This window comes from Ailuropoda melanoleuca, chromosome 6 (assembly GCF_002007445.2).
Source record: "Ailuropoda melanoleuca isolate Jingjing chromosome 6, ASM200744v2, whole genome shotgun sequence".
NCBI lineage: Eukaryota > Metazoa > Chordata > Mammalia > Carnivora > Ursidae > Ailuropoda > Ailuropoda melanoleuca.
In genome coordinates, this window is record NC_048223.1 from 104,209,209 (window position 1) to 104,352,821 (window position 143,613).

General features: G+C 41.3%; 6 protein-coding genes, 1 long non-coding RNA gene and 1 pseudogene across 12 annotated transcripts in view; 4 read left to right on the plus strand and 4 right to left on the minus strand.

Moving 5' to 3' along the window:
* NT5C2 (5'-nucleotidase, cytosolic II) overlaps positions 1-1,853 on the minus strand; it is an 81,144-nt gene extending 79,291 nt beyond the window's left edge. For both annotated transcript variants that reach the window (XM_034663206.1, XM_034663204.1), the window contains exon 1: positions 1,781-1,853. The gene's annotated coding sequence lies outside the window, so the exon portion shown is untranslated. The remainder of the gene's footprint in view (positions 1-1,780) is intronic.
* Positions 1,854-30,862: 29,009 nt separating this feature from the next.
* Positions 30,863-42,688, plus strand: LOC117802595. The gene is made up of 3 exons (XR_004625953.1): positions 30,863-31,169; positions 36,579-36,640; positions 42,351-42,688. It is a non-coding gene; the product is annotated as an uncharacterized LOC117802595 (long non-coding RNA).
* Positions 42,689-47,004: 4,316 nt separating this feature from the next.
* Positions 47,005-59,572, plus strand: INA (internexin neuronal intermediate filament protein alpha). The gene is made up of 3 exons (XM_002913895.4): positions 47,005-48,224; positions 56,083-56,207; positions 57,558-59,572. Exons 1-3 carry the CDS (start codon positions 47,160-47,162, stop codon positions 57,868-57,870), a joined length of 1,503 nt encoding a protein of 500 aa, XP_002913941.2. The 5' UTR covers positions 47,005-47,159; the 3' UTR covers positions 57,871-59,572.
* An 8,138-nt stretch (positions 59,573-67,710) lies between these two features.
* Positions 67,711-99,726, minus strand: PCGF6 (polycomb group ring finger 6). 2 transcript variants are annotated; one of them, XM_034663210.1, is made up of 10 exons: positions 99,278-99,726; positions 98,435-98,534; positions 98,248-98,344; positions 97,420-97,475; positions 97,260-97,319; positions 96,263-96,371; positions 91,307-91,334; positions 83,486-83,584; positions 77,169-77,251; positions 67,711-68,937 (listed from the first exon to the last, which is right to left on the minus strand). In XM_034663210.1, the coding sequence occupies exons 1-9, from the start codon at positions 99,632-99,634 to the stop codon at positions 77,207-77,209; spliced, it is 951 nt and encodes a 316-aa protein (XP_034519101.1). In that variant the 5' UTR covers positions 99,635-99,726; the 3' UTR covers positions 67,711-68,937; positions 77,169-77,206. The 2 variants fall into 2 exon arrangements, with proteins under 2 accessions (XP_034519101.1, XP_002913942.3); XM_002913896.3 differs by having other exon boundaries at positions 77,169-77,255; positions 99,278-99,725.
* LOC117802743 lies at positions 91,342-96,248 on the minus strand (annotated as a pseudogene).
* A 15,288-nt stretch (positions 99,727-115,014) lies between the features above and the next one.
* On the plus strand, positions 115,015-129,624 carry TAF5 (TATA-box binding protein associated factor 5). The gene is made up of 11 exons (XM_002913897.4): positions 115,015-115,593; positions 117,597-117,834; positions 121,160-121,475; positions 122,205-122,368; positions 122,474-122,609; positions 123,236-123,356; positions 124,109-124,238; positions 125,850-126,014; positions 126,615-126,792; positions 127,176-127,353; positions 127,646-129,624. Exons 1-11 carry the CDS (start codon positions 115,032-115,034, stop codon positions 127,861-127,863), a joined length of 2,406 nt encoding a protein of 801 aa, XP_002913943.2. The 5' UTR covers positions 115,015-115,031; the 3' UTR covers positions 127,864-129,624.
* ATP5MD (ATP synthase membrane subunit DAPIT) lies at positions 128,699-134,557 on the minus strand. The gene is made up of 4 exons (XM_002913898.4): positions 134,413-134,557; positions 130,333-130,428; positions 130,152-130,244; positions 128,699-128,802 (listed from the first exon to the last, which is right to left on the minus strand). Exons 2-3 carry the CDS (start codon positions 130,417-130,419, stop codon positions 130,155-130,157), a joined length of 177 nt encoding a protein of 58 aa, XP_002913944.1. The 5' UTR covers positions 130,420-130,428; positions 134,413-134,557; the 3' UTR covers positions 128,699-128,802; positions 130,152-130,154.
* A 64-nt stretch (positions 134,558-134,621) lies between these two features.
* PDCD11 (programmed cell death 11) overlaps positions 134,622-143,613 on the plus strand; it is a 41,056-nt gene continuing 32,064 nt past the window's right edge. Inside the window, exons 1-8 of one of the 4 annotated variants that reach the window (XM_019809461.2) lie at positions 134,647-134,751; positions 135,442-135,495; positions 136,571-136,683; positions 137,949-138,080; positions 139,034-139,201; positions 140,811-140,972; positions 142,302-142,425; positions 143,112-143,293. In XM_019809461.2, the coding sequence (XP_019665020.1) occupies positions 136,591-136,683; positions 137,949-138,080; positions 139,034-139,201; positions 140,811-140,972; positions 142,302-142,425; positions 143,112-143,293 (861 nt within the window). In that variant the 5' untranslated portion in view covers positions 134,647-134,751; positions 135,442-135,495; positions 136,571-136,590. Of the gene's footprint in view, positions 134,852-135,441; positions 135,496-136,570; positions 136,684-137,948; positions 138,081-139,033; positions 139,202-140,810; positions 140,973-142,301; positions 142,426-143,111; positions 143,294-143,613 lie in introns of all 4 variants that reach the window. The other 3 variants (XM_034663211.1, XM_011236348.3, XM_019809467.2) reach the window with 3 other exon arrangements.

The window sequence follows — 143,613 nt, forward strand, 5'->3', positions numbered from 1 at the left end:
TAACCTGTAAGAGCTGAAACTGTAGTGGCTTATTATTGCAAAAGAAATGCATTTCAGAAATAAAGTCTGTGTGTGCTAGCATCAGCCCATCATGTAGACCCCTGATTTTAGTTACTAACTAGCTGTGTCTTATTGAACTTAACTTCTACAGGCCTGGATGTCTTCATCTGGATAAATTCTAATCATTGTTGAAAACTGTCCCAGTAGGGACTCCTAGCTGGCTCAGCGTACAGCATGCGGCTCTTGATCTCCGAGTTGTGAGATGGAGCCCCACATTGGGCGTGAAGCCTATTTAAATAAAATTAAATGAAGGAAAAAAAAGTGTCGTGGTAAATACCTAAAAAGACCTCAATCACATTAAGTTTCCATGGTAAACGGTACTGTTTCAACATTCTTCCTTTCAGGTTACAGTTAGAATTTGCATCCGCTGTCTAAAGAGGCAAAATGAACAGTGTGCAGACATTACAAAACAAGTACAGTTCAATCAAGAACCTGTCTACATTGGACACGCACAGACGCACCCACAGAACCCTATAAAGGTGACTAGTCACTGCAGAGCCCTGTACTTTACAATACATCCCTCAAACGTAAGGGCCCTAAAGCCCACGGCATGGGAAAACAACAAATGACAACACGTTCTACCTACTGCTTTTAAAAGCTGAGGCTTACTGGTGTCAAAACATCCAAACGTTAAGCTTACAACTAATGGTTCGGGCCTCAGCTCTGCATCTCCCCCTCGGCTTTCACCAGCTTCAGGGGTCCCCAGAAAAAAAAAAAAGGGAGGGAGTGGGGGGGCGCCTTGGGTAGCAGAGTCGTTAAGCGTCTGCCTTCGGCTCAGGGCGTGATCCCCGCCTTCCGGGATCGAGTCCCACATCAGGCTCCTCCGCTGGAAGCCTGCTTCTTCCTTTCCCACTCCCCTGCTGTGTTCCCTCTCTCGCTGTCTGCCTCTCTGTCACATAAATAAATAAAATCTTAAAAAAAAAAAAAGGGGGGGGAGTGGGCCGCCACCAGACAGCTGACGCCTGACTTGGGAGCCCTTTGGAAATAACGAGCATGGTTTTTGTGGCGGCTTGCGATTCGATGTGAGCTTTCCAGGAAGTGTTGCAAACGACAAAACTGGCATGTGGGCTAACAAACTGGCAATTTCCTGCGGCTCTGGCGAAAACGCTGTCAACCTCGCCTCCTACCACGGCGGTCCGCTAGTTCCTCGGGGGCCACCCGGAATGCGCAGAGGGTGAGGCCCATGAAGAGGGGCGGAAAGGCTGGCCCTCTGGTGCCGACGGAAGCCGGCGTCGACCGGAAAAAATAAGCAGAACTGAGTGAAGAGGGGCCCGCCTAAGGCGGTATGGGGGCTGCCGCCCGCGTGAAAAAAGCGGGGGGGACAGGACACGGCGAGGCTGGCTCTGAGGAGACGAAGGGCCGCACTCCGAGGGTAAGGCGGGTCCCGGCGAGCCGACCGCAGGGAAACAATGGCGCGAGCGTGACGTGGGGCTGGGGGCGTCGCCGCGGCGCGGAGGTGGGGGCCGCTCTGAGGCGGGGGCCCGCTGGGAATGCGGAGGGCGCCGAGCCGGGAGGCGGCTGCCGAGACCGCGGGCGCGCAGGCGGGCGCTGGGATGGAGGAGAGGGGCCCGAGGGGCGCAGCGGCCCGGGTGGGGCAGGGGCAGGAGGCGGTCCCCGGTCCTAAGTCGCGCGCTCTGCCGCGCACCCTCCCTCCCTTGCCTTCTCGTTCTCCCGCTCGGCAGCTCCCTCCCCGCCCTTCCGCGGGTCCCGCCGCACTCACCAGCCCGCCGCACGGCAGCAATGCCAGCGCGCAACTGCCGCAGCCGCCTAGGCGCGCTCCTTCCCCGCCCCCGCCACCCCGGCACCGCCCCCAGCTCGCGCCCGACCAGGGACCGGCGTGCTGTTCTTTCCCCAGCTCCGCCGCAGAACCGCCGCGACGCTCCCTAGCAGCCCTGCCTTCGGGCGTGCGCCTCCCGCCACCAACAACAGAACAGCAGCTGTTGACGAGCTGTGGGATAAGGCACGTTGACAACCCTTACATGTCTTTTAGGTCTCCATCCCTTGGCCTTGTGCCCGATCCCTCACCAAGGCCCCGGACCACCTTGCCTTGGTGAACACACCGAAGCTTTTCCGGGGCATCCTTTTTCCCAGTCACCGAATCTTCTGGTCAAACGGACCCCTGAGCCCTTCTGGTCCAGACCCCCATACCACGCTTGAATCCCATTGATGGTTAAAAGCACCAGCTTTGGAGTTTGTGAGAACGGGTTGGAATTCCAGTTCCACCACTAAAAATCATGAGACCTTGGGCAAGTTACCTGACCTTACTGTACCAAGTTCCCTCATCTACAATACAGGAACAGATAACAATAGTAGCTAAACCTCATTAGGTATCACAGGATGAAATAATAGAGGGAAGGTCCTCAGCACAGTCCTGGCACACAGCACTCAATAAATGTTAGTTACATCGACCTCAACAAACCCAAAGATTCCCCAGTGACAGAAAGCCCACTATTTCCAGAGCAAGGCATTCCTTGCTCTCAGCAGCTCTGACACCGGTTAGAAAGTGTTTCTGAAACATCCACTCTCTGGCCCAAGTCCTATCCTTGGGAGCCTCAGAGAACAAACAGGTCTAATTTCTCTTTGTCCTTCTACTTATAGATATTTGAAGATTGCTGCCCCAGGTCTTCTGTTATTGAAGACCAATATCTTCCATTACTGGGGAAGGGAAGGTCTTTGTCCTCATTCTCCTCATACACCTAGTAGATTCGAATATGGCTCCTTTAGAGTATATCACCCAAAACAGAACTAAATGTTTGCAGTACCATCAGAGGAAAGCAGTACCCTAACTTCCTCCTTTGTAGGAGTTCCATTCAGGCAATAAAGTTCATGGCATCCACACTATTGACTCATTGAGCTTGCCATCAACAAAACCTCCAAGACTTTTAAATAAGTGCTCTGCTGGAGCATTTCTACCTCTCTTGCGATTTTTGAGCCAACTTCAATTCAGGTCATCTGAGGACAGGCCTTGGACCTCTCACCTACTAGCTTTTCCAGGATATGTGAGGAAAAGGAATAGGAGTTGGAAGTTCGTCTAACACCACGTTTCAACCAAGTGCTTTTGGAAAAAGTTCATGGTTTGTGTCTAAAGACCATGCCACTGAACAAATAACATATATATATGTTATATCTCAACTGAGCAAAATCTCAACTGAGCAAAAAAAATGCATGCATACATGAAAGACTAAAAGGAAATATGTAATTTAATATGTTAGTAGTGTTTTTTTTCTCAGCAATAAGATTCAGGGTAGTTTCTTTTCTTCTTTTTATTTTCCCATAAATTTCCCAGATTTTCTACAACATTTATGCTACTTGTATAATCAAGGACTTTGTTTCCAAAAAAATCAGTAAAAATAACTTTAAAAATCAGGGACATGTAATAACTTTTAAAATTGGGGAACAAGGGGCACCTGGGTGGCTCAGTGCCTTGGGCATCTGCCTTCGGCTCAGGTCATGATCACGGTCGTGGAATCGAGCTCCATGAATCAAGCCCCATATCGGCTCCCTGCCCAGCGGGGAGTCTGCTTCTCCTTCTCCCTCTGACCCTCCTCCTTACTTGTGCCCTCTCTCTCTGTCTCAAATGAATAAATAAAACCTTTTTTAAAAATTGGGATATAAACTTAAGATATAACAGACTAAGAGAAAACATTTGTAATACATAAAATAAAGATTTGTATCTGGAACATACAAAGGACTCTTAACAAATCAATAAGAAAAAAAAATCTACTAGAAAAATGGGCAAATAATATAAATTGGCAATTCACAGAAAGGAAATATAAATTGCTAATAAGCGCACACAAAATGCAATCTCAGTAGTAACCAGGGAAATGGAAATTAAAACTGAGATTGGGGGGCGCCTGGGTGGCACAGCGGTTAAGCGTCTGCCTTCGGCTCAGGGCGTGATCCTGGCGTTATGGGATCGAGCCCCACATCAGGCTCCTCTGCTATGAGCCTGCTTCTTCCTCTCCCACTCCCCCTGCTTGTGTTCCCTCTCTCGCTGGCTGTCTCTATCTCTGTCGAATAAATAAATAAAATCTTTAAAAAAAAAAAAAACTGAGATTGGAAACAATTTTCAATCTTCATAATATCAGAAGAATATAAATTGGCACAGCCACTTTAGAGGGCAGTAGGAGAACATCTATTAAATCTGTGTCTCAGCAATGCCACTTCTAGTTATCTACCATACTCCATGTACATATGGAGGTGTGTATAAGGAGAATTACTGATATTTTTTTTTTCCTTTTAAAGTTTTTTTTTTAAAGATTTTATTTATTCGTTTGACAGAGAGAGAGACAGCCAGCGAGAGAGGGAACACAGGCAGGGGGAATGGGAGAGGAAGAAGCAGGCTCCCAGCAGAGGAGCCTGACATGGGACTCGATCCCAGGACTCTGGGATCACGCCCTGGGCAGAAGGCAGACGCTTAATGACTGAGCCACCCAGGCGCCCCAATGATATTGTTAATAAAGAAACTTTGGAATCAGCCTAAGTGCCCACCGATAGGGGAATGGCTAAATAAAATGCACAATACTCATAATGCAATTTTGTAGAGAATTTAAAGGAAGTGACCTTGATCTATGTGTTAATATAGATCTATCTCAAAATCATATAGTTGAGGGGCACTTGGGTGGCTCAGTCGGTTAGGTGTCTGACTCTTGATTTCAGCTCAGGTCATGATCTCAGGGTCCTAAGCTTGAGCCCTGCCTTAGACTCCATGCCCAGCATGGAGCTTAAGATTCTCTCTCTCCCCCACTCCCTCTGCCCCTTCCCCCTCACTTGCTCCCTCTCTCTCTCTCTCAAAAAAATAAATAGATAATATAGTTGAATGTAAAAAGCAAGTTGCAGTATGATATATAATATGTAAATTATATATATAATTGATACTTTAAAAAAATCTTCCTCAAAATGCTTAACTTCGGTCTAAGCATGAAAAATCATCAGACAAACCCAAATTAAGGGCTATTCTAAAAAATACCTGAGTTGGACTCTTTAAAAGTGTTACGGTCGGGGTGCCTAGCTGGCTCAGTTGGAAGAACATGTGACTCTTGATCTTGGGGTCATGAGTTTGAGTTCCATGTTGGGTGTAGAGACTGCTTAAAAATAAATAAATAAACAGACTATTAAAAAAAAAAACTGGAATCCTTTAAAAAAAAAAAGTGTTAAGGTCATGAAAGCCAAGGAAAGACCGAGAACTGTTACAGAGTGCAGGAGGTAAAAGAGACAAGACAACTAAATGCAACGGAGGATCCTGGATGGGATCCTGGAACAGTAAAAGCACATTAGTGGAAAAACTGGTAAAGTTCTAACAAAGTTTATAGCTTAATTAACAGTACCTTGTACCCATGTTCATTTCTTAGTTTTGATCATTGAACCAGAGTTACAGAACCCATTAACATTAGGAGAGGCTGAGTGAGGGTATACTGAACTTTCTGTTACTATCTTTGCACTATCTTTTACTTCAAAATAAAACGTTAAAACACTTTGCAACTCTTCTGTAAATCTAAAATTATTTTCAAAATAAAATGTTAAAACGCAGACATAAATACTATTATTTCTTATCAACACTGCTATAGATAAATTCTAAATTCATATGCTGAAACCTAATGCCCAACATTATGGTATGTGGAGGTAGGGCCTTTGAATGGTAATTAGATCATGAGGGCAGAGCCCTCATAAATGGAATGAGTGCCCTTATAAAAGAGACCCCAGAAAGCTTCCTACCCCTTCCACCCTGTAAGGACACAGCAAGAAGATAGCTGTCTCTGAACCAAATCTGCTGGTGCCTTTCCCTTGGACTTCCCAGCCTCTGGAACTGTGAGAAATTTCTTATAGGCTACCAAGTCTCTGGTATATGGGTATAGCTACCCAAACTAAGACAATCATACATTAAGTTTGTAAAAGATTTTTAAAACAGATTATAAGGCTATCAGAAGTTATCCGAAAAAAACAACAACAAAAAAACCTGTCTCTGAAGATGGGGTAAAGGTCCAAAATTGGGGGTTAAAGGGAATTTAGCTTAGTTTTACTGGATTTTTTTGTTTTGTTTTTGTTTTTTTTTTTTTAAGAGAAAGAGAGAGCATGAGCATGGGGGTGAGGTGGGGAGGCAGAGGGAAGGAGAGAACCTTAAACAGGCTCCACACCCAGTACCGGGGCTCCTCGGCCTGAGCTCACAACCCTCCTGAGATCATGACCTGAGCCGAAATCAAAGAGTCGGATGCTTAACCAACTGAGCCACCCAGATGCCCCTAGTTTTATTGTTTCTGAAGATGAATGTATTCATGTATTGTTTTTGTAACCAGGAATTACTATTTTAATTGCAAAAGAAAGGAAAAGGGCAGGACATTTGGTTTTATGACTTTCTGGAGAAAGACAAGCCATACCAACTATGAAAGAACCTTCTAACAGAAGACCCAGGAGTCTGAGGAAACAATGAAGAGCCTTAAGTGGCTTGCTTCGGGTCTCTAACTTGGCATTGGCTGAAAGGCCTGGGCAGTGAGTGCTCAGCAAGAGAGGTTATCTTACCGTGGCTTTGGATGGCCTCTCACCAAACTTCCTGCCCAGTACCCACATGGCTGTCCTACCCCTTTGATTAATACGATTTCCCCCCAGAATACCATAAACTGTGAGTCACCCAGAATATAAGCAGCATTCACAGGTCACTCATCAGTTTTCTGCTCCTTGGCAGAAGCTCTCAGAGAAATGCAAACAGTGGTCAACACACTGGCCTGGGGCCGAGAAACAGCCTCCTGCTGCCCAAAATTTTTCTCCCAGGAAGTGTTCAGTCTTAGATCCAAACAGCCTTCTCAGATGTCTCCTGTTTTTCATCCTTCTTTCTCTAATAGAATAGGGTCAGCGCTTACCATGATTCGTGCCAGCACAGCCACTATGCAAGGAGACAATCAGAAAATGTTTAGTCTAGCTAGAGATGTCCAGTCCAACTTCAGGGACAGGATATCCATGTAAGACTCCAGAGCACCGACATTTCTTCAAAAATATGCAGTGAGTTCCTACCTTGTGCCTAACACTCATCAATAGAGACATGGGTTTTGCTCTCTTGGAGGTTTCCAACTGCTTGGGAAGATAAGCTTTAAATAAACAAACAATTATTTTCTTACAATTTTAGGGAAGTGCAATGCAGGAAAAGTAAAAGATGCTATGAGGGAAAACAAAATAGGGGCTAGGTTTTGGGGCAGGGAGAGGCTCAGGGAACATTTCCCTAAGGAAATAACATCTCAGCTGAGCCCTGAAGGATGAGTAGGACCTAAGCTAAAGAGAGGGGCTTGGCTTGGATGGTTGGAGGATTCCTGAAAGAGGGACCAGTAGGTACAAAGGCCAGAAATGAGTCACTACCTGATAGTGACTCAACACTGCATGAAGGATAAGACTAAGTTCAGCTGGATCCCCACTTCTGCTTCAACGCAACTCCACTTTTATCTGTTTTAAAAAGAGATTCCAAAAAATAAAAGTAAATAAATAAATAAATAAATAAATAAATAAATAAATAAATAAATAGGGGTGCCTGCGTGGCTCAGTTGGTTGGGCTCAGGTCATGATCCCAGGGACCTGGTCCGGCTTAGCAGGGAGCCTGCTTCTCCCTTTCCCTCTCCCTCTGCCTGCCACTCCCCCTGTTTGTGTTCTCTCTCTCTCTAATAAATAAATAAAATAAATAAATGAATAAATGAATAAAGAAAATTTTTTAAAAAGAGATCCCATATAGGGATGTGTGTGTGTGTATTAACTGCCCACATGCCTATGTTTGAAAAAAGGGCTTGGTTGCTTTTAAAAAATGTGTTTGAGGGGTGCTTGGGTGGCTCAGTTGGTTAAGCGTCTGACTCTTCATTTTGGCTCAGGTCATGGTCTTGGCATCATGAGATTGAGCCCTGCATCTGCTCAGCAAGGAATCTGTTTCTCTCCCTATTCCTCTACCCCTCCCTGAGCTGGTGTGTGTGTGCTCTCTCTCTCTTTCTCTCTCTCACAAATAAATAAATAAATCTTTTTTTTTTTAAGTGTGTTTGAAAACTATCAGTAGGCTCTGGAGGACCTCTCAGAAGGCCTTTGCATGGACTCAGGTTCCAAGCTACAAGGGATTGCTGATCTTAACCAAAGTTCATTGATTTTGCCGCTGTTGTCTTGCCAGGCTCTGCCAAAGGGCCATCTGCCCACTCTGATTCTCCCAGTGATGTTGTGGAAAGGTCTCAAAAGAGATCATTGACAGCAGCTCAGTACAGATCAGGCGGCTTAGTCCACAGGCAGCTTCTGTCTATGGAATCAGAGGCTGAAAATAGATCATTACATGCCATAAAAGTCTTAAATTGCTTCTAACCAGGCAGCATGCTGTAGGGATTAAGAAAATGGATTCCAGAGTCAGATTCTCTGGCTTCAACTTCTGGCTCTGCAGCTAACTAGCTGTGACCTGGGCAGGTTTCTCAATGCCCTCATGTCTTAGTTTCCCCATCTTTAAAATGGAGGTGAGGATAATAATAGTGTCTACCTCATAGGCTTGATGAGTATCAAATGAGACCACATTTGTACAGCATTTGAGGTAGGGCTGAGCATCCAGTGAGCACTATATGAATAAATTTGTTAAATAAAACCAAAGTGGCAATAGTACGTTTCTTTCTGTATGAATTTATGGGTGGCAATGCCCAAATCCAGGCATTTTAAGTCTTCTACACTGCTGTCAAGGTGAGGCTTTCTCTGTGGCCTCTCACACCTCTGAGGAATTGGGGTCACATGGCCCTCTGAAACGGTGAGTGGTTACCAGATTCAGGATCCTTCACTCAGTAATATTTCAAAAGCACTTCTGAGGATTCATGTAGGGTAGCCATCTTTGGACGGTGCCATTCAAGACATTAAAATAAACTGCCAATGGGACTCCTGCGTGGCTCAGCTGGTTGGGGTCTGCCTTTGGCTCAGGTCATGATCCTGGGGTCCGGGGATCGCCCCGCATTGGGCTCCCTGCTCGTGGGGGTCTGCTTGTCCACCTCCTCTGCCCCTCCCCCCACTTGTGCGCTCACTCATGCTCTCTCAAAAAAATAAAATCTTCAAAAAATTAAAAATAATAAAATAAACTGCCATCTACTGTCATTACTATTTCTTTTTCTTTTTTTTTTTTTTTAAGATTTTATTCATTGGACAGAGATAGAGACAGCCAGCGAGACAGGGAACACAAGCAGGGGGAGTGGGAGAGGAAGAAGCAGGCTCATAGCAGAAGAGCCTGACGTGGGGCTCGATCCCAGAACTTCAGGATCACGCCCTGAGCTGAAGGCAGATGCTTAACCGCTGTGCCACCCAGGCGCCCCTGTCATTACTGTTTCTTGAAAAGCAATTTTAACACCAAAAAAGTAGAAAAAAACATACTTTCAGAATAAAAGGCAGGGCCTTAAACTAAATTGAGCTTAGTAAAAAATTGATACCCTTTTCTGCTTTTTTCCATTTCATCTTGAGCCAGCAGCCAAAAGCCAACCCCTGTCTAAGACCCAGAATTTGGCTAACACTGCTCTACCTGGCCCTTCTGAGAGATCCTGGACACACTGGACATTATAATTAAACACCTCTCCATCTCTCTGAATGTCCACACCTCAAAGCCAGTACTGAACACCCCACACTTTACAAAACTGAAGGCATTTGCTAATAATCCCAGAGAGTACTGCCATGCTCCCAGGTCTTGGAAGGAGTTACTTTAGTTGTTCCCTGTAGCACTTAATGGGGCCATTTAGAACCTTGGCCCTAATTTCAAGGAGTCAAGAAGGACTCTGAGCTACCTGGGTGTTTTAGAAAAAAAACTCCATCCTCCTGTGTCTCCTTTACTCTCATAGCACTCCCACACTCACAACACTTCTGAAACCAGATGCGTGAGAGTTTTCCCACACCAAGAAATTCTCTGGGACAACGGAGTGTCTGCCTGGAGACAATGTCAGATCCCCCAGGGTAAGGGCTCAGTCCCACAAGACTGACCCCACTTCAGATCCAGTCACAAGTAACAAGTCCCCAGGTTATCCACAACTTCTGTCTGACTCGGCTACAAATCAGAGGTTCCCATGACCTCCTCCCCCTTGGATTTGATCATTTGTTAACGGCCACTCACAGAACTCAGGGAAACACCTACTTGCATTTACCAGCTCATTAAAGGCTATGATCAAAGTGAACAGCCAGACGAAGAGATACAGAGGCTGAGGTCTGGGAGGGTCCCAAGCACAGGAGTTTTTGTCCCCATGGAGTTAGAGGGGCACCCTCCCAGGATGTGGATGTGTTCACCAACCTGGAAGCTCTCTGAACCCCCCACATTTTTTTTTTAAGATTTTACTCATTTATTTGAGAGAGAGAGAGAGCATGAGCGGGTGAAGGGCAGGGGAGAGGTAGACACCCCACCAAGCAGAGAGCCCAATGTGGGGCTCGATCCCAAGACTCCACGATCATGACCTGAGCCGAAGAGAGACACTTAACCAACTGAGCCACCCAGGCGCCCCACCCCACACATTTTTATGGAGACTTCATTGCGCAGGCATGATTGATCATTAACTCCATTTCCAGCCCCTTGCCCTTCTTAAGAGAATGAAAATTCTGAGCTTCTAATCACAGCACGTTCTTTGCAGGGACCAGCCTTTATCTAGGAGCCATCTATGACTCTGAGGAGAGTCAACTCATTAGAACAAAAGACATGCCTATCACCCAGGGAGTGACAAGGGTTTCAGGAGTTCGTACCAGGAACCACAGAAAGAGACCAATGTCTATTTTCTACTATCTCATGCTGAGTGTGCAGTTTTTCTCCCCAGTCATAATGAGAGATTCCTGGAAGGAGAGTCAGGGTACAGAGGCTGTTATGCTGACTCTGCTGCAAATTTACTGTGTAATTTTGGTGAGGTCCTCAACCATTCAGAGACCTAATTTACTCTTCTACAAAATGGAGGCAGTAACACCTGCTCTGCATTCCTCAAGGTTGTTTTGTGAATCAAATAAGTAATGGCTATGAAGATGGTGTTAAAGCACTGTAAAGGAATGGGTGTTTGTCAACTCTCAGCCCCCACCCCCTTCTGGCCAGGTCCTCGAGATTCCCTACTAAGTGTATACCAAGGAATCTCCCCTCCACCCTCTCCTTTGGTCTGACTAGGATTCCACAGCACAACACTCCAGGGGAGACTCCTAGGCCTTGGGTTAGAGCAGTGTGATAGGGAAGAGCTGATTTGTTCTCTCTTTCTCAGAGCCCTGGTCTCCCAGCTCTCCCCAGGAGGGAGTGAGCTCCTAAGTATTAAACACTCAGGAGTCCACAAATACTCTTGGAGTTCCAGCTTAGGGAGCCTGTCCAAGAATGCTTCCTGCTAAACCAACAAAGGGTAATAGCAGGAGAATGCCGGGAGACATTCCATTCCCCCCCTCCAAAGAATCCTGGCAGCTAGACTTTCTAGTGTGTTATATCTGGAAGAAACTTTAGATGGGTGGTTCCCTATTCTGGCTGAACATTAGAATCACTGGGGGAGATTTTTAAAAATACCCATGCCAGGCCGTACCTCACACCAATTGAATCAGAAACTTTTGGGGAGGGACCTGGACATCAGTATTTCTAAATCTCCCCAGATTACTGAAATGTGCAGCCTAGTTTGCGAACCACTGCTATTGATGATCCAGGTCGAACAGCTCATTTTACAGGGAAAAAAAAAAGTGCCCTGGGCATTTAAGAATTTTGTCCAAAGTCATACAGCAGATTAGACTTTGAACTATCAACCCAATAAATTGATGGTAATAACAGCTAATTTTTGTGGGGCAGGTACTGGCAAGCAACCTCCAGTTGACAACCATAATCTCAGTTACTCATCACAATAATCTTCTGAGAAACTGAAGCCCAAGAGGTTCAGTTTGCTCAAGGTCAAAGCAACTAAAGTGGCAGAGACCCCTGTTCAGCTATTCAAGCAAATCTGAGAGCAGATGACAAGACAGGACCTCTGCCTTTAAGGAGCTTGTGGTCTATCTGGAGGTACAGGAAACAGGTGAGCCAACACTTAAAACAGTTTGCTAAGCATGACAGTAAAAGTAAACAACGGGAGGCCAAGGAAGTCACCTAACTCTGGGAAAAGTCAAAGAAGTCTCAGAAGAGGAGTTACTTGCAGAAGTCGCAAAAGCTGAATGAAAAGTAGTTTAGTGAAAAGAAAGAAAGAAGAGGAAGTGGGACTAACAAGTGCGAAGACATGACATGTGAGAGAGCACAGTGCTCAGGGGGTGCTCAGAGCTCTGCAGGAATTCAGAATGACCCGTAAGTCCATTTGGGTAGTGGTGTTAGTAAGCAGTGAGATTGAAGATGTACAGAGACCAGATCGTTAAGTCTGAAAAAGGGAACCATCAAACAATTATAAACTAGACAAGGAAAGGGTATAAATTTGTTTAAAAGATTACTGAGGATAAGACATCAAAAGCCCAGGCAACAAAAGAAAAAAAGCGGCCTATTATCAAAACTAAAAACTTCTGTGGGAAGATGGCAAGTAGGAGGTCCCCAAACGCACCCCATCCCATGGATACAACCAGATAACACTCACATAAGGGCAAATAACCCAGAAAACAACCCGAAGACTGGCAGAACAAATTCTACCACTAATGTAGAGACAATGGGTGCCTGGCTGGCTCAGTCAGTAGAGCATAGGACTCTTGATCTTGGGGTTGAGTTCGAGCCCCACATTGGGTGTAGAGACTACTAAAAAAAAAATAGATAAATAAACTTAAAAAAAAAATAAATGTAGAGATGAGACCACACTGAAGAGGGTAGGAAGGGCAGAGACACAGTGGGGAGCTAAACCCAGCAGGCCTAGCTGCCGGGACAGGGAGTCACTGGGCACTGAGAAGACTAAGAAACAGACTACAGTACCCAGAAGTCTGCATGGGGAAGATGAATGCCCATAGCATTTGGCTTTGAAAATCAGAAGTGCTGAATTTTGTGAGTTCTCACAACCAGTGGGACTTAAAGCCTGAAATTTCCATTATTATTTGGGGCGGGGGGTGGGTTGCCTGGGTGGCTCAGTTGGTTTTAAGTGTCCAACTCTTGGGGCTCCTGGGTGGCTCAGTCGTTAAGCTTCTGCCTTCGGCTCAGGGCGTGATTCCGGAGTTCTGGGATCGAGTCCCGGAGTTCTGGGATCGAGTCCCACGTCAGGCTCTTCCACTGGGAGCCTGCTTCTTACTCTCCCACTTCCCCTGCTTGTGTTCCCTCTCTCGCTGCCTGTCTCTCTCTGTGTCAAATAAATAAATAAAATCTTAAAAAAAAAAAATAAGTGTCCAACTCTTGATCTCAGCTCAGGTCTTGATCTCAACTCAGTCTTGAGTTCAAGCCCCGAACTGGGCTCCATGCTGGTTGTGGAGCTTACTTAAAAAAAAAAAAAAAAGGTAAAACTATTACTATTATTTTTATAGTCATTCAGTAATACCCCATTGTGTTCAGCCAGAAACATGAAAATAGAGGAAGAATAAAAGATTACTTAATCTCTCAAGAGGCAATATAGTTCAGGGGTGCCTGGGTGCCTGGGTGGTTCAGTCATTAAGCATCTGCCTTTAGCTCAGGTCATGATCTCAGCATCCTGGGATTGAGCCCCTCATCAGGCTCCTTGCTCAGCAGAGAGTTTGCTTCTCCCTCTGCCTCTCTCCCCCCAGCTTGTGCTCTCTCTCTCTCACTCGCTCTCTCAAATAAATAAATAAAAACTTGAAAAATAAAGAAGCAACATAGTTCGATTTTTTGCCATACAAAATTTAACACTTTATGATACTATAGGTAACTTTTATTTTCCTTATTACCCCTTCCAAATTTTACAAACTTTTATAACGAACATGTTTCATTTTTTTAAAAAGATTTTACTTACTTTTTTGACACAGAGATAGAGAGAGCAAGCACAAGCAGGGGGAGCGGCAGAGGGAGAGGGAGAAGCAGGATCCCCACTGAGCAGGGAGCCCGACGTTGGGCTCAATCCCAGGACCCTGAGATCATGACCTGAGCCAAAGGCAGATGCTTAACCAACTGAGCCATCTAGGAGCCCCAAACATGTCTCATTTCTAATATTAGAAGTTTTAGGGAAAAAATAAAATAATTTTTTTTAAAGATTTTATTTATTTATTCGATAGAGATAGAGACAGCCAGAGAGAGAGGGAACACAAGCAGGGGTAGTGGGAGAGGAAGAAGCAGGCTCACAGCAGAGGAGCCTGATGTGGGGCTCGATCCCAGAACGCCGGGATCATGCCCTGAGCATGAAGGCAGACGCTTAACCGCTGTGCCACCCAGGCGCCCCTAAAATAAAATTTTTTAATTAAACAAAATGAAATTCTAGGAAAAAAGTGAACGTGATTTTAAAAAATCATTTCTTCAGGGCGCTTGGGTGGCTCAGTTGGTTAGGCATCTGCCTTCAGCTTGGGTCATGGTCCCAGGATCCTGCTCAGCAGGGAGCCTGCTTCTCCCTCTCCCTCTGCCCCTACCCCCTGCTTGTGCTCTCTTTCTCTCAAATAAATAAGTAAAATCTTAAAAAAAAAAAAAAAGAGACTCTCTTTCCCTCTGCTTCTCTCCCACCCTATCCCCACTCAAGCTCTCTCTCTTTTTCAAATACATAAATAAATAAATAAATAAATAAATAAATAAATAAATAAATAAAATCCTTAAAAAAAAATCACTTCTTGAAATAGATTTGTATCTCCTCACCCTTCTGTGAAGCAGGATATCGTCCTCCTCACTACCGTACAAAGTGGGGGATCTTGGCACAGACTGCAGAGCAAGTGCGTGCAGACTCAGTGTTGAACTCCAGACCTGGTCTTCCTGGGCTGCACCTACACAGGTTTATGTGTAAGAACGTGTCTCCCCGAGCCCATAACCTCAGGACTAGAGATGTTAAAGCCTGAACTTTAGAAGCTGAATCCCTGTCCTTAAAAAGATAGCACAACAGTCTACAGATATAGTTTAGAAACAAGTTTGAAAAATGCCTGGAGCATATGGGAACGAGAGTTAGTTAGTAATCTCAGAGTTCCCTGAGGGACTTCTCCAGGAACAAAAAAGCTAGCAGGTGCCGTTTCCCTCCTCCTCCCCCTGGCCCCAGCATCATCACGTGGCCACCTGCCAGAACCAGTATAGCACCTGGCATTGACTTCCTAAATTGCTTACACTTACCCCTCTTCCTCCAGCTGGGCCTACCTCAGTCCCAGCACTGTGGGTGCCTCCCCCAGAAGAATGATGCAAACACCGCCAACACTGCATCTCCCAACCTCCTGTGGAGGAGACACGTACCTTGTAACTGTACACCCCTGCCAGTGTGTGCTTTGCAGAGCAGCCCCGGCTGGACCAGTGTCCACAGCAGCTGCTACATGTCCTCTGTAGAAGAAAACCAGTGCCACCTTGTTAAAAGTATGCACCCCACCCAATGCTTTCAAGAGCAAGAAAGCGACTGACTTTCCTAACACAGAGAAACGGACACAGAGAGTTAGGCAAAATGAGGAGACAAAGGAATATGTCCCAAATGAAAGCACAGAACAAAAGTCACAGCAAGATACCTAAGCAAAACAGAGATAAGTAATATGCCTGATAGAAAATTTAAAATAATGATCATAAAAACATTCATTGGACTGAAGAGGAGGACATCAGTGAAACCCTCAACACAGAGATAAAAAAGGACTAATCAGAGATGAAGAACACAATAATTGAAATTAAAAATACACTTGATGGAATAAATAGCAGGCTAGAGGAGGCAGCAGAATGAATTAATGACCTGGAAGACAGAGTTATAGAAAGTAATCAAGCTGGAAAGAAGAGAGGAAAAAAATTATGCAAAATGAGAAGAGACTTGTGGGATTCAGTGATTCCATCAAATATAATAACAGGGATCCCAGAAGAAGAAGAAGAAGAAGAGAGAAACGGGAACAGAAAATTTATGTGAAGAAATAATAGCTGAAAACTTCCTACTCTGGGGAAGAAAACAGATATCCAAATCTAGGAGGCACAGGGATCTCCCAACAAAATCAGCCCAAGGAAGTCCACACCAAGACACAAAGTAATTAAAATGGCAAAAAGTAATGATAAAGAAAAAATTTTAAAAGCAACAAGAGAGGGGCACCTGGCTGGCTCAGTTGATGCTGCATGTGACTTTTGAACTCGGGGTCATGAGTTCAAGCACCATGATGGGTATAGATATTACTTTAAAAAAAAAAAAAAGAGGTGTACCTGGATGTTTAGTTGGTGGAGAATCCAATTCTTGATCTCAGGGTCATGAGTTCAAGCCCCATGTTGGGTGTAGAGATTACTTTGTTTTTTAAGATTTCTTTATTCATTTTGGAGAGAGATGGGGGGGGAGAGAGGGGAAAAGAGTGCAGGTGGGGGAGGGACAAAGGGAAAGGGAGAGAGAGAATCCCTAAGCAGACTCCCCACTGAGCATGAAGCCTGATGCAGGACTCAATCCCAGGACCCTGAGATCATGACCTGAGCCAAAATCAAGAGTCAGATACTCAACCAACTGAGCCACCAAGGCGCTCTGGGTGTAGAGATTACTTTTAAAAAAGAATTTAGGGCACCTGAGTGGCTCAGTAGGTTAAGCATCTGCCTTTGGCTCAGGTCATGATTCCAAAGGGTCCTGGGAACGAGTCCCACATCAGGGAGCCTGCTTCTCCTTCTGCCTCTGCCTCTCTCTCTCTCTCTGTCTCTCATGAATAAATAGATAAAATCTTGAAAGAAAAAAAAGAAAAGAAAAGAAAACCAGAAGGACTCCACCAAAAAGCTATTAGAACTGATTAATGACCTTCGGTAATGTCTTTGGATACAAAATCAATGTATAGAAATCTGTTGCATTTCTTTTTTTTTTTTTTTAAGATTTTATTTTTTAAAGTAATCTCTACATCCAACATGGGGCTCGGACTCACAAGAACTGGGTGCTCCACCAACTGAGCCAGCAAGTCACGCTGAAATCTGTTGCATTTCTTTCTTTTTTTTTTTTAAGATTTTATTTATTTATTTGACAGAGAGAGAGACAGCCAGCAAGAGAGGGAACACAAGCAGGGGGAGTGGGAGAGGAAGAAGCAGGCTCCCAGCGGAGGAGCCTGATGTGGGGCTCTATCCCAGAACACCGGGATCACGCCCTGAGCAGAAGGCATACGCTTAACAACTGAGCCACCCAGGCGCCCCCTGCTGCATTTCTATACACTAATAATGAAGCAGCAGGAAGAGAAATTAAGAAAACAATCCAATTTACAATTGCACCCAAAATAATAAAAAACCTAGGAATAAACTTAACCAAAGAGATGAAAACCTGTACTCTGAAAACTATAAAACATTGATGAAAGAAATTGAAGATGACACAAAGAAATGGAAAGATATTCCCCGCTCATGGATTGGAAGAACAAATATTGTTAAAATGTCCATACTACAGATTTAACGCAATCTACAGATTTAGTGCAATCCCTATCAAATATCAACAGCATTTTTCACAGAACTAGAACAATCCTAAAATTTGTATGGAACCACAAAAGACCCCAAACAGTCAAAGCAATCTTGGAAAAAGCAAAAGAAAACTGGAGGTATCACAATTCCAGACTTCAAGCTATATTACAAAGCTGTACTAATCAAAACAGTATGGTACTGGCACAAAAACAGACACATAGATCAATCGAACAGAATAGAAAACCTAGAAATAAACCCACAATTATATGGTCAATTAATCTTTGACAAAGGAGGAAAGAATATGCAATGGGAAAAAGACAGTCTTCAACAAATGGTGTTGGGAAAACTGGACAACAACATTCAAAAGAATGGAACTGGACTACTTTCTTACACCATACATAAAAATAAATTCAAAGTGGATTAAAGACCTAAATGTGTAGGGTGCCTGGCTAACTCAGTCAGTAGGACATGCGACTTTTGATCTCAGGGCTGTGAGTTCGAGCCCTGAACTTACTTTAGAGCTTACTTTAAAAAAAAGAAAAAAAGAAAAAAAGACCTAAATATGGTACCTGCAACGATAAAAAATCCTAGAAGAGTAAACAGGCAGTAATGTTTCTGACATTGGGTGTAGCAACATTTTTCTAGATAGGTCTTCTTTTTTTTTTTTTTTTTTTTAAAGATTTTATTTATTTATTTGACAGAGATAGAACAGCCAGCGAGAGAGGGAACACAAGCAGGGGGAGTGGGAGAGGAAGAAGCAGGCTCATAGTGGAGGAGCCTGACGTGGGGCTCGATCCCATAACGCCGGGATCACGCCCTGAGCCGAAGGCAGATGCTTAACCGCTGTGCCACCCAGGCGCCCCCTAGATAGGTCTTCTGAAGCAAGGGAAATGAAAGCAAAAAGAAACTTTGGAACTATACCAAAATAAAAAGTTTCTGTACAGTAAAGGAAATAATCAACAAAACTAAAAGGCAACCCACTGAATAGGAGAAGATATTTGCAAATGACATCCAATAAAGGATTAGTATCCAAAATATATAAAGAACTGATACAACTCAAGACCCAAAAAACAAATAATCCAATTAAAAAATGGGCAAAAGACATAAGCAGACATTTCTCCAAAGAAGATAAACAGATGGCCAATTGACACATGAAAAGATTCTCAACATCACTCATTATCAGGGAAATGCTATTCAAAACTATGAGATATCACCTCACATGTGTCAGAATGGCTAAAATAAAAAACGCAAGAAGCAACAGGTGTTGGTGAGGATGTGGAGGAAAAGAGTCCCTTGTGCACTCTTGGTGCCAATACAGACTGGTGTAGTCAGTGTAGAAAACAGTATGGAGCTTCCTGAAAGAGTTAAAAATAGAACTACCCTACAATCCAGCAATTGCACTACTGGGTATTTACCCAAAGAATACAAAAACACTAATTCAAAGGGATACATGCACCCTCATGTTTATAGCATTATTTACAATAGCCAAATTAGGGAAGCAGCCCAAGTGTCACTGATTGATGACTGGATAAAGAAGATATGGTGTATATATACACATGGAATATTATTCAACCATAATAAAGAATGAAATCTTGCCATTTGCAATGACATGGACAGAGCTACAGAGTATTATGCTAAGCAAAATAAGTCAGTCAAAGAAAGACAAATACCATATGATTTCACTCATATATATGGAATTTAAAAACAAAACAAATGAGCAAAGGAAAAGAAAAAGACAGAGAGGGACACCTGGGTGACTCAGTTGGTTAAGCGGCTGACTTTTTTTTTTTTTTTAAAGATTTTATTTATTTATTTGACAGAGATAGAGACAGCCAGCGAGAGAGGGAACACAAGCAGGGGGAGTGGGAGAGGAAGAAGCAGGCTCATAGCAGAGGAGCCTGATGTGGGGCTCGAACCCATAATGCTGGGATCACGCCCTGAGCCGAAGGCAGACGCTTAACCGCTGTGCCACCCAGGCACCCCAAGCGGCTGACTCTTGATTTGGGTCCTAGGATTGAGCCATACGGTGGGCTCCCCACTCAGCAGGAAGTCTGCTTCAGGATTCTCTCTCTACCTTTGCTCCTCCTCCCACCTCTCTCTAAAATAAATAAATAAATATTTAAAACAAAACACAACAAAAAACAGAAAGACAAATCAAGAAACGGACCCTTAACTACAGATAACAAACAGATGGTTACCAGAGAGGAGTTGGGTGGGGGGATAGGTGAAATAGGTGATGGAGATTAAGAGTATATTTATCACGGGGGGCGCCTGGGTGGCGCAGTTGTTAAGCGTCTGCCTTCGGCTCAGGGCGTGACCCCGGCGTTCTGGGATCGAGCCCCACATCAGGCTTCTCTGCTAGGAGCCTGCTTCTTCCTCTCCCACTCCCCCTGCTTGTGTTCCCCTCTCTCGCTGGCTGTCTCTCTCTGTTAAATAAATAAAATCTTAAAAAAAAAAAAAAAGTATATTTATCACGATGAGCACTGAGTAATGTATAGAATTGTTGAATCAAGGCACCTGGTGGCTCAGTGGGTTAAGCATCTGACTCTTGGTTTCTGCTCAGGTCATGATCTCAGGGTTATGAGATCAAGCCCAATGTGGGGCTCCACACTCAGCAGGGAGTCTGCTTGAGATTCTCTCCCTCTCCCTCTGCTCCTCCCTCCGCTCACAAGCTCTCTCTCTCTCAAAATGAATAGAGTTGCTAAATCAGTACGTTGTACACCTGAAATTAACTGGAATTAAAGTAAAAACAATAAAAAAAGTTGTGTATCAAGGTACACTATTAACAGAGTAAAAGGCAACCCATGAAATGGAAGAAAATATTTGCAAATCCTCTATCTGATAAGGCATTACTATCCAGAATATAAAAGAATGCCTATAACTCGACAACAAAAAAACAACCTGATTCAAAAATGGGCAAAGGACTTGGATATCCCTCCAAAGAAGATAAAGAAATGGCTGGTAAGTACATGAGGAGATGTTTAATTACTCATTAGGGAAATGTAGGGAAATGCAAATCAAAAGCACAATGAAATATCACCTCACTGCCAGTAGGATGGCTGAAATTAAAATAAAACAGAACAAAACAAAACAAAAAACCCCCAGAAAACTAGTGTTGGAAAGGACTTAGAAAAATTGGAACCGACATGTATTGCTAGGAGGAACGTATAAAATGTTGCAGATGCTGTGGAAAATGGCAGTTCCTCAAAACACTAAAAATAGAATTATATGATTCAGCAATTCCACTTCTGGGTATGTCTCCAAAAGAATTGAAAGCAGAGTCTTGAAGACATATCTACACACTCATGTTCATAGCTACATTATTCATAATAGTCAAAAGGTAAAAGTAACCCATGATGACAGATGAATAAACAAAATGTGGTGTATATATATATACAGGGGAATATTATTCAGCCTTAAAAAGAAAGGAAATTCTGCCACATGCTACAATATGGATGAACCGTTCACCTTATTATGCTAAGCAGAATAAACCAGTCACAAAAAGACAAACACTGTATGACTCCACTTCTGTGATGTACCTAGAGCACTCCAGCTCACAGAGATGGAGAGTAGAGCGTGGCTGCCAGGAGCTGGGGGAGGAGGAATGGGAAGTTATTGCTTAATGGGTATGGAGTTTCGGTTTGGGAAGATGAAAACGTTCTAGAGATGGATGATTGTACAACAATGTGAATATACTTGATGCCACTGAACTCTACAGGTTAAAGTGGCAAATTTTATGTGCATTTGACCACTATAAAAAATATTATTGGAAAAAAATCATTGGCAACAGATGAGTGGGTGAAAGACTCAATGAGGATGATGAGGGAACAGAAGGCTGGCTGAGGACAAAGCAGAAACTGACATCCCACACACACACCCCCATGGGATGTAGGTGACATTCCTCAGGCACTCCTGGCTGCCCTAAAGGACAAAGAAATAGTTAACCTATAGATACTGATGAGGTCGGGGAATATCCGTGAGGTTCAGTGGGGTGGAGTCCGGAGCCGACGACCAAGAAAGAATTCTTGAGACGTCTTTGGTGCAAAATGGTGGTTTATTAAAGCACGGGGACAGGACCCGTGGGCAGAAAGAGGGGCTGCATCGGGGTTGTGAGAGGTGGCTGTTATATACCATGGGGTTGGGGGAGGTAAGGGAAAGGGGAGGTTGAGGAAATACTTTCATATGTTAAAGAAGACTCACAAGATACCAGAGGCCTTGCCATTGTCAAGTTAAGATTGTTTACCCCTCTAGTAAGGCATTAACATTAAGATGGTTGGGAACTTCCCGGAGCCTGCAGATTACAAGGACATTTAATCGTACCTACATTCCCTTCCAGAAGCTAGGTTATTGATAGAAATGCTTCATTCTTGTGAACTGTTAAGACATCTGTAAACTGAGGGAGACTTAAGTCTTGCAGGATTGTTGTATCTATAGGTTATTTCTTTGTCCTTGAGGGCAGCCAGGAATGCCTGAGGAATGTCACCTACATCCCATGGGGGGGGGGGTTGTGGGGGGTCAGTTTCTGCTTTGTCCTCAGCTTGCCGTCTGTTCCCTCATCAGATACCACAGCAAATAAAGGGAGGGAGCAAATAAAGGAAGCAAATAAAGGAAGAGGGAGCAGGATAAAATAAAGGAGGGAGCAAATAAAGGAAGATAATTACACCTGAAAATAATGTAACATTGTGTGTCCACTATACTTCAATTAAAAAGACCCCCAAAAGCCCGCAAGATAAATTAGGGGCTAAACAAGAAAAAGTATGGACTATTGACAGTTGAGAAGAGGACGAGGACACCATAAAGGAAATAGTAAGCAGAATGCTTTGCAAACCAAGGAAGAATAGAGATTGAAGAAGAGCATCGTGGCTCATAGGGTCAAATGCCACACAGAGCAAGCAAAACTGTGGCCTCGGGAAGAACCACTGGGGTGGTGGGGACAAAAATGGGCTGGGGAGTGAGTGGGTAGCAAATGGGGCCTACACTTTTGACAAGCTATGCTGTGAAGGCAACTTGAAGGACTGGTGTGATACTGCGATACGTAAGAAATATGTATTTGGTCTTTGTCTCCTTTCTGGCGCAGAGGTCTTAAAACCCTTGGAATTTCCTAAGTGTCATTTGTTATGTTAATGAGGTGACTTTCGGACCACACTTAACTGGAGGCTGGTTGCCAGGGGAACCAATCTTAGGATTATCGGGGTGGAACTTTCAGTCGCCCTGACCTGGGGTGGAGAAGGGGACTGCAGGTTGAATCAATCACCCACCTCCAGTGACTGAGTCAATTGTGCCTACATACCTAAACCTTCATAAAAACCCAAAAGGACGGGGTTCAGAGAGCTTCCAGGTTAGCAAACATGTGGAGACTTGGGGAGTCCTTCCCCAAGGGGAACATGGGGACACCCTCAAAGAGGGCACAGAAGCTCCTCGCTCCCTTTCTCCATGCCTTGCCCTACGCCTCTCTTCCATCTGGCTGTTCCTAAGTTATATCCTTTTATAATAAACTGGTAATCTAGCAAGTAAACCGTTTCTCTGAGTTCTGTGTGCTGCTTTAACAAATTAATTAAACCCGAGGAAGGAGGGGATTGTGGGAACCTCTGATCTATAGCCAGCTGGTCAGAAGCCCAGGTAGCCACCTGGACTGGGGAGTAGCATCTGAAGCCGGGGAGTGGGGGGGTCAGTCTTGTGAGGCTGAGCCCTTTACCTGCGGCATCTGATGCTGTCTCTGTGTAGAAACCATCAGAATTGAGTTGAAATGTAGGATATCCAGCTGGTGTCCAAGAATTGCTTGGTGGAGTGAGGAAACCCCCTCCCTTTGGATCGGTCCCGAACCTGAACAGGCTAGTAGCTAGAGGAAGGCAGCCATAAAGGTGAAAAAAAAGCCTGACTGTGTTTGTGTGTGTAAGAAAGAGACAGAGGAGAGACTGAGGGTGGAGGAAAGGCAGGGGATGCTGACCGTGCCAAGTGTGCTGAGGGTGTCCTCTCTCTGACGGGAGGAGGAGGGGCACCATTTTGTCAAAGGCAAAGAAATAGGGAGGCCACTCATGGGCTGGGGCTGAGAACAGAGATCCAGGGAACCATGATGTCAGTCAGAGAGCAGGTGAACTGGGAGTGGGGCAAGTGAGTAAACTGAAGGCAAGGGATTCTGGCCAGAGACTGCTATGTGAGCATTTCTGAGCTGCAGCGGTCATGACAATGTCCAGGGTGTGCCTGGGTGAGGTGGCAGTTGCGTCACTGGAGTTAAAAGGTCAAGAATTAAAGATGGATTATCCTCAGGAACAGATCTGAGATGGGAAACAAACAAACAAAAAAGCCTGGTGAGTTCCATTCTCAAAGAGATCAAGAGAGGGGCGCCTGGGTGGCACAGCGGTTGGGCGTCTGCCTTCGGCTCAGGGCGTGATCCCGGCATTGTGGGATCGAGCCCCACATTCAAGAGAAAGCAATTCCTGGTGCTTCTTCCTCTCCCATTCCCCCTACTTGTGTTCCCTCTCTCGCTGGCTGTCTCTATCTCTGTTGAATAAATAAATAAAATCTTTAAAAAAAAAACAAAAAACAAAGAGATCAAGAGAAAGCAATTCCTGGGGCGCCTGGGTGGCACAGTGGTTAAGCGTCTGCCTTCGGCTCAGGGCGTGATCCCGGTGTTATGGGATCGAGCCCCACATCAGGCTCCTCTGCTGTGAGCCTGCTTCTTCCTCTCCCACTCCCCCTGCTTGTGTTCCCTCTCGCTGGCTGTCTCTATCTCTGTTGAATAAATAAATAAAATCTTTAAAAAAAAAAAAAAGAGAAAGCAATTCCTCAGCCTGACATGGAATCACATGTGAGGATTTTAAAAAATAATTCCAAGACCTAAGTTGTGGCTCATCTAACTACCTCTTGCCAAAATGTAAATCAATAGCTTCATCAAGGGTAGACCAAATATTTAGGCCAAGTAACAGACTGCAACTGGAGGCAGGAATGTGCATGACCAATCCCAGCTCTGCAGCTACAAAATGGGTTAAACCTACCTTTCTGAGTTAGTCTAAGGCCTGGTCACCACCCATTGATTTGTTTATTCATTCATTCATTAATGCATTCAACAAATACACCTTCTTTCTGCCAGGTACTCTTGCTAAGCCCTAGGGATGCAAAAATGAGTCACCGGTGATCTTCACGGAGCTTACAAACAAGTACAGGCGCCAACCCCGACCCACGATGAAAATTCTAGAGCTGAGGTAGGGAAAAGTTCAGGGGGATTATGTAAACACAAAGAAAGGAACCTAGATTTGGGGGAAGCAGCACAGAGGAGCTGGTATATGAGATGAACCTTAAAGAAGGAGCAGAGTGTCCCAGGCTAGGAAGTATAGGAAGGGCATTTAGGAAGAGGAACAGCGTGAGAAAGGGCACTGAGACTACAGAGTCAGGAAGCTACTCTGGTTTGGCAGAGCAGTACTTCTTAAAGGGTAGGCTGCACAAGAATCAGCCTCAGTATAATTAAAATGCAGCTTCCCAGGCCCCAAGAGCAACTGATTTGGTGGTCCTAGGAATGTGAATTTTAAAACAAGTATTCTCAATGATTCTGAAGAAGGTGGTCCATAGATCGCACCAAGAAATCCTGGGCTAGAGTACAGAGTGCATGGTGGGACGAAGGAGAAGGGTTTGGGATGAGGCAGAAATTTTGGTCAGGACCACATTGCACTAAGGAGCTTGGAACTCAATTTTATAGGCAACGAGTCACCCTTTGGGAGTGCCCGGGGGCCATCTGTTTTAGAAAGCCCAACCTGGAGGCAGTGCTGACATGGACCTAGAGAGAAGGGTCGCTACATCCAGGCAAGACATGAGGGGTTTCTTCACATGGGAATGTGCATTATTCAGAGATCAAACCGCAACCAGGACCCTGATACTACTGCCCACTCATTAGCAGGGGGCTGCCAGGACATCCTCAGACTCCTAGAGGACAAAACTCCCCCCTGAGCAGAGAGTAGTTAACAGCCACTGCACATGGGCCTCTGCCGGATCCAGGCTGGGGGATGCTCCCTGGGGCTCTGAGGCTTGGGCTGAGTCATCTCTCACAGGAACGAGTTTCTCAGAGCCCCTGAGATCTTGCTTCACAAGCTGCTGCTTGGCTTCCCTGTGGTTTCCAGGCAGAGCAGGGAGGAAAAAGTAAATATTAACCAAAGGCACTTCTCAAGCTAGGTGCCCAGGACCCCTCCCCGTGCCTCCCTCCTCTTATTCTTCACTCTAGAAGGCCAGATAAGCTGCTGATTGCCTAGTTTCATAATCCTCTTGGCCACTCTGCAGCAAAAGGGCAAAGGTGAGCAGCTCTTGGGACAGATCTGAGGCTGGAAGGGACGTGATGGCAGACAACCTGTTTTCCTGGGAGGGGCCGCTGGCTAGCTGACTCAAATCGCCCTTCACCACTCAGACCTGGCTCCTGGGGAGGCTCTCACCATACCACACGGCTTCTCAGGGTAACTTCCTAGTTGACTGGCACCAAGGGGTGACCTGACACAAAGCTACTCCCTTTCTTGAGTTTCAACTTCTGCAAGATGATGGAGTTGGACTGAAAGAACTTTAGCGGGTCCTATCATTCCCCAAGCTGAGCAGACCAGGCTGAATACCCTCGGCTTCTTGACTCCGCCGGATCCAGGCTGGGGGATGCTCCAACACCCCAGGAGGTCCAGGAGCTGCTTCAGGTGCTCTCAAGAACCATCTGTTTAATTTATTACTCTCTGAGCACTTAATGCGCTCATCACAACAACCCTATGATGTAGGTACTATTACCTTTATTTCACAAATGAAAAAATTGAGGCTCAGGGAGATTAAGTAACTTGCCCAAGAACATTCAGCTGGGTAAAGCTGCAGACTCCCTGTCAGCTCCAGATCAGTCAGCTCCAAAGACTGAGGTCCTCCCAAGCCATCGCACGTCATAGTGCTGGTCAACCAGGGGCCAGTCAGGTACAGATCACAGCCTACACTGGAGTTGTTAGGGCTGGGGAGTGGGGAGTAAGGACAGACCAAAGGACGAAATGACATGTTGGGTTTTTCTTATTTTTTTTAAAGATTTTATTTATTTATTTGACAGAGAGAGAGAGAGAACACAAGCCAGGGGACTGGCAGGCAGAGGGAGAGGGAGAAACAGGCTCCCCATGGAGCAGGGAGCTGGATGTGGGGCTCCATCCCAGGACCTTGGGATCATGATCTGATCCGAAGGCAGACGCTTAACCGACTGAGCCACCCAGGTGCCCCGATATGACTTGTTAAATCGGAATAATCGTACCTACCTCAACTGGTGGTTGTGAGAATTCAATTAAATAATTAGAAAATTCATAAATGCTTTAAAAACAGCTACTAATATATAACACTATTGTTATGAATGAATGTTATATAGTAGTTGCCATTTTCATTTGTTTTTTGGTTTTGTTTTGTTTTTTTTTTCTTATCTATTCCTTTATTAACCCCTGGTTTCTCTTGGTTTAGATAATTTGACATTGTCTTGGTTCTTTTTGTTTGCTTTTTGTTTTTGTTGTTGTTGTTGTTAGTAGTGGCCATTTTTAAAGATTTTGTTTATTTGTTTTAGAGAGAGAGTGTAAGCGAGAGTCTGTGGGGGGGGCAGAAGAAGGGGAAGAAAGACAGAAAATATCAAGCAGACTCCACACTAAGTCTGGAGCCCCATGTGGGGCTTGATCTCACAACCCTGAAATGGTGACCTGAGCTGAAACCAAGGGTCAGATGCTTCACCGACAGAGCCACCCAGGCACACCAGTAGTTGCTATTTTTAAATTGTGTAACATATACATAAAATTTACCATTTTAATCACTTTTGTGTGTACAGCTCAGTGGCATTAAGCATATTCACATTGTTTTGCAACCATCACCACCAACCATCTCCAGAACTTTTTCATCTTCTCAAACTTAAATCCTGCCATCGGTTTTTAATAACTACTCACATAACTATTTTTTTTAAGATTTTATTTATTTATTCAACAGAGATAGAGACAGCCAGCGAGAGAGGGAACACAAGCAGGGGGAGTGGGAGAGGAAGAAGCAGGCTCATAGCGGAGGAGCCTGATGTGGGCTCGATCCTGTAACGCCGAGATCACGCCCTGAGCCGAAGGCAGACACTTAACCGCTGTGCCACCCAGGCGCCCCTCACATAACTCTTATGCTAAATATTTTCATGTTCCCATCTCCTTAATCACAGGAAGATTACAACCCTGGGTTCAAATTCAAGTTCCCTCACTGTCTATCTGAACTTGAATATCATGTAAATCTCTGAACACCAGTTCCTCCTTGCAGACGAGACTAAGGCATGGAGACCGCACAGTGCTGTGGTTAGAATCAGAAGAGATCACTGATGGAAAACTATGTTGCAACCTCCGTGCAAAGCGCTCCACAAACATATGGTCTTTAGATTGGTGGATAGACGGTACTTTTAAGCTCCTAGCTCAGCAACCGGCACAAAAAGGAACTCAGGAAAAAGTTCTAAAGAACCAAGAAGTTCCCAGTTGTTGGGTCATACTGCCCCCTGGTGGTATCCAAGAAAGGTGCAGCGTCTCTGGCCTCCCAGGTACTCTTGGAGCTACTTGTAAGATCCGGGGCTGACTGGGAACTCAAGGGAAATCCAAGGTTCCATGCCCAAGGGGCTTTTCCTTCTCTCCTAAACACACACATTATCCCCAGACATTCCCCAGTTTCCATTCTCCATTCTAGTAGGGCTGGTCTCCTTTCCATACTCCTAAGTTTCTCGTATGGCTTTTGCTCATGTTGTGACACTTCCCCACCAGTGGCTCATCAAAACCCAAATCTCCTTCAGACCCTCCTCCAGGAGGCCTCCCTGGAGCCCTCTCCCCCAATCTTTTTTTGATTTGTTTTGTTTTTTAAGAGGGGAGGCAGGAAGAGAGAGAAAGAGAGAGGAGGGCCAGAGAGAGAATCTTAAGCAGGCTCCACACCCAGCATTGAGCCCCACACAGGGCTGGGATCTCACAACCCCAAGATCATGACCCCGAGCCAAAATCAAGAGTCTGAGCTTAAGGAACTGAGCCACCCAGGCGCCCCTCCTCCCTTTCTATTTTTAAACCTCTACAGAGCTCACAGTCTGTACTTGATTATATGCAGGTGTGTAGTTCTCCCCAAACTTTGGTTCCTTGATATCATTTCCTGGTTTTCTTAATGTTTCCCATGGTCTTCAGAGCATGAACTGAAGAGATGAACCAGGTTCCTTAAAAGCTACACATTTCTGAAAGCCTAGGTACACGCTCAGATATATGGGCTGGGAACGGCACTGGGTACTTTTACAAACATACTTTTAATCTTCATGATAATGTGATGCAACTTAACTGCAAATTACATATTTCAATGTGTAGAGGACAGAACTGAGATACAATCAAATGCAGTGTATGATCCAAAAACAAAAAACAAAAACAGCCAAAAGACAACTGGGAAATTTGAATATGAATATATGTTAGATAGAACATTGATGCGCCTAACTCTTGCTTTAGGCTCAGGTCCTGATCTCAGGGTCAGGAGACAGAGCCCCATCTCAGTCTCTGTGCTCAGCATGGAGTCTGCTTCAGACTCTCCCTCTGCCTCTGCCCCTCCCCACTGTGTGTGTGCACGATCTCTCTCTCTCTCAAATAAATAAATACATCTTAAAAAAAAAAAAGTAAAAAATTTTGATGAGGTGCCTGGCTGGCTGTCAGGAAGGCACGTGACTCTTGATCTCAGGGTCATGAGTTTGAGCCCCATGTTGAATGTAGAGATTACTAAAAAAATAAAATAAAATAAGTAAAATTGTGAATAATTTGAAAAATATTTGAAGACTATATTAACATGAAAAATATGAGATAAGAGTTAAATTTAAGAAGCAGAACACAGAATTATAACAAAATATTGGAAGGAAAATATAAACCTTTGTTCTTTTCACATGGGCAGAATAGAAGCTTTGAGAGTTATCACTCTAATTATCACTAGAGCCTTAATTCTTTTTTTTTTTTAACAAGAGCCTTAATTCTGAGAAAATCTCTGAAGGAGTTGCTACAAGCTACATATTACTTTGAATCTATTTATGAGAGAGAATATATCCGTCTAAATGAGGAAACAGGAAAAAAAAAAAAGCCATCGAATTAGGTCCTGACACTGCCTGCATGTCCAGGAAGCATTTTAAAGTGCCAAGTCAGTCATTAATCACAAGCTCCTAGAGCATGGATAATCTATCCTAGTTAATTTCTTAAAAATGAATTTATTTGGGGTTCCTGGGTGGCTCAGTAAGTTAAGCATCTGCCTTAGGCTCTGGTCATGATCCCAGAGTCCTGGGATCCAGCCCCACGTCAGGCTCCAGGACCACACTGGGCTCCCTGCTTTGCAGGGGAGGCTACTTCTCCCTCTCCCTCTGCCTGCCATTCCCCTTGCTTGTGCTTGCACATGCGCTCTCTCTCTCACTGTGTCAAATAAACAAACAAACAAAACAAATAAACAAAATCTTTAAAAAGAATGAATTTACTTGAGCAATGACGGGTCAGTAAATATCCATTACAGAACACTAGCATTTGTCCACCAGAGGGGACTGAGAAGCAGCCACAAGAACGGAAAGGCTGAGAAGCAAATCGTCTCAAATGATGAGAAAATCAGGTATCCGTGATGAGCAGGAAGGGGGTATCGTCCCGTTTTACAGAATACTAAGGCACAGAAACCTTTTAAAATGGTATAAAGTGAAGAAGCAATTATTATTAATTTATATGGAAAAATTTTTTAGAGTTCTCAGACCCCAAAAATAACCTCTGTTAGGCTTTTCTGATACCTTAGGACATGTCTTGCCAATGACGCACAAAATGGATTGCGATAAAGCACAGATGCTCACAGACAGCTTGATGCTGAGATGCTGAGTGGGGACCCCCAGGAAGGTGCTCGGCTGTGCCACTCCTGCTGCTAGAATGTGCACTGCCTCTCTGAGCACTCCCTGCAAAACAAACCCTGAATGTTATTTTCACTTCTCGCCTTTTTTTTTTCCTAAAAGCTAAAATCTTTGGATTTCTCTTGGTTAGGAAAAACAGGTATTAATGTAGGTCTTTCATAAAAGCACAGTGGTAATAATGCGAACTTTGGAAAAGTAGGGGATACCTGTAATGAATGACAAGCTATGAAGCAACTCTTTCTCAGAAGCCCAGCTTTGATTTATATGACCAGCATGACCAGAAACAACCATAACTACTAGCCTAGGGGACAACTATGGTCAATTCTCTTCTACTTTTCAAAAGAAAATAGGTTATCACCTCACATGCCAGATTAGTAGAAAGCCCAATATCTGTGTCTCCCCTGAAGTTGTCCAACATCCCCAGTTTTACTCAAACCAAAGGGCCAGTATTATTATAAGGACAGAGAACTGAAACCACATTTCCACTCACCAGAGAACCTGTTTGGGGGAGCTGCTGCCTCTCTCACTGCCACAGGTGCAGCTGATGAAAACCCCCTACGCACAGCCTGAAAATCCTGCCCTGCCCTGCAGGAACTTGCTGCTCTGGATCTCGGTGCTGCCCTGAGCTGGACTCCGACGCCGGACTGCCACCTACTTCACCATCCCATGCCGGTCTCCTTGTAAGAAGAGGAGATCAGGACACAGACATGCACAGAAGAAAGACCATGTGAAAACAGAGGGAGAAGATGACCACCTACAAGCAAAGGACAGAAGCTTCAGAAGAAATCAACTCTGCCAACACCTTGATCTTAGACGTTTGGCCTCCAGAACTGTGAGAAAATTAACTTCTGTCATGTAAGTCAACCAGTTTACAGTACTATGGCAACTCTGGCAAATTAATACAGGGTCAACTTCATTCTTTTGCACGCATCTACCCACTTGTCCCAGAATCATCTGTTGAAAAGACTATTCTTTCCCCATTGAATGCTCTCAGCACCCTCGTCAAAAATCAAGTCACCTAAAATGTACAGGATTATTTCTGAACCCTTAATTCTATCCCATTGATGTATAAGTCTATGCCTATGCCAGCACAACACTGTTTTGATTAGCATAATTTCGTACTTAAGTTTTGAAATCAAGAGCTATGAGTCTTCCAACTTTGTTCTTCTTTTTCAGGATTGGTTTGGCTGTTCTCAGGGTCCTTCAATTCCATATGAATTTTAGAATTAGTTTGTCCATGTCCAGCTGCAAAAAAAGCCACTGAGATTTTGATAAGTACTGTACTAAATCTATAGACCAATTTGGGGAGTACTGCCATCATAATAATATTAAGTCTTCTGATATATGAACATGGGACATATTTCCATTTATTTAGAGCTTTAATTTCTTTTGATGATGTTTTATAGTTTTCAGTGTATAAGTCTTGAATTTATTTTGTTAAATTTATTTCTATTTATTATTTTTAATGCTATTATAATGGAATTTATTTACTTATTTTTTTAAAAAGATTTTATTTATTTATTTGACAGAGAGAGAGACAGAAAGCGAGAGAGGGAACACAAGCAGGGGGAGTGGGAGAGGAAGAAGCAGGGTCCCAGTGGAGGAGCCTGACATGGGGCTCGATCCCAGAACGCCCGGATCACGCCCTGAGCCGAAAGCAGTTGCTTAACGACTGAGCCACCCAGGCGCCCCTATTTTACTTATTCCTAAAATTTTAATTTTATGTAGGCTCCATGCCCAGTGTGGGGCTTGAACTTACCACCCCAAGATCAAGAGTTGCATGCTCTACCGACTGAGCCAGCCAGGCGCCCCATAAGTGGAATTTTCAAATTTTAATTTTGAGATTGTTCATTGCTAGTTTATAGAAGTACACTGATCTTGTATCCTGCAACCTTGCTGAATTTGTTTGACATGAATAGATTTTTGTGGATTTTTTAGGTTTTTTCTCTCTATAAAACCATGTCATCTGTGAATAGTTTTACTTCTTTCTTTCGAATCTGAAGGCTTTTTAACTTCTTTTTGTTGCCAAATTCTTTGGCTAGAACTTCCAGTACAATGTTAGATAGATACGGAAAGAGTGGATCTCTTTGCCTTGTTCCTGATCTTAGGAAGAAAGCTTTCCGTGTTTCACCATTAGGATGTTAACTATGGGGTTTTTGTACATGCTTTTTATCAGGTTGAGAAAGTTCATTTCTTTTATTAAAAAAAAAACATTTTTTTAAGTGGGCTTCACACCCACTGTGGAGCCCAACACAGGGCTTAAACTCATGACCCTGAAATCAATACCTGAGCTGAGATCAAGAGTCACATGCTTAACCAACTGAGCCACCCAGGCACCCTGAGAAAGCTCCTTTCTGTTTCTAGTTTGTTGGGTGTTTTTATCATGAAAGGGTGTCGGATTTTATTGAACAATTTTTCTGCATTGATTGAAATGAAACCATGTGTATTTTCATCCTTTGTTCTATTAATATGGTGTGGTGCATTGATTTTCATATGCTGAGCCACCATTGCATTGTTGGGGTAAATCTCAGTCATGAGGTGTAATCCTCTTAATGTACTTGCTTGAATCAATTTGCTAGTATTTCATTAAGGATTTTTGCATCTGTATTTATAAGGGATATTGGGCCTGTAGTTTCCTTTTTATGTGTTACCCTTGTCTGGCTTTTGTATCAGGACAATACTGGCCTCATATGAGTTAAGAAGTGTTCTCTTGGGGTGCCTGGGTGGTTCAGTTGGTTGAGTGTCTGCCTTTGGCTCAGGCCATGATCCTGGGGTCCTGGGATCAAGTCCCACATTGGGCTCTTTGCTCAGTGGGGGGGCCTGCTTCTCCCTCTCCCTCTGCCCCTCCCCCTACTCGTGCTCGTTCTGTCAAATAAATAAATAAAATCTTTTTTTAATTAATTAATTATTTATTTTTTAAATATTTTTTAAAGATTGTATTTATTTATTCGACAGAGATAGAGACAGCCAGCGAGAGAGGGTACACAAGCAGGGGGAGTGGGAGAGGAAGAAGCGCTCATAGCAGAGGAGCCTGATGTGGGGCTCGATCCCATAACGCTGGGATCACGCCCTGAGCCGAAGGCAGATGCTTAACCGCTGTGCCACCCAGGCGCCCCAAAATCTTTTTTTTTAAAGTGTTCTCTCCTCTTGTATTTTTTGTGAGAATTTGAGAAGGATTACTGCTTATTTTTCTCTAAATATCTGATAGAATTTACCGGTGAAAGCTTCTAGTCCTGGGATTTTGTTGTTTTCGTTGAGAGTTTTTTTATTATTGATTTAACCTCATTACTTATTATAGGTCTATCAGTGTTCTGAAAAAGTTGATTCTGACAGTTTTTGCCACATTTTTTGTTGCTATTATGAAGGGATGAACTTTTGGAGTTCCTCACTCTACTGTTTCGTTGACATCACTTCAATATGACTTATTATTGGTAATGTTAACCTGATCACTTGGTTAAGGTAGTGTCTGCAAGGTTTCTCCACTGCAAAGTTACTATTTTTTCCTTTCCATATGCTATTTCAGAGGTCAGCAAACTATGGCTGGAAGGCCAAAGCCAGCCCACTGCCTGTTTTTGTAAATAAAATTTTATTGGTACACAGCCACTCATTTGTTTACATATTTTCTGTGGCTGCTTTCATGTTACAATGGCAGAGGCGAACTGTTGCAAAAGAGACCATATGGCTCACAGAGACTAATGCAGTTGCTATTTGGCTCTTTGCTGACTCCAGCTATATTCGTTAGAAGCATATCACTAAACCTAGCCCACATATAAGGGGAGGGGAATTAAGGTCTACATTATGGAGAAAAGAACATCAAAGCATTTTTGGACATATGTTTAAAAAAAGATAATAGATATCTGGGGGACTATATTTTGAAGCTATGCAAATACCCTGTTTCTCCTTCAAGTTTTGTCTACTAATATTAGCTTCATCAGATCTTACTTGCAGCAATTATTACTGTGGTAATAGTGTAAATTACTGTTCTAATAGTGATTTTGTTTCTCTCATCTCTTTTACATGTATGAATTGAAATCCTTCTATAAGGGAGATTTGTCCCTTCTTTCCCATTTATTTATCCGATCTTTTAATTATTTAAGTATGGGCTCATAATTGGGTATTATGTAACACTGATTGGTCACTGAACTCTACCTGTGAAACTAATAATATGTTGTATGTTAATTAACTGAATTTAAATACAAAAAATAAGTATGGGCTCACAGATATTTATTTTATTCTTTGGGTCATAATCTATCATTACCATATTTACATATTATAATTTTGTTCACATACAGTAAACATCATAATTTACTTCATGGTACAGGAACTGTAGTACTTTCTCTTGTTGGAGAGACAAATGAGAACACAGTACAAGATTTTGAGTTAGAAACTTCAATTTGTGCCCTTAAGCAAATCTCTTGACCTCTCATGCTTTTTTCTCACCAGCAGAATGAAAGTATCAATAGCCACCTCACAGGATTCTCATGAAAATGCTGTTTGAACTAAGAAGTAGGATGTAGATGTTAGATTCTTTGGTAGTGAACTTTCCTTACTCTTATTTTCTTCTTCACTTTCCTTCTCTTCCTCTTTCTTTCCTCCATTCTGAGTCCACCTTTCTTCTCCTCTGCCAGTGTTGTAGGTCAAGCAGACATCCCCCATGGCACTACAGGGGTGAAACCAATGGGGTCTGAGTCATGGCACTTCTTTGAAGAGGGCTGTTTCTAGGGCCAACCCAAATAACCGGTTTCCTTCTGCTGCTATCTCTAGGAAGCCACTTTAAGGACTCCTTTGCGGTTCAAAGCAGTCTGCTTCCAGCACACATGTCCCCACCTCTCATTCCCTGGAGGGCAGGGAGCTTGCCTTACATCTTTGTAACTCCCTTACCTCCCTTACTGCACAATCCCTTTCAGGTAGTCTTCAATCATCTTTGGATGTGGATTTTAACACACATATTCTGTATTTTAACATACACATGTTCTGCATGTTACCACTAGGCAGAACATAGGCATACTACTGGCAAACATCATCAATGAAATTCATTTGATGGTTTCTATCATTTTATTAGGGCCTCATTCCTAGTTTGGAGATATTTGACTTTCTACTTCAATAGGAACTAGCTGTGTGGGAGGCTATAAACTGAATCAGACATAAATGGCACTGGGCCTCAAGGAACCCACAGTGCAGGTGACAGAAGAGAGCTCTGCACAAATAACCAACCATCGATTATCAAGGATTTCAAGATGTTATTTATTTATTTGTCAGAGAGACAGAGAGAGAAAGAGAGTGTGAGCACAAGTGGGGGGAGCGGCAGGCAGAGAGAGAAAGAGGCTCCCTGCTGAGCAGGGAACCCAACTCGAGGCTTGATCCCAGGACCCTGAGATCATGACCTGAGCTGAAGGCAGACGCTTAAGTGGCTGAGCCACCCAGGCGTTCCTATCAAGGACTTCAAATATCAGTCATCACATAGTCTTTGTTTGGCAGGCAGTGGGTAACTAGTGAAGGCTTTTGAGGACGAAGGTGACGTAATCTACACTGAGGAAGTAGAAGGGATGACATGCACGTGCCTGGATACATGGGGGCAATTAGAAGGCTTTTAGAATGATCAAATGAGAAATAATATACATCAACGGCAGTAAGAATGGAAAGAAGTGGACAGAAAACCTTGCAGCAGGACATGGTTAATTAGAAATCAGAGAATCTTAGAAGGTGACCTTTGAGAGTATATGGGGCAACTCTTATGTTTCAGAAGAGGGAGATGAGAACTGAGGACACTGTTACTTGCCCAAGCTCACGTGGTTAGTTAGCCACTACTGGTCAAGCTGACTCTAGGCTATGCTGCAGTAAGTCAGTCCCCAGTCTCCGGGGCCTAACCCATAAAAGTTTATTTCCTACTTGCAAAAAGTCCTCTATGAGCCAGGAGGCTCCCCAGAACAGCACCATTCCAAACAATGATTCAGGGATCCAGTCTGCTCTTGCGGCTTCTGCCAACTCAACTCATACGTTCCAGGAGGAGAAAGTATGGAGAACATGTATCACTTCCTCTCACAACCCTTTGGCCAGAATTAGACATATGCCCCAGCTTAACTACAAGAGAGGTTGGGAAATGTAGTGGGAAGAAAGTGGGCTTGAGATACTTATGTGTTGTTTGGTGACTGTGACAGAGTCGGCCTATCCCCATAATCCAGTTCTTTTTATGACAGTTTATGGTAAGTGGAATCCACTTCATGCATTTGCTCACACCTGTGTTCTATCTTCTTGTTACTGTAGACTTGGCAAGAGAACTGAAAACAGATTTTCAGTCTTGAGAGAAACAACCTCATTCAGAAACTGTAAGTAGGCAGCTTGAAATAAGCTGCAGATATTTCAAGCAACTCCAAACTCCATATCACCATATGGCAATTATTTGCATAATTTTAAAAATATGTGCAGAACTATCTGCATAGTACACATCAACTCAGAATATACACCTGTGCCCCATGACTTCTGAAGTTACAGAAGTACAGGCAGGTCATAGGATTATAGTACAAATGACAGCCTCATAGCAGAGCACAGAAGAGCTGATCTAGAAGGATGAAGTCAATGACTCCCTGGGCACCTGCCTGCCAAGCTCCCAACCTCCTCCCAAGAGAAGAAGACCTTTACAATTAAAAGACGTACTCAATAGCATGGGACCCCCCACATCCTGGCCACACCTGACCAGAGAAGGGGAAGATGCTTGACTCAAGGGCAGCTAATTTCTAGATGGGCACGTGGCTTGTGAGGTGGTATGATACAAGATGACTGGAGATTAACCAGGCCAATCAGAAAAGAGAGATTTTTGAAGATATGGTCTGTCAGCTGACAGAAGGCACAGGAAATGAAGGGCACAGAGAAAAGATAGCATGTCCTTGAGATAGTAGAAATCTGGAGTCAACAAAAACCTGAGTGTTGCTTCTCAAAGAGTGAGAAGTAGGTGGTTGGCAGTGCCAGGCCATACGGAAGCTGTGGAAGCAGAATATCACTGAGTTGACAAAATGGCCAGTATCAGAAAATTAGCAAATTCCTGCCATTAAGGGGGCAATGAGATATTTGGGTCCCTAGAGTTGTGCTGATTAGATTCCAAACTGCTTGTAAGTCCCCAAAAAGCCCAGATATATGACTATTCCTGAACTTCTAGCCCTGTTGCTGAGATTTCTGTCTTCCTTAATTTTCTAAGGTTGCTTACAATCACCCCTTATTACTTCTGGTGGCCTGAGTGACTCTGTCCTTTGCAACCACAGCCTCCATTAGGCCATAAAAAGAAATGACGTTCTAATACATGCTACAACATGGATGAATCTTGAAAACATTAAGCCGAATAGAAGAATTCAGACACAAAAGAATAAATATGGTATCATTCCACTGACATGAGGTATCTGGAATAATCAAAATCAAGGAGACAGAATGTAGAATAGAAGTTACCAAGGGCTGGGGTCTGGGGGAATTGGGGAGTTATTACTTAATGGTTAGAAAGTTTCTGTTTGGAATGATGAAAAAGTTTTAGAAATAGTGGCTACTATCTAGTGGCAATGATTACACGGCATTATGAAAGTACTTAACACCACTGAATTATACATTTTAAATTTGTTTAAATAGTAAAATTAATGTCATGCATATTTTACCACACAAAAAAATCCATTGGGGATGCAGTATGATGGAAGGAACAGCAGCTTAGAGTCAGAGAACCTGGGTTCAAGACTCAGCTCTGCCGTTTTCTACCTGTGTCACTTTAGGCAAGTTACCCAACTTCTTAGTATATTCATTTGAAAAACAGAGATAATAAAACCCCTTCTAAGTTTGTTATGAGAAAAAATGATGAAAAAATGTATTAAGTCATTACGTAAACATCTTTTAAAAATGGCCTAGTGACTCTTGCTATGCATATTTGGAGCAAAGACAGCAGGTCTCCATATTCTCATTTTAGGAAAGTGTGAGGCTTCTCTTTTATGTGCTCAGGGCACACTGTTGTGAACAGTGTGAAGCTCACCACGTCTGCCTTCAGAGACCAGACTTCACAGAATGTCCCTCTTCTCCACTTCATTCTGTCATTCCCTCTCTAGCCCCTTTTGGGTCCCCAATGTTCTGCTGTTCTCTCTCCCTCTAGTCCCCATGAAGACCAGCCCTTAGGAGGGATTATTTTTTCATTCAAACTAAAGTCCCTTTGTTCCCTTCCCAGAGTATATCTGTGTTTAGACCATATCTTTTTCCATGGAGGGAAAAGCCTGATCCATTTAAGTTTGCTGAGTTGAACTGAAAATTTTTTTAGGCATCAGCAGACATGAAGGTATAGGAAATGTTGGAGGAAAGAGAGGCCTCCAGGCCCTTTGTGTCTCCCACAGCCAGGCTGTTAATAATCCTGAAATATTTGCTGACTGGGATCCTTCCTCTGGGCATCAGCAAAAGGCAGAGAGTGGACTAAACGATTTCTCAAATTTGATTCCATTCTGATATTCTGCGAAGTGTAGTAAGTGGACACCCACACCAGGAAGGCTGGAGAGCTGTCCAAGGTCCTGAAGTGTAATTGAGCAGGGAAGTCTCTTTGTATGCTGCTGGGGCCCTGGCAACTCTGGTTCAGCCTAAACTCAGATTTAGAAGAGGTGGATAAATAGATAATTCTGGGAAGGGGAAAGGATGAGAGAGAGAGAATTACACAAACACGCAGAACCTTTTTGATAGGCTTAAGCACAGAGAGACTGCTGAGGCCAAAACACAGAAAACTTTTTTTTTTTTAAGATTTTATTTATTTATTCAACAGAGATAGAGACAGCCAGCGAGAGAGGGAACACAAGCAGGGGGAGTGGGAGAGGAAGAAGCAGGCTCATAACAGAGGAGTCTGATGTTGGGGCTCGATCCCACAACGCCGGGATCACGCCCTGAGCCGAAGGTAGACGCTTAACCGCTGTGCCACCCAGGCGCCCCACAGAAAACTTTTTTTTACCCAGAAACCTTTGTTTTGATTTTATTTTTAAATAAGAATGGTTACCAAGATAGCCCAAATGCCTTAAGCAAAAATATGGTAAAAGTGAAAAGGAAAAAAAAAACTGTGTGTCAAATAATGCAATGCAAAACCACATAAACACAAATTTGTAAGCAAAACTACAACCACATAGACTGATGTGTCACCATCAACTGAGCCATACCAATGGACTCATAGCTCTTTATTTTTATCTTTTATATAGATAGTAATAGTCTAATTTTTATGAACAGAAGACAACTGGAAGTATAACTTAGCCTGATGGCACATTATATCACATATCTTTGCTAAAAACACACCCCCTTCTCCAGAAAGATTGGAGCACAATACTCCTTACCTGCCTTTATTATATCCTCATGCAAGCATATTTTCATCAAGGCTAAAGAAACTTTGCTGAAAAAATAACTAGTCTAAAACCGGACACAGAGAGGGGATGGGTTTCCCTCTGAGGTCTTAGCACATATGGTCTGCAGTCGAATACATACTGCCTAATGGTAGTTCTTAGGTTAGGACCTAAGTTAGCCTAACTCTTCAACTAATAGCAAGTTCTTTAAGAGTAGCAACCATGTCTCATGTCTTCTCCTACACACACACAAACAGCACCAAACATCCAGCTGGACACACAGTAGGTGTTCAATAAATGTTGGTTGGTTGACTGCTTAAGGCAAAGTAGAAATGGAAGCTGGATTTCATTCGGGTGATGTATTTCTTTTCTTCCTTTTTAAAAAATTAGAGTGTTTTTAACAGGGAAAAACTAAAAACAACATAAAAGTCCAACAAAAGACTGATTAAACAAATCATGGCACATTCATGTACTACACTGAATTGTAAAAAGAAGTACATAGGGGCGCCTGGGTGGCACAGCGGTTAAGCGTCTGCCTTCGGCTCAGGGCGTGGTCCCGGCGTTATGGGATCGAGCCCCACATCAGGCTCCTCTGCTATGAGCCTGCTTCTTCCTCTCCCACTCCCCCTGCTTGTGTTCCCTCTCTTGCTGGCTGTCTCTATCTCTGTCGAATAAATAAATAAAATCTTTAAAAAAAAAAAAAAGAAGTACATAGATAGAGACACCTTTTATGGGAAAATGGTCACAATGAATAGCATTTAAAAAAGCCGCAGAACAGTATATAAGATGCATATGATTCTATATTTATAAAAATTTAATCTGAGAATAGTGACACTTTTTTATCACTTCTATATTCATTGCTGTAATTCTGGCAGCTGGCATAGAGCCAAGGTTCAGTAAATGTTTGCTAAATGACTAGGATAACACCAAGAACTAAGAGTAGCACTTAAAATACTCCCAACAAAGTGTGAATTCTGACCTTTTTCTGTTACTCTAGAAAAAGCAGGATTTTCCTATTGTTTGGCAAAAAGGAGGGAGGAGAAGACTTTAAATTAGATGAAATTGGGAGAGCATTAGATTGAAGGTCATTGGTTCAATCCTAGATTTGGGTGACACTTTCTTTTTTTATTTAATTTATTATTTGAGAGGAGTGGCAGGGCAGAGGGGGAGGGAGAGAGAAAATCTTTTTTTTTTTTTCCTTTTTAAGATTTTAGGTATTTACTTGTCAGAGAGAGAGAGAGAGAACAAGCAGGGGGAGCAGGAGGCAGAGGGAGAAGCAGGCTTCCCACTGAGCAAAGAGCCTGATGAGGGACCAATCCCAGGACCCTGGGATCATGACATGAGCTGAAGGCAGACTGAGCCATCCATGCATCCCAAGAGAATCTTAAGCAGGTTCCATACCCATTGCAGAACTAGACGTGGGGCTTGATCCCACAACCCTGAGATCATGACCTGAGTCAAAATCAAGAGGTGGATGCTTAACCAACTGAGTCACCCAGGCGTCCCTATTTTTTTTTTTTTGCTTACTTTATCTATCTACCTATCCATCTATATATTAACCAATATTCCTAACTTTTTATTTTGAAAAATTTCAAACCTAGACAAAAGTTGCAAGGCTAACTGTTAACTTTTTGCCACATTCGCTTTATCTATGTGTGTGTGTGTGTGTGCGTGCGCGCGCCCGCGTGTTTGCTAAACCATCTGAAAGTAAGTTATATAAACCATGACATTGCAACCCAAAATACTTCAGCATGTATCACCAAAGAACATTTGCCTATTTATATATTTTTCCCAAAGAACTATTTCTTACTTTGAAATAGTTTAAGACTCACAAGAAGTTGCAAAAGTAGTACAGAAAGTTCCCAGGTACCATTCACCCAGCTTGCTCTTCATGATAACATCTTATATAACCACAGTACATTATCAAAACCAGGAAAATGACACTGACACAGCAAATTAATTCAACTACAGATCTTATTTGGATTTCACTAGGTGTCTCAGTTTCTCTCTCTTTCAATCTATGAATTTTTCACATGTATAGAGTTGAATAACATAATGGTTCCATTACCACACACACACACACACACAAACCCAAACCCTTCCTGTTACCCCTTTATAGTCAATTCCTCCCTCAAACCCTAATTCATCAACCACTAATCTGTTCTCCATCACTATAATTTTGTCACTTTGAGAATGTTACACAAATGGAGTCGTGTATTATGTAACATTTTGAGATCAGCACAATATCCTTGTGATTCATCCAAGTTGTTGAGAATTATTCATCTACAGGTGATTCTTTTCATTTTTTAATTTTAATTGTTTTAATAGTTACTGAGTAGTATTACACTGGATAGTTGGTTTATCCATTCACCTGTTGAAGGACATTTAGGTTGTTTCCTGTTTTTGTCTATTACCAAGAAAGCTGCTATGGATATTCATGTACAGATTTTTTTGTAAGTTTTCATTTTTCTTTTCCTTCTTTTTTTTTTTTTTAAGATTTTATTTATTTATTTATTTGAGAAAGAGAGAGACAGCACAAGCCGGGCGGGGAGGGGAATGGGAGAAGCAGACTCCCTATTGAACAGAGAGCCAGCCGGATCCGGCTCAATCCCAGGACCCTGAGAACATGACCTGAGCCTCAGGCAGCTGCTTAACCAGCTGAGCCAACCAGGTGCCCCGGTTTTCTTTTTTTTTTTTTTTCTAGGCTGAATACTCAGGAGTGAGATTGCCGGGTCATATGGTAAGCATATGTTTAACTTTATAAGAAACCGCCAAAGTGTCTTCCAGAGTGGCTGTACCATTTTAAAATCCTACAGATAAGAAATCCAGATGCCCTGAATCCTGTAAGTAGTTCATATTGTCAATATTTTGTTTCAGCCACTTTAGTAGGTAGATAGTAGATATCACTGGGGTTTTCACTTGCATTTCCCTAATGGCTAGTGATGTTGAACACATTTTCATACACTTATTTGCCATCTGTATATTCCCTTTGGTAAAATGTCTGTTCAAATCTTTTGCCCATTTCCTAACTGGAATGTTTCTTACTGCTGTGTTTAGAGTTCTTTATATATTATGGATACAAATCCTTTGTGGGATATATGATTTGTAAACATTTTTCCCAGTCTATGGTTTGTCTTTTCATCATCATCATCATCATTATTATTTTCTTAATAAGGTCTTTTGCAGAAAAAATTTTTTTAATTTTGATGAAATCAAATCTATTGATTTCTTTTATAGGTTGCACCCTTGGTGTCACACCAAAGACTCTTCCCAAGTGGTTGTACAGAAAATAATTTTTTAAAAGATTTTTAAATTTATTTAGCAGGGAGAGAGTACAAGCAGGGTTGGGGCAGAGGGAGAGGAAGGGGAAGAAGCAGACTCCCCGCTGAGCTGGGAGCCTGATGCAGGGTTCAACCTCAGGACCTTGAGATCATGACCTGAGCCAAAGGCAGAGCCTTAACCAACTGAGCCACCCAGGCATCTCCAGAAAAGAGTTTTCAACCATTTTTTTCACCCTACATGTGTTTAATACTGTAATAGATGCTGAGAGAGATTCACACATGTAGAAGAAGAATTGTGCTCAAGGGACTTTCAGTTAAGTTTAGACAAGCACACAAATAATGTAACAGCTGAAGATCGCAGGTAATCATGAGTCAATGTGAGTGTTGAAAAGGCATCGCCTTACATTTGAAATAGCAGAGAAGGCTTCGTGGAGGAGGTGGCATTTGAGCCTTAAGGATTTCAACAGTTGAAATAGGGGCAGAGGAGGAAATACCAGAGGAAGAAAGAATTGCATAAGTGAAGGAACGGGGGTAGGAGAGAAAAGTCAACATCAAGAAGTGGGCTGCGGTGGAGAGGCTAAAGGCGAGATAAGTTCACTTTTAGATATAAAGTACTTGAAGACCAGCAAGCATTGATGAGGAGATGTCAAACAGGCAGTCGGAGGTATGAGATTAAAGTTGGAAATTGGAAATAAGGATTTGAGCACCATCAGCATAGGTCAGGCCTTTTGTTATATGCTCCACAGCAACTTGTACTCTCCTTCAAGGCACTTGTCACAGTTATAATTAATAATTAACTGTATAATTAGCGGTTTAATCTCTATCTGTCTTGCTAGGATTCCAGTCTCATGGAAAAGAGTCCGTACCTAGCACCCAGTCCAGTGCCTTGCATTCAGAAATACTTGCTGAATGAATAAAGAGATAGTTCTAACAGCCACCATTTATTGAGCATGCACATGGCAGGCACGGTATACCCATTCTGTATATATAATCTCATTTAAACCTCTCAGAAATCTCATGAGAGGCAGGTCAAGGCTTCTCAGAACTAAATTCAAGGGTCTGGGGGTAAGGCCCAAGAATCTGAATTTAAGTACCCAGGGACTTCTAATGAGCAGCCAGATGTGGAAACCACTCAGGTGGATAGTTTCACTGAAATTTTACAGATAAAGAAACTAAGCTTCAGCAAATAACAGTGATTTATTCAAAGTCCCATGGCTAGAAAGAGCCATGACGCAAAACTAGAGCCCTTAGGGAGATAATTCTACCACAAGCCTCCTTGCCTCTGCGAGACATAAGATCTAAAAAAGAGTTTATGAGGGAAGAGCAGAAGGCCAAAAACTGAATCTTTGAAAACAAGGTGAGTAGTGAGCACTGCCAAATGCCACACAGGGGCCACAGAGGATGTGGCATGAGCGAGAACCTGGGGATGACTAACCCATGTGTCTGCAGCGCCTGCATCTGACATTACAGGAAGGTGAAGAGGCAGCCTTTGCATAAGGCAGGGCACTCCCTCAAGAAACCTGGCCAGCTGGAAGAAATTGTCATTTGAGGCTCAGCCAAGATCACTTCTTGGTAATAGAGCTTTGTGCTAAAAATATTAAAGCCAAACATCTGGGCCTGTGGGGTGGTATGCCAAGAAAGGGGAGGTACAAATCCCATGGGGGAATCTCAGTTTGGAATCTAAGATACATTGTTTAGAAATTACAAAATACAGTCCACTCTAGATTTTCCAGGCCACTACCCCTTTGTTGGATTATTCAGGCCTTTTGCCTCCCTTCTGCTTTGTTTGTGTTTGACCTTTGAAGTACTGCTTCTATTGGAGGATGGAAAGAGAAAGAAAGGTAAAACTCCAACCAGGACATTTTGCTGACTTTTAGTTATTTGGTCCCGAATAATTTGAGTTCTTCTCATGAGTTATTCTCAGTTGAAATGAGACTGGAACTAGAGCCCAGAAGTAAGATCTAGTTATCTGCGGCTGTTTCTACTCACCACACTCATGCTGGCCTCAGGTACCCCAGTCAAGGTTGGCTGTATTCTCTTTGCCAAGGGGCAGCCTGAAGGCCTGGACAAGGAAATGGTGGACAGTTTCCTGCAATAACATAACTAACCCCAATTCATATCCTGTTGATGGTAGATGGGAAGCAATGTCCCTTTACTTGAAAGAGGACAATGATGACAAGAACCCCTTATACCTATACAGCTTACAAAGCACCTTCACATGCATCAAGTCAATCTTTCACGACCTTGGGAAGTAGGTGTTGTTATCCCTACAGGCTTGGTAAGTGCAGAAGCCACAATTCAAACCCATCATCTCCGACTCTGAATTATAAACCAGCCTGCTACTTTGTTATTGGCTAAAACTCTTCGGAAGCCCGCTTATTAGCCTTATGCTGGCTGCATGGAAATTAATGAGATTTCAAGAGCCTCATTGCTCTAAGAAGTAGAATTATGTAGTGAGGAAACAATGTATGCTTGCTTGCTAGTGACCTTGTGCAGACAGCTGCAGCCGAGCCCTGGTTTCTGATCTCTAAGATGGGGGTAAAGGGCCACCCTGAAGAGTGGCCAGAAGGAAGTAAACCTATGCAAAAGTTCTGGCATGATGGCTAGCAGAAAGTAATTACTCAGTAGGTGAGCTAGCACTCTTCCATCCTTCACCTCGCCAGATATCTCTGAGCCCAGTGAACACAGAATTAAGCTCAGGTCTTGGTCTGTGATAAGGAACCAGGGGAACAGGCTGTGGCATGGCCTGACCATCTTCCATGATATCAAGCATGAAGCCAAGAAGTACGTTCCAAAGTCCCATAGGATGCCCCTTCTCCCTTCATTTAGTGGCCTGTCTCAGCTACTGTTTCCCTGTGTGAAGTTAAAACTTGTCCTAGAAATACATCCTTAAGATTCCAAATCAAAGAGGACTTCAGTCTGGAATTCTGGAGTCTACTAAAAAGTTCTCCCTAACTCCCTCTCCTAAGCCATAGCCACATCCTGAGAGATACTATAAACTAGAAGGTGAGTGCACACTACAGATCCTACACTGACTCCTCCCAGCCTTCATCTCTCCAGATCGGGTTCTCTGACACCCTCCTACCCCTACCCTGTGTTGTAGGAGGCCTGCGCTGTGGCCAGCACCCTTCCCCACTCCTGGAGTTTAATGTTTGCAGAGGTCTCTTTTGTTCAGAGATCTTCACAGGAAGGGGTGCTCCTAAACCAGATGAGGATTTACACACCCTGAAATCTCTAATACCTACAGGGCCACATAGGTAAAGCAAATGAATTAAGAAGGTGGGCGTTATTCAGTGGAGAGTGGTGGGGACTGTGGTGAACCCACCCCCATCGGGAGCTCCTGGGCCACCTCCCAGAAAAACCCTCACTACGGGTGGAGGCAAGGAGGACAGGGTCAAAGGAAGCCGTGTGATCTGCGGATGGGAAACCTGTTTACTTACGCAAACGTCAGGGGCACTTTAGTTTTGCCCATTGCAGCCATCCCAGCTCTTTCCTGCGCTTCCTTCTACTATCTGCAACTCAGGCCCGTGTTCTTTATCTATCTCCCCTCTTTTCCGGGGGCGTCATAAGCATTCCGCCCAGCCACCCGCCCTGGGAGCTTCCGAGAGCTGCAGAGGAACAGCTGATAAGATGCTTTCTGACGTAGACCCACTCTATCCCCTGGGAACCCCGAGCTGGCGGAGGGAAGGGACAAAGCCTGAGGGAAGATACAAAGTCCCCACTCTAACTGGAGAAACAGGGCCTCACCCTCAGGAGCTCCCGGGGAGGGATGGGCGGGCGTTCGGGACACCGCCCAGAAAACCCTGACTCCGGGTGCGTTTAAAGGGGGCAAAGAGGACAGGGTCAGGGGAAGCGACAGAGCCGCGTGGTCTCGGATGGGAAACCCCAGGCGTTGAGGCACCCCTCCGCTAAAGTACTTCCAAACCAGACAATCCTTGGGGAGGGGCGCTGCGGACAGGGAGCGGCTTCTACGCAAATCGCTTTGTCTCCGCGCCCTAGGTCCGCCGCGCGCGCAGCTGCAGTTGTTACTGCGCTTCCCCGCCCCCGCTCCTGGATGCCCCCCTTTCCTCTCTCCGCCAGACCCGGAGCAGGAGCTCCGCCCCCAACGCGCCGCCCCAGCCCCGGCGCCTTAAAACCCGGTGCACACCGCCCAGCCGCGCCCCGTCTGGCGCACCTCTTCTCTGCTCAGTATCTTCAGCCGCAGCCGCTCGCCCGGCCCTGGTCCCGGCACCATGAGCTTCGGCTCGGAGCACTACCTGTGCGCCTCCTCCTCCTACCGCAAGGTGTTTGGAGATGGCTCTCGCCTGTCCTCGCGCCTCTCCAGCGCCGGTGGCGCGGGTAGCTTCCGCTCGCAGTCCCTGTCCCGGGGCAATGTGGCCTCCTCGGCCGCCTGCTCCTCGGCCTCGTCGCTTGGCCTGGGCCTGGCCTACCGCCGGCCCCCGGCGTCCGACGGGCTGGACCTGAGTCAGGCGGCGGCGCGCACCAACGAGTACAAGATCATCCGCACCAACGAGAAGGAGCAGCTGCAGGGCCTCAACGACCGCTTCGCGGTGTTCATTGAGAAGGTGCACCAGCTGGAGACGCAGAACCGCGCGCTCGAGGCCGAGCTGGCTGCGCTGCGGCAGCGCCACGCCGAACCGTCGCGCGTCGGCGAGCTCTTCCAGCGCGAGCTGCGCGACCTGCGCGCGCAGCTGGAGGAGGCGAGCTCGGCGCGCGCGCAGGCCCTGCTGGAGCGCGACGGGCTAGCCGAGGAGGTGCAGCGGCTTCGGGCTCGCTGCGAGGAGGAGAGCCGAGGGCGTGAAGGTGCCGAGCGCGCCCTGAAAGCGCAGCAGCGCGACGTGGACGGCGCCACGCTGGCCCGCCTGGACCTGGAGAAGAAGGTGGAGTCGCTGCTGGACGAGCTGGCCTTCGTGCGCCAGGTGCACGACGAGGAGGTGGCCGAGCTGCTGGCCACGCTGCAGGCATCGTCGCAGGCCGCGGCCGAGGTGGACGTGGCTGTGGCCAAACCAGACCTGAGTTCGGCGTTGAGGGAGATCCGCGCCCAATATGAGTCCCTGGCTGCCAAGAACCTTCAGTCAGCCGAGGAGTGGTACAAGTCCAAGTTTGCCAACCTGAACGAGCAGGCAGCGCGCAGCACCGAGGCCATCCGGGCAAGCCGCGAGGAGATTCATGAGTACCGGCGTCAGCTACAGGCACGCACCATCGAGATAGAGGGGCTACGTGGGGCCAACGAGTCCTTGGAGAGGCAGATCCTGGAGCTGGAGGAGCGGCACAGTGCAGAGGTGGCTACCTACCAGGTAAGGGCTGGAACGCTGCAAAGGGAGGGGCGTCCTGTCCTCTCCCCCACCCACCTGCGCCTTCCCACAACTGGAGGCGCTGGCAAACAAAAAGCCCTGGAGTCTACACTTTTCATTCTAGAGTCGTGGTCACCCTCTTTCCTTGCCCGTCATGTCCCTGTCCGAGCCCTTTTAGAAAAAAACCCTTAAGCTTGTTTTTCAGAATCCAAAAATCTAAATCGTGCCTCCCTGTCCGCAAGTGGACATTAACACTCTGATGACCTGAAGAACAGTCCCCCACCCAAAGTAGGAGTGAACCCAATGCAGTTGGGTTCCGGTCTCTCATGTTGGCAGTGCTGTCTCGGCTGTCTGGATTGTTTGGTTGACTCTGAAAGGCTTTCTGTGGGCCCCGGAATTGGTATTTATGGAGTATGGTCTGCGCTAGAGAAAAGAATGCTGGACTGAACTGGGAAGGGTTCTGCCCAATCATTTTCTTGACTTTTGCCTTCAAAAGAGTAGAGATTGGGAACCAAGGAGCTGGGTGATTGGGCTAGTTACAACTGCTCTTCCCTACACTCTTCCCCTCCCAACACACCCACACACACACACGCAGCGTTTCCTTGTCTACCTACTGGTGATATTTCTCCCTAAAGAAAGCTTTACACCACTTAGCAAACGAGAATGGTCGGGGCGCTGTCCTCGGTGCTGATTTAGAGTTCATTCCATCTCAGAAATGATGTGTCTCCCATCTCGTGTCCTAGTTATGACTCTCTAGGCAATTAACTGCTTTGGTTTTTTTTTTTTTTCTCTCCTGCAACACCATCACATCAATCTTGGCTACCTGCAATCAAAGGTCACCTCATTGACAGCATCAATTTTCACTGTCATGGATGGCTTAGCACTTAGCAAAAACCACTTAATCTGCTCAGCAGCAGTGAAGTCCCACTTGAAAATTCACATCTCCTTAACAATTTTCCATCCACAACGCATGTGATAAATCACAGAGATGGGTGACTCTATCTTTGTCATAGGCCACTTATTTTTTTTCATCTTTGCATGTCCTCTAAGCTCCTATGAAGGTATTGATTGGATCTTTCTTCCTTTTCTCTCCAAACAAAGGCCACTGCATCTTCAGTTTTACTATATAGGGCATTCTGGGCTTATGACCACAAAGGGTACAGAGGCAGGAAGGAATCTAAATAGTATGGTTCATTTTCAAGGTCCGATCAAAGCTCCATTGGGTAGGCTGGTAATAATTCAGAAATTTGTAATAATTCATTCTGGCTAAGATCAAAGTTTACATTTGATAAAATCAATACGGTTTGGAACATGAATAAAATAGAACAAAGAAAGGAGTAAAACCTCAAAAGTACTATTTTAGTCTACAGCTAAAGAATTATTATTGGTGTGCAGGTATTTATTGTCCATTATAAACTGCCCCATTGCTAAAAGAAGAAAGCTTGCCTGGACCATTTGTTTTGGTAGTTTGGAATGACAGTACTATTCAAGTAAATACTTCTAGTCTGCTTCAAAAGCTGTAACTTGAATTTTTCACGGTGTGGCCTAGCTCCTGCATGGCCTGAATTAATCACATTTAGTTAACTGAGATGTCATATGCTCTTCCAGAAGCCTCAAAAGATGAGCTAGGTGGTCTTCTGAAGGGCTAGCCCAGTATTTCTACAAAAAGGCTAAATTCTGTGCAACCACACTGCCATCTGCATTGGGCTTTGCCATGCCCTCTGTTTGCTTGGTGCAGCCCTACATTCTGAGAGGTAGTGACAGTATTGTCCGACTTGTTTTGTTTGCTTGAAAAGGCTTTCAGTGTCAGACAATAGTAGGGTCATCCAGACACAGTCTGCAGGAAACAAACAAACAAAAACCCTACAGAAACTGCCGCATCCGCAGCTCTGCAGTGCTGCCCCCAGCAGCGTTCGCCTTCAGAGCCTCAGTGGACCTGCTGGTGGAATGGAAGACCAAATGAAACAACAGAAAGCTATTTCCTACCCCTTGGGACTTCAGGCTGAGGAGTGGCTCACAACCTCACCTGCTGATCCTCAAGGCCTGAAGTCACAAGGGAATCCTCTGGCTGTTTCCTCTAACAATTTTAGCCATGTTGGCCAAGATGAAAAGCCTCTTTCTCCACAGTGAGATTCAGCCATTGTTTTCTTGCCCTCTCCCCCCAACCCCCCTCCCCTTCCACTGCAGTAATGGGAGGCTGTTCTCTTTCTTCTGCTTCAGAGATTAGGGATAGGCCCATTTTCCTTTGCAAGCTTGCCACCCTCTAAGATACAGAGAAGAGCCCCATTAAAGTCGCATTTTCCCTCCTCAGAATGCTGACAGCCTATTCAAGAACAGAAAGCTTTTTACATTTTTGAAAGGGTGAAGTATGATTCAAGGTGACATAGTAAGTACACAATGATATATGAGAGAGTCCAAATCAGGCAACAGGAGAAATTATGAAGAGCTAGGGCCATTGTCTTCAAAAGCCAAATGTAGCCACCCTCTATAGCTGAACACTTTTCCATTTCTGACCCAGGGTGAATCTGTTTCCTGCATAGCTGCTTTACCACCATTACAGGCCCTGTTCTGCCAAAGACACCTAAGGATATTTTTGCAGTATACTGGAGGCCCTGGCCCTATACTATGGTCAGTCTTGGAAAGCCAAAGTTTCCCTTGAAAGACCTTGCTGAACAATCAAGCTCACCATTAGTTAATGCTCCCCAGGGAGATGAGCCAAGTCTGCCCTCTTCTCTCCAATATGAGATTGGAATACAACCTAATGAAATAGCAAAAAGGGGCTGCCCTCTTGGAGATTGGGGGTGACACTGGCTGCATAAAAATCTATGGCTTGATAGATTTATCTCTGAAACTAGAATTCAAGAAGAAACTACATTTGGTCCTTTTTTCTTTTTAACTCTTCCGTGTGTTTTTAGTTTTGTTTTTGCCCCTCCCTGCCTCATCGTATTACTGTCACCAAGGCCACCTTGAAAGCTCTGCTACAGAAATAAATGTAAACTTGTAGTTCCTAAACCCATTGTTCCACCAAGGTCACTTGGGGGCTTAACAGAAAGATTCTCAGGCCTGCTCCCAAAGATTTGGATTCAGTAGTTCTCAGGTGCAGCCCAGGAATATGCATTTTCAGTAAAAGTGCTGCATCCTATTGTTCTCTGGCTGACTTGGGGGTGCGCTAACCTAAACCACATTTCACAATATAAACCAGCTCATCTAATGCAAGATCTTAAAGTACAGTAGGGAAAAAGAAAGAGAGGAAGGAAGCAAGCAAGCAAGCAAAGACAGGAGAGAGAATAAGGCATATGGGTGGGTCACATATAAAAATCCTCTCTCCTCGCCCAGTAATTCTGGAGGAGCTCTTTCATTCGGACTGTGCTGTGCTCACTACTACTGCTCACCTGGCTGAGGGCTCCCAAAAGTGATGAAATCCAGAGCACTGTTTGTGGTTCCTTTTCTCCACTGCAGATGCTTGTGTGGCCTGGTCTTTCCCTTATTCCTGGCCTCCATCTTTCCAGCGCTTGGGAAGATGCTCAGCACTTAGCTACTACTCCAGGAGGGACCCCAGCTGGAACTGGGAGTGCCTCTGCCATTCCCTCAGGCTAAGCCAGCAGCAGCTGCGTGGTTGGGGGTGGGGGCAGACTGCAGTGCTCCGCTCAAATTTCCAGCTGGAGGCCATCTTGGCAGGGCTTTTGAAGGGCAATGCGAGACAGTCTGGTGTGGGCTGAAGAGGGTGCAAACAAAGGGACTAGGTGTTGAAGAGCAATGGTCAGCAGTCAGCCCAGTTCCTTCTGAAAGGAGCAGAGTCATGCTGTTTGTCTACTCCCATCCATAAAGTAGACGTGTGAAATGTGTAACATAAAATTTCAAGGAAATTCGTCTATCTAGAACTCAGCTCCCAATCTTTTTATCCATCAAACACAGCTCTGAAACAAAAATGTTGTTTTAAAAAGGACCTTATTGGGGCGCCTGGGTGGTGGAGTCATTAAGCGTCTGCCTTCGTCTCAGGGTGTGATCCCAGTGTTATGGGATCGAGCCCCACATAAGGCTCCTCCGCTATAAGCCTGCTTCTTCCTCTCCCACTCCCCCTGCTTGTGTTCCCTCTCTCGCTGGTTGTCTCTATCTCTGTCAAATAAATAAATAAAATCTTTTAAAAAAAATAAAAAGGACCTTATTAACCTGCTAATGAGACAAAACGTCCATGTCCAAATCACATATAGGGAAGTTGACCCCTCTGATGGCCCTAACGTATTCATTCTTACTTTACATGATTCTAAAGCACTTTGTCTTTTAAATTTCAAGCATGCTGCAAGATAGAGAAGAGGGACCAATGGAGTCAGGCATCGACGAGAACTAGTAGCATTAGTTCAACTCTCAGAACAAAGAAAACCAATAAGTAGCAAGCACTAATGCAAACACTGCTCTTTGGGGCCATTTAGGGTAGAAATATACAATCTGGTATACTTCAGTTGACCTGAAGGATAAAGGACATCATAGAATTATAGAAAAGTAATTGATCATTATCATAACCTGTAGCTGCTAAGAAAAGCTGCATTATGTTTATGTCCTAATTAAGATTGGTACCCCCCGCCCCCTGGGGCACCTGGATGGTTCAGTCGGAGCGTGCCGCTCTTGATTTCAGGGTCCTGAGTTTGAGCCCCATGTTGGATGTAGAGATTACTTCAATAAATGAGTATTTTTTTTAAATGGTACAAGCCCCTTTAGAAAGGCTTTTTATTCAGAATCATTATTTAAAAACTATCAGATGCTTCAAGGAATATGCCTTCAACTATCTAATATTAAAAGTTTTATTATACATTGCTTTCCTTAATAATCCAAGGGGTTGTAGGGAGGGCTCATAATTAATTTATCCATATGATTAAAAAGGGTATAGAGTCAGATGGTATGACTCTATAACAATAATTTATTGAGCAATGTCTACGTGACAAATGCTGTTTAAATGCCTGTTATCTAATTTAATAGATAATGGACTCATACAATAATGTGAGGTGCCTTAAATTGGAATCCTAACTTGAGAATCACAGAACACCTCAGAAAAGAACAAATATTATAATTTTCTATATGTAGAAATGGAAATTTTGAAGAAACTGAAATATAGAAAACTGACTGAAGTGTATTAGATATTTGAGGCAGGGCAAGAAATGCAAGCCAAAGATCCTGATGAAATCCTCCTCTTTCCTCAGATTTCATTTCTCCTGTCCTTTGCATACGGAGAAGTCTTCCTCCCCTTTCTCCCTTTCCCCTTTACCACAGTAATATTGCTTCTCTTACCCTCAGCGCATCACTAGCAGACTTGCTTGTAGGTTAGTTTAACCTCAATTACCAACCATCAGGTAAAATGTTTGGTAAAAATCACTTTAAGCCCTTATGATCTCTTAACACACTTTGGAATATTTCCATCACTGTCCGTGTAATAACGCATTTTCCCCACTGCTTGTCATTCCTTGCTCCGTACCCATCAGTATATTGAGTCTCTCCTTTGCGGCATTCCCGTCAATATTTATAGAACAGGTAGGAGGTATGAATTTGCATTCTTTCTGCAGATTCTCCTGATTTGGGGGTTTGCACCACCCCCCCCATGTTATCAGCCCTGCTTTCCACCGTCACTTCGTCGTCCACATGAGGGAAGTTACGAGGACCCCCCCCCCCACTTACTCCTTGAGGTTTCTGATGTTTGTCTGCATTACTGTTTCACGAAAGATACTCTCGATTACGTGTCCTTCATGTCGACAAAGTTGCAACTGAATGATGTGGGTTGTTTGCTCACATCTTTTCAGGTCAGAGGACAAGAAGTGCTCACGTAGCACCGTTCGTTCATTTAATGATTGCTCACGGAGCTTCTCCACGGTGCATTGTGCTAGGCTCTGGGCTTCCAGGGATGAACCAAACGGAATCAGCCCCCCTTTCCACATAAATTACATTCTAGAGCAGTAGTTCTCCGACAGGAGTGACTTGCCTTCTGGGGGACATTTAGCAATGCCTGGGGACATCGCTGGTTATCACAACCAGGAGGGAGGGTGCGTGCTACTAGTGGGCGGAGGTCAGGGCTGCTGCTAACCATCCAGCATTCACAGCACAGCCCCCACAGCAAAGAATTAGGCCCCACATGTCAGCAGTGCCTAGGTGGAAAGCCATGAGCCAGAGAAAGGCGACAGAAAATAAACTAGTAATGAACGAACGAGAAAATTTCAGATAACGATAAGAGCTAAGAGCAGAGCGGCCACTTTCTTCTAGTTTGTCCTCCTGCTGGAGGTGCCTTTTTCTCGTTTGCAACAAAGCCCCTTCATGGGCTAGCCACTGTGCTGGCTTGGGGTAAAATAGCGTGCTAGATCGGGGTGGGAAGTGTACTTAAATTGGACCCAAAGGAGGACTGAGTAGAGGGCATTTGAACTGAATCTTTGGCCACAGAGACCTACTACAGAACATTCCAAACAGAGGAAGTAGCTAGCCTAAAGGGCCTGGAACAGGAATGAACTTAATAAGTTTAAGGAGCAAAAGAGAAAGCCAGGCTAGCTGAAACACTTTAAGCAAGGCCAGTAGCATAGGTCGTGCTTAGGAGTTTGGACTTTATTGTCAGGCTGTTAGAGGGCTTCCAGCAGGTGAGCAACTGGATCTGCTGTGTTTTTAAAAGACTCTCTGGGGGCGCCTGGGTGGCTCATTTAGGTAGGCCTCGGACTCTTAGTTTTAGCTCAGGTCGTGATCTCATGGGTCATGGAATCAAGCCCAGAGTTGGGCTCTGCACTCAGTGGGGAGCCTACTTGAAGTTTCCCTCCCTCTGCCCCTGCGTGCCAACCCCCCCCACCCTTAACCGAGTGTGCACGCATGCGTTCGTGCACTCTCTCTCTCTCTCTCAAATAAATCAATCTTAAGAAAAAAATTGTAAGCTATTTTTCTTCTGTGTCTGGGTTTGCACCCGAAAGAATTTGGAGCAAAACTGTTATATGGGCCTAGTTTCCTTTTTATTTATATATATATTTTTAAAGATTTTATTTACTTATTTATTTGGGGGAGAGAGAGAGAGAGAGAGCAAGCTCAAGTGGGAGGAGGGGCAGAGGGAGAGAAGCCCAAGCTGACTCTACAGTGAGTGCACAGCCCAGAGCAGGGCTTGATCTCACGACCCCGAGATCATGACCTGAACCGAAATCAAGAGCCGGCTACCCAACCGACTGAGCCATTCGGGTGCCCCCTAGTTTCTTTCTTAAAAATATAATTTCAATCTGCCATTTGGATTAAAAAAATTCTGTGGAGTATTTCTGCTTCCTTCTTATGTGTCGCGTAAAATGCTTTCAGTAAGGTGATCGAGTAGCAGACTTCCAGGAAACCATCAAAACGGATGGAGGCAGAAAAGACTTGCTGTCCTCTCTGTGCTTTTCACAGTTGGAATTTTCTGAGTCTAAGCTCCTAACCTGAGGCTGTGGGTTTTGGAAGGGACAGGCAACAACTGAATTATTCAGCAGCAGTGCAACAAGCAAGGGAGGGATGAGAAGTAAGGGGTTTTTGTTTTGTTTTGTTTGAAGTTTTTACTTAAATTCCAGTCAGTTAATATACAGTGTGGTATTAGTTTCAGGTGTAAGTGTAACGAGAGAGAGAAAATAGCCCCCTGGTGCGCTTTTGAGATCCACATGCCTCGCAGTAGAAGTTCCCAGCCCTTACCATGCATCCGAATCTCCTGGGGACCTTATGAAAGAATGCAGAGGTTGGGACCCCACCCCAGAACAAATGAATCAGCATCTGGGCTGGGGGACAGGCCTGGATTGTTAATGTGCAGTCAGGGTTGAGAATCCTTGCTTTGTGGAAATCTCACTGAAATTTCAGCTGGTTCAAATATGTTGGATATGTCACTTTTCAGGATAGCATCGGGCAGCTAGAGAATGACCTGAGGAACACCAAGAGTGAGATGGCACGCCACCTTCGGGAATACCAGGACTTGCTGAATGTCAAAATGGCTCTGGATATTGAGATAGCAGCTTACAGGTATTTCAGAGGACATGCTCACCCGAGCAGATCCAGCCACCTGGGGCACAGCTACCCAAATAAGTGGCTAAGTGGTTTTATAGTCTCTCCGATTTCTGATGGGTGAGAAGGGAGGAGGAAAGTCATCCCCAGCCCCTTCCAGGTGAGCTGACTCCTCTGTCCCTCAGCTTCTTTATATCCCAACTCCACCTTACTCGTCCTGGAGTAGTCTGCCTACCTCTGCTAGCATGGAAGGAGATAACTGAGTATCCAGAGGTTGAAATAAAACCCATCAGATTCTAACTTTTAAAAATAGGGCTTATACAACATGGAACGTCCTAATAGGTGAGGTATCCCTTTGGATTTCTACTGAAACAATGTTCAAGTGAATATTTACCTTTAAAAAAAAGGTAATAACAGTAGCTACTATTTTTTGAATGGTTACTATGCGCCAGGCACTATATTAGAAACTATATTTAAATTATCTAGGTATCTGGTCATATTATTTCCATTTTTCAGACCAGGAAACTTGAACCACAGACTGACCATGTAACTTGTTCTGAGTCACAGTGCTGGTAAAGGGAAGAGCCCAGCTTCTATCCAGATCTAAGAATTTTTTTTCTTTTACAGTATGTATACCTCTTCAAAACAAAACTCCAAGAGTTTCTGATAGTGTCCTGAGTTTCTGATTTTAAAGAAAAGATGATAAAAATTATTAGAGATTAGAGAAGGCATTGGGGCCACTCTTACGATGCTGGTTAGGTTAGGCTGAGAAAACGTCTGGTATCTGAAACAGTTGTACTCACTGGTTTTTGAAGTTGCTTGTTCCATTCCCTTTGTCCTCCTCTACGTTGAGAAAGTACAAATCTCAACTTCGGGCTGAATGCAGCAGCTCATCCCTCCACTGTGGATTTCTCACCTCTTTATCCCTGTTGCTCTTAAGGTTTTAATTAGTAAAATTACTTCTCCCTAGAGCTTTGTAGGCTCCTATGTGCCAAAAATGGGTGTGATGAGGCCAAGGGGAAATGTACAAAAATTCCTTTTTGAACCTATCTGTGAAGAGGATAGGTTTCCCTCTGACAGAGCTTTCAACACAGCTGATGCTAAAGATGTGTGAGTGTGTGTGTGTGTGTGTGTGTGGTGTGTCCGCACATGCACGGAAGCATGTACACGCACATGTGTATGCATGTGCTAGATAAACTCCAAGTCTTTGAACCTTGGAAGTCAATATTTATTGGTCTCAACCTCACAAAGAAACTGCAGGGTCTTATGGAATCTTTCTAAAATGAATAGAAACTGGAGGGTTAAGTTCTTTTTTAAAAAAAAAATTACAAGTTGACTTCCTAATACTTTTTCTCATTGGATTTACAGGAAACTGCTGGAAGGCGAGGAGACACGTTTTAGCACCAGTGGATTAAGCATTTCAGGGCTGAATCCACCCCCCAATCCAGCTTATCTGCTCCCGCCTAGACTCCTCAGTTCTGCAACCACCAAAGTCTCATCCACGGGGCTGTCTCTTAAGAAAGAGGAGGAGGAGGAGGAGGAGGCTTCTAAGGCAGCCTCTAAGAAAACCTCCCAGATAGGGGAAAGTTTTGAAGAAATACTGGAGGAGACAGTAATATCTACTAAGAAAACCGAGAAATCAGTTATAGAAGAAAGCACCATTTCAAGCCAAAAAATATAATTCTGTTGCTTAAAAAAAAAATTAATGCTTAAGAGGGGATAATATGCATTTGACTTGTTAAAGAGCCTATTCCTGAACCAAAACACCTGTCACCACTATAAAATGTCTTCAAGGCTTCAGTCTCCTAGTTAGCATCGAATACTTCACTTTCTCTAATAAGAAAACCAGCCCTTAGGTTGGAGCAAAGTGCAGTCCTTGAGCAATCACAGAGGAGTTATCTAAGAACTCAGCTTTCTCCCCTAAAGCTCAGGCTTCGCAGCGTTCGATGATTCGGGTACAGAGGAAGTACAGACTAAGGTGCTAAATCTGTGATCATCATCATTTGCTGTGAATTGAAATGAAAACTTATATTCGCTCACTCTACCCAGACATCACCCAGCTATATAGTCTCCTTCTAGGTACCTAAAACATAAGGTCACTGCCAAAGATAAACCAATGGTCCACATCCGACTCCATCTGACAAAACTGCTTCACAAGTGGTAGGTGTTTGTTTGACAGACACTTCCTCCCACCCCTCGCAATTCCATCTCTCCTTTTCTCCCCTTCAGGAAAAAAAAAAGGCTAGTGTCGTATTCTTCCCCCTTAAACACAGTTAGGTTCTTCTCATAAGAACTTGCCCCCTTTAGCTCTCTTTGTTCAATGGATAAAATTAGATGCATGTTGAGCATTTCTGTGATTCGTGTCATGACTTCTCCCTGCCCGTTCCACATCCTTCCAATTCTGTAAGTGAAGAAAAATGGCAGTGATGAGTTTTAAGGGTTGTCCCCGACAAATAATGAAAAGATTCCCTAGACTTTAGGCTTTCAGCTTATTCAAATCCATTTATTTAGGAGGGGAAAAAGTACTTTATTAAGAATGTAGTTGTTCACTTCAACTTTAGAAACACGGCCATAGTGCCCCGAGCTGTGATTAAGCTGACCTTAGATTTAGTCGTAGAAGCTAGAAGAGGTATTTGTGTGAATGGGAAAAGCCAAGGTCCCATTGATCTGTGTGAGTTCATTTGTGGTGATCTAGAATTAGCTGTTTCACGCCCTTACTCCAGAACCCACGTAGCCCCTTTCCCACTGTCTCGGTCCTAGAGAGACCTTGCTTTCACTCTCCTCTGCCTTCTGAGAGTGCTAAGGGTAATTACGTTACCCCCAGGACACAATGCTACTGCCCCAAAGTAAAAGGAATCGCCTCTGGTCAATCAACACCACCAGCAAACGTAAAAAAGAAATCTTTCTCTTTTCTGCAAGAGTCCTGCCCCACGGTTTTCCCATTGCTGCATGGTTGGTGGGTCTTCTTTACCTACCGCAGAGGCAGCAACGCTCAGGCTGGAGAAGGTGCATGCGTACGTGCTCCTATTCCAGAGTTAGGAAGTACGCTCTGGAGAGCCCGCTCTCCACCTGCCCAACCAGGCAGCAGCCGCATTGCCCCGTCTTCCACATGTGCCAAGTTTGACGTAGGGCTAATTCTCTCCTCCAGTCCCTTCCACCAGACTAAAGAGTTGCCGTGTCTCTGTCACACACTTCCATTGAAAGTGCTGTTGTGAAAGGGTGTGATGCTTTTACTGAACTTTCTTATCCTAGGACCTGCCTTAACGGTTCAAGGAACTGGACAGATACTTTCTCTTCTTCCTTTCCCTCACTCCATCCGTGTCCTTACTCCCCGCACTTACTGTAAAACATTAGTAAGATAAGAATTAAAAGTCACACGAATCCCACCAACATGACTTGTGTTCTGTGGTTTTTGCTGCTACTGTTAACAGGAAAGTGCTGTTTTGGGGGCGCCTGGCTGGCTTAGTTGGTAGAGCATGTGACTCCACCTCAGGGTTGTGAGTTCAAGCCCCATGTTGGGCCTAAAGCTTACTTAAAAACAGAGAGAGACGAGTGCCTGGGTGGTTCCATTGGTTAAGCGTCTGCCTTCAGCTCAGGTCATAAACTCAGGGTCCTGGGATCGAGCCCCATGATGGGCTCCCTGCTCAGCGGGGAGTCTGCTTCTTCCTCTCCCTCTGCCCCTCCCCCTGCTCATGCACTCTCTCTCAAATAAATAAAATCTTTTAAAAGGAGAGAGAGAGAGAGAGAAGCACTGTTTTGGTTCAGTGAGACAGCTGTACCCCAAATAATTTGGGAATTGTATATTCTCTGCTCCTTGCATCCACATTTAGAGGTTTTTTCCCTTTGCCAAGCCTTTAGAGTGATAGAGTCTGCCTGTGTTTACACTGTCTGAAACACAAAATGCACTAAGTGGACAGTTTATGGCAGAGAGTTGAGAAATCAAACCAAACAAATGGTGCAAAACAACATATTCTTGCCTAGTTAATGATTTAACTAGCTTAACTTGAGCATTTCTGAGGATGAAGTGGCAGAATGCATATGATAAAAGGTAGTTCCAAACAGTGAGAATCTTTTCTCTTTTTCTGAAGACGGGGTTACACTTCTGCAGAACCCATATATTAAATAGAACATAGGCAGCAATAATAGAATTTGCCTCTACTGTAATGATTCTTAACCTTTTATGGATTACAGACCCCTTGGAGAAAACTATGGACACTTTTCCCAGAAAAATACACACACAAAACTTTGTACATATCAAGGAGCTTGGGTCTTTGTGTCAAACCACCTACCTACGGTGTCCAGAAGCCCATGGACTCCAAGTTGGGATTCCAAAAGCCATGTCAGGTTCCAGGATGGAGACTAAAAGAGGGGAATACACTGATGCTGGTATGATGCTGGAGCTTGCTGAATCCTGAATGAGTCTGGCATTCTCAGTGCGTCTGGCTAAGAGCACTCGCATGTCACACAAAGGTACATTCATCATACTGCTTGGGAAAAGATATGTTAGTCCCATACCAACAATGAGAGTTTTATAACAGTTAAGCATCTTTTAGGACCTATTAAGGAACAATAATAATCTCATCAATACAGGGGTTTGCAATACAGATATTGGTTGCCACTTCTAAGAACACCATATCGTGAATGGATCCTTCTGGACGCAAAGCCACCACCCTTTTATTACATTTATATAATTCCTAGCTCTAATTTATATCTCCTATTTTCAATGAGTTGCCACTATTTGCCATGAGCTCATTTATAAAGAATTAAAAGCATCTTATGGAGTTGATAAATTATTAAATCAGGACAATTACAGTAACAAGGAAACAGTGTTCAGAATCACAAAGCAGGGAGGAGAAGGGAAGGGGAAGCAGGCAACACCAACTGTTAATGACAGAACAGGACAACACAGTGAGTTTGTGAGATTGTGGGGAAGCCTGTCCACAAGGCACATTAGTGATAACTGATACGATGTTCAGATTGATTAGACAAAGAGATCCCTTGCATCCTGGGACTAAAAACAGCTTTAATTTATTCAGTACCTGCCTACTGTGTGTCAGACACAGTGGTAGGCTGTAAACAGAATTATCTCATTTAAACCTCACAACCACTCTTTAGGTAGTATTTGTAGACCCATTTTACAAATAAAGAAATAGAGCCTTGGAATGACGAGGTTAAAGCCCTTGTCTAATGTCACAGAATAAGAGCGCAGGGATTTGAACCTTGGTCTTCGGACTGCCGTGCTTGCTTCTCTTTCCTAATTGCCTCCCTATGTAAAAGAAAGTTCTCTCACTTGAGGGAGTAAAAATCTTTATTTTTATCCTCTTTTTCCCCCCTTCCTCACTGGGTTTTACTTAAGGTTTTTCTGCCCCAGAAACCTTTGACAACACCAAGTCCCATAGGCAAACTGCTATACTTTGCAGACTTCCTGAACCTATTAGCTTCCTGCATTGCAGTGAGGTTGTGACAGCTCAAAACTGGGCTCTGAGCCCATCTGACTGAGTCACCTCCTACTAAAAACTAAATAGAGGGGCGCCTGGGTGGCACAGCGGTTAAGCGTCTGCCTTCGGCTCAGGGCGTGATCCCGGCGTTCTGGGATCGAGCCACATCAGGCTCTTCTGCTATGAGCCTGCTTCTTCCTCTCCCACTCCCCCTGCTTGTGTTCCCTCTCTCACTGGCTGTCTCTATCTCTGTCAAATAAATAAATAAAATTAAAAAAAAAACTAAATAGAATTGGATGCTATTACCTAATTGTTAAAAAGGAGTTTTAAAAAATAATTTTGTGAAGGAAATTCTGCAGCTCAGTTATCAAAGGGCCTGGAAATGAGGGGATATTGCAGAAGGGACAATTCCTCAAGAGGTAATAAAGTCAGGATAGTTAGGATTCATTTTACTGCACTGGCTAAAGAGGGGGCAAGATCTGAGCAATTGTCTGGAAGCCAGAGTCCAAATTTTAGCTCAAGACACAATGCAAGTCACATATAGTCCTGCAGATAAACTTCTACAACTTACTTGTGAACACAAGCAGAGAGTCCAGGACTGCCATCCATGACTCTAGAGGCAAACATGAAATAGTTTTTAAAATGTATTTGAAAATTCACTGGGCGGTGCCTGAGTGGAGCAGTCGGTATGACGTCTGACTCTTCGTTTCGGTTCAGGCCATGGTCTCGGGTCTTGAGATTGAGCCCCGTGCTGGGCTCCGCACTCAGTGCGTGGAGTCTGCTTGAGACTTTCTCTCCCTCTCCCTCTGCCCCTCCGCCTTGTGCGTGCTTTCTCTCTTTAAATAAGTCTTTAAAAAATTCATTGGAACAGAGAGCGGATTGGTAGTTGCCAGGGCTAAAGAGAGGGGGTGCTGGGGGGGGTAACTATTCTGTGGGTTTGGGGTTTATTTTGGGCTGAGGTGGTAGCTGCATAGCATTGTGAACAGGCTAACTGCCACTGAATTGTTCACTTTAAAACGACTAATTTTATAGCATGTAAATTTCACCTCAACTTAAAAAATCCACTGATAGAGAATTTATGGAACTCTCAGAAAAATATAATTACAAAGTCTACTATACCTTCTGCTCCAGCTGAGACCATTATCTACAGCCACCCTGGGTCAATCTCCGTTAGAAGGAATTCCATTAGGACGACATCAGCCAGATCTAATAAGAGTATTGATTCCAAAACAGAACCTGGAGAAAAAGCCAGGAATACCCCTGGATGTAAACAAAAGAAACAATAGCTGGAATTGGTTTTTGCTCATGAGCACCCATCATTGATTTCCAGTTGAGATTATTTTTATTATAATATCATCAGAAATCTCTAAGATCCTGAAAAACATCGAAATCATAAGAATACATTTTTTCCCCTAAGAACCAAATAAGCTGGTATGCCTGGAAGCACAGTAACTTAAAATGGAAAAAAACTGAGAGGGGCTTTGTAGGATCTTAAAATAGAGCTCATATGTGAAATTTTGTTTTTCTTTATAGAACATACCCTACTACTGGCTTTGGCACATGTTCAAATTTAATGTACAGTTTACATTTGTCATCATGGCTTTGTTATTTTCAAATATCTCATATGGATATGCCCTTTACAAAAGGGGTACATGCTCCTGAATCCAGCCAAAGGATTGTTTTTATTAAATTACCATCCCTCGCTGCAAATCCTTGAATGATGAAAAAAACACTTAGTATGTAGATCAAATGGCTTCTCTCCTCCTCTATTGATCTTTTAGATGCTTTGATTGAGCTCATGTTTTTATGCTCCACACGCTTACTAGATGGGGGTCGTGAGTAGCTAAAATTTATAAATTCTCTCTTACCATCCCTTGAAACACACAGACACATACCCTAGGATTGTAATAAGACACAGTGAGTCACACTGCAGATGTTTAAAGATTTATGTTTCCACAATTCTTCAGTGATTCCAAATAAATAAAGCTCAGGATACAGAGAAAAATGAAGATTGATCTTGGAGGGGTCTCCAGACCCCCTTCCTCATCGATTAATTACCGTGGATCACCCCATGGCTACTCTCTCCCTTGGTGAGGTAAGTGGTCTTTGCTGTGTAGGTCTGAGACACTTCATTCCAGCTCTATCGTATGTTCTTACTCATAGGGGATATAGAATGTTAGCAGAGCGTAGCCAAAGTCATTAGCATAAGGGCTGGAGTTTTGGAATACAATCAGTAGCAGGTCTAGTTGATTGCCGATTATTGCCCTGGGCAAAAAGTATTTTTTCTTGGAAGTGCTTATTAAATATTTTTAAAAATAATCTTTATGCCCAATGTGGGGCTCAAATTCAAGACCCTGAGATCGAGAGCTGCACACTCTACTGACTGAGCCAGCCAGGTGTCCCTAAAACAAATTTAAGGGGCGCCTGGCTGGCTTAGTCAGTACAGCACGTGACTGCTAATCTCAGGATCGTGAGTTCAAGCTCCACATTGGGCGTGGAGCCTACTCAAAATTAAAACAAAATAAAACAAATTTAACTCACTGAGGTTCATCTGTTAATCTGTAAGTATGAATAACTGAGAAGTGTAATCATTTCCCATGATTTCCTGGCATAAGGATTCATACGTGGCATATACAATTTCTGAAGTCCTTCAGGGCTAGACGATCTTTGATCTTTACCTCAAGCCAGCCTGGAGTTCAGCAAAAGGAACTCCTGGCAAGTGAAATTGCCTTTGGACTAACCTAGTCTGCAAAGTATAAGCAGCAGAGCCAAGACTAGAGTTAGGGTGAAAACAGAATCCAGGTCTGACTTCAGAGCCTGTGTCCCCACCCCCGTCCTGGTTATCCAAAGAAGGAGATGAACAAAGACAGGAAAAATAATAAATGGTTCAACATCAATCTTTTAATATTAGTGGACCCCCTTCCTCATTAGAAAGGAACTAATTCAGCAAAGTATTCTAAGAAGTGACTACATAGAGACCATATTTGAACTTGGTAGTAGGCTGTATGCCAGCTGTGGTCCTGAATGCTTTACATATTCATTCGTTCTCATAACAGCTCTTTGAGTTAGGTTCCTTTGTCCCTGTTTACAGGTAAGAAAAACTACAGCTCGGAGAAATTATACATGTCCGAGATCATATAGCTTGCAAGTAGCAAAGCTGGGAATCAAAGCCAGGCAGTCTGGCTTCAAAATTCATGTCCTTAACCACTATGCAATACTGCCTCTATGTCTTTTTTTGGAGGAAAAAAAAATCTGTCCTGGCAACCTTTGTCTTCTTCAATCTCTAATTTAAAATATTATCTAATCAGCTTTTCTCTTGGGAAAACATTTTCTTAGAAACATCCGAAGGAAAAAAAGAATCTGTTCTCATTTAAATGGAAAGAGTATCACAATAAGGACCTCTGTAAAACCATAGACACCATTAGAACAAAATCAAAATGTAGTAAAGATTAAATCATAATGTCCATTCCATGTAAGTAAATACTTGGCAAGCTTTTAGGAGATCAATATGACATTTCATTTGTCAAATGACTATTCATCTCAATAGGTAATAAAAGATTTCATCAGTCCAGTTTTGAAGAGAGGCCAATCATCAAACTCATGTGCAGAACATACTAAAAAGGATAAAAATGAGGACCTACTCTTTGGTCACGGCCTACTAAAGAAAACAAAGATGAACATTCAGAATCAACATCTGCTTGAATCTTCTCTACTCACAGAGGTTGCAACTATTAGAACTTTAAAGAAAAAAAATTAAAAATTAAAAATTAGTCGCACATATATTTGATAAGTCAATTACAACTTGGTGATCCTACAAGAATATTCATCTAGGATTGAATCACAGAGGATATACTTTGAGCAAGATAAATAGGACAGATAAATGGGTCAGAGGCATTACTTTCAAGAATTCAAAGTCACTGTAGGAGAGTCATTGTGTGTGGGGGGGGTGTGCGTGTGTGTGTGTGCACGCGTGCGCGCGCAAATCTGTGTTAGTTTGGAGTCTAGAGAAGGAATTGTCAGGAACAAGATGAGAATGTATCTGAATCAAGAGGGAAGCGCAATGCAGTAGGAGCAGAGGGGAAGCTCAGTGAAGCCCAAGGTCACAGGAAATGACTTTGGCCTGTACTAGAAAGAAAAGATTGGGATGGCAATTAAGGGAGGCACTGAGAAACCTGGCAAGCACACAGTCTGCCAAACTACAACTACCACAAACGACCCTTCTGAGCATCTTTGCTCAGTATCACCTCAGAGAGGGCTTAGGCAAAAACAAAGGGACCTGCAGCTATGCCAAATAAATCTATTTTTAGCCACGGAAGTTGGGCTCTCGGATATGCACTTCATATACCTGATTCATGCAGATTTGGGTATTTAATTCGGTTTCTAGTAAGAATTCCTTTTGAAAAAAAACTTTGACCTTATTTCATCTAAACTAAGTGCAAGCTGCCGGTGATGGCAGCCGAGCTGACCCAAGGCAAGAAGTCAGCATTTGTTTGTTCCTGTTTGTGCTTTTCCCACATCTAAGTCTTTGACCCTCTGGTTATTTGAAGACAGCTACCTTGTATTGTCTTACCCCTAAGTTTTAGCTTCTCCAAGTTAACCATAAGCAATTGCTTAACCCTTGTCCTTGTTTTTGCCCTAGGTCTTTATTCCCTATCCCATTACCCTCTCATCTCTCAGTAGTTGTGTATGCTACCCAGAACGGGACACAACATGAATTGGGAGTTAATAAGTATTATCTCCCTTGATCTGAAACTGTATTTCTGTTGATGAGGCCCAAGATCATATTGATTTTAGGGGGTACAGATTTGAAAGACAATCAATTAGCATTCTTTGTTGACTGCCCAGTAGTAGCGATAGGTCAAATAGATATGACGATATATGACTTAGTTCTTTGGGATTCTTGGAGGTCAAGTCCAGAGGGAGCAAAGAAAGAAAGGGTAGAGCTCTCTGCGACTTTTTTTTTTAAAAAAGATTTTATTTATTTATTTGACAGAGAGGGTGAGAGAGCACAAGCAGGGGGAGTGGCAGGAGAGGGAGAAGCAGGCTCTCCAGTGAACAGGGGACCCCCCCCCGCCAATGCGGGGCTCGATCCCAGGAGCAGGGAGCCCAATGCGGAACTTGATCCCAGGACCTTGGGATGACAAACTGAGCTTAAGGCAGACGCTCATCTGAGCCACCCAGGTGGCCCTCTTTGTGATTCCAATAGTATATACCAGTATCTGCCTTTTATTAAGATTCTGAGAGCTATGTGTAACCCATAGGCTGTGAGTTCCTTGAAGCAGACCACCCCTTTAATTTTAATCTTGTCCATACAATATCTAATAAGCGATAAATTCTTTTTGTTCATTGCAGAAGTATTTATCAAATAATTACCTCGGAATATCCTGTCTTTGTAGGCTTGAGACCTTGGGCCACACCAGATAGTTTATTCTAACAATGTGACTTATGGTGAATGCCTATTTTTGTATACCTGGGGCCTGGGACATGTTGTATCAGTTTAACCACTGGGTGGGTGCTGGACTCTCAATGGCTGAGTCAATCATATGGACACTGCATGACTGATTCCCACTAAAGACTCTGGACACTAAGGCTCAGGTGAGCTTCCCTGGTTGGCAACAGTTCCCACACGTCACATATCATCACTGAAGGAATTAAAAACTGTCTCCGTGGGGAGAAGGCAACTGAAAGCTTTGTGCCTGGTTTCTCCTGGATTCTGCAGTACACATCTTTTCCCTTTGCTGACTTTAATCTGTATCCTTTCACTGTGATAAACTATAAGCATAAGTATAATGAGTTCTTCTAGTGAACCACTAACCTAAAGGTAGTTTGGGGATCCCTGACACAGATATGTTAACATGGGACAAGAATACAAACAGCAAGTAATGTGGGCAAGAAATATTTAAGAGGCAATGAATTCCATGGTTGCTATTCTGTCCACTGTCAGTCAAGTAACAGCATCTAGTAAAATCAGTGAAGATGCTTATAAAATATCTATTTGATGGCAGTTTAATTTGGATACCTTATCTCTTAAAGAATTTTTGTTATTTTTGTTCCAATCCACAATAAATATGAACATCTCAAAATAGGTTAAAATAAATTTTTATTAAAATTTTTAATTAAATGTTAGAAGAGATTTATATACAATTCACAAATTTTTTACAAAACAATTGCCAAACCTTATTCATTTGTAATTGTTTCTATGCAGACTTGGAAATTTTATAGTGAAACAGGGTCTATAAAATATTTTTTTAGAAAGCATCACAATGCTAATTTTAGGCAAAATAACATTTAAAACTGAAATCTTTGCATGTGAGTGAACTCTCAAACACCCGTATTCTTTATCCCAGTGACAAATGGGAAAATGAACATTAAATTGACTTATTGAGGAAACAATGAATAAGTATTCTGTAAACTTGCAAATTCACTCAAGTTTCTTTATTACTTTCAGAAGCAGTGGCATTACAAGGTACTGACAACCAAACTACGTACTCAAATCAAATGAATGTTAATCAAATTAACATTCAAATAATAAAAATAATGTTTCAAAGAGGCACCCCTTGTTGAAAGATCTGTTACAGAAGTGTTCAGCAAACTGAAGGCTTCAGGACAGGCCACAAACCCTGCAGGAGACAGTCTCTCCACACAGAATGACAATTCATCCCTTTTAGAAGTAAATATCATCTCTGTAGTAGTATTGCTGGTAAATGAAAGATACAAGTTCAAGAAACGATGGCAACATACAAAAGTGGTCAATAGTTTTGGTCTTTGTCTGAGAGGTACACTCTGTAGTCTAGCAAAGACTGGCTTTGAGTCTTCAGTTCAAAAGCATACTTCTTTTCCAAAAGGATGACTGCCCAACTGATACCATTTCAGAGAGCAGAATCCTAACCACCAACCTGAAAGGAATATGGCTCAACAAAGAAGAAAACAGTAACCGATTTACCTCAAAGATTAGGAAGCAAAATCAATGTCAAAGTATTTGAAATCCAAGGAATTTAAAAATTTAATGCTTTGAAAATTTCCCCCTGAGCTATGGATGCTTTTTTGTATATAGTCTCTAGTAAAACAGATGCATTCCGTCATTCCAAATTGTACTTATAAATGCGATGAATCTTGGTGCTGAAAATAGATAAGTTATGTCTCAAACAGCACAAAGTGGTAGCGATTACATGTTTTGTGGAAATCTTTGGTGAAATGCAATCCTGAAGAAGCCTCCTTATTTTGTTTCCCTCTTCCTAATGCTGCCAGAATCTTCAAGTAATTTTTAAGGGGGAAACTACAAGACCATAATGAAGGACCAGCAGACCATCCTGAAAAGGAAAAAAAAAAAAAGAAGTGTTTTGCAGTTATTTGAAAACCAGCTGTGTAAATGATTAAGTTAAGTCAGATATGGTTTATTTTTCATAGCTCAACACTAATGTGAAATTCTTTGATTTAAAGAAAATAAAGGGTCCCAGATAAATAAACTTGCTTATTCATATTCATCTCATCACCAAACATTCCCTGACAATGGGCCTTTTTAATGACTTTCGGTAGGTAATTCTGAAACTCCATAACTCGCCAGGGTTGTTTACGGCTAAGCAGTTCTCTGAAAAGAACTAAAAGAGATATACCTTTCCTTCTGCACAGACTACTTAAGAGGCAACCCACGTACCCCTGAAACAAATAATACATTACATGCTAATAATAATAAAAAAAACAGACACCCCAAGTATAGGGCTTCCCTGAAGACTCAATTATCATAAGCATCATGGATCAGGTAAGAAATGATACATTTATTTCCTACTACTATTCTAAGAAAGCTCTGCAACTCTTACCTGTTCATCATACATTTTAACTCCATCTAAAAGAGTGTTCACAACACAATTCAACCTTTCTGTTTTGTTATTTTTTAAGTAGGATTCCACACTCAGTGTGGGGCTTGAACTCAAGACCCTGAGACCCTGAGAATGAGAGTGGCATGCTTTACTGACTGATCCAGCCAGGCATCCCCCTAACCTTTCTCTGATACCCAGAGCCGTCATTATGTACAGTAACTATACTGTTCTGTAACACAGTGATGTCTTCAGTCACCGGCAACTTAACCATATAGTAAATGACTTTAGATACTGTGTTTCTGAATCTTTTCATCTGCTTTTTTGGGTTTCTGTTTCCTCTTTTGATATTAGATCTTAATCCTTTGTGTTCTCACCAAGTCTCCATCCAGCAAGGAATCTACCTTTTTAAGGTACTATTTTTAATCTACTGTGAACTGGAAAACTAGCTAAAAACTAAGACTCATTAGGGAAGTGTACCATGAGCAATGGGCTGACTGAGCAACACAGAGAGAGGGAAGGGTGGCATGCATGTCTTGCATTTCCAATCACGTTCTAGCTATTGCTCTCTCTCTTTCTTGTTAGGCTTTTCCATGGCGCTACTTCCTCATTTCTCATTCACTACACAAGTCAGTGCAATCTGGACTCCGTTCCTAGCAACTCCAGTGAAAACTCACCAGAACTCTAGAAAAGGGTTCACAAATTCAAATGCCCACAAGGGCCAGGAAAGTAACATAGATGAATATGTGAGTGAGGTATGTGAGTCCACAGGGAATGCTGAGACCACTGGTAAACCAGAGACCAGAGGCCTTGCTACAGGAATTTAAACTCAAAAATATTTAAAACACAGAATAACCCAAATAAAACATAATCTCATACTATGATCGGCCCATGGACATCAGATCTATTCTAGACTAATTAGTCTAATCAAAGTAAATGAATTTGTATTACAACACAAATAGAAAGATTCTATCAACCTTCTCACAAGAATACAAATTACATTTTACAAAATGTTAATTTTCTGCATATGGTTATCATGTTTCAGAAATGAAAACATCACTTGCAAAACAATATACATGCTGAGATATCAAACTGAAAGTGTAGCTTACAAGCTGTTTTAAAACCTCAGAACTTTATGTATGTATACATGTATAAAATCACATTTTATGAAATTAATTATAATTCAAATCTATATGTCTATTATATTTATACTCTATATACATAGATATAAATATTATTTATATTTTATATTTAGATGTTTTTATCCATGGTCTTCTTAAACTATCCAACCAGAATGAGTCTGCAAAATGTAAGTCAGAACAGGTCACTTTACTATTTGGCTTAAATCTCTACAATCAATCATTTCCCACCCAACTCAATTAAAATCCAAAGTTCATACTATGGCCTATAAAGTCCTACAAATGGTTTTATTCCGGCTGCCCAGATCTCAGCTCCTATCATTCTCTCCCTCAAGTCTTGAATCCTAGCTTTCCCACTGAAAGCTAAGATGTCCCGAGACTCCATGAAACTTACACTGCTGTCAGTGAGGACATTAACTGTATCACAGATTATTTAAGTTCAGGGACTTGCTCATCTCTGAATTTCCCTATGTGTCTAGAATAGTGGTTTGTAAATATTTTTTGAAGTAATATTTTTTACCCACTCCACTGACTTTGGGATTTTACTCCTAGTTTCTTATATTTTTATTCAAGAAAGCTTAATTTTTATTTTTTTATTTTTTTTTAAAGATTTTATTTATTTATTCGACAGAGATAGAGACAGCCAGCAAGAGAGGGAACACAAGCAGGGGGAGTGGGAGAGGAAGAAGCAGGCTCATAGCGGAGGAGCCTGATGTGGGGCTCGATCCCACAACGCCAGGATCACGCCGTGAGCCAAAGGCAGACGCTTAACCGCTGTGCCACCCAGGCACCCCAGGAAGCTTAATTTTTAAAAAGACAATCATTTTTATTTCCAAAAAACATGTTAACAATAAATAAAATAATCACCTGAAATGTTAAGAGCCTGACTTTTTTTTTTTCTAAAGATTTTATTTATTAGAGAGAGAGAAAGAGAGAGAGCATACAAGCAGGGGGGAGGGGCAGAGGGAGAGGGAGAAGCAGGCTCCCAGCTGAGGAAAGAGTCCCATGTGGGGTTCAATCCTAGGACCCTGAGATCATGACCTGAGCTGAAGGCGGATGCTTAACCAACTGAGCCACTCTGGTGTCCTAAGAGCCCGTACTTAAGTTTAATTTTTTTCAAGAGTTGAATCTTGACTCTACCACCAACTAGCCAAGTGACCCTGGACAAGATACTTAACCTCCGTATGCCAGTTTTCTAAACTAAGATCCACCACTGGATGTTAGAATAGACGGCAACGTTTGAGGAGAAGCAGGCTATCTGCGCAGTTTCGAAGTATCCCCCCCCAAGATATTACTACTTATAAAGAGAAAGACCTATCAGTATTAAATACCTCCTGATGATACTCTGAGAAGGGCACATCACATGTATGGCATTCTTGCCAAAAATGCATAGTCTCAATCCAGTCATGAGAAAACATCTGACAAGCCCAAACAAAGGACAGTTTATAAAATAACTGGCCAGTACTCTTCAAAAGTATCAGTCATGAAAACAGGGAAGGACTGGAAAACCGGAAGAAGACAAGGAAACATGACAACTAAATACAATGTGGATCCTAGGACAGAGAAAGGACAATAGCGGGAAAACTAGCAAAACCCAATGTCTGCAGTTTCATAATTAGTATTGTAACAATGTCAGTTTCTTAGTTTTGATGATTGTACCATGGTCATGCAAGATGTTAATACTAAAGGATGCTGGGTGATATCTACATAGGGACTTTCAGTACTATTTTTGCAACTTTCCTCTAAGTCTTAAATTATCTCAAAATAGTATTTTAAAACAGAAAAAAGGAGGGGTGCCTCGGTGGCTCAGCCAGTTGAGCATCTGGTTCTCGGTTTCTGCTTGGGTCATGATCTTGGGGTCATGGGATCAAGCCCTGTGTGAGGCTCCATGCTCAGTAGAGGGTTTGCTTCTCTCCTTCTCCCTCTGCCCCCCTGCCCCCCACTTGCATATGCTCAAGCTCTCTCACTCTCTAAAATAAATAAATAAATCTTAAAAAAATAAATAGAAAAAAGGAAATAATTGTTATCTCTTAAGGTTGTTGTGAGGTTTTGTTTTCTTTTTTAAAAGAATTTATTTATTTTTATGTGACAGAGAGATAGCCAGCGAGAGAAGGAACACAGCAGGGGGAGTGGGAGAGGAAGAAGCAGGTTCCCAACGGAGGAGCCCAATGCGGGACTCGATCCCGGAATGCCGGGATCACACCCTGAGCCGAAGGCAGACGCTTAACGACTGTGCTACCCAGGCACCCCGGTTGTTGTGAGGTTTACACAAGATGATACGTGTTTTGGGGTGCCTGGCTGGCTCAGCTGGTGGAGACTTGATCTTGGGGTGGTAAGTTTGAGCCCCACATTGGGTATAGAGATTACTTACATAAAATCTTAAAAAAAAAAAAAAGACAACACATGTTCTTCTGCACCTAGAATATAGTAGCATTCAGTAAGGGCTCAAGAAATGTTAATTATTAGTAGTACTGTCTTTTTCTGAGATTCCATATCATAAACGTTCCTCAATCAGCCTGGCAGGCTGATCAATGGATTTCCCTTTTTCTTTTTGCTTTCGAACCCAAATAACTTCAAGACTTTTTTTTCACTAAGTCCTAACACCATTTCATTCCATCACCAAGCTGGCTGTACTGCAAAAATAATTATATTTCATACATCGTCGTGTTCTTTATGGAAATAAGAGAACTGTTGCTCAAGGAAAAGCCAGTTACTTTTTCAAAGAAACAGAAAAGTGACTAAGTCCTCTTTCTTCTTTGTAAATCACACATAAAATTCAAGTTAATAATGACAGCCATTTAAAAAACTAATGGTCTTTAATCATTGTATTGCTTATTACTTTTGCTACTCTGACAAACTGTTATCACAACTACAGTGTACCCATATAACTGAAGTATAATTACAACCTGTAATATCACAGCAATGAACAATCAGCCTTGCAGCATCTTTCCAATACTCAATCACATAAAAGTTCATTAGCAAAATTACAAAATTTGTGATTTCTTTAAAAAATCCAAATACCATTAAAAAGGTTATGAAAAACCGTGAATGGCTATGAAATAGCTATTAGTATTAATTTGGGGGTTACAATAAAACGTTAATAAATAAGCAAATCTGGGGCGCCTGGGTGGCACAGCGGTTGAGCATCTGCCTTCGGCTCCGGGCGTGATCCCGGCGTTATGGGGTCGAGGCCCACATCAGGCTCCTCTGCTATAAGCCTGCTTCTTCCTCTCCCACTCCCCCTGCTTGTGTTCCCTCTCTCGCTGGCTGTCTCTATCTCTGTCAAATAAATAAATAAAATCTTAAAAAAAAAAAAAGAATAAATAAGCAAATCTACAAATACGGAATCCATGAATAATGATTATCAACTGTATTCTCTTTTGCTCACTATTATCTGTGTGATTCCATGTTGCTGCATATGGTAGTTGTATTTAATTGTATGTATATGCCAGAACTTTTTACTCATTCTTTGTTGGACATCTGGGTTGCTTCTAGTTTGTGGCGATCATGTATAAAGCTATTATAAACTACCTTGTACATGTCTTGTGGTGGACATAATATTCATTTCTATTAATCTATACTCAGGAATGGAATCGCTGGGGGAGTGGGGTATATATACATGACTTTAGTAGATACTACCAGCAGAATTCCAGAGTGATCAAATCAGTTCACATTCCCACTACCAATGTATATAAATTTTAGTCATTCCACATCCACACAAACACTTAACTCCGAGTCTTTTTCATTTTAGCTGGTTCTTTTGCATTCTGGTAGGTCAACTTAGCCGAACTGGAACTATATTTCCCAGAATTCCCTTCCCTTTTGAGTTAGCCAACAGAGATTTGTACAAGACTGCACACTGGAAGGAGGCAGAAGCCATTATGCTCAGGTCATTACAGGGCGCCGGATGCCCGACCCGCCTCTATACACATTGCTGCTGGAACGCTGGCTTGCATTGTAGATATAGGGCAGCTGCCAGGCCTGCAACTAACTCCTCTTGCTCCCCCAAGAGCTCCACCTTCAGCCTCTCTGCATTTTGGGCCAAAGACCACCAGCTTTGTCTATAGATCACCCATGTCACTGAAGATGGAAATGATGAGACACACATCCCAGTTTCTCCTTACAGGTTCCAGTTTATTCTCACTATTACCCACTTTATGTCTATCTTTTCTTCCAATTGGTGCCCTGTTGATTTACAATGACTACTGGTCCACAGGCAATATCTTTCCACACACTTTTTCACCAGCCCCTACAAATGTTTTAGGATATAATCCCTTATTCCCTAACATTCATATTGGTTCTGTTTCCCAAATGGAATCCTAACTGTTAAAACTGGTTAATCCAGGTAAAGCATAGACGAGTGTTCATTGTACTACTCCTACGACTTTTCTGAAGGTTTAAAAATTTTTCAAAGTACAAAGATTAATATAACACCTTTGTAACCAGTACTCAGTTTTATTGAGTATTAACACTTTGCCTTGTTTGTTTCAAATCTCTGTTTAAAATGATAAAAAATTTTGGGACGTCTGGGCGGCTCAGTTGGTTAAGAGTCTGCCTCTTGATTTCAGCTAGGTTGTGATTTCAGGGTTGTGAGATCAAGCCCTGCATGGGGCTCTGTGCCAGCACAGAGTCTGCTTGAGATGCCCTCTCTCCCTCCCCCCTTGAACACGCTCTCTCTCTCTAAATAAATAAATAAATAAAATAGGGGCACTTGAGTGGCTCAGGTCGTGATCCTGGGGTCCTGGGATCGAGCCCTGTGTCAGGCTCCCCAGGGGAGCCTGCTCCTCCCACTGCCACTCCCACTCCCACTGCCACTCCCACTGCCACTCCCCCTGCTTGTGCATGTGCTTGCTCTCTGTCAAATAAATAAATAAAATCTTTTAAAAAAAATAAAATAAATAAAATAAAATGATGAAAATTTTACATCTTTCTATCTGAAAGAGTGAAGTGTTAACACTCATTAAGTCCAAGTGGTGGGTTCAAGGAAATCTGTAGCAAATTAGTAAAAAAAAAAAAAAAAAGCAAAAAAATTAAATAAAATTCTCCACAATAGACTAATTGTTAAGGCTGCAGAAATTTCAGCAATAGTTCTTTATAGGTTAGTGGTAAAGCAGTCACAAAAATCATCAAAATATACCAAGTCTGGGGTGCCTGGGTGGCTGAGTCGGTTAAGCAACTGCCTTTGGCTCAGGTCATGATCCTGGAGTCCCAGGACCAAGTCCAGTGTTGGGCTCTCTGCTCAAAAGGGTGTCTGCTTCTCCCTCTGACCCTCCCCCTTCTCATGCTCTGTCTCTCTCTCTCTCATTCTCCCTCTCTCAAATAAATAAAATCTTTAAAAAAAATACCGATTCTTTGTTTCCTATCAAACAAAACATACACCTTTCCTATGATCTGGCAATTCCACTCCTACTTATTTATCCAAAATAAGTGAAAGCATAGGTTCTTAAAAAAAAGAGTTAAAACAGAAGACAAGGAAGAGGAAGAAAAGAAAAAAATATACTTGTATAAGACTGTTTATAGCTACTTTACTTGTATTAGCCAAAAACTGGAAATAGCTCAGGTGTCCATGAATAGGAAAATGATAAAATATGGCATGTCATATGATGAAATACTATGCAGCAATAAAAAGGAACAAATTATTGCTACATGCAACCACATGGATAAGTTTCAAAATGTATGCTGAATGAAAGGTACCAGAAAGGTACCAGACACAGAAGAGTACATGATCTATGATTCCATATGACATTCTAGAATAAACAAAATTAATCTACAGTAAACAGAGGTGTAAATATTTATGATCTTGGATTAGGCAATGGTTTCTTAGATATGACACCAAACACAGAGGAACAAAAGGAAAAATAGATTAAAATGGACTTCATTCTAATCAAAAACTTTTGTGTTTCAAGGGTCACCACAAAGGAAATGAAAAGACAACTCACTGAATGAGAGAAAATTTTTACAAATCATATATCTGATAGTGATGGACTAGCATTTAGGATTTATGAAGAACTCTTACAACTCAACATAAAAAGACAAAAACTCCAATTTTTAAAAATGAGCAAAGGATCTAAATAGAAATTTCTTCAAAGAAGGTACACAAATGGCCAATAACACATGAAAAGATCCTCAACATGATTATTCAACAAGGAAATGAAATCAAAACCACGATGAGACACCACTGCATACCCAAAAGGATGGCTGTAATCAAAAAAATAGACAGTGAGTGTTGGCAAGCATCTAGGGAAACTGGAACCATATACATTGCTAATGGGATTATAAAATGGTGATGTTGCTTTGGAAACGGTCTTAACAGTTCCTCAAAAGTTTAAACACAGAGTTACCATATGAGCCAGTGATTCCACTTCTCAATGTACACTAAAGAGAGATAAAAACCTGTTCACACACAAAGACAGAAATATGAGTAATAAAAGAGCTAAACCATATAAACCGTTTAGAAAAGTGCCTGACACGCAGTAAGCATTCGATAAATATTAGCTTTACTAGTTATAGTCCAAGTAATGCTGGTAACATTTCTTTCACTACATAACTTCCCTGTTAGGCAGAAGCATGACAAAGCCTAAGACCCACCTGCATTGCTGCATCACCGATCGCACGTCGAATTTCCCTTAGAGTTTGATACTGCTCCAACAAGTGATCACCACAGATGATATCTACCTACGGGCAAGTAAGAATATCAGATTGCCTTCCTGCTTCAAAAAACCATGTGAAAATATTAAGAAAAACCAACATAATTATTTCCAGACCAGACTTTGCTATTTTATTTTAGACTGATAAAACACTCTCAAAACAGAGTTTTAGAAACTTGCTACAAAAATAAAGTAAAATGGAAGGAGCATTAGAAGACACTGCAGGACAATAGCATAGTATAGCAGATACTCAAAATGATTTCCTTCAATCTTTGAGAACAAGTAAAATCACATTTGATATATTCAGCATAAAGGTGGCACAGGAAGGTACATTTTTTTACGTTCCCTGATAAAATGATTAAAAGGGTATATAATACTTAAAAACGCAATCTCTAGTTATTTGAATAATTATCTTATAAGGAATATCTCTCATTTTCCAACAAAGGAGAGTCTAACGCTGACATAAAGTACACAATAAAGGAACTATTTTATGGATGCAACATCTTAAGATCGCTTTAGTTCTTTAGTAATATCAAAGCTCTAAGATAAATCTACTTTTACACTGAATACTCTAGAAATAATGATGTTGTATAGTTACATACTATATGGTAGTTAAGATTCTGGTATACTTACTTCCTAAGACAAAAATGCAAATCTTTAATCTTTCTTTGTCTTGCAATGAGTTCTCCTTTCCCACTGCCTTAAAATGGGGTCAGGTCCTTGACGTCTTATTAATACAGATCCCTTCATTGGCTACATCTCCTAATGTCCCTGTTTAGTTTACAGCATGACATTTCTCCTTGTCCTCTAAACCAGAATAGAGTATCACCTCTGACTCTTATTTCTCCTTTCCATTTCTTCTCACATGCAGTCAGTTACCAAGTCCTATGGCTTCTTTTGCCACAATACCTCTTGGAGTTCATACCATCCTTTCAGCTGCTGCCCCAAGGCTTAACGCAGAAACCACACCACCTCTTAACCAGATTTCCTACTTTCAAATTCTGTTTACTCTAAAAATCCCACACACTGCCAACCTGTTAATTTTCCTAAAACCTTAACCAAGGATGAGGAAGGACAGTGAAAGCAGTTGCATTTCTGGGAAGCTACTATGTATACCATATGTTATACTACATATTTGACGTATGTGACTTAATCTAATCTTCATTCTTGTGAGCTACGTATTATAATTCCCATTTTACAGAAAGGAATACTAAGAGGTAGAGACATTTAACTTTCCTAAGGCCACAAAGCTAGTAACTAGCAAAGTCCAGATCTAAATCCAGGTCTGTCCCCAGGTCTATCTTTCTCCAAAGCCTAAGTGCGTGTCAGGGGTTGGCAAACTTTTTCTATAAAAGGCTAGATAATAGATATTTTGGCTCTGTAGGCCATAGGATCTCTGTCATATCTACTCGATCTACCACTAGAGCATGAAAACAGCCTTAGTATGGCTATGGTCAATGAAATTTTATTTATAAAAACAGATGGCAGGCTAGATTTGACCCATGGGTCAGAGTTTGTCAACACCCATGCTATATCATAAACTCTGATTAGTACCAACTTTTGTGTTTCACACTTACTAGTTTCAAGATTGGCAGACCAATACTTGTTTGCGAAATGACTTAAACGCAATGACTGCGTATCTTGAGCACAGAACACAGGTCCATGAAAAAGTAAAGAATCTGGGAACTATCACTGTGTTTGGACTGAGTATTCGGCAATCCAAGAACACCACTCTTTGTGAGCCTCACCACATGGCGTACAGTTAGGGTTTGGTTACCAAATTTTTCTTTTCTAATTTAATCTTAACCCCCAGAAGTTGGCCAGTTACTAACATTTTGATGTGTATGGTCCTAGATGCTATGTGTCCATGCAGGTTTCTTGTTTTGTTTTTTAAAAATGGGATTATACCACATAAATTGTTCTACAACTTATTTAAAAAACAAAACAAAAAACCTTAATATACCACGGACATCTTTGAAGTACACAGTTCTCTTTAATAGCTACATAGTGGGGGCGCCTGGGTGGCTCAGTCAGTTAAGTGTCTGCCTTCGGCTCAGGTCATGATCCGTCCTGGGATCGAGTCCTGCATCAGGCTCCCTGCTCAGTGGGGTGTCTATTTCTCCCTCTGCCTCTCCTCCTGGCTTGTGCTCTCTCTCTCTCTCAAATAAATAAATAAAATCTTAAAAAAAAAAAAACCAAAAAACTACAAGGGGGCCCGGGTGGCTCAGTTGGTTAAGTGATTGCCTTCGGCTCAGGTCACAACAGGACTGAGTCCCGCATGGGGCTCCCTGCTCAGTGGGGAGTCTGCTTCTCCCTCTGACCCTACCCCCTCTCAGGTACTCTCTCTCTCAAGTAATAAATAAATAAAATATTTTTAAAAATAGCTACATAGTATTACATTATATGAATATATCATACTTTATGTACCCATTCCTTTGATAAATATTTAAATTGCTTCCAATTTTACATATTGATTTTTAAAAGTCACCTGACTGCAAATATTTCATAAATTACCACACTCAAACAGAGTCAGATCTCTGAAGTTCCCACAAACATGACCCACATTTTGGTAATTTGCCAGATGGACTCACGAAAGACAGCAAAAATACATGGTCAGATCAGTAAGGGAAAAAGATCTAGGTGGAGTCTCGACAAATTCATGCACAGGCTTCCTATGCACACCCTCCCCCACCTTAGTTTAGGAAAAGACACACCCACAGCACTCCTTTTCCTAGCACTGGAAACTCCGCCAACTTGTACAATGTTCCTACCCAGGGAAGCCAATTTGAAGCTTGGAGTATAGATTTTTACTGAGGGCTGTTCATGTTGGCATTCTCTGCCTAGCAACTAGTAATTCCAGACTCCCAGAAAGAAAGCTGGTATTCATTATAGACCCACTGTACAGTCTAGGCACAATGTGACACCCTTATTAGGGGACTTTTCCTATTACTGTAGGAAACTTTTTGCAGGTCAATTTCCTAGATGCTAGGCAAGGCTAACCTTGTAAGCAGGCCCTTCTAAAGATAGTAGCCTTAAGTCGGCTTTATTAACTCTTTTTCTGTACAACCTTTCTACCCTCTGGAGTATCAAGTCTCAGATAGAAAGGATAAGCATATTTCTGAATCTCAGAGCAGAAATCAGAATGTGAGGGTAGTCTTAAGGCAAGAAAAACCTGTATCTTTTTATTTATTTATAAAACCTGTTTGTTTGTTTGTTTTTACAGGCAAGATCACACTACAGATTCTAAGATAGGATTTTTCAATGAATGAGCTAGTGTCACACTTGTTCTTTTCTTTGATAGAAAGTTCTTTTTTCTTTGGTAAATTCCTATCCACTCTTCAAGTCCATTCTTTGACTCCTCCAGAGTTAAATCATTCTTGTGCTCTTGTTGCACTCACCGTATCCTACTGTCATTCCGTTGTTTTATTGTGTATCTTTCCCACACAACCTAGTCCCTGCGTGGCATGAATTTTCTGTCTCATCTTTGTATTCTTATGGCCAAGTATATAGATGCTCAATTTAATTTTCAATAGGTAATAAGTAAATGGTAGGGATACACCATATGATACATTAGAGTCTGTTAAAAAAATGATTTGGAAACAATTTAATAGTAAGGTTAAAGTCATATACTAAATAAATAATAATAAAAGTAGCCTATCTTTTAAGAGAATTATGGCAGGATTAACCACAAAATCTAGTATCACTTCTTTTATATGAAGAATTTTTAGTGATCAATGTGATGTTTATTTTCTAAGTCTCATTTCATAAAAGCAAAGTAAGATCTAAGACCAAACAACGCACAAAGGAACACAACACAAGAATAACTATAAAACAAAATAAAAATAAGACATATATGAATTCAAAACACCACTAACTCAACCATGGTAATCCAGAGGCACTGAGGTCTCTAGGTGATGTAATCTATTCAGACAATTATTGATTTATAATTTTGAATTTTAACTTAAATCTCTTAAGAATACATGATTTGTATTTTATTAACTTTCAGAATTGTCTTCCTTTTTTATTTTGATCTGCCACAAATAACTTGAAAGGTAGTTTAGCATTTAACAGTCCTGTAGTCATCATCCATTCCTGCTAGTAAATAACCATAAATGAAGGTCACATATCTGTAAACAAAGCACACATTTCCTACTCAGGAATAACTGGTTTAAAGAAGGTGAGCATAGCAGGCTCAAGTGACTGGGTTGGCCAATCATTTTATTTTGATTAATGGTTAACTAGTTCAATGTTCCACTCATATTAGAAGTAACTCTTGCTTATTCTCTCCTGAATTTAGAAGGTCTAAACAATTTTAGTCACAATAGCTTCACATTTGATAATTCTCTGTTCCATTATTTCAACATTTTGGTGAAATAGTAATTTATGAGTGTTACCAGCTATATATTACCTGAATACGAAAGAAATATCTATCTAGAGAGCCAAGAGATGACAGAGAAAATTAAATGTTGAAACAGATTTTATATAATTTTATTTCAAAATGCTAAAAGCCTTGAATTCTGATATGAAAAAAACCCCCACATTTTTACACAGTATAGTCAATTTGGCAACCGCAATTTTTTTTTTTTTTTTTAGAGAGGGGTGGAGGGGAGGGGCAGGAGGAGAGAGAATCTTTTTCTTTTTTAAAGATTTTTATTTATTTGACGGAGAGAGAGAGAGCACAAGCAGGGGGAGTGGGAGGCAGAAGGAAATGGAGAGGGAGAAGCATGCTCCCCACTTAGCAGAGAGCCTGACGTAGGGCTCAATCCCAGGACCCTGGGATAATGACCTGAGCTGAAGACAGATGCTTAACCAACTGAGCCATCCAGGCGCCCTAAGGGAGAGAGAATCTTAAGCAGGCTCCACGCCCAGCACAGAGCCCAATGAGGGACTCCATCTCATAACCTTGAGATCGTGACCTGAGCCGAAATCAAGAGTCAGACACTCAACTGACTGAGCCACCCAGGTGCCCTGCAACCACGTTTTTTAAAACACCAATGTAAAACTTATAAACGCTAATTGTGTTCTGATCAGTATCTAGACACAGAAGAAATAATCTGCACCCTAAGAAAGCCCTCTTGGGTGGCACTTCTTAAGTTATTCTATATAATCAGGTGCAAGTCTTCTGTTTTTAGAAATAATAGGCTGTTGGGGTGCCTGAGTGACTCATTTGGTTAAACGTCTACCTTTGGCTCAGGTCATGATTCCAGGGTCCTGGGATTGAGCCTCACGTCGGGCTCTCTGCTCAGCAGGGAGCCTGTTTCTCCCTCTCCCTCTGCCTGCACTCTGCCTACTTGTGCTCTCTCTCTCTCTGTCAAATGAATAAATGAAATCTTAAAAAAAACAAAAAGAAAGAAAGAAACAGACTGTTAAGGGGATCACTCACAATTCTTTGTCCAGAGGTCTCTAAACAGCTACCAATTTCTAACCAAAAGACAAGGAATAACCTCAAGTAAGCTATGGCTACAAAGTTTCAGATAAGTCATTCCAGTTTCTAGTTGCCATGAGATACAGCCAGCATTATGTCAAACTCAGTAAGAGAAGTCACATTTCTCTGGATTAGACATTTATTTAGTACCTATAAATACAGTACTAAAAACACTACTAAACTTTCAGCCAGCTTTTAAAATACCAGTTAGATTAATTAACAGCAAATAGGTGTTTTATATAAAAATTATTTTACGAAATTTTACACATGATGGAGAATAACAAAAACCCCTTTAAAATTTAAGTAATAAAAAAGGAAAACTATATAAATGTGAATTGTTATTGGCCCACATTCTATATTATGTTCAACAATATGAGGTTCGAGTTTCCACTTTACAACAAGGACAAATTACATAGCTAGAATGGGAAATCTTTTCTAATGCTCAAAAACCAAATAGGGCTCATATTAGATAGCTACTTCACTTTTCTAGGTTATCTTGGAGCCAGCCTGTTATAAATGTAAAGATGTCCTCTGAAGAGAAGTGCATGGATAAGAGATAATCTGTTACACTACTACCAAAGAGGGGAACTGAGGTTTATATCCTCAGCTCTTCTCTGACACTTACAGGTGGTCATCAGTAGCAGGCAGAAGCAGAAACATAAATGTGATTCAAGTGGTGCTGGAATCACTGTGTACCAATATAATGAACATTTACAGTATCTACATATCATAAAACAAAAGCCACAGCATGAAATCCTAGAGACAGTTTTTTCTTCAGTGTGCTAAAGGTGATCTCACAACTTCATCTGTCCTTTTACACACATGTACTCTACCTGACAAGCTGGATCAAGACCCATTTTTCTTCTGAGGAATTTTTCTACATGCCCAATAGTTGCTTCTCCTGAAACTCGGACAAACTTCTTCTCCAACGGCTACATAAATAAACATAAATATTTTCAGAATAAATATGCGTAAAATGTTTAAATCATAAAGCAAATTTTAAAAGCAAAGATGTTCAACAGATTTATGAGAAAAGCTACTATGAAATTTAAGCTAATTTACCTAGCAAAGAAAAAAAAAGAATTTTTGCTTAGCTTCCCCTCTCTGAAAAATATAGCAATAATTTTTTAATAGAAAGACTTGCTGGTTTATTTTAATACCTCATCAAAAATAAAACTCAGAGCAAAATTTATTGACAGAGAAAGAATACCTAAGACTAAATTATGTCTAAAACAATCTAGTTTCTTCAACAAAAAAACTGCAAGAAAAAAAAAAAAAGAACAAGATGCAGGATGAACTTCTAGACTAAAACAGATGTAAGGAACATAAATAAGAGATATGCCAACCAATTACAATGTATGGATCTTATTTGGGTCCTGATTTAAACAAACCTATAGAATAATTTTCATGAGATAACCTAGGAAATTTAAATAGCATGTGCATATTTGATTAAGGAATTGCTGTTCGTTTTTAAAACTGTAGTATCATTATTATGTTTGTAAAAAGTCCTTATCTTTTAGAAATAAATCTAATTATTTACTGATAAAAATGATATATAATCTGGGATTTGTTTTGATATTATAAGTGGTGAAGATATAGATGAAGTGAGACTAGCCATCAGTTTATAATTACTGAAGCTGAGTTGTCTACATGGGCATTCATTTTACAATTCTGTCTACTTTTGTATGAGTGCAAAATTTTCCATAATACAGGTTTTTCTTTTTTAAGGGGAAAATAAAAAGATTAACATCTAGACATGTGGCTGGAATCGGATCCAATGGTCTAAGGTGACAGGTGGAGAGGCCTCAGGGTTTTAAAGCAGAAACTAACGCTTAACCAGCTACTCTGTCTCTGAGGCAGTTTTAAGGATGCTACTATCTAATACAAATGAAAAGTTGAGGTAATGAGAACTAAAAGGGTACCTTTTAGGAAAACATGAGCAGTGTTTTCAACACTGAAAGACAGGGAGCCCAAAATGGCTACCAGAGGACTTAGGTCAGGCAACACTTGTTTCATATGTAACAGTGTCCAGCTTTCCTACCTATAATGCGGTTTCTTAAGATCCTTCCTTACCATAAAGCTATCTCTTATTACCACAGTGTAGCAGGTAGCCTAAGTGTTTAGTGCAGGTATTCCAGAAACAGACCGCTTGGCTATAGAGTTGGGGTTCTGCCATTTTCTAGCTCTAAGTCTTTAGGCAAGTTGCTGAACCTTTCTGTTCCCATTTGTAAAAGAGATAATAGCACCTACTACACCTCATAAATTTATCAAGAGGAAAGTGAGTTGATGTATGTAGATACCTATTAATTCCTGGCACATAGTTACTACTGGCATATTGTGACCATTTTACGCTTAATGTAAAAAGAATTCGACTCTTATAGAGGGCCTAATAATCACCATGGGATACTGATATAACCTAGACAAAAATGGCGAAGTTTCATGTTCTTTTAATGGAGGTACAGGAATCATCTCAGAACGCTAAGGCAGCCACCCTGAGGAGGAGGTACAACCATCCCACAGGTGCAGTCCCCAAGAAAATACCTCACTGTAGGTGGCAATGCCTGATGAGCATGAGAATCCCATCAAGGACCTTAAGAAGCTGCTATTGTGAATTATCTAGCTATGCCTGTCTGGCAAACAGTGCATTTCTGAAGGCTAATTTCCTGGGCTTACCTCAGGTATACCAGCAGAGGACAGTCCAATTCCCCTTATTTCTTAAATTCTTGGTGAGCACCTTATCCCAGGTGTTTGTTAAAATTAATCCAACTTAGCTCAAGTTATAAATACTGTACTGTTTAGATTATCCAGAACACAATTATGACATGTGCCAATACCTGAAAGAAAACAACTGGTCTTGGCTTTCAAAGCTAGGGTGGCTAACGTTAGTCCTCATGCCCCAGGTTCACAAGTTAACTGGATATTTCCCCCCATATAATTCACATCCAGTTTTTAAGAAAACAATTTGGTTTGGGGTTGTTTTTTGTTTTTTTCATTTAAAGCTCTAAAACCAGCTCTTACCTAGTGAACTCATTTTTTTCTGCTATACCTAATAGCCTCCTACCATCTGCAAATAAATTGGAAAAAAGAAATCCACAGAATTACACTTCTTTGAAATTAAACACAGCAATCTTCCCTGCTGTCTCTAACACAAAAGGTCAATTTGATAAGAAAGTTGAATAAGCTAGTTTAAGATAGTCTCTAGGAAGATTTAAGAGACATTTGGTTATTTTCTGGCTTTAGACAATGCATACCACTAAAAAGAACTTTTAAAAAGGTGGTATCAACTCATAATTATATTTTACCTTGGAAAAATTCCTATCTCTGTCAACTGAAGAGGCCTAGAAACAGTTATGAACCCAGTAGCTATATGAACCCTTGGTAGCCAGATTCCGATTTTTAAAAACCACCAAAAGGAACTAGGACACCTTGGAGAAAGGACTAATTCCATGTCTGGGGGACAAAAGATGTACAAGTAACATCTTATCATATCAGATAGCAAGAAAATATCACAGACTATGATATCTATGAAGGACAATTTGAACATCAGTAAATAAAATAACTGAAATGGGCTTATTTATTTTAGAAATAAATTTTTTTAAGGATTTTTTTATTTATTTGACAGAGAGAGAGCCAGAGATAGTGACAGAGCACAAGCCAGGAGGAGAGGGAGAAGCAGACTCCCCGCTGAGCAGGGTGCCCGATGGGGGGCTCGATGAAATGGGTTTAAATCACAAATATGTTTAAATTCATGAGTTCATATTAAAGTAAAAACAACAGAACCTATTTGGTCATAACTGGAGTATGCTAATGAACCAACTCATTACTCTGAACTCAGTAAGTAAAGGGAAAGAATCAAGCTTTTATCCTGCTTTTCCTATATAAACTATACCACTGGCTAACCAAACAGACAAAGGGAAGTTTCTCTTTATAGAAGTATTTCAAATAATAAAAGAAAGAATGATAGGGGCACCTGGTGGCTCCGTTTGGTGGAACATGTGACTCTTGATATTGGGGTTGTAAGTTCAAGCACCACATTGGGTGTAGAGATTACTTAAAAATAAAATCTTAAAAAAAAAAAAAAGGAGGAATGATAGCATCATTTTCCAAACCCTATTAAGTTAATGGGCTTAGCCACTGAGCACCAATGGCTGCTAACATTATAAAGAGGCCCAGACAACAGACATTATGTGCCTCTAGATGGAAAGAAACACCACCACCTATGAAATAGTGTTGCTCCCCTCAAATCAAACCTGTGTGATCAACACTCAGACTTAACTAACAGTTTTTGGGAAATACAGAGGACAGAAATACATGCTAAATTATACCATAGCAATGCAACATCAAAACCCAATCTGTAGAAAACTATAGGACAAATGACTCGGTTTCATCAACAATGAATTGGAAGAAAAAAGAAATGGAAAACCTACAGATCTGAAGACATATCAACCAATCACAATGTGTGAACTTTACCTGGATCTTGTTTTAAAGTGTTAAAGAAAAGAGAGAGAGAGAGAAAACACCCACTATGATTGAGACAATTAAAAATCTGAACACTGAGTAGATATTTGACAGTAAGAAATCGTTAATTTCTTTTTCATTCGCCATCCCCAACCTTTTGAAAAATGACTAACTTACAAAGTTGTAAGATAGTACCAGGAAGACCCAGATAGCTTTCACCTAGTTTACAAACTGTTAATATATTGCTATATTCACTTTATCTCTTCTAATTTATATGTATATGTGTATATGTGCATGTTAATGTTCTGTTGGACCACATGAGAATTATTTGCAGACAGATATTTTACCCCTAAACATATCAGCAGTTATCTTCTCAGAATAAAGGGGTTCTCCTATATAACCACAATATAATTAACAGAAACTATATATTCAGGCAATTGAACATTAAAACACCACAATTATCTAAATAGTCCAAATTCTTTTATAAACTGTCTTACTAATATCCTTTAAAAACTTTTCTTATGTCATGAAGGCTCACATACTGCATTTTGTTGTCATGTTCCTATAATCTCCTTTAATCTAGAAAAGCTCTGCCACTTTATTATCTTTCATGACACTGACACTTTTTAACTTTTTTTTTTTTGGTATGATACATGGTCATTAAAAAAAGAGACTCCTCTTTTAAGAATACTGAAATATGCTGGGGATTTGTTTCAGAATAATACTAGAAGGGAAGTGGACAGAGGTATAGAAGAAATTAAATTGGCCATTAGTTAATTGGTAAAGCTGGGTGATGGACACAGGGAGGTCCTACTTTTCACTATGTTTAAAAATTTTCATAATTAATGCGGCGCCTGAGTGGCTCAGTTGGTTTAAGCATCCGACCCTTGATTTTGGCTAAGATCATGATCTCAGGGTCATGAGATCAAGCTCGTGTGGGGCCTGCTTAGGATTCTCTCTCCCTCTATCCTTCCCCCCTTGCCCACATGTGCTCTTTCTCTCTCAAAAAAAATTTTTTTTGGTTTTTTTTGTAATTAAAAGTTAAAAAAAATGACTAGAAAAATTATCTGGACTTGATTACTGCCTAGTGAAACACTGTGAAATTGAATGTGGCAAATAGGATTTATGGCTTTCATGCTACAGGTCTACATGGTAAAAAGTTTAACAACTAGGCAACACCTAGACAGACATACTTAAACTCAAAGATAAGATATAAAAACAGCTTTTTAAGTAGCAGAGAATACTAAGCTATAATATCAAAAGCTATAACTAGAACTCTGTTAAAATGACAGAATGAAAAGAAAAACAGTAAGATTGCTAATCTATTAACTAAGAAAGTATAAGACTGTTTTAGCAAAGTAAAAATCGTCACAAAATGCAGAATTAATAAGATCATTTGTTTCTGAAAGAGGTTCATCATCTCTCACAGGTATAAGGACTTCAAATTACGTCTGTATCATCAATTAAAACTGAAAGCTTAATGTCTTAAAACTATGGGAGAATGGTATAATCAAACTTCTATATGCCTATCACCTAGCTTTAGCAACTCAAGGCCAATCTTGTTTTAAATACACCACACCCATTTCCCACTGTAACTACTTCTTGGCCCCCATTCCCCAGATTTGTTTTGGTGCAAACCCCAGACATATTTCATTTGTAAACACTTCAGTATGTATCCCTAAAAGATAAGAGATCTTTTTAAAAACATGATACCATTACCATACTTTAAAATTCCTTGATATCAGAAAATATCTAGTAAATGTTCAAATTTCACCAATTGTCTCAATTTTCTTACCCAGCAGGAAATGATTTTATTGCTTTTAGGGCTGTCATTAAAGAGAGAATAAAAATAAAACAAAGATTTTGTGAAAAAATATAAAAACCAAATATGAACTCAAACTATGAATTCTAATTTTTACATGTATTATTTTTACCAGTATATTTTTTTGTACTTTCAAAATGTATACACTAAATGTATTACAAACAATACTTCCATTCAAAGTTCCCATTGGATCTTGCTTAGCTACTTTTTAAAAATTTAACAGCTTTATTGGGATATAATTCATGTATCATTAAATTCACCATTTTAAAGTATACAATTTAATGGTTTTTAGTTTATTTAAACAGAGTTGTGCAACTCATCACCACTATCTAATTTCAGAATATCTTCATCACCCAAAAAGAAACTCCAAACCAATTAGCAGTCACTCCCAATTTCCCGCTCTCCCCCGAGACTCTGGCAACCACCAATCTATAGAATTTTCCGCTTCTATAAATTTCTCTGTTCTAGACATTTAACATAAATGGAATCATGCATTATGTGGTCTTTTTGTGCCTGATTTCTTTCATTTAACATAATATTTTCAAAATTCATCCATGTTGTAGCATTTATCAGTACTCCACTCCTTTTAATTGCCAAATAATACTCCACTGTGTGGACATATCATATTGTGTTTATCCATTTACCAGTGGATGGATTTTTGGGTTGTTTCCAATTTGGGGTTATTCTCTCATAAGTACTTAAGTTTATTTTTCAAATCAAATCCAAATAAACTCCATACATTGTAATTAGTTATGTCCCTTGAGTCTCTTTTAATTAATATGTTCTTTTTTTTTTTTTTAAGATTTTATTTATTTATTTGACAGAGAGAGACAGCCAGCGAGAGAGGGAACACAAGCAGGGGGAGTGGGAGAGGAAGAAGCAGGCTTCCCAGTGGAGGAGCCCGATGCGGGGCTCGATCCCAGGACCCCGGGATCATGCCCTGAGCCAAAGGCAGACGCTTAATGACTGAGCCACCCAGGCGCACCATAATATGTTCAATCTATATGTTTCCTCTTCACCTCTCTCTCTTTTATTCTGAAGAAACAAAATTGTGCTGTAGCTTTCCACTGTCTAGATGTGGCTTATTATATTCCTACAGTGTCATTTAACATGTTCCTTTGTCCCCTGAATTTCTTGTAAATTAGTAATTAAATCTAGGAGTGTGATTAGCTTCACATTTGTTTTGGCACGAATACTTCACAGGTGGTATTGCCATCATATTTTTCTAATGTGTGACGACTGGAACTACATTAATATGCTAGGTCCATATGTGCTTCTGTGGAAGCAACAGGCTAATATTTCAACTTAATGTCTAGTTCTTTCTTCATAAAGTTTTTATACTCTGTTGGTTTGTGTGGCTACTACAAGTCATTGGACAAACATCTTCGGCAAACTCTAGGAGCATATGACACTGTACTTGTCCCATACAGAAATTTATATGCCACTTTCCCACCCACCATACTACTAGGAAAGAACTTCCTAATCATCATAAATCTGATATTTTACAACTTAGAATAAATTCAAAGTTACCAAAATTAACACTGCATTCCTTCCATCACACTGATCTCTGGGAAACTTCTATAATATACTTCATCCATAGAAGTACCCATCTATTCCTATGCTTTAATTCACGTCTCTAAGCCAATACTATATTCACAAAACAGTATACCCGACCAGGTATAATTCACCCAAGTATTAGTACGGACTTTGAAAAAGTCACTAAAAATCTAAACAGATCAAAGTCAGCTATTTCCTATATATTTACAAGGAACTATAAGGCCTGATTTAGACCTTTTTAAAAGTTACCTTTAAAAAATAAAAAAAAAAAGGAAAAGTTACCTCTTCCGGAATGACTTATACTATAGGACTATAGGAGCAACACTGTATACAATGGGACCTGTGACAAGAGAGCCTTTAAGACAACTCTGAACTAAGGTACGTTAACAAAGGACTTCATTCTTACCTCTTAAATTTCATAAATGATTGAAACAAGTCAGGGCAGGTTTACCTTGAGCCCAAAATGCTACATGCAAATAAAAATTTAAGCTCATATTTAACTCTGAATGCCAACTATGCAAAAAATGCTTTGAAATATTTTGTAAAGTCACCAAGTTATCACAGTATTTGGTTTTAGAGTTTTAAAATTTTCTCACTTGTTTTCTTAGACCACTGTCCTGAATTAAAAACAAATCCCTACTTAATAACTCTTTTCTCATAAACTTATTATGAGAGCATTACTGAATGTCCTTCATATTTCTACAACTTTTATTTATAAAACACTACTTTAATGGAAAACAATCTCCACATGATTGCTAATCTGATCTTTAACTGTGTACTATATGGTCCTCCTGTGAAATAAATAAAAATAAAATACCTTAAAATGTCCCGTGCCTTCATTAGCACTGAAAAAATGAAAGCAAAATTAATCAACATTTTAAACTATATGTTAAATCATACAACACAGGAAAATAACATGAATATAAATATTTGAGGAATATCAATTTAATTTTAAAACACCATCACCTAACCCTTTACAAAATAAATAAATGTAGTTGTCATTTCTGCCACCTAGTGGTAAGGCAAAGGCAATGTTAGCCGCTATTTTACACCACTTTGTGCCCTTCCAGGAGTTAAAAGTATATCCTTAATATTTAGATTTCCCCGCATGTAGCATTCTAACATTTTCCAGTTTAAAGTAAAAACTTTTCTATCATAACTAATGTGTTTTTTTCCTTATAGTAACCCTTACAAGATAGATTTCTTACAAGAAGGCTGCTAGATTTCCTGTTGTTTTACTTATAGCAATAATGGGCATGATTTACTCAGTTTGCTCTTCACCCTGAAGTACAAAGAGATTTCTTGATTAAATCGATTATGGCACGAGGAGACTAGGGGCACTAATTTTTGTTGGGCATCTATTATGTACCAGGCATTATATTAGGTCTTCATATAGGATGCATGTTTTTCATTTGGTCCTCATAATAGCCCTGCATATCAGGTATTAGCATTCCCCTTCTATAGATGAGGAAAATTAAGCTCAGAGAGGTTTAAAAACTTGTGTAAGGTCACAGAGCTATTAAATGATAAAGCTTCAAACTCAGGTGTACCTAGCATCAAAATCCACATTTTCTCTTCCCTATCATGTTGTGAAGAGTAGGCCAGATCACAACTGCATCATCTATGGAATATTCTTACAATACAAATAGAGAAATATATTAAAATACAACATATAAGCTATATTATAAATAATATTACAATATAAATATTATATATATGGATATAATAGAAACCTAAAATATATAATATAAGCTTAGAGTTGTAAAATAAAATACCCTATTTGTTACAAGACTTAATTTCTATAGAATCCATGATGTATGGTCATCTGGCTTCTGCTTAGGAACCTAAAGAGATAGAGAGCTTCTTATCTGACAAGTCAGTTCATTCCATTTGTGGGCAACTTCATTAGAAATTGCTTGCTTGCACTGAAGCAGTAAGTTTTTCCCTGTAACTTACACCCACTAGTCCTAGTTTTGCCTTTTGGTAGTCTTGTGAACTAGACCCAATCTTTCCTTTATATGATAATCCTCTAAAGATTTGAAGTGAACTTAAGGGGCTTATGATTGTTTTTTATTTTCAGATTATTTTTGTTCCTTCCCTTACCACATATGACATGATTTTCAAACCTTTTACTATTCTGGTTACACCTTGGTTTACCAACATCTCTCTTAAAATGTACTGCTCAGAGCTGAACATAGTACTCTAGTTGAAGTAATACAGCGTATAGTTGGATATCATCTCCCTGGTTCACTACATGCTACTGAGTTTAAGATTGCATGAAATTTTTGCTGTATCACACTTATGTCATGTGAGTCCATTTTCTTTACTAGGCACATGTACAAATTACAGTACCACAGACTACTTTAACTTTTACTTTTGAATACCCTGCATTACTTCAATATTCATATATTGGTAATAGTTAGACATGGTAGGAACACCATAAGTTGATACTTAGGACAATCCTGTTAGTTGCTATTATAATCCCCAATTCAGAAATATAGAAACTGATGATGAGAGAAGTTCAGCTACATCCCAAGGGTTATACACCTTGAGTTACTGAGACTCTTCAAAGGATATGCTTTCTATACACACTACACTGCCTGTCTCAAGTTATTTCTTTTTACCGTCTTCTACTTTACACACGGAAACTGAAGAACAAAAAAGGAGAAGTAGAAGACTATCTAAAGATCATGAAACACGCGTACCTAATTTAGGGGGAAATCTAACTTCATATTCCAGTGGTTGAAAAATCACTGTTCACAGGCTGAACCTACCTCAGTGTTTTTTGCTCCTCCAGCTTAAGTGAGGTCAAAAGCTGGACCAAATTTGCTTTTGTACTTGCATCAGGTTAAAACTCCTCTGCCACTTGTCCTGCCATGAAAGAGCTGCCTATGGGCTATCCTCAGGAGCCTGACTTTTGTGGTAACATAAAAGCTCTTCCATGTAGTGAACTCTGGGGACTGGTGACTTCAAATGGATTCTTTGCCTCTGGAAGCTTTCTTTCAAAAGGACTCCTTGCCACACTGGAAGCTTTCTTCCCCTCAACCAGTTGAAAACAGATAAAGAGCTATATTATGAGTTAGACTACTCATCATAATCATCAACATAAAAGACTCAATTCTTTCTTTTTACAGATAGGGAAGCTGAAGCTCGGAGAAGTTAAAACTAAAAGTTCCAGGAAGGCAAAGGCCGTGGCTAACTTATTCAAACTGTATTCTCAACAACTAGCAGAATGCTGTGCTGGTACGTAAAGCAGGACCTTAATAAACATCTTTTGGATAAACGAAAAGCAATTTGTTAATGTTTACAAAGCTAGATAACACAAAAGCTAGGATTTAAATCTAGATCCCTTATTCCAAGTGAGGGCTCTTTTTTCTTTCTTTTTTTTTGGAACAAGGACCAAGTTTTTTATTTGTTCATTTCTTGCATTTGAAGTATTCCCCAATGTCATCCTTGGCCTGAGACTCTCTGCCGTAGTCCTTAGCCACCACACAATTACAACCAACCACTTATGGGGTTTTCCCTCTCTGACAATTTTATAGAGCCTCACCCATTCTCCTAGTTTCTTGTTGTCATCAACCTTAATTAGGTTGATTTGGTGTTCAGCATAAAGGGCCTCCATCAACTTGACATACATAGGCTTATCACAGTTAGATGCAAGCACACAAAGATAGGCTTGGTGCTTGTCTAAGGTTTCGGCAGCTTTGCAAATTCCACATGCTAGTCCAGCATGGATGAGGGCGGTCTTCACCGCCTCTTGTAAAGCAGCATTAATGTCCATTACACCTCCACCAGCAATGCCTTACTCGGCCATGGTGGTGGGTTTTGGGTGGAACCGAACCGAGTCCACCTGAGCCTCAGCCTCCTGGCGACTGGCAGCAGGGAAAGAGCATGAAGGCTCTTTTTTCTATAGCAGGGAATGTATTAATAATGTAATAAGTTTGGTAAGTGGTAATGACTGCCTTGAGTACTGTGGTCAAGTCTTACCCATTAGGAAAGCCTGCCATGATTAATTATTGATTTCTGCAGTGGGTAAAGGAAGAGGTAATAGTGGCATACTCATCACATATTTGCTATCATTGCAACCCTGCCACTTTTCAAAAAATGTATAAAAAAAGCTGATCAGTTCTTACCGTGCATTGTAGGAAATGTTACATTTCCCCAAAATATTTTTTAGAAATATAAATTCCTTTCAGTTTTTAAATTTTAATTAAATAGACTTATTAAAAATCAAGTTACATGGTAAAAATTCAAATACAATGAAAAGTAAGACTTTCCCTTCGTTGTCCTTTTCCAGAGGTAACTAGCTGCCATTTTCTTATATGTCCTTTCAGGAATGGTCTGTGCATGTAAAATACATTTCTATGCACATATTTTCCACCACTGTCTTTAAATAAATAGGAACACACTATGTATTCTCTTATTTTGGAGATTGCTCCATATTAGCATATACGCTGTCACATTAACGCATAGTCATATGCTATATACCATTATTTAACCAGGTCCCTTTTGGACATTTAGATTGGAACACATTCTTTGCTACCAGAAATTGCTGGCTTAAAGTTTGGTATTACAGTTTCTGTTCATTCCTCCAAAGGGATTTTTATTTCATTATCAACCACTACTACATGGGATTTGTGTAGGCATGAGAAACGTTTCTGGCCTTAAGAGGTCCTTAATATCAGCTGAGAACATAGGGTGACTACATAAAGAGATAAATACAACATAGCACAAGCTAGACACAAGTAATGATACAGGCAACCTAAAATTAAAAGGAGGAAATAATTAAAAAGTAAAGTAGTCATCAGTGACATAAAATGATTTTTTCCAAAAAAGGCATTTTAGTTTATTCTGCAAACTATTTAAGTATTTTGAAAACTGCAGTTTGATACATGCCAACTCTGTGATCATGATAACGTTTAACAATGTTGCAATATAATGGAGTACACCATATGCTACATAAGATGTTTGAAAGAAGCTATTTATATGAATTAGAAAGATACACAACTACCTTAGAAAACAAACTGACAAAACCAAGTAAAGTTAAAAACAAACATATGCTAAGATGCAGCAAATCTATACTCTTAGAGAACTATCCTGTATATGTATGTATATACACACACACACACAAGGACATATGTACACAAATATTTAAAGCAACATTATTTATAATAGTAAAAAAAGAATGGAAACAAGCTAAATGTTCAATAGTACAAGAAAAGAAATTATTGTATGTTGATTTTGAGGGACTACCAGGCAACGATGAAAACGAATGAACTACAGCTACACACTTCCACATGATGAATCACAGAAAGCCGAGTGAAAAAAGCAAGTTGTAAAAAAAAAAAAAAAAAAAGCAAGTTGTAAAACACAGTGATACCATATGAAGTTTTTCATGGACAAAAGCAATTCTACCTATTACTTATGGATTAACACATGAGATAAACATTTTTTAAAAATCATGGGAATGGCGATCATTATTTTTAGGAGAGTGGTTATTAACCTCTAAGAAAAGGGAGGAGGGACAGGAAGAGGTAGCCAAAGGCTTCTGCCATACTAGCATGGGTTATTTCTTAAGCCAGATGATGGTGATACAAGTGGTTGTAGTACTATTCTTTAGATCTTTTTCTAAGTCTTAAACATTTCATGACTAATTTTTTAAGAGGATATCAGAAAAACTTGATTTTACCTGAGTTCAGGATCATTTTGTAACTGTTGGCACTTACCAAATTCTTTATTTTGAGGCTAAGAGGTAGAGGTTTAGGGTACTCACCCAATGAACTCTAGTAATAAAGACATATCAAGTTCAGGTGGAATACGAAACACTGATTCTAGGACTTTCTTAGATCTTCCTTTGCTCGAAGGGACTGGCTGTGGAACAGCTATTTAACAGCCAAAGAAAAAAGTTGAGTTAGAATAAAAATTTCATGAATTGAGATCTTTGAAAAATAATCACATATTATAAGTATGTTGACTATTTAAAAGATCATAAAGCACTCAATCTCCCTTTCTTTAATAACATTAACTAATCTGTCAAAGCCAGTGAAATTGCACCTGGAGACCACTCCACAATGGAAGACAGACATATATGGCTGACTTTTCAGGGCCACGGAGAGAGATAATCATAACATAACAGATATGTTTAATCTTTGACAAGCACTACTGCGTGCCAGGGCTCAAGGCTCATACTGAGCACTGTACATGCACATTCTTGTTTAATCCTTATTATAATTTCGTAAGTATACAGCTACTCTTTTTTTAACAGTTAAAACTGTAAAGAAACTGAGATTACTGTTTAAGTGAGATTAGGCAATATGTAGTAAATAGAAGAACCAGGATTTAAACAGAAATTTATCTAACTTCTATACTGTGACATTACCAACATCACAAAAACTATTTGAACAGTTACTATGTTCCAGGCACTGTTTTAAGTGCTTTGTATTACTCAATGTATCCTTACAACGATTTTATGAAATGTTACCATTTTCCCTACTTTCTAGATGAGGAAACTGAGACATTGAAGTAATGTGCCAAAGTCACACAGAAAGTAAAGTGTCAGAGCTAGGATCAAACTCAATCTAGCTCCAGAGCCTATACTCTTTAATTTTTATAATAATTAAATTGGATTATACTACATCTTTACCTTCATAATCTTTCTCTTTGATCATAAAATAACTGGCTATCACCAAAAAGAACCTCAAAGGGAGTAAATTTTATTAAGTTAGTATTCTTTAATCTATACATACGTTATGATATACACCCAAACTTACCAGGTTTAGGTACTTCTAGACCTCTTTCTTTATAGAAATCATGCATTTGCTTTTTTTCTCCTAAAAAATGATAAAACACAGACTAAATTACACTTAAAATGTAACTAGTAGAGTCAGCAGAGATTCTGGGATTCACAACTATGTAATAAAACAAACTTACTTTCCTCTAGATTGATCACTAATTTGTACACTATGTCTTGTAATTGTCGGTCCAACCTAATAAAAGGAAAGGATGGAGAATACCTCAGAATTCAGCAAAATGCATTTTGGTACAGAGTGAGAGTGAATGATGCTCTTTGCAACTGTTTTCTCTTGGGAATGGATATCTCTTTTTTCAGAGGTGAATTACTTTTAGGTAGCACTGGCTCTCACCTGAGATAACCTCAAGTAAATGAATCACATGTAATCATAAGTAATCACAGACTCTTGCATGGTTTGCTCAATTGTTCCATGTGTACTGGTCTTATTCCCTTGCAGAGCCTGTATTTTCAACTTCTGTGTGTCATCTACAAAGCAATCTTCTATAAAGGGGTAAAAATGTAATAGTATTTGCTGAACAAATGAAAGCAATCCACTTTTAGTATTTTTCTTCCCTTGGGAAATGGAGTATGAACTGAAAATTTGAAAAAAAAAAAAAAAACCACAATGACCTATGACACACAGGTTTTTCTAAAGAGGCCAGTTGTTTCAGGCATTACTTTTAAAAAGCAGAATTCTAAATATCCCCAAAATGATAAGCCCTAAACTAGTCTCATTAACTCGAGTGATGGAGTTAAAACCCTCAAAAAGAGAGGACTGTGCTTTTTAATTTTTTTGTCCCCAGCAGATATCACAGTGCCTGGTACACAGTAAGTGTTCTTATATGTATTTTAGAGAATACGTACTTCCCTTTTTGAAACAGGTCAAGAGTTTATTCCCAACTGCAGAACTAGAAGCTTTCAGAAAAAGTGTATTTAAAATACAAATTTTACTTATATATTTCACTTACCTTATGTTATAAAGAGGTTGTGTCTGATGTACCACTATGTTGCATTTTGGACATCTGTTGCTATAGTAAAAATGTCTTACTATGCAGCTTTTACAAACTATTGAAAAAGAAAATGTTTAAATTAGAATGCTTTAGAGACACTTCAAAAATTGAATGTATTAGTTCAAAATGCGAACTATATGCTTACACGTATGAAGACATTCTGTAATGGTAGTTGCATCTATTAAGTAACCTTTGCATATGGAACACAAGATGTATGGTGTCAGCTCAGAGAGATTAATGAGGCGCTGGAAATGCAATGGAAATAGTTTTAAATTAGAAGTCCTTGCCTTCTCATATTCTTTAAACAATAATCCCCACATTTCGTTATGAACAATGTGTAACTTACTTTGCAACACGGAACATGTTACAGTACCTCCAACCCTTCAAAATCCTGCTCAAAGTTACAATAACACAATATAAACCAATGTTTCAAAAAGTTCTCATTCTTTTGGATATATTGTATATTGCCATACGAGGGGCATCTTACTTTATGAATTACTTACAAAATGGGCAAACTTTCCAGATACTAGTGTTTACGTTTAACATATCAATTCTGACTGGCTAGGTGTTACCAACTTGATAATGTATGCGCTACCGCATTAAGAAACCGAACAAAAAACCTTCCCAATTAGAGACTGATGAGATAGGGAAGGGTTTACCATCCTCTGAACACCCTGTAGAAATGGACTGTTTCCCTGCCCGACTGTAAGCTCTTGGAAGGCAGGAGCACTGTACCCTTGGCGCCTACCCGCCTGGCATAATTTAAAAATTATTTACAAAATAATCGCAGAAAGAGTCGGCAGGGAATCGGGCGCGGACCAGTCCGCGCCACATGCCTAGGCAGGTTGAGAGGGAGGGGTGGAGGTGGACGAGAGTGCCAAAGGCTGCAGCGGCGAGCTGGGGACGCGGCCCGATCCTTACTGGGGAGGGTTGGCTTCGTCCCTCAGGCCCCTCGGGCCCGGCGTGGTCGGGCACGGGCTATAAATACCTCCTCCTCGTCCTCCGAGTCCGGCCGACCCCCCTCCAGCCTCAGCGAGAAGTGGCTCATCTCTTCCTCCTCCTCCTCCTCTTCCTCCTCCAGCTCCTCATCCTCTTCCAACTCGTCGTCCTCGTCCTCGAAACGGCCCCTCATGCGGCCCAGGCTGCGCTCGGGCTCCAACTCAGGGGGCCGGGAGCCGGAGCAGCCTGGAGCCCCCGCCTCGGGCAAAGGCGGCGGGCCCTCCTCACCGGCTGCTGGTGCCGGGGTGAGAGCGGGGGGGGAGACGGCAGGCGGGGGCGGCATGGCTGCAGCTCCCTCGGCCTTGGCGGCGCCCGCACTCCCCGCGACCACCGAGACCCGCTCCATGCCGGGGGTAGAGACCAGGGGAGACGAAACCCGGCGGCTGGATAGCGCGGGAGTTCTGCCTACCTGCCTACGCTGCCAGTGCGCAGGCGCGGGAGACCTGCAGGGCCCGCTGGGAAATGTGGTTCATTGGCCCTCACCTAAACCTGGGCGGGCGTGCACGGAGCCGCTCTGGATATAGGCCAGGGCTTGCGGGTCGTATTTAGAAGCTCACCCATTTTTCCCTTTGGATGGCTGACGCTCTCTTGACTCCCTTTTGTTTTACTTTTTTTTTTTTTTTTAAGATTGTATATTTTAAAGTAATCTCTGTATCCAACGTGGGGCTCGATCGTACAAACTTGAGATAAAGAGTCGCAGGCTCTACCGACTGAGCCAACCCGGCATCCCTCTTCACTCCCTTTTAAAAATGACAAAATTGGTATCGTTCCAGACAGCAGTATTCTATCTGCATCAGTTGATGCGCAGAGCACTGAAATAGGTGTTAAAATGATGTTGTATTATGAACAGTAATGATTTAAATTTGAGTAGCGATTGTGCGTTTCTTTAATTGAAGATTATTTCCATTAGGAAATATGACGTCTATATTTTGAAATATGTAAGTTTATTTATTGGGAGGAATTAAATCTTGTATTGCCACAGGATGGAAATTTAATCTCCATTCGAAGACCATCCATGAGTCCCCATCACATAGAGGAAAGTCCATTATATTTAATTCAACAAACATTTACTGGAGGGCTACTGTAGCAGTAACTGAGACCTATTCACACACTTCCTCTCCCTCCCCCAGTTTTTTTTAGGAAAGATATTTGGAGTTGGGGTACTTTATTCTTGCTGACTAACATAGTGCCAGCTAATGTCATGATGCTTGCAAGCTGGATTCAGAAAGGAGTCAAAAGCTCCCTAATGAAATAATGCTGGGGGGAAAATCATATCTGAGAGAGACTGTGTTGTCACTGAGTAAAATTAACGCTAATTTGGGAGTGGTGTACATATTTCTTAGGGAATGGTGAGGAAATCAAGTCACTATGCTTGTTTGGGGAAAACTGAACCAGACTTAATGTGCCCCCGTTGCTCCTGGACTAAACTCTACCTTTCCGCCTGCAGTCACCAAAGTCTGGTGAAGCCTAAGACACTGAAGTTTGCAAGATCCAAAAAGTGGAAGGAAGGAAATGTTTCCTCCTACATGGAGGAGTATAGAGCCTCGAGGGAGGGGAATGGGAACTAGACCAGGATATTGAAAGAGGACATTGAAGAAAGAGAGATTGAAAGAAACATACATAGACACCTGAGATACTCTCCCTACTGGGCTCTAAAACTGTAAGAGCTTCCACATGATTACATTAGATAAAAGCACAGCTTCTAACCTTTCAGCATTGTATGAGCTACCTGACAAAAAAGAATTACTTGTACCATGAGCTTTAATTATAAAATTTTGATGTAGTATATGAAAATATTATTAATAATACTAATAAAGTTTTACTTTATATATAGTGTGACAATGTGAAATATTGAGAATCCCCAAATTTAAAAAAATACAATCAAGAATTGCATATTTTCAAAGCTGGCAAGCTGAATGAATTATTAATTTGTATTATTGCCACTGAGTAGTGTCAGTTTAGTTGGTAAACACAAATATCTGCAGGCTTTGTCAGTCCTACGGTGTGAAAGGTTGTTTTATGTTTCATTTTGGCTAGGCTACGATGCCCAGTGATTCAAACACTTACTTACTTAGGTATTGCTGTGAAGGTATTTGTAGATGTAATTAACATCTACTATCAGTTGATTTTAAGTAAAAGATAATATCCTATATAATCTGAACAGACCTTATCCAATCAGTTCAAAGGCCTTAGAAGTAAAACTGAGATTCCCCTGGAAGAGAAATTCTTCCTGAGGACTGCAGCATTAATCCTTCCCAGGAGTTTAAAGCATGTTGGCCTGCCCTACAGATTTCAGAACTGCTTAAGAAGCCCCTGCAATTGTGCAAAGCAATTCCTTGTAATAAATCTCTTAATAAATATATATATGTCCTACTGGTCATGTTTCTATGGTAGACCGACTAATCCATATGGTTAAATGGCCTAATTGTGATATTTATAATATGCAAGGACTTCCAGAATATATTTATTTCACAAAATGAGAATTTCTTGTATCTCCATTGTGATCCAAGTGCGTTTCCACATCGAAGTTATATTTTGGCACTTATCAGGGACCTTTACATTTTGAAAAGGATCAGAATTGAATCATGTTCTAGATTGAGCTAGAACTTCCCTCTTACCCTGGATGCTAACTTGTTAAAATGGTGTAAATGTAAAACAGCAAAAGTGGATCTAACACAAACAGTAACTGTACTCCCGGTATGATGATTAGACCAAGAGAGAACTCTATAGCATCCAGTTCTCTATAGAGTTGTGTTTTTTTGGGGGGAAGAGGTGTTGCTTTGACATTTCAAACAGAAAATCATATCTAGGTGGTGCCTCGCTGGTTCAGTTGGTGGAGTATGTGACTCTTGTTCTCAGACTTGTGAATTCGAGCCCCATGTTGGGTGTGGTCCCTACTTAGGAAAAAAAAAGAAAATCATATCTCAAAACTGTTATGAAAGTTTCACACGTTAATTCACTAGGAGATGGCAGAGGTTGGTTGATTGTGAAGGTTAGTGTAGCCTCTGGGTATGAAATTTTTAAAGCAGATCCATGACCAATATTGTGGGACTGGGGAATCAAGAAATCCATAAGTGTTCCTTGGGACTTGGAGTGATTTCCTGGTACTCTTTCTCCGTAAGTAAATAATTCACCAAAGACTTTAATTTTTAAAAGCATATTAAAAACCAAAGGGCTGAGGCACCTGGCTGGCTCATTCAAAAGAGCATGTGACTCTTGATCTCAGCGTTGTGAGTTCAAGCCCCATGTTGGGTGAAGAGATTATTTAAATAAAAAAACTAACAACAACAACAACAAACAAAAAAGGACTTTATGGTATCAATATTCATTTCAAAAAGTATTATTAAAACAGTTAAAAATCACCAAATGCATGTGTTATATAAATAATTACTGATACAATTCTGACCCAAAATACAGACTCCAGTCAAGGTCAGGACTTGAATTGAAGATATTATTTACACCTATTTCTTGTGCTGATTTGCTAACATAATGAGGGTTCCTAAAACTCATAGCTTTGTCTTGATTTCAAGGATCACATGGCTAATGATCTAAAATTCTGTTCTGTTGCTCAAGTCCTACAAATCATGTGTTCTGATGTTATACAACAACTTGTATTTGTGAAAGTAAATCAAACTTTAGATTTCTCTGAAACAAGTCAGATTCCAGAGGTTTTAAGCATCATGGTACCTTTCCCAAATTAAAACGTGTTTTCCTTTGTTTTCCCAAATACCCCATCCCTCAAACAGCCTCCTTAGAATTCCATTATAGAGTTTTGTAAGAATAATACTAAATCTGATTAAAGGCAATGGATGAATATACTCATTTTTTGTTGTTGCTACAAAAAATTGACCAACGTTAGCCAAAATCATCTTGAAAGAGAACAAAGTTGGAGGACCCACACATCCCAATTTTGGAACTTACTACAAAGCTACGGTAATCAAAACACTGTGGTACTAGCATAATGATAGACATACAGATCAAACAGAATAGAACTGAGAGTGCAGAAATAAACCCTCACATTTGTAATCAATTGGTTTCTCGCAAAGTTCCCAAAACATCTAAGAGAGCAAGAATTTCAACAAATCCTGCTGGCATAACTGGATATCCACATGCATAAGAATGAAGTTGGACTCTACCTCTGACCATCTACAAAAATTAGCTTAAATGAATCACAGACTTAAATGTAATAGCTAAAAAAAGCAAGAGTACACTAGCAAACATGACAATAGTACATTATGGTTATGGAAAATGATTCCATTATTTTTTCTTTTCAAAATTATGTTCAAAGACTTAGAAGTTAAAAAAAGAGGTCATAAAAATTGTGTAATAGAAATAATTCCTGAATAATAATAATAATAATAATAATAATAAGACTTCATGTAAAATGACACTGGACCCAAGAAAGAGAGACTAAAGATTAAGCACAGTTTTTCTTTTCTTTTTTTTTTTTTTTTAAGATTTTATTTATTTATTTGACAGAGACAGAGACAGCCGGCAAGAGAGGGAACACAAGCAGGGGGAGTGGGAGAGGAAGAAGCAGGCTCACAGCGGAAGAGCCTGATGTGGGGCTCGATCCCATGACACCAGGATCACGCCCTGAGCTGAAGGCAGACGCTTAACCGCTGTGCCACCCAGGCGCCCCTAAGCACAGTTTTTCTGATATGCTTTCATGGACCCACAGATACGTGTCTGGTGCACATCATCATCATGTGTAAGGAATGTTAGATAGCCCCTTCCTGTCCTTAAAAAATAAAAAAATAATAATAAAGAATTTTTGTATGTGTGCTAATGAAATGTCTCCATTGATAGTTCTGAGATTCAAATCTTTTTTTTTAAGATTTTATTTATTCATTTGAGACAGACAGATACAGAGAAAGAGCATAAACAGGGGGAGAGGCAGAGGGAGAAGTAGACTTCCTGCCAGGGAGCCCCATGTGGGGCTCAATCCCAGGACTCAGAAATCATGACCCAAGCTGAAGGCAGATGCTTAGCCATCTGACCCACCCAGGTGCCCCAAAATCTTTTGTTTTTTTAAAGAGGGAGTAGGGGAGGGACAGAGGGAGAGGGAGAGAAAGAATATTAAGCAGGCTCCCCAGGGCTTGATCTCATAACGCTGAGATCATGACCTGAGCCAAAACTGAGGGTCTGGTGCTTAACTGACTTGAGCCACCCAGGCACTCTGAAATCTTTTAAAGTATATAAGGCAAAATTTTGTCACTAGGGGTGGGTATGGATAGCTCAGTAGGCCCTAAATGTTGGTTTAGCTTAATTCAGACCAGATATTCTGCACAATGAGGCAACCCCTGTCTTCTTGGTTCAGACTTCTATCAGGAGGGCCCACAGAGGAAAGAAAAGGAACCAACCTGTGGCAAACCACTGGAAGATATTGAAACAGAGCAACAATGTCCCTAAGATCAGTTTGGGTCCACAGAGGTAGAGAACCATTTAGCCAATAGTTGAAAGATGAAAACTTTTGCATATCCTGTATAAGCCCTTCAAGCAACAATTTCTCAGGTCTGAGAGTTTGCTGTTTTTGTTTCACTTTTCCCCTGTGAGAATATGATGCTCTTCCACTTGAAATACTGGGATTCTGAGGCAAACTCTCTACCTGGCAGGAGTCAGAAAAGGTCAAAGCCATGTCTGAAAGGAGGCTATGAGCTTTTCAACTCAAGTCCTACAAATGCTCACACGTGGCAGAAGGGCTTTGCAATGTGGAGTATAGTGGTCATGTCCTACAGGCTATTCACACGGGAGGGGATAAAGCATCAGCCAACCACACACCCCAGGAAGCACAGGCTCCAATAGAAGAGTTGGGTAAGGGGTCCAGTGTTGTAAAAATGGATCATACTCATCTTGTTCCATGAAGAACAGCATATTTGGACAGGGAGAGACGGGGAAGGCAGAGAAGAGAAAGAGAGAGAGAGAGAGAGGCTGATTTAAGTATCCAGTCTGCAATTATCACTGGGCATAGGCACCTGCTGAGTATCATGAACAAGAAGATTCATGTTCATGTGTCAAGGCCTGGAGGAGCTGGGAAATAAATATTCATAAAATAAAAATGTGATAGTCATTTAAATTCCCTCAAAATGGGTGAGATTACCCCTTCTCTTCATAAGGACGGGCTCATTTGGCATGACTGAAGACCAGTGGCTGCCTGATGTCTGCTGCCTGTTCCACGAGTCACACCATGTCCTATTACACTTAATAGACCAAACAACCACAGGTTATTGAAAATTTAGAGAATTTACTAGGGGAGCCAGCAACAGCACCTGGAAGGAAGTTGACTATCTGGAGAAAAGAGGAAACCAAATAGTGGATCTGAGAGCACTCAACAGGCAACCAATAGCCTAGAACTGAGATCGGCAAAATTTTTTCTGGAAAGTTCCACATAGTAAATATGTTTGGCTTTGTGGGCCATTTACCTTCTGTTGTAGCCACTCAACTCTGCTGCTATAGCACAGAAACAGCCATAGATAATATATAGACAAATAACTCTGACTTTGTGCCAATCAAAGTTTATTTATAAAGAAGGGCAGTGGGCCAAGTTTAGCCCACTGATTATAGTTTGCTAACCCCAGCCGTAGAACAACTAATATGCTAGCATTAAAGGTGAACTATCACACCAGTTGGTAGTCAAACCTGTGGAGAGAGAAGGTGTAATGGGAATTAACCGTAAGAAGATGGAGGTGGAGGGGAAGAGCTGCCTAGGCAAAGTGTGCAGCAGATGAATGGGAGCTGAGGTGGAAGAGATAGGCTTCCAGTTAGGCAGGAGATTTGAACCAAGGGAAAGAATTTACATATTATGATAACTCAGGGGGGAAGGCACTGAGGGGTTATAGGCATGTAAAATTTTAAAGATTTTATTTTTTAATTTCTTTAATGTAATCTCCACCCCCAATGTGGGCTTGAACTCAGGACCCTAAGATCAAGAGTCGCATGTTCTACAGACTGATCCAGCCAGGTGCCCCAGGCATGTAAAATTTTAAATAAATTTATATTTCAAAAGGTCACTGTGGCTACTAGGTGAAAAAAGGGGATGTGGTAGGCTGAAAAAGGCACCCCCAAAGGATAGCCACATCAAATCTGCATTCTGTGAATGCTCTTATTTAGAAAAAGGACCTTTGCAGATGCAACTAAAATAAGGATCTTTTTTTTTAGTTAATTGAGAGAGAGAGCGAAAGAGAGAGAAAGAGAGAGAGAGCACAAGCCAGGGGAGGGGCAGAGAAGCAGATTCCCTGCTAAGCAGGGGGCCTAATGTGGAACTTGATCCCTGGACTCTGGGATCATGACCTGAGCCAAAGGCAGATACTTAACCTACTAAGCCACCCAGGCATCCTTAAAATAAGGATCTTGAGGGGTGCCTGGGTGGTGCAGTCGTTAAGCATCTGCCTTCGGCTCAGGGAGTGATCCCGGCGTTCTGGGATTGAGCCCCACATCAGGCTCCCCCCACTGGGAGCCTGCTTCTTCCTCTCCCACTCCCCCTGCTTGTGCTCCCTCTCTTGCTGGCTGTCTCTCTCTGTCAAATAAATAAATAAAATCTTAAAAAAAAAATAAGGATCTTGAGATGAGGAGAGAATCCTGGATTATTGAGGTGGGCCCTAAATCCAATGACAAGTGTTCTCATTAAAAAAAGGCAGAGGGTAGGGTGCCTGGCTGTGAAGTCAGTTAAGTGTCTGACTCTTGGTTTCAGCTCAGGTCATGATCTCAGGGTGTTGGGATTGAGCTCTGTATCAGGCTCTGCACTCAGTGTGGAGTCCGCTTGAGATTTTCTCTTCCTCTCCCTCTGTGCCTCCTGCTTGTGCTGTCTCTCTCTTTCTAAAGTAAAATAAAATCTTTAAAAATATATGAAAAAGAAAAAGACACGGACACACAAAGAAGGTGGTGTAAAGATAGAGATGGGAATGGTGTGGTCACAAGCCAAGGCACACCAAAGGATGCCAGCAATCACCAGAAGGCAGGTGATGCAAGGATCACATTCACTCCCTAGAGCCTTGAGAGGGAATGCTGCCCTTCTGACAACTTGACTTCAGATTTCTGGCCTCTAGAACTGTGAGAGAATACATTTCTGCTGTTTAAGCCACCAATTTTGTGATAATTTGTTACAGCAGCTTCAGGAAAAGAATACATGGGGTAAGAAAAGAAGTAAGGAGGGGCGCCGGGGTGGCCCAGCTGTTGAGCGTCTGCCTTTGGCTCAGGGCGTGATCCCCGCGTTCTGGGATTGAGCCCCACATCAGGCTCCCCCCACTGGGAGCCTGCTTCTTCCTCTCCCACTCCCCCTGCTTGTGTTCCCTCTCTCTCTGGCTGTCTCTCTCTCTGTCAAATAAATAAATAAAATCTTAAAAAAAAAAAAAAGAAAAGAAGTAAGGAGACCTCTTAGGAGCCTACTACAATAATCCAGATGATTGAATGCTCATAGTTTGGTCTAGGATGATGGCAGTGAAGAGGGAGACAGGTTGTCAGAATAGAGGGCTGTTTCAAAGTAGGACTTGGAGCAGACTGAATATGAGCTAATGAGGCCTGGGTTTCTGGCTTAAGAAACCGGGATGATGGCATTGCTAATTACTGAAACAGGGAAGGAACCAGTGTGGAGTTCACTTTTGGACGTATTGTGTTTAAGATGCTGGAGAATCATCAAGAGGAAATGTAGAGATGCGAGCCTGGGTGGCTCAGTCAGTTGAGTGTCTGACTCTTGAATTTGGCTCAGGTCATGATCTCAGGGTCTTGGGATGGAGCCCCACATCAGGCTCCACAGTCAGCATGGAGTCTGCTTGAGATTCTCTCTCCCTCTCCCTCTACTCCTCCCTCCCCCTGTGCATCCTCTCTCTCTCTCTCTTTCCCTCTCTCAAATAAATAAATAAATAAATAAATAAATCTTAAAAAAAAAAAGATGTCTGGTATCATACTGCCATATTCTATAGTGGACATCCTTAGACACACACACCAGATAATTCTTTCCATAATTCTAGCAGTGGAGTTGGTGGGTCAGAAGGTATAAGCATTTCTATTTTAGTCACGCTTGTGGTAATTATTTTATTTTAAGCCATGGTAAACAATGAAACATAAGGATGCTGTGAAAACAGGTCCTCTTATTCCTGGTGACAGTTTAATTAGTACAACTTTTTTTTTTTTTTTTTTTTTTTTTTTTAAGTTTTTTTTTTTNGTGACAGAGAGACAGCCAGCGAGAGAGGGAACACAGCAGGAGAGTGGGAGAGGAAGAAGCAGGCTCCCAGCAGAGGAGCCTTGATGTGGGGCTCGATCCCAGAACGCCGGGATCACGCCCTGAGCCGAAGGCAGACGCCCAACGACTGCGCCACCCAGGCACCCCAATTAGTACAACTTTAAACAAAGCAACTTATTAAGACATATCAAGAGACTGAAAAATGTTTACACCTTTTACCTTTTAGCAATCCTACTCGGGGAGTCTCTACTTAAGGAAATAAATAGATGAAAAAGTAGTATTTAGCATTGTTTATGGTATGATTGGGGCATAAGTTAAATATTCTTCATTAAATAAGTCATGAAAAGAATTAGACAGTCTCTATTAGAACACTATACAGTTATTAAAATGATGGTTATGAAGACTGTAATAACATGATAGAAATATACATCTCTCTATATAATTACAATTATATAAAAAGAAACAGAAACACAATGATATCCATGTTATGTTAAAGTATTGGGATTAATGTAGATTTTGTTTGTCATCCTTTCTGTAATGTGGTTTATTTTTCTAGAAAAAATGATATTTGTTAAAGGTTGGAATACAGACATTACAAAGGAAGAAAAGTCGGGTAGAAACAAGCTTTCATGGAGATAGACATGTTGATGCTAAACTTCATGGAAAAATAAACATGCAGGAATAGTCAGGAAAAGACTAGAAAAGCTACAAGGATGGACAAGTTCTACGATATCAAGCACAATATAAACCTTTCTAATGAAAACATTGCATTACTAACTACTACATGAATAAATAAACCAGAAATGGAAAAAGAAAATCCAGAAATAGATGCAAGTCCATATAGAACCTCAGTATATGATAAAAAGGGCATCTCAAATCACTGCAGCAAAGTTAGATTTTTTCATGAAGGTGCTTAGGAAAATTGGTTAGTCATTTTGTGAGGAAAGAGTTAAAATAGCAGGTCTGGGTGCTTACTGTCTCCTGTCTTCATGAAAACCTAGAACCATGATTGACCCTTGGTCAACCTCTGGGAATATGGCCTTCAGAGTATTCTTGTGTACGTGTGTGTGTGTCAGTGACTGATGATTTTGCCGTGTACACCTGAAGCAATGGACCATGCTGTCCCAGCTTGTCAGATTGCTTTACACAAACATCAAGACTGATGATTTGCATGCATCTGATTTCACTGTTGGGGTCCTGAATGTGGGTTGCCAGGGCTGGCTCTGTAACAGGATAGGCCTCTCATATGACTAGCCCTCCCACAATTGACTCAGATCCCAAAACTCAAACATGATCCCTTGGGCAGAAGCATATCACATTTGTCTCTATAATTTGATGGTGGAAAGAAAGCATATCTGTGTGGGCTTGGATGGGAAAGATGCGAAAGCCTTGTTTGGCCTCTCTGGACTTTGCCAATATACATCTTCCCACTGCCTTGGCTCTGCATCCTTTTTTTTTTTTTTTAAAGATTATTTATTTATTTATTTGACAGAGAGAGAGACAGCCAGCAAGAGAGGGAACACAAGCAGGGGGCAGTGGGAGAGGAAGAAGCAGGCTCCCAGCGGTGGAGCCCAATGCGGGGCTCGATCCCAGGACTCTGGGATCATGCCCTGAGCTGAAAGCAGACTTAACGATTTAGTGACTTAGCTTAACAACTGAGCCACCCAGGCGCCCCTTGGCTCTGCATCTTTTGCTGTAATAAATTTTAGCCTTGAGTATAACCTGCAATTGAGTCATATGAATGGTTTTAGTGAATTGCTAAACTTGAGAAGGTGAGATCAAGAGTCACATGCTTTACCAACTGAGCCAGCGAGGAGGCACTCTAGTTGTTCGTTCACTTGTTCGTTCCTTCCCTCCTTCCTCCCTCCCTCCCTATTTCTTTTTAAAGATTTTATTTATTTATTTGTCAGACAGAGAAAGAGAGAGAGCACAAGCAGGGGGAGTGGCAGGCAGAGGGAGAGGGAGAAGCAGGTTAACTGCTAAGCAGGGAGCCTGATGCAGGACTAGATCCAGGCACCCTGGGATCATGACCTGAGCCCAAGGCAGATGCTCGACTGACAGAGCCACCCAGGTGTTCCCCCCTTTTTGTTTTTCCCTTAAAGAGTTTATTTATTTAGTTGCGGGATTTCTGAAACACTTAAGAAAAAAATAGATTCATACCTCACCTCATATACAAGATGCAGTTCCAAATCAATGGAGAGCTCATTGCAAACTATACAGGCTCTAGAGGAAAACATGGGTGAATTCCTCTTTAGGTGAAAGGAAAATCTTTCTATGGTTCCAAATCCAGATGCAATAAAATAAAAGTTGGTAACTTTGACTTCATAAAAGACACTTCTGGGGGCACCTGGGTGGCAGGGTTGGTTAAGCGTCCAACTCTTGGTTTCAGCTCTTGGTCGTGGTCTCAGGGTCATGAGATGGAGCCCCATGTTGGGCTCTGTGCTGAGCATGGAACCTGCTTCAGATTCTCTCTTCCTCTCCCTCTGCCCCTCCTGCTCATGCTTTCTCTCTCATTCAAATATATAAATAAATCTTGAAAAAAAACCCCACTTTGGAACACGTATCTCAGATAAAGAACTAATATGCTAAACAGATAAAAAAAATTTAAAAAATTAGAGGAAAAAGATAAAATTTAATCTCCCACAGTAATATCAAAACAGCTCCAAAATATGAAAAGATGTACAAACTCTCTAATGATAAGACAAAATATAAACTAAAATACATATAGACTAAGGTAGCTGAAATTACTGGGTTCTGGTCAAGATAATTAGTGATTCACTCTGTATTTCCCACTCAATATAGGTAAAAACTCTGGACAGAATGCATGGAACAGCTATCTATAGACTCTAGAATGCAAATGGTAAGAAGCATGTTGGGGAAGGCAAACGGAACTCAAACTACAACTGACCCAGCACTGCATTTCCCATTTTGTTTTCCTCTGGTATCTCCTGGCCTGGACTCAAACACAAGCGTGTGCCAGGTGTGGTCAGAGAGAACTCCAAAAAAAATCCTCTATCATGGTTTGAGGTGCAGGAAAGGGGGCCTCTGTAGGTCATAAACTGTGATGGAAGTCCAAGGTTTGTTTTTATTTTTCCATTCTCTCCCACACCAGTCCATAGGCACATCCATAGTGGGAAAGGAGGGGGAATGGCAGTGGAGGCCAGGTAGGCACCTAAAACTCTGAGGGGAGAACGCTGATCCCAAGAGCAAGGGGGGAATCCCCACTACTGTTTTCACTGTATATCCTCTTGTTTGTTGGTTCCACAGCAGTTGCATTTTCAGGGAGTACACAACAGAGTGAGAAAACTAAAGCCCACTCCTTTTCTATCTAGAGGACCACAAAGGGAAGTGTTGGGAGATTAAGGAGATAAATAAAATGGTCCCATAAAGTTGGGTTTATCCTCAAGCTGAATATGCATGACCTGAGCCTAATCAATGTTACACAGGTTTTAAGAACTGAGATACAAGGTATGCCACTAACCAGAAATCTCCTTAATTTGATAAAGGGCATTTACAAAAATCCCAAGCCTCTCCCTCTGGGTATACATATTAGCCAAGGAGCTGATACCTTCAATGAAATAGAAATTCATAGAGAAAAGTAATGAGATATAGGAGGGATAACAGATTAAAAGCATCAGATGAAAAAATAATTTAAATAAATATACATCCACAAGAAGAAAAGAGTTCATATTGATTATATCATGGGTTCTTGATTTGGGCACTATTGACATTTTGGGCCAGATAGTTCTTGTGGTGGAATGGGGCTGTCCTGTGCATTGTGAGAAGTTTAGTAGCATTCCTGGCTTCTACCAGTTAGATGTCAGAAGCACCACCCTGAGATGTAACAACCAAAAGTGTCTCCAGATATTGCCAGATGTCCCCAGGGGGGACAAAATCTCCCAATTGGGTTAAAGCAGGATAATTAATCATGAAGAACCAATTCAAAATACTATGGAAAATATAATGGTTGAAGTAAATGACTTAATAACAGGTTATGTAGCAATATGGATCTAGGCTGAGAATGAATGATTTCACTGAAAAATCAGGTAGAGGAACACTTCTAGAAGGTTTTAGATGGGGTAAACATGAAAATATGAAAGCAGACCTAGAACACAGAAGTGTAAGTATCAATATCTGTGTTATAAGAATACAAAAAGAGGGGTGCCTGGGTGGCTCAGTCTGTTAAGCATCTGCCTTCAGCTCAGGTCATGATCTCAGGGTCCTGGGATCGAGTCCTGCATTGGACTCCCTGCTCGGCGGAGAGTCTGCTTCTCCCTCTCCCTCTTCCCATCCCCCTGCTTGTGTGCTCTCTCTCTCTCTCAATAAATAAATAAAAATCTTTAAAAAAACCCAACAAGAATATAAGAAGGGGAAAAATAGAAGGGAGAAAATATTTGTAGATATAATGCTTCTAAATTCCAAGAATTAAAAAAAAAAAACAACAACTCAGATTGAATGGGTGCATAAAGGGCCAATCAGGATAGACATGAAAAATCTAATCCTAGATACATTAAAGTAAAATGAAAGAATATTGAAAAGAGAAACATCCAGAGAGAAAGAGTAGCTCTCCTGTAAAGGAAAACGATACAGACCGATACTAGACTCCTTGAAACATCCTAAGAAGAGAGCGGAAAGAAAATGGGAGTAGGGATTAGAAAGGAAGGGGACAAGAGAACAAAAATTAAAAGCGGGCCTTGCAGTTATTCAGTATACTCCTCTCTACTGTGGTGTAACAAGAAAACAATTGCACTTGGAGTAAGTAACCTTGTCTGACGTACCAACCCAGACTTTTTGTAACTTAAGAAACAAAGGAAGGTGAAAGGTAGACCCCTACAGAGGGAAAGGGGGTGGCTGTTCTTTTGTGAGTCCCAGTATCTGGGCTTCGGGTGTAGAGGCGGATCCAGTTCCCAGGATCTGATTCTTAAGAATAATATATGCATCAGAATGTTAATTTGCTATTTGTAAGGGCATAAAACAACTTTCCAGGGAATAAGAAAATGCCTAAGCTTGTTATTCCTGGTATCTCTCATCTAAGTGCTCAATTATTTACCAATTATCAATTTATTTAGTAAATACTGAATCAGAAAAATTAGTTCAATGATCCTAAGGAAGAGGACAAATTCTTCCCACCTCATAAGCGTGCACATGAGATTCAGGTTCTCTATTGACCAGTGTTGGGTAAATGCTAAGCAAGTCTTCTTCAAACAAACAAACAAACAAACAAACAAACAAAGGCACTTGGCTGGCTTAGTTGATGGAGCGTGCAACTCTTGATCTTGGGGTTGTAAGTTCAAGCCCCACATTGGGTGTAGAGATTACTTAAAAAAATAAAAACTTAAAAAAAAAATGCTAACCAATTCTTAGTCACCTTCCACTCCCCCCCACTTCCACCATGTTCCATAATCTTATTTTAGATATCCAGTTAGATTAGCTTCATATTCCAGTCTTGAGATCACCTTGAACATCGTAACTGGATTTTATCAAACATTTACAGAACAGCTTTTATGGTGAAGGAAAAATAACCAACAGCTATTTATTATGTGTTAGGTATCATACATACATTATCTCATTTAATCCTTACACAACTCTGTGAGGTAGGTACTATTATCATCTCTATTTTAGAAATTGGGCAACTTAAGGTAAGTAAAGTGATCCAGGTCATTCAGCTACTACACAGGGTTGAAAGAAACTAGTAGGACTTAAAAACCATCCACAGGAATAACTATGCTAGATCTTCCCAACTCCCCAGACTCACTTTTCTTGTTTGCACCTATCCCCAGAATTTTGAGATTCAAATGAAATAAAATACGCAGCAGAGTTTTATAACCTATGAAACGTATTCCAAAATGGCACATACTTTTTAAAAAAATATACAATTAATACGCAGTTTATCTGTAATAAAGGATAACATAGCACGAATACAGAATGTACGCATTTCACAATGGCAAAATTTAGGTACTTAAAAACTTTTTATTGAATAATACATGCTGTAAAATTCACAAAACTTAAGCGTGTAGCTTGATTTTTATGAAGGTAAAAACTGCAAAAAAAAAAAAAAAAAAGTCACCACCACCCAGATCAAAATATAAAACATTACCACTATCTCAGAAGCCTCCTTCTGGCTAAGGGATATGCTTTTGAGTTAGAGACCTGGATTCGAATTTTTCACTTTCACTTTCTTCTTGCGTGATTTTGGCAAGTTGTTTAACCTCTTTAGGTCTCGGTTGAGCCACCTGGAAAGAGAGGATAATACTGTTTTATAAGACTGTTGAATTAAAGGAGGTCATAAAATGTAGAATGTCCCTCACAGTGCCCCAAAATAGCGGGTCTTCAATAAACGGTAATTATTACAGTCAAATGTTACAGGCAGTCGCCATCTCCCACTTCCTACCTTTCTGTCACTCACTTTTGAAAGTTGCTCTTGCTCCTATTCTTTTTCTCCTTCTCTCTCGCCCCTCCTACTACCGTATATTGCCTTCCCAAGCTGTCGTAAAAGGCTCCTCCCCGCCCTCCATGTGGCGAAAACGCAATCACGCTTGACGGCGCGAGGTGGCTCAGCCGCAAGATGGCGGCGCTGGCGGAGGAGCAGACGGAGGTGGCGGTCAAGTTAGAGCCGGAGGTACCGCCGACGCTGATACCTTCGCAGGCGGGGGACGGCGCTGGCGAGGGTGGCGGCGGCACTACCAACAACGGCCCCAACGGCGGCGGCGGGAACGTTGCGGCGGCGTCGTCGTCGGCCGGCGGGGATGGTGGGACCCCCAAACCCTCGGCGGCTGTCTCCGCCGTTGCTCCGGCGGGGGCGGCCCCGGTGCCCGCCGCTGCTCCGGAGGCTGGCGCTCCCCACGACCGACAGACTCTGCTGGCCGTGCTGCAGTTCCTGCGGCAGAGCAACCTCCGCGAGGCCGAAGAGGCGCTGCGCCGTGAGGCCCGGCTGTTGGAGGAGGCAGTGGCGGGCACCGGAGCCCCGGGAGAGGCGGACGGCACCGGTACAGAGGCGGCTAGCGCGCTTCTCAGCCGGGTCACAGCCTCGGCCCCTGGCCCCGCGGCCCCTGACCCTCCGGGCACCGGCGCTTCGGGGGCCGCCGCCGTCTCGGGCTTAGCGACAGGTCCTGCGGCTCCGGGGAAAGGTGAGCCACGGAGTCCCGGGGAGGCAGGGCACGAAAGGGAGCAAGCCGGGAAGGCAGAGGCTGGCAGGCCTGCACCTCTGCGGGCTTGTTTTGAATTTCCTGGGCCCGCCTCTAGGGCCACATGCCCGCCCCTTTCTCTAGTGCGCCGGCTGCGCAGTCAAACCCTCTTCCAAGCTGTCAGTTCCAGTGAGAGGCTGAGGAGAGCTGTTGAGCAGAGGGATGTCTGGGGAGGGTGGACTCGGAGAGGCGGGGACCTTCAGCCTTTTGGTCCCTTTCTTCTTTTTTGGGTTCTTGAGCCTTGGCAGGTCTGCATTAACACTAACAATATTTATACAGTTCTGTACTAGCTTCTTTAAGTAATTACTAAAAATACATTTCCTAATTCTCACAATTCCACTGTGAGCTAGACATTACCTCTATTTTAGAGATGAGAAAACGGACTCGGAAAGGTCAAGGGACTTGCTTTGGACCAAACAGCCAGGGAGTGATGGAACATAGTGTAGCCAGTATTTCGCAAAATATAGGTTACCTATCGGTAGTGTTAAACCTTTTGGGGAATGCAGATTTCTGGGCGTCACTTCAGACTTAAGAGAATCAGATCATGTAGAGGTGGAGTCTAGGAATCTCCATTTTTGAATATAGGCTTCCAAGGGGTATTGATGTATGGCAAAGGTTGAGAATCATTGATTTAGGAATAGGCTTTGGACAGACCTGGGTTCAGACTCTGCCTCTGTTGCTTTTACTTTTGTGATGCTGATTCTTTCTGAGGTTAAGGGTCCCCCCCCTTAAATGGGTTATTGTGAGGCTCATATATCATATATATAAAATGGCAGGTACTGATAAGTTTATGCCTAGCATCTAACACTTAACACTTGAGACCTCCCTCACCAGCCTTTTCCTAGCAACTGTAGTTGCAAAGTCCATGCAGTGAAATTCATAAACAATATGAGGTCTCAAAGGTGTTCCTGAGCTGATAATAAATGTTTATTGAATTAAGTTATCTAGTGCAGAGCCTCTAGCCAAATTAATCTATATTTATGAGACCTAATCTTTGCAGCATTGCCAGAAGTGAAGTATCAGTATGTAGCATTGTATCCCATAAATAGAAATGTGCAAAAATGTAATTGAGAGGAATCTTTTCTGAATGCTGAACTTTGTGAATGAACTATAAGATGGATGAATTATGTTGGTAATTTTTCTGTAATCTCTCATCTCTTCAGAAACTTGACCTATCGTAATTCAGAAACCAGTAAGAAGGAAAAGAGGCCATCAGAGTAACCAAAAGAACTTGAAACATTTGTGCAGTGAAGAGCATAGCAATTATAATTGCAACTTAAAATTTTCCAACAGTCAAACTCTGATTAGACTGACAGGTGTATCATTGTTTGGTATTGCTGTATTACAAATAAATGCTCATGTTTTCTGCCTTGGAATGATGTTTATGAAAATTATTTTAAGCATATAAATTGAGCTATCTTTTGGAAACAAGTAAGGATTGTCCTTCCCACCCTTGAAATGCTTGCATTTTATAAGGAGTGATAGATGTACACATATCCTACAGTATAGGATGTGTTACAGGAAAGTTACAAAATACTTAGGTAGCTCAGAGAGCTGGAAATGTTACTTCAGGGCATGTCTTGGTGGTGGTGGGTGCCATTTACACTGAGCCTTGAGAGAAGATTAATATAGTTGTTTGATTTGCACATATCGTGTTTGATGAAATTTGTCTTTGAGGTAGCTTCAGGAAAAATAGTGAACCTTTTTGTTACTGATCTGAAAATTTTATTTTAAGGTACAGGCAAACTGAAGGAGTTTTGGATAGGTGACTGAAATGAAGTGAAAATCCCATTGAAAGATTGTATGATTGTTTTGGGGAAGAGACTTTGAGAGGAGAGGGACAAACATCAGAGAAACAGTTTACCTCTGGACCTTAGCAAAACAACCTGTGTCACTTGGTATGTATCAGGTCATTTTTTGAAAGTTGTTCTTCATTTTTTAAACAGTTGGAAGTGTAGCTGTAGAAGACCAGCCGGATGTCAGTGCTGTGCTGTCAGCCTACAACCAGCAAGGAGACCCCACAATGTATGAAGAATACTATAGTGGACTGAAACACTTCATTGAATGTTCCTTGGACTGCCATCGGGCAGAGTTATCCCAACTCTTTTATCCTCTGTTTGTACACATGTACTTGGAACTAGTCTACAATCAACATGAGAATGAAGCAAAATCATTTTTTGAGAAGTATGTGAATTTTATATATATTATATATATATATAGCGCATATATATAATGTATATAACCATCTGTAACCACATAAATGTAAGATTGTAACTCAGAAAGTATTTCATGAAGGAGAGGTACCTGATGCTAGGAGAACCTAAAAAGAGGGAGTTTGATCTAGTTGGACAAGTCAGGGAAGGTTCCTGGAGGAAGTGATGCTTGAGGTAAGATCTGAAGATTGGGTAGGAGCTAACCAAATAAAGAGAAGAGGGAAAAGCATGTGTGACACCTCTGGTGGGAGGGATCATGCTAGGTACAGAGATGAAAGAAGGCCAATGTGGCTGGAGCAGAGTATGGGGTCAAAGCTGGGCTGGAGCTGGCAGGTTCTTGGGCCATGTTGAGGGTCTTTGTTTATCCTGAGAGCAGTAGTGTGTTGTATTGGGTAGTATTAGATTTGGCTGAGATTCACTGAAAACTCCAACAATAATGGCATAAATAAAAGTTTAATTTTTGTTTTTATCCTCAGAGCAATAGGAAGTTGTGTTAGGATTAGATTAGACTGAGAGTGACTGAAAACCCAAACAATAGAGGCTTAAATATGATAAAAGTTTATTTCTCTCTCATAAAGGTTAGGCAGTCCAGGACTGGTATGGAGTCTGTGATTACCAGGGACCTAGACTCTCTCCATCTTGATGCTCTTCCATCCTTGTCATGCAGCTTCCTCCGGTGGCACAGATGGCTCTTTGGCTCTGAGCAATCACATCAGTGTTAGAGTCAGCTGGGAGGGCACACATCCTTCTTCGAAGTTGCACACACCTCTTCTTTTTTTTTTTTTTATGTTGTTAGGCAACGGCTACAATTACCTACAGGGGAGGTAGGAAGTGTGGCCTTTGCCTAGGTGTTTATGTGCTCAGCTAATATTCAGGTATTCTGTTGTGGAGGAAGAAAGAAAAAAATGGATGTTTGGGGACAGTGGGGTGTCTCTGCTACAGAAGTCATTGAAGGATTATGTCATTATTAGATTTGCATTTATTTTATTTTATTTTTTTTTTTAAATCTCTTCACCCAGCGTGGGGCTGGAACTCACAACCCTGAGATCAAGAGTTGTATGCTCTACCATCTGAGGAGCCAGGCACCCCGATTTGCATTTTGAAAGGACCTTTATGCAGTCGGGAAAATAAATGGTGTTGGGGGGAAACAGAGTGACTTTAGAGTGACCGGTTTGGGAGGTTATGGTAGTGGTTCCTCAGCTGGGGATAATATTATTCCTGCTTCCCCTGGGCCATTTGAAAATGTGTAGAGGTGTTTTGGTTGTCATAATGACTAGGGTGGGAAAGAGCAGGTGGCTTAGGGATGCCAAATGTTATAATATGTGCCAATAGTCTCACTTAGCAAAGAATTGTTCTGCCCCAAAGTGTTCTGTTGAAGAACACTGGACTAGGGTGCAGTAGTGTTTGTGAAGGTAAGTAGACATATTGGTGAGGCAGTTGGTGATGGATTGGATGTGGAGGTGAAGGAGATGAAGGTATTATTGGTAACCCCTAGATTTCTGGCTCCCCCATCTGGATGGGGGAGTGCCCTTCACTAAGATAGAAAACCCTGGAAGAGGACCTGGTTTGTCAGGTTGTGTAGTAATCCTGACTTCAGATTTGAATATGCCTTTGACTCATTTAAGAGATACCAAGTTGATAGGTGAATGATGTATAAGGCTCTGGAGCTCCAAAGAGATGTAGGGACTGGAGCCGTAAATTGGAGTTGTGTGTAATATTGATGGGTATGGATGAGATTGTCTGGGGTGGGGGTGGGGGTTATGAAATAAGTCAATGAGAGGGCTAGACCTGGATCTTGAGGAACTCCAATATTTGGAGTAGAAGAGATAGAAAAAGAGTAGAAGAGATGGCCAAGTAGAAGAGGTATGCAAGGAGAGGCCAGAGAAGTAGGAAGAAAACCAGGAAGGTATTGAGTTATAGAAGCCAAAGAAAGGAGTGGTTAAAAAGAAATCAGTACTTAACAGTTTGAATGAGAACCTTTTAGTACAAGCAATAGACCCCAAAGCCAGCATTTGTCAGATAACACACTAGTGGTAATACAGGAATAATAGAACTTGGGACACTTAGCTTCTATGCCATTATGTCCATTCATTATTGTATGATGCCTAATAGAAGGTGTATAAAGCAAATGTTCTGTAGCTCAGCATTTTTGAAAAAATTAGCAAAGGCTGATGACGGAACTTCTACTCTAACCTGATTTTTCTTCCAGTATTGTCATCAAAAAACCTCTTTCTCTCCCAGTCTCATGGGATAGCCATCTCCTCACATAGGAAGCTAGAATATCCTGGGGGCCTCTGTTATGGACAGTCTTGTTATGGACAATCTCAGACCTTGCCAAGACACCATGCTCAGATGAGGTTTTGGGCAGTGACTGATCTGAACGCCAAGAGGCTGAGATTTCTAATTTTATTGAACTCTTGGACAGAAACCCTTAGTTCATGTCTTGGTGAATCACAAAAGGGTAACATGGGTAAGAGTTTAGGCATCTATTGGCTGTGTATCAGAGCTAGAGCCCTAATATCTTATGTTTAGTCTTTGTTTTCTAAATGTTTTTGCATTGTTTGCTGCTCTTAGTTAGTGCCAAATATGTGATCTTTAATTTTACTTTATCAGGAAAATTAAGATTTATAGAAACAAAAGTACATGTAAATTTACAAATTGTCACCAAGGCTGAAAGCTTTACTTAATTACCTTTGGTAATGGTGAGTAAATGGAAGTGTTCATTCTTTGGTATCAATATTTGTTTGTCCTTTAGTCATATTATCATACTGATGTTTAATAAATGTCTGGTATTAAAAGTATAAGAAGTCATTGAAAATGGGTTTTATGAGAATGCCATGTATTGATTATTGTTAAGAGGCTGGGTGATAGGGTCATTGAGTTAATTATACTAGTTTCTACTTTTGTATATGTTTGAAACTTTCCATAATAAAGTTTTTAAAAGTGGGTTTTGAGAGAACATAAAATTCAGTAAAGCAGAAATTCTAATTCAAATGTCTACCAGTGGTGGATATCTTTCATTCACTTATGGTATTTACTTCAAATTCTCTTTAATGTTAATGATACATTTCATTAGGGAATTAAATTTTTAAATTTCAGGATGAATTCAGAAACTGAATTGTAATCATTTTGAAATGATTTACTTCTGAAATGAGTTACTTCTGATCCTGTAGCTTAGTCCAGGATTATTCAGACTGCTACGTTGAAAATATTCTGGGATGTTTATAAATATATGGGGGAGAGCAGATCCCTTAATGATTACATTGAAAAATGACTTTTTAAAATCACTGAAACAGGTTCCATGGAGATCAGGAATGTTATTACCAGGATGACCTACGAGTATTATCTAGTCTTACCAAAAAGGAACACATGAAAGGGAATGAGACCATGTTGGATTTTCGAACAAGTAAATTTGTTCTGCGTATTTCCCGTGACTCGTACCAACTCTTGAAGAGGCATCTTCAGGAGAAACAGAACAATCAGATATGGAACATAGTTCAGGAGCACCTCTACATTGACATCTTTGATGGGATGCCGCGTAGTAAGCAGCAGATAGATGCGATGGTGGGAAGTTTGGCAGGAGAGGCTAAACGAGAGGCAAACAAATCAAAGGTATGGGAATAAACCTAAGAACTATATAATGCAGATTATGAAAAACTGTAGCATTTCCATCTACATAATTTACACATTTTTCTTATAGCTAGTTTGGGAATAACTGTACCCTGTATACTAAGTTTCATGTTCTAAGGATGATGTGTAAATTAGTGAGAATTTGGGAATGGTTGCATTTAACAGAACCCTGATTACAGTGGCTGAAACAAATAAGGGATTTTGCGTACATATGATGAATTGCAGAGGAAAGCCCTCTTGCTCTGGCATAAGAGCTCCACAATGCCATCAAGGAGCTTGGCTCCTTCTAGTTTCTCCTCCATCATCTATAGAATGTGGCTTTCTTCTTTGTGCTCACAGGCAGAAGGGGGAGGACAAAAGGCATATCCCTGCTAAATCTCTCTATCAGGAAATCAGTATTTTTTTCCTAAAACCCTACCCAGTATATCTGTGGGTACATCTGTTGGCCAGAATGGCATTATATGGCTATTCCTAGCTGCAAGGGAGTCTGGGAACAGAAGTGATTTAACTGAACATATTGCTGCTCCAACAAAATCAGGGTTCTGTTAGTAAGGAAGAAGGGGAGATTGGCTATTGGGTAGACAAGCACAGAATCTGCTTCCCGGTATAAATTACTGTATTGTAATTGTGATTCATCCTATCAAGATATGAAAATGATGTATCGATGAATGAAATATTAATTTTGAAAATGTTGGCTCTTTTGACTTGTAGGTATTTTTTGGTTTATTAAAAGAGCCAGAAATTGAGGTGCCTTTGGATGATGAAGATGAAGAAGGAGAAAATGAAGAGGGAAAACCTAAAAAGAAGAAGCCTAAAAAGGATAGCATTGGATCCAAAAGCAAAAAACAAGATCCCAATGCTCCACCTCAAAACAGGTGAGGAAAAAATAGAGGAACATGTGTGGAGGTTTAAGATGAACTGTTATTATAGAGAATTCAGTTTTTTAATAGAGTGATTTTCAGTCTGTTTTTCTTTCACAGAATCCCTCTCCCAGAGTTGAAAGATTCAGATAAGTTGGATAAGATAATGAATATGAAAGAAACCACCAAACGAGTACGCCTTGGGCCAGACTGTTTACCCTCCATTTGTTTCTATACATTCCTCAATGCTTACCAGGTTGGTAAGATAATTGTGCAATTTTTGCCTGGAGAGTCTTGTAAAATGGTGACTTACCACTAAAAGAAATTTAGATGTGTTAACTGAGGTGGAGTTCTCTTTTTTTAAACTCTTGATGTAAATATAGCTTAAAGACAGAAGTTAGGAAAGGATAATTGGACGCTGCTTGGAATAGATAGAAGGCAATGTCGAAAAGACCTTTAGCAACTTGCAGGTGCCTCAGTGTTGCTTATGTGTGTCCTTTGGTTTACTGATCAGAATTCTGCTAGCCTTTGAGGAGGAGGAAACTGTAGTTTATCTCTATTGAACTTGGCTTAAGTACTTATATAAGCTTAATACTTTTTATTAAGGATTCTGTATGTCTTTATGGATTGTAATAAGCTGCTTAGGATATATTTACTAAAGTACAAAAATGATTAACATTTTCTTCATATCATGTGCTTTAAATTTGGAGGGCAAAAGGGGTGAATGATGACGTGTTCTCAAATACTTTCCAACAGTGGGTTTCATAGGAGAATGAAATCTTTCCTATGAGAAAAAGAGTTATCCTTATTTAATTTCTAAGATGTAATTTTTTCCCTAAGACCATATTGTGTAGTACAAAGTTTTTATTTTTTTATTGGCAGGGCCTTACTGCAGTGGATGTCACTGATGATTCTAGTTTGATTGCTGGAGGTTTTGCAGATTCAACTGTTAGAGTGTGGTCTGTGACACCTAAAAAGCTTCGTAGTGTTAAACAAGCAGCAGGTAACTGAAATGACCTGTGAGGGTGTGAGCTTGCCCTTAGTTTACACCAATCTGGGTTCCATGGAGAACCATAAGAGATTGTGATCTCAGCAGAATTTCACTTGATTTTACTTTAACTCAAAATGATGACATTCCCAAGTGAAAAGTGCATTGGCATGGCAATCAGGAGCCTGGGGTGCTAGACTGGTTTAACTTTTCTGGGCCTAAGTTTTCTCATCTGTAGAATGAGGAGATTGGGCTAGAAAACTCCATAAGGTTAAACATCTAATTTTATGACCGTTTGCCTGTGAATTTAAAAAATGCCTTTAAAGTAAATAGTGGGAGAATACTTTGTTTTAGCTCTAAAAATAGCTTAAAAAGAACTAGTTTTAGGATTTCACTTCAAAGAAAGTTTCTTGCTAAATGTATTTATTAAACAAGGTAATATATTTTCAAAAAAAATTTAAATATTTCCATAGTTTTCGTTTGTGTCAAACATTATGATATAGTGGGTTACTTTGAGCTTTAATCGTAGTTCTGACACTGAGCAGCTGTGTGCACTCTGGCAAATTGTTACTATCCTGAACCTGTTTCCTATTCCGTACACTGGGATGGTTAGAAGCATCAGCACTGTGGGTGGTATGTGGGAGGACTGTTCAAACGTTAGTTGTTCTCCTGAACCATGATGTGATTGCCTTCAAATATTCTAATGAATGTACTTTTTAAAAAAATGAATGTATTTTTAAAAAATCAATATTTTTGGACCATTTTAGATCTTAGCCTCATAGACAAAGAATCAGATGATGTCTTAGAAAGAATAATGGATGAGAAAACAGCAAGCGAGTTGAAGATTTTGTATGGTCACAGTGGGCCTGTCTATGGAGCCAGCTTCAGTCCGGATAGGTAACATACAATGAAAAATACTTCTGCATTATATTGAGATTATTTATATATAAGTTAACTGCTGGAAACATGTTGGGAAAAATTCTGTTAGAAAAATCTCATGGATGCCTCTTATGCACTATCTTTTAGAATCTTGCCATTTGCTAAATTCATCTTGGGGTACAGGTGTACAAGATAGCAACTTAATATATACCCAAATTTATAGAATCAAGATGCACAGCTTCAGGGTTTGTTGGTTTTAAAAATTAGCTTTAGTTTTTGTGTAACCCTGATAGGGGCTGAATTGGTTCTTTGGGTTCCTGCCTTGGGTTTGTGGCTACTGCTCTATTCCATCATCTCCAAATTCCAAACAGATTCCTGATATTAAAAGCATGTTAGCTGTCAGTTGAAGATTTTGTATAATCAAAAGAACTAAGAGGATACTGAAAAGGGAATTTGAAACCCACAAATAGGTATTTGCTTATTTTTCATGATCTCTAACATTCTGTAGAAATGGGAGGGAATTTTATATTCATAATAACCATTTGTATCTTATTTGGGTAATAGCTTTCAGTCCATCAACATTTTCATCTTTATGAAGTCTTGAGAGTGAAACTTTGATAGGGTTTAGCCAGATGGTACATTTTTACTTGAGGGAAACCTCAAATTTCAGTGAAAACCATGGTAGTTTAAGTGGTTCAGCTTTTGTGTTTATCTGTGAAGAAGGTAAAGTATTACTTACATATCTTTAGTGTTTTTTTGTTTTTGGTTTTTTTGGTCAAAAAGACATTTCCTTTTAAATGCTTATTCAAATCAGAGAGGAAAAGAACATTTCCATTTTAAAGTAAAAAATTGTTGAGTTTTGAGTGATGTATCAGATTTCTTAGCTTTCCTCAATTGACCTTTTTGACCAACTTTTTGTTGGTACCCTTTGGTATAATTTTTTATAAGAAGTATGACTTTTCCAATGTACTTTATTTTTTTTAAAAGATTTTATTTATTGATTTGACAGAGAGAGACAGCCAGTGAGAGAGGGAACACAAGCAGGGGGAGTGGGAGAGGAAGAAGCAGGCTCCTAGTAGGAGCCTGATGTGGGGCTTGATCCCAGAATGCCGGGATCACACCCTGAGCCGAAGGCAGACGCTTAAGGACTGCATCACCCAGGCGCCCCTTTCCAATGTACTTTAAAAAATTATCTGACCTCAGGGCGCCTGGGTGGCTTAGTCGGTTCACATCATGATCATAGGGTCCTGGGATCGATCCCATATTGGGCTCATTGCTCACTGGGGAGCCTGCCTCTCCCCCTGCTTGTATGCTTCCTCTGTCAAGTAAATAGATAAAATCTTAAAAAAAAAAAAAAAAAGAAAAACTAACCTCAAAAAAACAAAAACTAACTAACCTCAGTGATTCATTACATTAACTTAATATTTAGCTTTAGTAGATGTGGTGTTAGAGCTAACATTAGTTTGGTTAGTACTTTTCAACTTTTGTTATCTACTGTGAATTTCATGTATAAAGTAAAATCTGTAGCATCTCAAGTTAGCTATATTTAACATACTCAAATGTACAGAGAAACTGGACAGGTAACTAAGTTATTCTGGGAATGAAATATATTACCTTCTCTTCTCTCAGGAACTACTTGCTTTCCTCTTCAGAAGATGGAACTGTTAGATTGTGGAGTCTTCAAACTTTTACTTGCTTGGTGGGATATAAAGGACACAACTACCCAGTATGGGACACACAGTTTTCTCCATATGGATATTACTTTGTGTCAGGGGGCCACGATCGAGTAGCTCGGTAAGAATATTGTGATCTTATGACTGGCAGAATGGTTTCTTTTTCGGGAATTACAAGCTCCAAACTCATTTTCACTTCTATTATTTGGGATCAACTTTTTGAGAATGTCAGCATTTATAGCTCCTTGTTTGAAAATGAATTTGGGGAGTATTACTATGTCTGCAATTATGTCCATATCAAGAGTCCTTTTTTTCTCCTCAAGCTATTTAACATGCTCCCAGCCCCTCCCACTATGAGCACTGCTAGTGTTTTCTTGTGATCTTCAAAGTTCAGGATGAGGTAAACTAAGGTTAGAAACTAATTTTGTGGTGGCCAAAACTAGTGAAAAATACTTTTCTATGGGTTAGACTAGGAATTGGGGTAGGAAAGGGGGGTGCATACAGAGAACTAGAGAATTAAAAATTTTTTGTACTAGATCAAACTTAGTTTTCCTTAAGAATGTTATTTCATCTCAGTCATTCCATTTTCTTTCCCTCAGGTAGCCAGTGAAGGGGGTACCTATTTGGAGCTAACGTTTCACGTGGGTGTTTCTGTATTTATTTTAGACTTTTGGCAGTTAACTATTACCATTTTTTCCCCTTTCAATGCATTTTTTAAAAGGCTATGGGCTACAGACCACTATCAGCCTTTAAGAATATTTGCTGGGCATCTTGCTGATGTGAATTGTACCAGATTCCATCCAAATTCTAATTATGTTGCTACGGGCTCTGCAGACAGAACTGTGCGGCTCTGGGATGTCCTGAATGGGAACTGTGTAAGAATATTCACTGGACACAAGGTATTTTGTACCTTCAATATCATGGCACACAAGGTTGTTTTTGAGATAAAAAGATTATATGGGGCGCCTGGGTGGCACAGCGGTTGAGCGTCTGCCTTCGGCTCAGGGCGTGATCCCGGTGTTATGGGATCGAGCCCCACGTCGGGCTCCTCCGCTGCGAGCCTGCTTCTTCCTCTCCCACTCCCCCTGCTTGCGTTCCCTCTCTCGCTGGCTGTCTCTATCTCTGTCAAATAAATAAATAAAATCTTTTAAAAAAATATATTATAAAAATTAACCAGGAACACATTTTAAAGAAACTATTCATCCCACTAAGCTTTAAAATTCTAGCTTTTACTTTCTATTTTTAACCCACTTTTGATTCTTTCCCTGGACTTCTTTTCTAGGGACCAATTCATTCCTTGACGTTTTCTCCCAATGGGAGATTCCTGGCTACAGGAGCAACGGATGGCAGAGTACTCCTTTGGGATATTGGACATGGTTTGATGGTTGGAGAATTAAAAGGCCACACTGATACAGTCTGTTCACTTAGGTTCAGTAGAGATGGTGAAATTTTGGCATCAGGTAAATGACTAGAAATGGCTTTGTGATAAAGGGTAAATGGTGTTAAAATGAAACAGTGTTGACTGTTGTTAGGTTTTGCTTCTCTTAGCCATGATTCCAGGGTATCCCCTTACATGTTGACTTCTCAGGTGAAACTGCTTGAAATGGTCCTTTAGAAGGAAGAGCTTATTAATCAAGTTTAGATTTTTTTTTCACCAGAAACATACAGTAAATATATTAAGTATACCTGACAAAATGTCAAGATCTAAATATGGTAGATGCTGCTAAATGGTTTCCTTTGACTTCCCCTTAGGTTCAATGGATAATACAGTCCGGTTGTGGGATGCTGTCAAAGCATTTGAGGATTTAGAGACCGATGACTTTACTACAGCCACTGGGCATATAAATTTACCTGAGAATTCACAGGAGTTATTGTTGGGAACATATATGACCAAATCAACGCCAGTTGTACACCTCCATTTTACTCGAAGAAACTTGGTTCTAGCTGCAGGAGCTTATAGTCCTCAATAAATCATCGGTATTAAAGACCTTTTGGAAGCTACTGTTTGAAAAAGGGAGACTAAAAGCAAATACCTCAGTGATTAATATTTAAGCTACAAAGAATGTTTTGTCTATATGGATCTGGAAGGATGCTGCTTGGAAAATCTGAACAGGACTGTTCCACGTTTCTATAGCAACCACATTTAACTAATTTCCGTTAGTTGAATAAGAGGTATTACGTTTGTGGAGGGGACATTTATGGTGCTTTGGATTGTGTGGAAACTATGCATTTTCTGTTCAAATGCTATTTTAATTTATTATGTTTAGAAAAAAATCAATTGACTTCAATAATTCATCCTGCTTCAAGATTCAAATTGAGTAATATAATATCATCTTGAATTTTAGCTGAAGAATTCTATGAGCATGTATGTTTCTGCTGTAAAAATGTAGTTACTGTATGGCACTCAAGTACCATGTTAAATGATCCACTAACATTTTTGCTTGGCCCATGATTAGTGGAATGTATGTCACTGGGTAGGGTGAACTACAATTTCTTTCTAAGAACTAGATGAAGTACAACCATCCACTGACATCTGATTTTGTACCTGTTGGATTCTGAGTGCACCAAGAACACTCTATAAACCAGGTGAAGAAATTTAGCTTCCATGTTCTACTTCAGCTAAAATAGCTACATACAACCTAGTACACTTGAAGTCAGACAGACATTTCAGTTGCTTACCTCCAGTACTGAGCCTTGCTTTGGGAAACTAAAAAGATTTAGACCAAGTCACTGCCAGTTTTTTGCCTTCGTTGCATTTTGTACAGTTTTTATATTTTTGATATCTTGTAAATAAAGACAACCAGCTTTTCCAGGTTCATAATTTATTGTACAAATTGAGTATCACATGATGAGTTGACATCAGCTTCTCCAGGCATGGGAACTTAACAGATGAGGTACAGGTTAAAATCCTATAAACAAAGCAAAAAAATAGTTTAAACACAATTGTGTTCAACTCTACTTTTAAGACATTCAGTAATTACTAGTATAGGACTATCCACGAACCCCCTGAAATTGAATGCAAATTCATCAGATTCTCAGAGTCAGTAACGACCCCCAAATGAAGGTGTTTCTCAGATTGATAGAGTTTAACCTAACACTTCACCTTTAACAAAAGAGCTGCCAACAATTCAGTATAATCCTGAATGTATGCTACTGGAAAAGTCTAGTATACAAAGTAACATTTTAAACAGCAGTAAACACAGCAGAGATAAAATTTCTCCATTTTTATAATGGGGATACTACCACTCTCCCCAAAGCTGGGAGGTACCTAATACAGGAAACTGGGCAAAAACTACCTGTTTGTCAGGAATAAGTCATGGACCACTGCATTCTGGGGTATGTAGGCTTAGTTAATAGTTTTGAGATTGGAAAAGCTTTTAAGAGCAGAGGAAAAATTTTCTGTGGAGAGCTACAGTAGATAAAGATCTGGGTTTTGGATTTTCTGCACATCATCTACCACCAAAACAAATATTTATTCACGTAAGCATGGGCAAATGGAGGTTGTGGTGTGCCATAAGAAGAAAATGAAATCTATGTGAATTTAAGGAAAATATAAAATTGCATATATAAAAATTTGAAACTAGCAAAAAATAAGCTATATTTGCAATGTTTTTAAAAGTTTGGTTAATAATTATTACATAAAGGGCTTATGTAAGAGAAATAAGGTGTTCACAAAGAGAAAGACTCAGTTGTTAGAGGAGAAAAACATAAAGGGAATGTTAAGAAAAATACAAACGGTAAGCAAATGGAAAAAAATGCATAACTTCATCAAAAAGAGACATTTTCACTCATCAAATGAGCAAAGATCAGGAACTGATTATTCAACATTGGCTAGGGCAAAAGAGACACCTTCTTAAAACTGGGTGCCCCATAACCCTTGGGGATAGCACTTAAGCCTAAAACAATCATAGACAACACATCATGCTCAAAGTGTTCAATGCAATGTTATTTATATTTAACAAATCCTAATAGGAAACATAAAAATCATATATCCATAAATACTCATACATTCAAATAATAGAGAAAATATTTGTTATAAGACAGTATTACAGACATGACTCATAGCCACTAGAAACCAAATAAAAAATATAAAAAAAGAGCCATAACAAAATGTTAACAAAAATTGTCAGGGTAACGGGATATGAACAATATTTTCCTCTCATATGTAACTTTGCACAAAGACAATTTACTTCTATAGTGAGGGGAAAAAGCCCTAACAACAAAATGGCTGTTATAAACTTAAATGTCAATTCCTTACCGTTTATGTTGCTTTCACAGCTGGTGTTTTTTTAGACCTTAACTTGAAGTATAAGATCATTAAAGCAATGCCTCCATATGTGGCCAGTACACACTGAAAAAGAAAGGAGAAAGTAAACAAGAGCTTTTGCCACTTATATTATTCTAAAACGTAACTGCTTAAATGTATCATTAATACTTACATTCATTCTACCTGTGAGAGTATAAGAGTTGAAATATTTTTTTATACCCGTGAACTGGAATTGGGCATCAGTTTCTGGACCTGCCATGATTTCAATCTTAAAAAAAAAAAAAAAAAAAAAAAAAAAAAAAGAAAGCAACAATAAATTGGTTTGGATGTAATTTAAAAGAAAATTAAGTTTTGTTTTGTTTTTGTTTCAAAGATTTTATTTTTTTAAGTAATCTCTACACCCAACATGGGGCTTGAACTCACAACCCGGAGATCAAGAGTCACATGCTCCACCAACTGAGCCAGCCAGACACCCCTTGTGTTGTGTTTTGTTTTTTTTCCCCCTAAGTTTAAAAACCTGAAAAATCATTGCACGTAAGTATTATGAGGTTTTTTGTTTGTTTGTTTTTTACATCTTGCCCAAGAAAGAAGTAGCAGAGATGGTGGAAAAAGCCTTGTTGATAAGAGAAAATTTCAGAAGGAAGATTTTACCTTGGTCGCTACTGCATAACATTCCAACATATACATCAAATCACTTAGCACAGTAAGAGAATACAGTAGTCTCTAAGCCCCCCTTTAATCCAATATTGCTTGATATTTTCGATCCTGGCTCTCGCTATAGCATGTTACACTGTGCGTGGACTATCAGTTTTACGAGCAGTTGAAAGTTGGTGCTGGTGATATATTTCAAAGTTTCTAAGGGTAACCACCAACTAAATAGCTCAACTTGCAACCCCTTTCACAATTTTTCTTATAAAATAACTTAGGACCTCCAAGGGAAGGAAGAGAAGATATCATTTACTAAATGGAGTTGATACATACTACCATTTAAAAATAATTAGCATTATTTTAACCAAAGGGATGCACATCAGTGTATAAGAACTGGAAGATTATTTCCACAATTTAAAGAATTAATAAGAGCATGCTGGTTCAAGTTCTTAAAGATGGACAGCCTACCAAAAGCCACTATCAAAGTCTGTCAAGTAGTTACAGAGACAGGATATCCACTGTCTGGGCTGCAGTGTGCTCAGCACCTAACCCCCACCCCCAGGATACATACTAGCTATTGGAGGTAGTGAGAAAGCTGGAATCCTCACAGCAAAATAGATAAAAGTTCTAAATATAAATAGTAAAACCAAGAATCCTGGGAAAAAACATGGACCAAAATGTTAATTACCTTAGGAAAGGTTAAATATAAAGGACAAAAACTAAAAGGGAAAACAAAAGTGATCAAAGGAATTTAAATGAGACCCAAATAGTCAAACAGACTATCAGACTGGGAAAAATAAACACTAAGAATGTGGGGAAATAAGCATTTCCTCTGTTGCCTGAGTATAAACTGGTACAACTTTTCCTAAAGTGCAATTTTGCAATACCTATCAAATTATAAAATTAGTATACCCTTTTATGTAGCTGGTTCATTTGTTCCCCAGGAATTTACCCTTCCTTATAGAGCTATCACAAAGTGGAAACATGTTATATGGTTCAGGAATAGTGACTGAAATACTATTTATGAAATAAACTGGAAAAACTAAAAGTCCATCTACATACAGCAGACTGATAAAATGATGGTTTCCATTTGAGGAAATACAACGTGCATAGATCCTTATGCACTGACATGGAGAAATGTCCCTATGTGGTGATAAAGAGAAAAAAATTCTATTTCTGGACCTTATATTACAGAGCACATAAATGGTTCTCAAAGTCTGGTTCCTTTTTTTTTTTTTAAACATTTTATTTATTTATTTGACAGAGAGAGACAGCCAGCAAGAGAGGGAACACAAGCAGGGGGAGTGGGAGAGGAAGAAGCAGGCTCCCAGAGGAGGAGCCTGATGTGGGGCTCGATCCCAGGACTCCTTGATCACGCCCTGAGCCGAAGGCAGACGCCCAACGACTGAGCCATCCAGGCACCCCTCAAAGTCTGGTTCCTAGACCAGCAGCAACAGCATCACTGGAAACTTGCTGGAAATGCAAATTCTCAGGCCCAACCTCAGGCCTATTCAATCAAAAGCTCTGGGGCCCAGTAATCTGTTTTAATATGGCCTCTAGGCATTTCTGATGTAAGCTAAAGTTTGAAAGACACTGCAGTAAAAGAAAACCAAATTCTGTTAGTAATTATATAGAAAAGAACTCTGGGAAAATATGCAGCAAGCTTTCTGGAGTTATAAGTACCTATATTTTACACACGCATATATTTGTTAAAATAAAAAATAACAAAGGCACATTGAAAGGTCACCAGAACAACACTTGAAAATTCGTATGTATGACCGCCTATCTACCACGACCGACGCCACGCCGAGTCGATTGGCAACATAGACGAGCCGGTCGAGGTCCGGTCGAGATTGGTAGGCAGTGGCAGTGACTCAGCTGGCTCTTGATGAAATGGAAGAGGGAGAGATCTGTGAGGAAGTCGTTGCTATGGAAACTGGCACTCTCCTATTTACCATTCAAAGGCCTTCAGAGGCATTCACGTGCACAGAATTGGCAATGAAAATCTGGACAAATGACCTTAATTCTGAACAGTTTCAAGGTTCTTGGAACAATGAAGGAAATTCAAACTTCCTCGGGCCTCCTCGGGGCGTGGCCTTTCCAGCCCAAGTAGGAAAATTTGCATTATCTTTATAATGTAGCTTTTATGTTAACAGTTTCATTTTACTAGACTTACTAAAGGCATACTTTCCCTACCATTCATCTTTATGATACACTTTTGGATTCTTACGGTATTAAGTGGGTTTCTAGGAAAATCCTTACATAAAACAGGAGCTTAACATAGTCAAATTATTAACTGATAACCCCACTACCTTGTGTGTAAAAAAAATTTTTAGGAGGATGTGGTGTCCTTATGAAATAATATTAAAGTGCTTTAAACTTCTCTCTACACAATATGGGAGGAAGGCTGTGATATTCCACAGAGGACTAATTCTGACTGCAGGGAAGGGCATGGTACAGGAACTGAAATTTAGTCTGGGTCTCCAAGACTCTTGTGAAGGTGAGATGGAGGCAGGAATGGGGAGTAAAATGTTGCTGGTTAAATAAACAATGGGAGAAAAGCCTACAAGCACTGGGGTCTGCACCTTTCAGCAAACTGCAGGTTACTTTTGGACAAAGATCAGAAGCCCCTGTGCTAGAGCACCCTCCGCGGAATAACTCAAACTGAAATCTTATTCCCTTTTGAATCATAAAAAACTTAGACATAACAAGGAAAAAATTACCTAACACTAGTAATTGCACTAATGGTTAAATGGTAGCCCGTGGGGAAGTCTAAGCACCGGGTCTTGCTCTTGTTTCTAATTAACCGGCCCACTGCTATTAAACATTAAGCCTTCCACGTCTTTCTTCACCTATGAAGTGGGAATTTCAGAAAAGGCCCGAAGTGACCAATTGTCCTCGCTACTTTCTCAGTTTCTTGAAACTGCTCTTTTCTGTCTGACTGGACATCTACCTGGAATGGTGAGATCACGAGGTAAAAGGAGACAAAGTCGAGCGCTACGCGGGTACCAGAAGCAGCCTCTTACACCTCAAGGAGTATACAGCTCTCTGTTCCGGCTATCTCTTAGGAAAGGCCTTCCCACTGATCAGACACAGACTGAAATCTAACCCGCTTACCGCGGGCCTGGGCCACACACACTCTCGCTTTGACAACGGCTGCGGCGCAGCTAAAGGCGGCCTTTGCTGGCCAGCTCCCTAAGCACAGCGCAGTGGAAATAAACTACTGTGGGCGTACAGAGGAAAAGAGGTTAATTTGGCGAGAAGCCCGAGTTCCATTCAATATTCTGTCGCTGGGTGACCTTGGGAGACTCCCTTCGCGGCGGGCCTCTTTTTTTCTCTACTGTAAAATACGATCTTAGGGCCTTTGGGAACTATGGGAGCCTCTGGGACCTCCTATCCGCCTCGCCCCGAGGCTTCCCAGCCCAGTCCAACCCCTCGCGCCCTGGCTCTCGTTATCTCTAATTCCTTTTCCATTCTCCACTGTCCTCGCACCCCAAAGCGAAGACCTAGCGGTGTTCCTGGACCAGGAACGATGGGATTTTAATGCCAGCCCTGCAGAGCGGAGGCGCGAGGCCTAAACCCAGGTTCGCGTCCACACACCCACCTTGCAAAACGCACCAGTTCCGCTGGTTGTGTCCTTCAACTTACGCAGACAGCCCGCAGCCGGCCGGAAGAAGCCGCCTCCCCCGCACGCGCTCAACGGGCCATCGCGATTCAGCCTTCAGCGTCGATTGGCTACGGCTCGAAGTCCCGCCCTTCCGCTTCCTGTTTCTAAATCTCCTCCCCCCCGACCAGTAGGACCCAGCATGGTAACGGAAATAGGGTGTTGGGCCCGCCCACGCTTCCGGAATAGCATCGTTGGTTTGCGGGTGTGCTGCTCTCCTCGTGTGTGACTCCAGTGGTACGGGCTCTGAAGTAGAGAGGTGCTGGCGTCGCGGGGCTGGTGAGTGAGGACAAAGGCGAGAAGGGAAGAAACTTCGTGGCTTCCATGTCTGTCCCAGGGCTAGGTCCTCTGGGTCCCTGCCATGCACCTACAGTGCTGGGTGAGTGGCTCGGCCACCCCCGACCAGAACAGAAGCTGGCCTCTGTAGCATCAGACTCTGTCCCTGGGAAGTTGCTTATGTCCCTTCTTTGCCTCTGGATTGCCTCTTTGAAGCTTCAGTTTCCCCTTGTCTGAAATGACATTAAGGGTCAAATTTCCTGCAAACTAGACTTCTCTGTTCTTTCCTATTTCTAGGAAGCATGCACCCACTTATTCCTGATTCCAGATCCAAGGCTTCCACTGGTCTTCACCTTTTGTACAGTCTCAGCCCTTTGTAGATCCTTATTCCAAGTGGCTCTCAGAACCAATCTCTACTATCTTCCGTTCTTAGACTTAGTTCTCATTGGCATGGTTTCTCTGCTGTACTGCATTTGACTTCTCTGTTTACTTTCCTTCAGTTCTGTCTGTCCGGTTTATAGCCTGCAGTATATTTTTCTTGATTGCTATTCCATTTTTTCCCTTACTTAAGGCTCTGACTTGTCAAAGTAAACATTAAACTACTCATATCTAGTTCAAAAACTTTCACAAAAAAGCCCCCCTGTCTTCTACAATTTAACTCTGATAATTGTTTTTTTTCTCCCTGTGTTCTAGTTAAACAAAGAGAGGAAACAGCAACTTCTTGGACAGTATTTTGAGAAATTGCTGGTGATTATTGAAATATTTTGCTTTAACTGTTTCTGTGCCTTTCCTCACATTCCTTTTGCTTTTCCTTTTCCACCTGTCAAAATCTTTTTCATCTTTTAACAGCTCAAAGACATCTTCTTTAGGAAGCTTGTCTTCTTTACTGAAGGCTCATCACTTCTTATTTCTTTGTTTATAGTTTGATTTGTATTTTATTTACTTTTTTAAAGTTTATTTTTTTTAGTAATCTCTATACCCAACGTGGGGCTTGAACTTAACGACCCTGAGATCAAGAGGTGCATGCTCTTCCGACTTAGCCAGCTATATGCCCCAATTTGTATTTTAAGTTATTTGCATAATTGTTTTATTTTCTTAAAATTGTGCATGTTCTTTTTATTTTTATTTTTGTAACTAAAAACGTTTTTTTTTTTTTTTTTTTTTTAAAATTTTTTTTTTTTTTTTNTTGACAGAGATAGAGACAGTCAGTGAGAGAGGGGACACAAGCAGGGGGAGTGGGAGAGGAAGAAGCAGGCTCCCAGCAGAGGAGCCTGACGTGGGGCTCGATCCCGTAACGCCGGGATCACGCCCTGAGCCGAAGGCAGACGCTTAACCGCTGTGCCACCCAGGCGCCCCTAAAAACGTTTTTTTTAAGTAGGCTCCATGCCCAGCGTGGAACCCAACATGGGGCTTGAACTCATGACCCTGAGGTCAAGACCTGAGCCAGGAGCAGGAATCAGATGCTTAACTGACTGAACCACCCAGCCGCTCCTAAATTGTGCATGTTCTTTGAAGATAGGGACTTATATATTCATTTGTGTATCTTGACTTAACTATAGTTACTCTACCATATTTACTAAATTGAATCTATAATTTCTTTTCCTGGAGGAAAATGTGTGGACTTGTGGTTTTGAAGCAGAGATCTTTGGAAAGATGAATTATGGGTTATCTGGGGCCTAACATCAAACCATCTGTTTCTTAGTCCTGAATGTTGTCTAGCACATTGGTGATAGAAGGGTCTATCTCTTGCCCACTGATTACAGCCTTTAGGAGATCTGATACTAAAGCTACAGCTTACTGATACTCTTTGCATTTTTTTTAGGAGACTCAAACACAGCAACCATGGAAGAAAGCTTCCCCCGAGGGGGTACGAGAAAGACCCACAAATCAAAGAAAGCTTTGCAGCAGTCAGTTGAACAAGACAACTTATTTGATGTAAGTGGTGTGCTTGTTTGATAAGACTCACAGAACATTTTCTAGTATCCTTGTGAAGAATAAACCTTGTTTGAGAATGTGGTATTTTCCATATTTGTTTCTTTTTAAAGTCTACTTTTGTAAGTTGAACTTGTTAGAGAGTCCATACTACCATGAGGCTATATTTTTAGAAGCATGGCATTTAGTACTTGAGTTTGCAGTGCTGTTATTCCTTATTCTTAGGAACTTTGTGCCATGTTGGTTAAGGCTGGAGAGAAAAGTTATGGAATAAGTCATGAAAGGTACAACATGGGGAATATAGGCAGTGGTATTGTAATGGTATCGTATGGTGACAGGTAGTAGCTACACCTGTGGTGAGCATAGTATAATGTGTGGAGTTGTCAAATCACTATGTTGTACACCTGAAACTAATGTAACATTGTGTGTTAACCGTACTTCATTTAATTAAAAATAAAGGATGGAGAGAAAGCAGTTGGTGATTGGTTTTTAAATGGGATCCTTGCCATGTATAATGGTCAGAATTTGCATTGAAATTCACCATCTTCACCTATAGTAAGCTCCAAATGCTAGAGGGTAAGGAACTAACATTTGATTGTATGACCTTATGTGTATTTCCAACTGCAATAGAGAACATCATTCCATGATGAGGAACTGAGACTGAGAGAGGTTGCATGTTTTAATTGAAACCACACAGCTTGTTATGGTGGAGTTGGGAGTTTAACTCAGGTCTCCGCGTCTCTACCTTCCTTTTTTTTTTTTTTTTTTTAAAGATTTTTTTTATTTNTTCGACAGAGATAGAGGCAGCCAGCGAGAGAGGGAACACAAGTAGGGGGAGTGGGAGAGGAAGAAGCAGGCTCATAGCGAAAGAGCCTGATGTGGGGCTCGATCCCACAACGCCGGGATCACGCCCTGAGCCGAAGGCAGACGCTTAACCGCTGTGCCACCCAGGCGCCCCTCTACCTTCCATTTTTATACACTGTTCTAAATTGCTTCTCATACTGGAGACCCCAGTGTCCATCCCAGTTAAGGGAAGAAGAACACAGGAGCAAAGGGCTTTTGAGAATATGAAGAGGGCTCCCACCTTGGGCAAAGGGAGCGTTGGTGACAGAATGGGAAAGATGGGATTGGAGCAGGAATTATAGGAACACTGGGAGTGGGGTGCAGTGGAGGAGTAACAAAGCAAGGTGACAGGTGACCTGAAGTTGAAGGGAAAGCCCAGGATTGTTTCTCTTCATTCTTCTGGATCTTTTATCCCCCCCCTGTAGATTTCTACTGAAGAGGAATCCACCAAAAGGAAAAAGAGCCAGAAAGGGTCAGCAAAAACAAAAAAGTTGAAAATCGAGAAGAGAGAAAGCAGCAAGTCTATAAGAGAGAAGTTTGAAATCCTTAGTATTGAGGTTTGTTGCAGTTTGATTTTGTTCTAAACAAACTATCTCGGTTGCTTAAGTTTGTATATGTTCTTCCCTCTTTCTTTTTTCCTTCATTCCTTTTGTATATATGTGTGTGTGTGTGTCCGTCCTTGTAGAGATTATGCAGTTTGTGCTCAGATTTGAGCATTCTCACCTTTGATTATTAACCAATGCCTGGGACCATGTGTTGTTTTTCTTTTTAGCTGCTGAGTCCCTCATTGTTCTTGTGTCTTCATGAAACTTGTGTTTTAGTGGATTCATAGGTTAGAACTGGCAATAACTTTAAACCTTTCTGCTTCTACTCTTTCGTTTCATAGTTACGGAAATTCTCTTGGAGAAGCAAAGCAGTTTTTTAATGTTCTTTATTTTTTTAGATTATAACTTGGATATTTATTGTAAAGAAGGAAAAGAAAAAAGCCAAATCATTTCATAAGGAAATGATTCAGATTCAGCATGCAGAAGTATTTTGTTTGTCTTATGTGATACTTAGAAAAATAATTATTTAACTTGGTGCCAACATTAGAAAAAATTTCACATAAATATGGGATTTCTGGCTTCTTGTAAAAATGAGGGTGCTGACAGCACAAACACATTCCCTCCTGTTCGTAGTCACATGGAGCTGAATGGTAGTTTTGCCCTTTAGGCCTGGCGTGGACACCCCAGACTGCCATTGTCTCCACTGGCCGGCTTCCTTCACTTTGTTGCCTGCCAAGCATTTGAGTTTGGGTTGTGTGGAGGAAAGCGAAAGACCGAAGTGTCCTTCAGTATTGTAGTGCTGTTTTACAGTGCTCGGTTACCTATTTGATATGTATACGGACATAATACACATGCATATCTCCTGTAGCTTTTATATGTCAGAGTTGGGACTAGAAGCCGGACCCCCTACCATCCTCAGTCATTGTTCTTTTCCCTATTGTGCACATTTCACTTTTCTCTTCTAGTCCCTGTGTGAGGGGATGCGGATTTTGGGTTGTGTGAAGGAGGTCAATGAAATAGAACTGGTGATTAGTCTCCCCAATGGACTTCGGGGCTTTGTGCAAGTGACTGAAATCTGTGATGCGTATACCAAAAAGCTGAATGAGCAGGTGGCTCAAGAAGAGCCTCTGAAGGTAAGGGAAACCCGAATGTGCTCTGTAACTGGAACTGAGGGGTGTGCAAGTAGATGTAAAATTACAGCTTTGCGAAATGCTAAAAGTCAAGGCACAAGGTGTCATGAGAGTTTATAATTGGGTTTTTTTTTTTTCTTTTTTAAATAAGAGGATTTTGACTTAGTCCAAGGACCCTAGAAGACTTCCCTGAGGAAGGGATGCTTGAGTTGAGATTTGAAAGAGGAGTGTGTACCGGGTAAAGAAGGAAGGGAGTTCAGGCAGAAGGAGCACAACATGGAACAGAGAGAAGGCTAGTGTGGCTAGAGCAGAGAGAGCAAGGGAGAGTGGTGTGGGATGGGGCAGGAGAGCTGGGTGGAGGCTAGACCATGTTAAAGATTGGTTTTTAATTCTAGAACCAATGGGAAGCCCTTGAAGTGTTCTTATTGGGGTGAGTGACATGTAGATAGCAAAGAGAATAGATGGAAGAGGCATGTAGTTGCCTAGAGACCAGTTAGGGGGTTACTGTAGTAACCCAGCTCTGAGATTGACGACAGGCTATGTTTAGGGTTTACCTACTGAGGCGGTAAAGTCAATGCCCACTGATGGATTTGATAGGGGGATGAGTCCTAACCTTCTGTTGTGTGTGACTTGATGGTCAGCCTTGCCATCCTGAGACAGAAACCCTGAGAGAGGACCTGGATTGGAAGAGATGATCATGATTTTATTTTTTGCTGTGTTGAATTTGAGGAATGGTTGAGACATCCAGTAGACAGGTGATTCCAGAGCTCAGAGTAGTCTGGGCTAGAAACTATAGTACATGTGTGAGAGCTGCTTTGCATAGGTGGTAATAGAAGCTAAGAAGAGGGAAGCTAAGAATGTACCTAGAAGGGGTGAAAAGAGAAGAGACTGAAAAATGGACCCTCGAGTGAATACTGACCCTGGAGAAAGACTGACCCTTGAGTATTTTTTAAAAGATTTTATTTATTTATTTATGTATGTATTTATTTATTTAAGAGAGAGAACCCGTGTGCATGCACATATGTGTGCAGGGTCGGGGGGGGCAGAGGGAGAGGGAGGGAATCTCAAGCAGACTCCCTGCTGAGCACAGAGCCCATGCAGGGCTCAATCCCACAACCCTGAGATCACGACCGGTGCTGAAATCAAGAGTCAGATGCTCAGCCGACTGAGCCATGCAGGCGCCCCGACCAGTGTTAAATGCTTTCTAGAGGTCACATAAAAGAAGGCTGTGAAGCGGGTTATTGGATTTAGTGACATGAAGATCACTGGTGATTTTATTGGGAGATAAAGTTGTGGGCGAAGGGTGGACCACAGTTATAGCGAGATGAAGGGCGAGCAGGAGGTGAATAAATGGAGACAGTGAATACAGACGACTCTTGACAAGTCATTTACATCTACCTATTCTGTGGAGATATCGGAGGCCTTATGCTGGAATCAAAGACTGCCTTGGCCACAGATCCCTCTTCCTTTGGCAAGGGGTTACTCTCTTCGTCCACTGTTTGGGTTCTTTGGGGTCTGAAGATGAGAAACCACTGAGCGAGGAGGGTTGGGCAGTGGTATGTTGGTTCAGGAGAGGAGTATGTATCACATCTTTCTCATCTGTATTATGCAGGACCTGGTCAGCTTGCCTGAACTCTTCTCACCTGGGATGCTGGTGAGATGTGTGGTGAGCAGTGTGGGCATCACAGAGAGGGGCAAAAAGAGTGTCAAGTTATCTCTGAACCCCAAAAATGTCAACGAAGTGCTAAGTGCTGAGGCCCTGAAGCCTGGCATGGTACGTATGGGGTCAGGGAAGAGGAGCAGACAATGTGCCTTTTTCCTGCCCTGCCTTCTAGGGAGTATCTAGACCACCTTTTACTTTTAGCTTAACTATTGCACACAGGGGTGGGTCTTTTCCTGGGGGGCAGGTCTCCAGGTGCTTGGGTAGCTAATGGAAATTGAAGGCTTGAGCCTAATCACATTACCTTGGAGGGGTGAAAGGGAAGGTGCACTGGTGGCCAATAAGAAAAAAAAAAATGCCTCCAAGTAGGCTTAGCCGGGGTGAAGAGTTCCTCAAAGTGTCTTACTTACCAAGACTTGTTCTTTACAGATTAAGTCATTTTCAGAGGCTATCTGGCATCTGTGGGGAATGCGTGAAGGCTGCTCTCTGAGAGCAAGAGACAGGCTAGATAGGGCAATTAGTCTGTCAGCTGTACTGATGGAGAGCTCACTGCTGAGTCTCTCAGTCCTGTGGAGATTCAGGAGAAATTAGTGCTAGTTCCGAGTCTCAACATCCAATAGGTATAGAACACACTCATATACACTACACTCATCTCAGTGCTCTTGTATTTAAGAGGAAGGAGATCAGTATGATCTTTTAACTTTTAGTTAGAAGCAGTCAGTTTGGGACAGGCCCTGAAAGCAGGCTAGTAAGGGGAATAAAAGTAAGCTGAGGTGCAGGAAATTGATGTGTCGAGAGCCTGCTGTTTGGCAGGTGCTGTTTTAGACATTTCATCTGAAGAAATTCTCACAGCAACCCTGTGAGGCAGAAAATAGATATTCCTCTTATACATTTGGGAAAGTGGACTCAGAAAGCTTTATGACTTGCCAAAGACCAAATAGTAAGAGCCAGATTTGAATTTCACACTGCTTCCAATGAAATGTAAAGGAGGTTGGCAAGATTTTTTTTCCCTTTTGTTTGAAGTCTTTGAGGTACTCAGAAAAGCCGTGATGACAGCTGGAAGAGTAGTTCTGGATTAGTCATGGCTCTGGGAGTGACCTTGCAGGGCAATCTGGTTTACTCCTCTTTGTGTAACAATAGTCTTTCCCATCTTTTGAAAATTCTCCAGGGGAGAAACCCCTCTTTGTCATTCCATTCAACTGTGCATAACACTTCTCACTGACTGGAAACCATAAGATCCCTCAAGCCCTGGGAGAATTAAAGTTGATGTCTTTCCCTTTTTTATCCTCAAGTGGGACCAAAGTTGTTGGGGGAGGGTTTGGGGGAGGATTATGGGATGATGTGTCAAGATTGATGGTGGGGACATTCATGTTTGGTAGTGGATTTTTGTTGTGTATCCCATTACCTTTTTTGAACTCTGGGGAATGCTTTCTCTCCCTCCAGCTTCTCACAGGCACTGTATCCAGCCTGGAAGACCATGGCTACCTAGTGGACATTGGAGTTAGTGGGGCTAGAGCCTTTCTGCCACTGCAGAAAGCCCAGGAGTATATCCGACAGAAGAACAAAGGTGAGGGGAAGAAGAGGGGCTGGTGTGTGGTGGTGAGGCGGTACGTGTGGGGGTTATGTGTAATACCACTTAGTGAGTAAAATGATAGTATGGTGACCCCAAAGGCTGTTTGGCTTTGCTAAAATCAGCGTTAATCCTAGCTGATAGAAAAGAAATATGTGTGAAGGGCCAGCGAGTGACAGGGTCTAAGGTCCAATGGACCAGTTTCACTTTTTCTCACCTAGAAGATTCCACGGAAATTTGGGCCTCCGCAGCTCTCTTCCTGTCTTGTTGGGATCTTCATATTTTTTTTTTAAAAGATTTTATTTATTAATCTGACAGAGACACCCAGCAAGAGAGGGAACACAAGCAGGGGGAGTGGGAGAGGAAGAAGCAGGCTCCTAGAGGAGGAGCCTAATGTGGGGCTCGATCCCAGAACGCTGGGATCATGCCCTGAGGCGAAGGCAGACGCTTAAGGACTGCACCACCCAGGCGCCCCGGGATCTTCATATTTTTAAGCAGTGTTGATTCCAGATCAGTCAGGGTCACTTTATTCCCCTCTTGTAGTTGGTCACTGAAAGATTGAGAACATGGGTATTACATGGTAACTGGGCAGGTGGACCTTGGATCTTTTCAGGTTTGTTTGAATCTGAGTTAAGAGCCCTTCTCATGAAGGTATTTTTCCTTTTGGGGGCTGGGGCTTGCAGGTGCTAAACTAAAGGTGGGTCAGTACCTGAACTGCATCATTGAAGAGGTGAAAGGCAATGGAGGAGTTGTTGGTCTGTCTGTTGTTCATTCTGAAGTTTCTACTGCCATTGCTACTGAGGAGCAAAACTGGACCCTTAATAACTTGCTGCCAGGACTGGTGGTCAAAGCCCAGGTACAGAAGGTAAGCCATTCATTGTCATTACTATTTTCTAAAATAGAGATAATTTTTGTTGCTTGTGCATGTGCGCAGTCTAAAATTGTGCTGCCCAATAGGATAGACATTGGTCACTTGTGGCTTATTACACACTTGAAATGTAGCCAGTGCCATATGTTGAAATGATAATATTTTGGATGTATTGGGTTAGCCTGTTATTAAAATAAATTTCATCTGTTTCTTTGTAGTTCTTAAAATGTGGCTGCTAGAGAACTTAATTACATAGTTACGTATGGATTATGTTTCTTTTGGATGGTGCTGATTGAAAAGGTCAAAATTTTTTTTAC

What these genes read in the sequence shown, in the direction of transcription:
- INA (XM_002913895.4), top strand. Translation starts at nt 47,160, where the DNA reads ATGAGCTTCGGCTCGGAGCACTACCTGTGCGCCTCCTCCTCCTACCGC. An exon ending in CAGAGGTGGCTACCTACCAG is followed by an intron (nt 48,225 to 56,082) that starts GTAAGGGCTGGA and finishes GTCACTTTTCAG; the next exon opens with GATAGCATCGGGCAGCTAGA. An exon ending in ATTGAGATAGCAGCTTACAG is followed by an intron (nt 56,208 to 57,557) that starts GTATTTCAGAGG and finishes TTGGATTTACAG; the next exon opens with GAAACTGCTGGAAGGCGAGG.
- PCGF6 (XM_002913896.3), bottom strand. Translation starts at nt 99,634, where the DNA reads ATGGAGCGGGTCTCGGTGGTCGCGGGGAGTGCGGGCGCCGCCAAGGCC. An exon ending in TACAGAATGTCTTCATACGT is followed by an intron (nt 98,345 to 98,434) that starts GTAAGCATATAG and finishes CTTTTTCAATAG; the next exon opens with TTTGTAAAAGCTGCATAGTA. An exon ending in AAGGCACGGGACATTTTAAG is followed by an intron (nt 83,585 to 91,306) that starts GTATTTTATTTT and finishes TTATTTATGTAG; the next exon opens with CCGTTGGAGAAGAAGTTTGT.
- TAF5 (XM_002913897.4), top strand. Translation starts at nt 115,032, where the DNA reads ATGGCGGCGCTGGCGGAGGAGCAGACGGAGGTGGCGGTCAAGTTAGAG. An exon ending in TCCTGCGGCTCCGGGGAAAG is followed by an intron (nt 115,594 to 117,596) that starts GTGAGCCACGGA and finishes TTTTTTAAACAG; the next exon opens with TTGGAAGTGTAGCTGTAGAA. An exon ending in GCAAAATCATTTTTTGAGAA is followed by an intron (nt 117,835 to 121,159) that starts GTATGTGAATTT and finishes TCACTGAAACAG; the next exon opens with GTTCCATGGAGATCAGGAAT.
- ATP5MD (XM_002913898.4), bottom strand. Translation starts at nt 130,419, where the DNA reads ATGGCAGGTCCAGAAACTGATGCCCAATTCCAGTTCACGGGTATAAAA. An exon ending in CTCTCACAGGTAGAATGAAT is followed by an intron (nt 130,245 to 130,332) that starts GTAAGTATTAAT and finishes TTTCTTTTTCAG; the next exon opens with TGTGTACTGGCCACATATGG.